This window comes from Phyllobates terribilis, unplaced genomic scaffold (genome assembly GCF_046119375.1).
Source record: "Phyllobates terribilis strain yellow unplaced genomic scaffold, ASM4611937v1 Scaffold_662__1_contigs__length_863905, whole genome shotgun sequence".
Lineage (NCBI taxonomy): Eukaryota > Metazoa > Chordata > Amphibia > Anura > Dendrobatidae > Phyllobates > Phyllobates terribilis.
This window is the reverse complement of record NW_027363422.1, coordinates 729,674-863,906: the sequence shown is the minus strand read 5'-3', so window position 1 is coordinate 863,906 and position 134,233 is coordinate 729,674. Positions and strand designations below refer to the sequence as shown.

At 47.5% G+C, this 134,233-nt stretch overlaps 1 pseudogene; it reads left to right on the top strand.

Moving 5' to 3' along the window:
• Positions 1 to 12,540: 12,540 nt before the first annotated feature.
• LOC141235424 (translation factor GUF1, mitochondrial-like) lies at positions 12,541 to 70,958 on the top strand (annotated as a pseudogene).
• The last annotated feature ends 63,275 nt before the right edge of the window (positions 70,959 to 134,233 follow it).

Below are 134,233 nucleotides of genomic sequence, written 5' to 3'. Positions count from 1 at the left end.
AAATTTCCGCATCATGTGCACAGCACATCCAGATTCACATTGCTATATCTGGCAGACCTATTAAGCATCAAAAATGCATGGTGTGAACTTAACCTAAAAGGGAACCTGTCAGCAAGAAACACATTGTTTACCTGCCATATAGGGAAAACAGATGGTAAATACGGTGTTAAAAAGGAATCTATCAACAGGTTATTGCTATATAATCTGATAGCAGAATGGTATAGGAACATAGACCCAGATTCCAGCAATGTGTCACTTACAGGGCTGCTGGTTTTATAAAAATCAGTTTTCTCTGCTGCAGATTTAGCATTGCTCAAAATGCTAAGCTCTGTAAAACCCTGTCCACACCACTGATTGGCAGCAAACTGTCAGTCAGTAGTGGGGGCAGGGTTACACAGAGCAATTGACTAGGAGGCATGAGGCAGCAGTCCTATAGTGATACTTTCCTGATTTTATTAACACACCACACAAGTGACATTGTGGAATCCGGGTCTTAGCCCCTACGTCATGTTGCTCTCAAATTACATAAGAAAACCTGCTGACAGATTCCCTTTAAATATATACCTTTTTAACTGGAAGTGCAACTTCAGAGAGAAAATTAAGTTATGTTCTCTCTGCAGCCGCTTGCTTCCAGCCTTCGAGGCGGCGCTGGAATGTGAACAGTTAGTGAGCGCACTGTAGTCACTGCTCCTGCTCACACGCTACAGAACAGTAGATCAGTCAAGGGGTATGGGGGAGTGATTACAGTGTGATCACTGTGTACTGAGCACTGACTTTACAGCCCTTATGATAGGAAGTGAGCTGTTTCAAGGAGAATAGATATTTCATTTTCTCCCTGCAACAGCACTTGCAATTACACTGCTACAGGTATTAAAAAAAACAAAACCAATACCTGTAGATTATCACTATGGCTGTAGGTAAATACATTTTGTTATATTAGTTAAACAAGCTCCCTTTAAATCCACTTGTATTTTTATCTATAATGTTGAAGATTTCCTGTCATTAGGTGAAAAGTAAACAGTTTTTGCTCTAATTTTATTCCCACTGCTCCCCTGAAGTATTCAGGGTTTTGTTTTTAATCCGTAGTACGGTTGCAAAGAAATAGGCTTTTATTTTATTTACGGTCTTTACAAGGAGTGTTTCCCACACGATTTTCAGGGACTTGCTTTAGCTTGCTTTGCATAATTCACTCAGCAGCGCCCCCCTTGTAAAGATGATAAAATCAGTACTAAATAATAAGCAGCATCTCTCTGGAACCACATAGCGCTTTTTAAAATAAAAATGCAATGAACCCGGAATCAAATCAGAGCAAAAATTGGAAACTTTGGTGACAGGTCCTCTTTAAGCTACAGTGAATTAAAAACTATGATCCCATATCAAAATAATTACATAAAAGCAAGAGTAGTGGAAACTGGAGAATATAAAATGTTCTTACCAAAAAAGTTTCAGAATTGAGCTCCTGTGCCTTTGTTAAGCCATTCATCCGTGGACTTGAGGGTTCATTATCAGACAAAACTATAGCATCTGGAGAGGGAACACTCTTTTATCTCTTCACTTCACTAAGATTAAGAAAATAACTAAACATTAGCATTTCCACCCAAAAACATTTAAAGTGATGATTCAGCATTGGCATCATAAGCTGCACTTTTAGGCAGTGAAACTTATTCCCTTTGCAATACATACAGTGTGAGCACAAGGGTCTGGAGTCTCAAACTGCTGAATTACCGGTTAAAGCAATAACAGATTCTATCAAATATCACGTAGGCAACGTTCACTTATACAGTGCTCTATGATGAGCACTACATCAAGGTCTTCATCTAAAGTACGGTCTACAACGCTTCTGTGTCCACCTAAATAAAGACGGACCCCGCCACCACTGGAGAGGAGGCCAAAGAGTAAAATGTGACTTCATCTGCTCAATTATCCTGAAGGTTTCTGCTAGGGTTTCATGTTATTGTAACCAATATAATCAGCTCTATTCTATTTATTTTTATACCGTTATACACATACATTTGTAGATGATCCTAAAGCTTTTCAGAGCTAAAGGTGTACAACCTGTATAGAGTCCAATAAAATTCCTGACCCCCATGAGTGCTAATCTCATTGAAAGAGAATGCAGAGTCAAATTCTCCCCAGCCTGGAGTGGCTGGAAAAAGATAATAGTTTATATTAAAAACAACAAAAAAAAAAATGGTGTCACCATTTATTGAGGTCCATAACTTAAATTTTCCTGTCAATGGAGTAGTGTGTTCGCACCTGTGCACATTTTTTATTGATATATGACATTTTGATCATTTTTAGTGTGGTGTGGAGGGGGGAGTGCAACGATCTGAAAAATGCAAATTCTGGGGCTTTGTTTTTTCATTTAGTTGTTTATTTGGGTATGGGATAGATATTTGGTAATGCCGCATGGTTACTCGTCCACACAATAAATATATATAAGTTTTGCTTTGTGCACTTCTACCAGTTACACTTGGGGAAGAGAGGTTAGGGGGGCAGGTGATTTCAAAACTAACATACACTGCTCAAAAAAATAAAGGGAACACTAAAATACCACATCATAGATATCACTGAATGAAATATTCCAGTTGCAAATCTTTATTCATTACATAGTGGAATGCGTTGTGAATAATAAAAATAAAAATGCTCAATGTAGATCAAAATTAATATCCCATAGAGGTCTGGATTTGGAATGATACTCAAAATCAAAGTGCAAAATCAAATTACAGGCTGATCCCACTTCAGTGGAAATGTCTCAAGACAAGGAAATGCTGCTCAGTATTGTGTGTGGCCTCCACGTGCCTGTATGACCTCCCTACAATGCCTGGGCATGCTCCTGATGAGACGGCAGATGTTCTCCTGAGCTATCTCCTCCCAGACCTGGATTAAAGCATCAGTCAACTCCTGTGGTGCAACATGGCGTTGGTGGATGGAACGAGACATGATGTCCCCAGATGATCTCGATTGGATTCAGGTCTGGGGAACAGCCAGGCCAGTCCAAAGCATAAATGCCTTCATCATGCAGGAACCGCTGACACTCCAGTCACATGAGGTCTGGCATTGTTCTGCATCAGAAGGAACTCAGGGCCCACTACACCTGCATATTGTCTCACAATGGGTCTGAGGATCTCATCCCAGTACCTAATCGCAGTCAGACTACCTCTGGCTAGCACATGTAGGGCTGTGCGGCCCTCCAAAGAAATGCCACCCCACACCATTACTCACCCACCGCCAAACCAGTCATGCTGAAGGATGTTGCAGGCAGAGGAATGTTCTCCACGGCATCTCCAGACTGTCTCACGTGCTCAGTGTGAACCTGCTCTCATCCGTTAAGAGCACAGGGCGCCAATGCTGAATCTGCCAATCTTGGTGTTTTCTGGCAAATGCCAATCACCCTGCACAGTATTGGGCTGTAAGCACCCATTTGTGGATGTCGGGCCCTCATACAACCCTCATGGAGTCTGTTCCTGACAGTTTGAGCAGACTCATGGATGTTAGTGGCCTTCTCTAGGTCATTTTGCAGGGCTCTGGCACAGCTACTTCTTGCACAAAGTTTCTGCTGCTGGGTTGTTGCCCTCCTACGGCCCCCTCCACATCTCCTGGGGTCTGCTCCGTGCTCTGGACACGGTGCTGACAGACACAGAAACGGTCTGTGGTCACCACCTGCAGAACCACTCCTTTAAAGGGATTGTCCTGCTAATTGCCTATCATTTCTACTTGTTGTCTGTTCCATTTGTACAACAGCAGGAGAAATTGATTAACAATCAGTGTTGCTTCATAACTGGACAGGTAGATTTCACAGAAGTATGATTGACTTGGAGTTACATTGTGTTGTTTAAGTTTTCCTTTATTTTTTGAGCAGTGCATATACATATATTTAAAAGTGTTTTCTTATTGCATGTTTTACTAGTCCAGGATCTTGAAATCGGCAATCTCTTGATCACTTAGGATTTTCACAATAGAAAAAAAAATAAAATACACTGATGTGTGAAACCGGCCTTTACTCAGGTGCCCGCTATGTAATGTAGCATGTGAGCCCACTTCATATAGTGATAGCACCTTCGCTAAGGGGTTAAATCACATCTAATACTCTACAGATAATAAATCAATAGGTCCAAAATCAATATGGTCATAAATAATCTATAAATCAAAAGAATGACACCCCTCTCCTAATCATAAGGGGGGCAATCAAACCAAGACCACAACCATTATCATTAAAATAAATATTTATTAATACAGAAAATTCATTTGTAAACAACGTTTAAAAAATATATATATGCAGTACCTCAAAAGTGAGGGATAGCGGATAGCACTGCCCAATAGCCACTGTATACTCAGAAAATCAAATTATGTCTAATTTGGAGAAGTTCAATATTGTAAAAAATGGTCTCAACCAGAAATCCATAATACAATAATCCAATAATTAGTACATAAAAAAGAAAACAAAATCACATATAAGGTAAAGAAATAATTATCAAACTCATAACAGGATCTGTGTCTTGGATAAAGTAAAGTGCCATGTGTGTGTGCTGCTAGTATAAAATGGAAAGCAATTCTAAGAATTAAAAAGGCTCTAATAATATGCAGCACACCAGGATAAAGTAACCTATCAAGATCTACCAGTATCCATGAATAATAAAGTGCAGTGTATGAGTGCTGCTAATATAAATTATGGAGCAATTCTCAAAATTAATAAGGCTCTAATAATATACAGCACTCCAAGATTAAGTAATCAAGATCTACCAGTATCCATAATAAGTAAATTGCAGTGTATGCGTGCTGCTATTAATTACCTGAAGTTGTGAAGGAGCTCTGTGTAGGGCATGCACGCGTCCCTCAACCCCAACGCGCGTTTCGTCAACACTTCCTCAGGGGGCATGGAGTAGAAGGAGACTTTCATTACTGTTGCCCCTTACTTCCTCCGTGCTGATAGGAAATGCCATGCTGTTTGCTTGTGTCCTGTGATTACAGCAGCCTGCAACAGTTTTCAAGCGTGCACTCCCCGGCTCAGGCATCAAGCAGTAAATGATAAAATTAAAACGCTACTATCCCTTTGTTAGTCACTTTTTTTATCTCCTTCCCCCTTCTACAAATGCTATAGTCCGTTATTCTAGAACTGCTCTGAAAATGGTTCTCTCTGAAGTGTTGGGATTTGGGTTTAGGGTGGGTTATGGGAATTGAAGTTCAGATACTTTGTTCATGTTTTATACTATGGAATTACTATGCCATGTATGTTATTTGAAAGATGGAAAATTTGTATTTGGAGTTTTTCAATAAAAATTATTTGATTAAAAAAAATTATGAAATTAAAATTCCTCTGTTCTTGAGAAAGAATAGGATTTTTACTAAGAGGTAAATTGCAAGTTCCTTGTGTTACAGGCACTTTACATTTTTGCTAGTTTTGTACGATTATACAACCCCTTTTAAAGGCCAGTGCCAGTTGTACATCTCTCCCTAAACTCTTGTTCAGCACTATATTTTATGCCAGTTTTATTATATGGTTTCTAGATGTTGTCTACCTTTGATAAATAATTAGTATTTATACTTTTGCTTTCAGATAGACTTGAAGAATGCAGATCCGGAGAGGGTGGAGAAACAAATTGAGAAGATGTTTGACATTCCCGCTAGTGACTGTGACGCGCCCCCTGGGCCGCGGTGTACCCGGATCCGGGCCTGTAGACGCTGGGGGTTGTAGTCACCGTGGCGGCGACCCGGTCCATGACCCAGGGCGGTCAAATCAAAGGTAGTCTATGTGTAAAGGTGTTTAATGTCCGACTACGCCACTTGTGGAATGCGGTCAATAGGAACCGCCGCTGCGGAACAGTCCTCTGAAGCTGGTGGTATAGCAGCTAAGGTAGTGTAACTCCCCACAGGAAGAGTGTATCTCCAGGGCAGCGAGTGTAGATGATGGTGGTTATGGTGCAGGTAGTCAGTAATGACACGGAGTCAGATAGTGCAGTCCCAGGGTCTTTACTCGTGGCAATTATACAGGCCCCAACGGGAGTACTGGCTAGTAATAAGGGTCCGGTCGGTCTGGGAGCAAGCATAGAGTCCCCCTGGGCAGGTGGAGTTGTAGGCCTGCCGTTCTCACTATACTCTTTTGGCTATTCTGCTTGAAGCTGTGTTGTAGCCCACGTCCCTGAGTGTAACGTGCTGTGCTCACCCATATGGCTAGCAACTCGGGCCTTGTGGATGTGTGGCACCCCAGGGGTCTGGTTGCCACAGTAATAGAAATATTATGTCTGAGAGCAAGTGGGAGGTTTCTCTGGTCAGGAGCCCTAAGCATGCAACACTGCCCGCCCAGACCTGGGAGGGGTGGAATCTGCCCTTATAAACTGGGTCTGGGGCGGGATTAGGTCAGACAGAGTCTGAGAGTCAGAGTCTGGAAAGGGAGAGTTACAACAGGAGCTCTGTAGGAGCAGGAGCGAGTGCCAGAGGCTGGAAGCTAGATAGCTCGCCTTGGCTGAAGACACTAAACCCGGACACGGAGTCCGAGGCTGTGGGGACATCCAGGTCCAGCAGCAGAATCCAACCGGCAGGGGATTCCATGTCCTCTGGCCATAGAAGCCCGGAGGCACGGTCACAAGCAAGGGACCAGCACTGCCATCGTGAAGCGGAGGCTAACGGAAGGCCCCAAGTCACCGGCCATACGGGTGAGCACCACACGGTATACTCAGGGACGTGGGCTACTTCTACCCGCACACAGCAAGGTAGCCAGGAAAGAGTGCAGAGAGACGGGGAGGACTACAACTCCACCTGGCCAGGGGGAGATCCTGCTAGCTCTCAGACTGACCAGGCCCCTACTGCTAACCAGTACTCCCGGGAGGGTCTGCCTTATACCTTCAGTAAAGACCCTGAACTGCACCACACGTCTCTGTGTTTCATCGCCGCACCAGCACCATCAGCACTGGGACGCTCACACCATCACTCCCATCATCCACACTAGCTGCCCTGAGGCAATACTTCTCCCGTGGGGAGTTATCCCATACTTGGCTGCGCATACAACATCAGCCTCAGCGGTCTGCAGCGCAGCGGCGGTCCCCACTGACCGCAATCCACGGGTGGCGTAGTCGGACATTTGTCACATTACTCAGACTGCCACTGGTTTGACCGCCCTGGGCACGGACCGGGTCACCGCCACGGAGGACTACAACTCCCAGCGATCTGGCTCCGGGTATCCCCTGAACAGCACTGGCCCAGGGGGCGCGTCAGATGCCTCGCTCCTCCGTGGCGGTGCTGGTCCCTCGGTGCTGCTGAGCCTCCGGGCGTCTGATGGGGCCAGGAGACCTGCAATCTCCTGCCCTGCGGTATCTGCTGCTGGGCCTGAAGGGTCCCACAGCCTCGGACTCCGGTGTCTGGTTCCTTGTGTAGTCCAGCTAGGACGAGCTATCTCCAGCTCCAGTCCCTAGCTCCTCTCTCTTCAGTGTCCTAAACTCGACTCCTCACACTGAACTCTACTAACCCCGCCTCCAGATCCAGTTGCCAAGGGGAGGAGCTCCCCTTGCTGGCCTGGAGCCAGGAAAGTGTTGCATGTATAGTGTTCCTGACCAGGAAACCCCCACTTGCCTCCAGACATGGTATTACCTCTTTTAAGGGAAGCAACACCACTGTGGTAACCAGACCCTCTGGGGTGCCACACTCCCCCCTAGTTAATCTCAGTACTCCGGGACTGAGCATATTTTACAAGGAATACAACAGGTAACAATAAAAATAACAAGGTACATTAGAATATTTACAAGGATTACAGTCTTTTACAGGTCACAGTATAGTCTGCAACCAGGTGTCCATTCCACTGAAACAAGGTGTACTTCTTGAGGGACCCGTCTCAAACCCTCCACGGAGGCCCTGGGGTGGCTGCAGGGCATTGATGATCCGGATGTTGGACCACGTCTTCAGCCACCTCCACAGGTTTTTGTTCTGTGGTCTGGCACAAAGGGGCACTTTTATAGGTGCAACTATTCACAGGCAAAGTTTTTGGTTATTCACTGTCCATAACCTAAAAGTCTTTTGGGCCCTTTTTTGGGTAACCGGAAAAAAAACAGGTTAAATGCACCCATATAAAACATATCAAATTTTCTATACTTTAAATTTCTGCAATTTTAAATTCTCCAACGGGCAGGGGGCTGACCTTTTGTATCTCTGGTAGATCTACGGAGTACACTATCTGTCAGTGTTCTATCCTGGTCCCTTGTGTCTACCCCTGGTGTGGTGGGTTCAGTGTGAACTGCATTTTGAGGTGACACTGGTAGGTTGGGCAACTTCCTACGGATTCTCTGGGTTACCGTGGGTAAGACAGGTTCGCTACTAGCAGAGGGTTGATTCTCCTGGTCTGCTGTTGATGAAACTTCTGCCTCCCGGGCCAATTGTTCTTACAACTCTTCTGGGACTTCTGCAGCTTCCTGAGGGGCTGGTTGGAGAAAGGTGAGGACTGGCACAACAATTGCATTGTTCACTTGGGTCCACGACCGGGGAAATTCTCCGAGTACCATTTTGACCATTTCTTCCACTTCCTCTGTGGGTTGAGGGCTATCTTGGTCTTCTTTAGGGTGTTGTAATTGCTCGGGACATTTCTTCAAGTGATCTCTTGCAACTGTTGCTAATGTTTCTCCTCCATCCTTACTAATGAGACACACTTTGGTGTTATCATGACTCGAGGGTAGGATGGTGTACGGCTCTATCTCCCACTGGTCATCCAATTTGTGGAGTTGTCTCTTTCTCTTAAGGACTAGCTCTCCAGGTGACAATGGAACAGCAGGTGCGTGTTGATTGTAAGTCTTCTCTTGCCTTTGTCTTGCTTGGGACAGACTTCTTTCAACACTCTCCTGCACTTTGCGGAACTGTAGCTGCCGCTCAGTGTCCCAGTCTGCATCTGGTGAGGCCGTCTCTGTTGTTAGGACTCCCATGTCCAGGTCGATGGGCAGCTTACCAGGTCTTGCTCTCATCAGGTAAGCAGGCGTGCAGTTGGTAGAGTTCACTGGGATATGGTTGTATAGGTCCACCAGATCCGGTAGCTTTTCTGGCCACAGGCTGCGTTCTTCCAGGGGCAACGTCTTCAACAGGTCTATCACCACCTGGTTCATCTTCTCACACAACCCGTTGGTCTGGGGGTGATAAGGCGTTGTCCTGATTTTCTTGCAGCCGTACAGGTTGCAGAATTCCTGGAACACCTCCGCTTCGAAGGCTGGACCTTGGTCAGTTAGCACACGTTCTGGGTAACCATGCAGGCGGCAGAAGTGCTGCTGGAAAGCTCTGGCTGCTGTCTGAGCCGTCTGGTCCTTTACTGGCACTACTATCAGGAACCGGGAGTAGTGGTCTACGATGGTGAGAGCGTAGACATAGCCTGACCTGCTTGGGGCTAGCTTCACGTGGTCCAAGGCTACCAGTTCAAGTGGCTGTTTGGTGATGATGGGCTGCAGAGGAGCCCTCTGGCTGTCACGGTCTATTCTTCTCAGGTTGCATGGTCCGCATTCTCGACACCACCTCTCGATTGCTTTCCTCATGCCAGCCCAATAGAACCGTTCACGTAGCAGGACTTCCAGCTTCTTCCATCCGAAGTGTCCTGCTCTATCGTGGTACGCTTCGAAGACCATTGACGCATCCCACCTCGGGACTACCACCTGCCAGACCAATTCATGTGTCCGGGAGTTGATGGCTCTTCGACACAGCTTCCCTTCATAGATGAAGAGCTTGCCCTTCTCCTTCCACAGCTGTTTGGTCTCCTCTGGAGCATCTGGATCAGGGTACGAGTCAGCTCGTGTCAGCAACTCCTTGACTAGGCGGACAGCTGGGTCACTATCTTGTGTTTCTGCCCATCCATGGTGGGGCAATGCATTAAATGTGGCCTCCCTGTTGGCAGAGCACCTGTTCTTCACACAATGTGAGCGCTGAGTTATCCCATGGCGGTGGAAAGCGGGGATCTCTATCTCTTCCAGCTCCTCCGGGTCTTCTCCCCCATCTGGCAAGTTAGGCATCCTGGACAGCGCATCAGCATTTGCATTCTTTCGCCCAGCCCGGTACTTGATGGTGAACTCATAATTAGACAGTCGGGCCATCCATCTTTGTTCCAGCGCACCAAGTTTTGCAGTGTCCAGGTGCGTCAGCGGGTTATTATCCGTGAAGACGGTGAATTTGGAGGAGGCGAGATAATGCTTGAAGCGCTCTGTCACAGCCCAAACTACGGCGAGGAACTCCAACTTGAAGGAGCTGTAGTTTTCGGGGTTCCTTTCTGTGGGGCGGAGCTTCCTGCTAGCATAGGCAATCACTCTTTCTCTGCCTTGCTGTATCTGGGACAGCACCGCTCCTAGCCCCACATTACTTGCGTCTTTATGGAGTATGAAGGGTTGGCCATAGTCAGGGTAGGCCAGTATCTCGTCTCCCGTGAGAGACATTTTCAGCCTGCTGAAGGATTCGTCTTCCAGCTTATCCCATTTGAATGGAGGCTTCGGGTTTTTGGCCTTCCTGGACTGGCCTACTAGGAGGTCCTGCATGGGTGCCGCCATCTTGGTGAAGCCTTGGATAAATCTTCGGTAGTAGCCCACCAACCCGAGGAACTGCTGCACTTCCTTGATAGTGGAGGGTCTTGGCCAGTCCTTGATTACTGTGACCTTGTCAGGGTCTGGTGCTACACCTTCAGCGCTTACCACATGACCTAGGTACTGCACCTTGGGCTTCAACAGGTGGCACTTTGACGGCTTCACCTTTAGGCCAAAACCAGCTAGGGCTTCAAACACCTCTGCCAGGTGCTTCAGGTGATCTTCATAGGACTTGGAGTATACGATGACGTCATCCAGGTAAAGCAGGACTATCTCGAAGTTCTTATGTCCTAGACAGCACTCCATCAACCGCTGGAAGGTTCCTGGGGCGTTGCAGAGCCCGAATGGTATGCAGTTGAACTCGCTGAGGCCCATCGGGGTTGTGAATGCGGTCTTTTCTTTATCCGCTTCTGCCACAGGAACCTGCCAATACCCACTAGTGAGATCCAAAGTAGAGAAATAATTAGCAGATCTTAATGCAGCTAGTGACTCCTCAATCCTGGGTAATGGGTATTCATCTTTGTGTGTGATGCGGTTAATTTGCCTGTAGTCTACACACATTCTCATTGTGCCATACTTTTTCTTTACAAGAACTAATGGAGCTGCCCAGGGGCTACAACTGTCTCTTGTCACCCCAGCCTCTTTCATCTCTCGTAACATCCCTTTGGTATTTTGGTAGTGTGCAGGGGGTACAGGCCGGTACCCCTCTTTAATGGGTGGGTGGTTTTCCGTGGGGATATGGTGTTGAACCCCTTTCACCTGCCCGAAGTCGAGCGGGTGTTTGCTGAAGACCCTTTCATACTCCTGCACCACCCGGTATACTCCATGTTTTTGGTGTTGAGGGGTTGAGTCAGTGCCCACATGCAGCTTCTGACACCAGTTCTCCATCTGTCCCTTGGAGCCATTATCCTCCGCCTGTTTGGATGGAGGCAAGGGTTCCACTGTCTTTATAGAATTGTGGCTGACAGTGAATAGTTTGGCCAGGGTAGCATACCGGGGCAAATGGACTTCTTTTTCCCCAATATTCAGGATGTGGACGGGCACCCTCCCATGGCGAACATCAACCACCCCCCTGGCTGTCAAAATGGTGGGCCTACTGTTGGAGTAGATGGGCTCTACCAGGACCTGGTAATCTCTACACCGGAGACCGATTGCTGCCCGGCACCATATCAGCATTTCACTTCTTGGGGGCATGGCAATAGGGAATGGGTCACTCATCCTGACACTGCCAATTTCACCACCAGACAGTTCTACCTGTTGTCGTCTCATCAGGGCTCTGATCTCTCTCTGCAGAACCCGCTGCTGACTGGAACTGGAGGTTTCCGCAACCTTCTGTAACAAGACAATAATTTCTGAAAGACAATTTTCAATGACATTAGTGCCTAAGGTTATCATGGGATGACTTTCTCGGCGATCAATGTCAACAATTATCATTCCTTGCGCCGGCAATTCCACTTTGCCAACCTTTATGGTCACTTCTTTAAACCCCACTTGAGGTACGGGCTGACCATTGCTGGCATAGATGCTTAACCGTTCATCTGGATGGCGGGTAATGTCCGAATCAGTCCAGTATCATTTGTAAAGAATGTAGGTGATAGTGGTCACCTGGGATCCAGTGTCCAGCAACGCGCTCATTGGAATGCCATCGAGCACGACAGGTAGGACCGGTCGTCCCCCCACATACTTGTCTCGCCAGCTGTGTGGGCCTGGTGGTCTTACGCCTGGGGGTTGGCCCTCTGCCCCAGGTTTTGCTCGTTTAAATGACAGTACCTTGCATAATGTCCTGGCTGGTGACAGCGGCGGCAGATGGGTTGTCCGTCCTGGTCATAGCGGTCACTGTTCCTCCCTCTGGTTGGTGGAATCCTCCTCTGTTCCCGCCACGGGACGTCCTCCAGACTGGAAGCCAGCTGGATCTTCTCTTTGGGGGACACCTGCAAGGACTGCACAGTTTTTGTTAGCGCAGCTACACTTTTAGTCAGTTCTTGGACCTGAAGGTGCAGGTCTGTAGACGGGGCATTGTCCAGAGTCTGTGCATCAGCTCCTACAGGCTCTGGGGAAAAGGGTACCACCTCCTGGTGGTAGGTGATTGCTGGGTGCCGGTGAGATGTAGCGCCACCTGGTGTTGACTCTCGCAGCACCCGGATGGCTCTGTCTTTAAATTGTGCAAAGTCCAGATCAGGATTTTGCAGAGCCATTATGCGTAGCTGGGTTCGGTGGGCACTGAACAGTAGACCCTCAATAAACTGCTCAGTTAACAGTCTGTTCTCATCTCGCACACTGCCGGGGTCTACCTGTTTGATGGCCCTCAGCGCCTCCTGTAGGTTTAAAGCATAGTCCCGTACACTGTCCTGCGCCCGTTGTTTGCACCCATAAAACTTCATTTTTATCTCTTCTGTAGTACGGGTGTCAAAAGTGTCCTTTAGGCGGGCCAGTATCTCTTTCACAGTCCCTTTGTCTCTGGCTGACCAGGACTTCACTTCTCTCTGGGCTGCGCCAATTAACTGACCTATGAGGATGCTCACTTTCTGCTCCTCGGACAGGGGATACACTTTAAATAAGCTGCTCAGTCTATCTTTAAAGTCACTCAAGGTGTGTGACTCTCCTGAGCACTGGGGCAACCACGCCGCCACCGGCATGGAGATTGGCATTACCGCGGCAGCGGCCGCGCCTGCGGCTGAAGTTCCCTCCATATTGGGCGTCTTCCTCCTCCCTAGTGAACCATGGCCTACCTTCTTTCACTTTGCTTCCGTAGGCCGCAGTTCCGCAGGCGATGGTCTCCTTTGAGGACCTGGCGTCGCTTGATTCTGACGTCAGTGCTCGCTGGGGCTCCTTCCAGGACCTGGCGCTGCGTCAGTGCGTGAGGCGTGGCTTGGGCTTCGCGCGCTTCCAGCGGTTATGCCCCTCTTCTTCCCGCGTGGCGATCCGGAAATGGCGGCCAATGGCGGGAAACAGCGGTAATTGGCGGGAAAACTTCACCACGGTATGCAACACAGTACGTGAAGGGGCACAGTACCCGATGGTAACGGGCACGTAATCCTGCCGACTGCGCCAAAGTTGACTCGCCCCCTGGGCCATGGGGTACCCGGATCCGGGTCTGTAGACGCTGAGGGTTGTAGTCACCGTGGCGACGACCCGGTCCGTGACCCAGGGCGGTCAAACCAAGGGTAGTCTATGTGTAAAGGTGTTTAATGTTCGACTACGCCACCTGTGGAATGCGGTCAATAGGAACTGCCGCTGCGGAACACTCCTCTGAAGCTGGTGGTATAGCAGCTAAGGTAGTGTAACTCCCCACAGGAAGAGTGTAGCTCCAGGGCAGCGAGTGTAGATGAAGGTAGCTATGGTGCAGGTAGTCAGTAATGACACGGAGTCAGATAGTGCAGTCCCAGGGTCTTTACTCGTGGCAATTATACAGGCCCCAACGGGAGTACTGGCTAGTAATAAGGGTCCGGTCGGTCTGGGAGCAAGCATAGAGTCCCCTTGGCCAGGTGGAGTTGTAGGCCTGCCGTTCTCACTATACTCTTTTGGCTATTCTGCTTGAAGCTGTGTTGTAGCCCACGTCCCTGAGTGTAACGTGCTGTGCTCACCCGTATGGCTGGCAGCTCAGGCCTTGTGGATGCCTCGCTCCTCCGTGGCGGTGCTGGTCCCTCGGTGCTGCTGAGCCTCTGGGCGTCTGATGGGGCCAGGAGACCTGCAATCTCCTGCCCCGCGGTATCTGCTGCTGGGCCTGAAGGGTCCCACAGCCGCGGACTCCGGTGTCTGGTTCCTTGTGTAGTCCAGCTAGGACGAGCTATCTCCAGCTCCAGTCCCTAGCTCCTCTCTCTTCAGTGTCCTAAACTCGACTCCTCACACTGAACTCTACTAACCCCGCCTCCAGATCCAGTTGCCAAGGGGAGGAGCTCCCCTTGCTGGCCTGGAGCCAGGAAAGTGTTGCATGTATAGTGTTCCTGACCAGGAAACCCCCACTTGCCTCCAGACATGGTATTACCTCTTTTAAGGGAAGCAACACCACTGTGGCAACCAGACCCTCTGGGGTGCCACAACTGTATCTGGGTACGATGCGCTCCAGATCAATATCATTCCTGTAGGCAAATTTAACTCCGCTGTCTGTACCTTGTCTTTTATTTTTTTTCTACAAAATTTGGCTGGAAAAGGGGCAATGTAGCAAGGAACTTACATCAATTTTTGGTGTTAAAAAAACAAAAACAAAACTATTTTGTGACGCATCATTTTTGCGCAAAAAAATGTGCAGCTTCCTATTTTACACCACTCTTGCAACTTTTAGAAATTGGGCTTGGTAAGCTACATAGGTCTAAGAACGACGGGTGACGTTAAAAGTGGATAAAGATACACGGTGGCTCAGTGGTTAGCATTGTTGCTAACTGGGTTCAAATCCCACCAAGAACAACATCTGCAAGGAGTTTGTATGTTCTCCCCGTGTTTGTGTGGGTTTCCTCTGGGTTCTCCGTTTTTCTCCCACACTCTAAAGACATACTGATAGGGAATGTAGATTGTGAGCCCCGATGGGGACAGTGATGATAATTCCTCAGTGCTTTACAGACATTAATGGCGCTATATAAGTGAGTAAAATAAATAAATAAAGATAGATAGAAGTGCTACATAAACATTTATCAAACAACACTTTGATACATTTGGCACAAATAATGGTAACACAACCACAAGCAAAACTGACCTGAGAAAGTCCCTTTATGATACAATTTTCGGAAAGAATTTGAAAGATTTAAAGCATTAGAAATGAACAAGATTATCCAATATCACAGAAAAAGGAAAAGTCTCCAGATGTCTTTATGCCGGATGCCGGTCTGTGTCCACACCTAAAGAAGAGCTGTCAAAAGAATGGGAAAGGAATCCTTTAGTAACCATAAATATCCATAGGGGTTTTGAGTGTTAAAAAAAAATGATCATATGATCAGAGAGGAGTAGAGAAGGAGATCTTGTGAGGATTGGAGGTTGCGTGCGGGTATGTAGCGAGAGACTAGGTCAGAGATATATGGAGGAGACAGGTTGTGAATGGCTTTGTATGTCATGGCTAGGGTTTTGAACTGGAGTCTCTGGGCAATGGGGAGCCAGTGAAGAGACTGACAGAGAGGAGAGACGGGGAATAGCGGGGGGACAGGTGGATTAGTCGGGCAGCAGAGTTTAGGATGGATTGGAGGGGTGCGAGAGTGTTGGAAGGGAGGCCACAGAGCAGGAGGTTGCAGTAGTCGAGGCGGGAGATGATGAGGGCGTGCACTAGTGTTTTTGCAGATTCATGGTTGAGGAATGTGCGGATCCGGGAGATATTTTTGAGTTGGAGTCGGCAGGAAGTGGAAAGGGCTTGTATATGTGGTTTGAAGGAGAGTTCAGAGTCCATGGTTACGCCAAGGCAGCGAGCCTGAGGGACTGGGGAGAGTGGGCAGCCATTGACGTTGATAGATAGGTCAGTTGGGGGGGGTTGAATGAGATGGCGGAAAGATGATGAATTCTGTTTTGTTCATGTTAAGTTTTAGAAATCTAGCAGAGAAGAAGGATGAAATAGCCGACAGACATTGTGGGATTTTGGTTAGTAAGGAGGTGATATCAGGTCCAGAGAGGTAGATCTGTGTGTCATCAGCATAGAGGTGATAATGAAAGCCATGAGACTCTGAGCTGTCCCAGGCCTAAGGTGTAGATGGAGAAGAGCAGGGGTCCTAGAACTGAACCTTGGGGGACACCGACAGATAGGGGGCAAGATGAGGAGGTGGTGTGTGAGTGGGAGACACTGAATCTTCTGTCTGTTAGGTATGAGGAGATCCAGGATAGGGCCAAGTCTGTGATACCGAGAGATGAGAGATTTTGTAGTAAGAGGGATTAGTCCACTGTGTCGAAGGTAGATGACAGGTCAAGGAGGAGGAGGACAGAGTAGTGTCACTTAGATTTGGCGGTTAGTAGGTCGTTGGTGACTTTAGTCAGTGCAGTTTCAGTAGAATGGTGCGGTCAGAGACCAGATTGTAGGCGGTCGAAGAGGGAGCAGGAGGAGAGGTGGGAGGACAGCTCAGAATGGACGTGTTGATCCAGTAGTTTTGAGGCATAGGGGAGAAGTGATATGGGGTGATAGCTAGACAGAGAGGATGGGTCAAGGGAGGGCTTTTTGAGGATGAGTGTGTTTGAGGCATGTTTGAAGCATGAGAGGAAGACACCAGTTGTTAGTGACAGGTTGAAGAGGTGGGCTAGGGGTGGGATGAAGATAATGGTAAGGTTTGGGATGAGGTGGGACGGGATTGGGTCAAGTTTACAGGTGGTGAGGTGTGATTTGGAGAGTAAAGAGGAAAGTTGATCTTCCGTAATGGTGGAGAAGGTAGTTTTGGAGGAGGAGGGTTGAGTAGGTGTGGGGAGGGGCAGTGGGGGCTTTAGGCAAAAGCTTTGTCTGATGGTGTCAATCTTCTGCTTGAAGAACGAGGCAAAGTCTTCTGCTGAAATAAGAGGAGAGGGAGAAGGCACTGGGGGACGGAGGAGAGAATTGAAGGTGTTGAATAGTTGTTTGGGGTTGTGAGACAGGGAGGATATGAGAGATGAGAAGTATGTTTGTATTGCTGCCGTGAGTGTGGACTTGAAGGTAGTGAGGGACTGTTTGAATGCGATGAAGTGCTCATTGGAGTGGGACCTTTTCCATCTACGCTCAGCAACCCTGGAGGCCCGTCGCAGTTCTTTAGTTAGGCCGGTGTGCCAGGGTTGCCTGTTGATTGTGCGAGCTTTGGTATGTGTGAGGGGGGCGACTGAATCGAGAGCTGCAGCTGTTGTGGTGTTGTATAAAGTGGCAGCAACATCTGCATCATGTAAGGAACTAATGTCTGTAAGAGGGAGAAAGGATTCAGAGAGTGAGTGTAGGTCAAGGTGTTTGAGATTTCTGCAAGGGTATGCAAGTTTGTGGAGTGGGGATTGTTGCCCTGGAGAGGAGAGGGTAGAGAATGTAAGTAGGTTGTGGTCAGAGAGAGGGAGAGGTGAGTTAGAGAGGTTAGATAGGGAACAGAGGCGGGTGAAGATGAGGTCCACTGTGTGGCCGTCTTTGTCGGTGGGTGTGGAAGACCACTGAGTAAGACCGAAGGAGGAAGTGAGGGATAGAAGCTTAGAGGCAGCTGAGAGGGAAGTGTCAATGGGGATGTTGAAGTCGCCCATGAGGATAGTGGGGATGTCAACGGAGAGGAAATGAAATAGCCAAGTGGTGAAGAGGTCAAAGAAAGTGGTGGTTGATCCTGGGGGGCGGTAGAGGACAGACAGTTGGAGGATGGAGGGGGAGTAGATGCGCACGCAGTGCACTTCAAAAGAGGGGAGAGTAATTGAGGGTGGCAGTGGGATATGCGTGAAGGAGCAGCTATCTGAGAGGAGGAAACCTATTCCTCCACCGTGTTTGCCGGTGGGGCGGGGGGTGTGGGAGAGGTGGAATCCGCCGTATGAAACTGCAGCAGGAGAGGCCGTGTCGGAGGGGGTGAGCCAGGTTTCAATGATGCTCTATCCATCTTCTCTTTATTAAAGTGAACCTGTCACCTTGGAAAATGTTATGTACCTGCAGGTATAGGGTTAATCTGCAGATAAATATTGTTACAATGTTGCCCGGCCGCCTTATTGATAGTGCAGGTACCGGGAGAAAATTAACCTCACTATATCACTATATATGGGGCGACGGCTGTAAACCCGGCCCGGATTTTGATTGACAGCTTGCTCTGCACAGATGCGCTGCAGAGCCACTTAGAATCTGAGTGAAGGAGAGTAGTATGTTCACAGATAGAGAATAGGGCTCATCCACGTGCAGATCCTCTCCACGTCCGATTATATATTTGTGGGAGAAACCCTAGTGACAGCCTCATATTTCTGACATGGATCCTCTAGCACTATTTGTGAAACTGCGGCTCCCAGCATAACTTGATGAGAGACCGTCAGCCTGCTGGGACCTGTAGTTTCACTACAGCAGGAGTGTCACAAGCTGCAGACCTCTACTCACTCCAGCATTGGTCGGCATTTTCAGCACGTGAATGTATGCTATGCTTTCCGGAGACACAAGGGTGTAGATAATTTTATCAAACTCTTGACTGTAAGTTTGCTGAACCCTAAGTGGATTCTATTGTTCCCACAGTTTCAGTTTTGGACCATTTAAGGGGAATTTAAAGGGTTCTGGCCACTGATTTTCCTTAAAGGGGATCAGTATCCCTGTATGTCTTTGTATATACTTGATAAAGACCTATAACAGGTCGAAACGTTATGTCATGGCGGAATAAACTTTGTCTTTTTGAATTCATCACCCTGGACTGAACGTGGTTTACTTACCTTTATACCCCTTAACAGGATGTCTTATTTTTGTGTTTTAGTGCCAAGATTGAAAAGGGCAGCCCTCTTAAAGCCCTGCTGTTTGACTCAACGTTTGATCAGTACAGAGGCGTCGTAGCCAGCATCGCCCTGTGTGGAGGCGACGTGTGTAAAGGCAATTCAATCGTGTCTGCCCACTCTGGCAAGTGCTATGAAGTCAATGAGGTTGGCATATTGACCCAAGGCGAAAAACTACGTTTTTTTTTTATAATTTTATTAGCCTTTCCCTCTGTCTTCACCAATCAGCCCTCTGTATTGATGATAAGATCAAAGATCTAGACAGGGATTGTCTCACGCTGCATCTCCTTCCTGATTGTATCACTGAGAAGACAGAAGCTGCCCCATCCCATTCTCCAAGAAATGCAGAACCCAATGCATCTGCTGTCCGTGATCTGCTTATTGTCAGAGGACATCATTAGGGACTGCATTTTCTCATTGCTTAAGAAATTGTTGGGGGATCCTGCTAATCGCTGAATAATAAAACTGCAGCAACGCTCCATTTAAAGCAGTGTTTCCCAAACTCCAGTCCTCATGGCCCCCAACAGGTCAGGTTTTCCCCCCAACAGGTCATGTTTTCAGGATTTCCTCAGTATTACACATGTGATGAAAGTATCATCAAGAAATCAGGAATTCTCTCACCTGTGCAATACTATGGAAATCCTGAAAACATGACCTGTGGGGGGCCGTGAGGACTGGAGTTTGGGAAACACTGATTTTAAAGGGACTGTCAGCACAGACTGGCTGTTGAAACCAAGCACAAGCGCTCCGTGGATCACGGCGTTGGCCAATCATTTATATACACCTTCCCACCTGCTTGTTTTACCTCTGTCTCCTTCCTTCTCTGGTTCTATGAAGCCAGAGCTGTCAATCAAAGAAGAGGAGGGTGTGGATAGAGGGAAAACAAGCAGGTGGGAAGGTGTATATAAATGATTGGCGCCGCCATGAAGCAACTAGAGTTGGGACTTAGTTTGAACAGTCATTCTGTGCTGACAGTCCCTTTAGGTGGACGAGATCCAGATGCAGCTCATTTCACCGCGTAAGGCTGTGTGCCCACTGTGCGTTTTTAAGCTTTTCCGCAGCCGCAATTCCGCCGCAGAAACGCTTAAAAAACGCTTGGTAGAAGGTCTGCAATGTTCCCCAATGATGATCCGCATGTGCTGTGCACATGCTGCGGAAATTTCTGCTGCGGATTATCATTTCGGAAAAATCCGCAGCACTACCAATTATTTTGCGTAAGCGCGGCGTTTTTGCCGCCATTGACGTGCATTGAATCGCTTAATATCCGCATGACTACATGTGCACATGCGGATATTAAGCGATTCAATGTGTGGATGGTACCCGGGTCTGGTGAAGAGGAGACTCTCCTCCAGACCCGGGTACCATTAGTACCTGTAAAAAAAGAAAAAAGAATTTAAAATAAAAAATAAACCTTATACTCACCTTCTGATGGCCCCCGGTCTCCTTATTGATGCGTCTTGGCTCCCCAGCGGCTCGCGATGGTCTAAAAGGACCTTCCATGACGTCATTTAGTGATGTAACGGGTCACATCGGATAAGGAGACCGGGGGCCATCGGAAGGTAAGTATAATGTGTTTTTTTATTTTTTACCATTTTTATTCTTTTTTTTTAAACTAACTTGGTCACACTATAATAAAAGCCGGTTGCATGGATTTATATAGTGTGACCAAGTTGTCAAGCACTTTTCCAAGTGATGTTAAAATCGCTTGGAAAGCGCTTGATAACCCGCATGCGAAATCACATGTGCAAAACGCGTGAAAAACTCTTGTCCCTGGCCGAAAAAAACGTATGTAAAATCCGCGTGTGTTTTTTCTGCCAGGGAGATGCAGAAACGCTCAGGAAAAATCCGGAGCATTTCTGCATCGTGGGCACATAGCCTTAGAGTGCCGCTGTGCAGGCAAAGAAAGCATCCCCCTCTTTCTGAGAATAAGTGGGGTACGGCTCCCCATCAGTTATAAAGCCATGTCATATCATCAATCATATGAGTGTTATGTGGCAATGGCATTGTCTTGACAGCCAAGGATCCTACTGAAGGCCTCCATGTCTTCCATGATTGTACAATTATGAAGCCCATTCCATATCCGGATTTAATATCAGATTGGTAATTTTACTCTACACTGTAGCGGTAAAGCGATTGTATGTTTTCGGCGACCTGAGCCTGCAAAGTTAAATTCTCCCGTTACATCATTTTTGGCTTCTCCACATCTGTTTGTGTTAAAAGTAAAAAAAATATCTTGTATAAATCCAATCGTGTGGGTGATGGAATGAAAAAGATGAAACGGCAGAATCTCTGGATTTTTTTTTGTTCACTTTGCCTCACCAAGAAAAGTAATAAAAAGAGATCAGAAAATACTTATAAAAACTACAGCTCTAACTGCAAAAAAAAGCCCAGATACAGCAAATCTACTGGAAAAAAAAGAGATTAAAAAAATTGTAAAAGTGACGATTATCCCACATGCACTTTGTCACCCAAGGATCTGCATAAACTGCAGCCGGCCCATCTCAGCACCACTTCTTCTCTTTGTTCTTTTTTCTTATGGCATTCTGTGCCTTTTTAAAAGGGTTTTTTCATCATTTTTTTAAAGTAATTTTTTCCAAAGCATTTCAAATTGTGTATGACCCTGTGCAGGATATAATAGACATTTTAGCACACTAGGAATATTCTTTTAGTGCCACTAGATGGCACTCTAATCCTGCGTCCAGTAGTGACGCTCCTGTTGGTGCTGCTTTCTATGAAAATACATGTATGTTTGGTGCCCAGGAGAGTGCAGAGCGAAAAGGGGATTCTGTTATTAAAGCAAATAAAATGTCAATATTGTGTTATGGAAAGTTCTGAAAATTAAAATACAATTTTGTGTTTTTATTGCCATTCAATACAAATCTGTTGTGGCCGCACGATGGTTCTCAGCTTGTTACAGTGCGATTAGTAGAGCTCTCTGATGTGGTATTTAGGCTCTGGGAAGTTATCAACAAATATGTTGCTGGATCCAAATTAGTTTTAGATCCAAAATTCAGTGTTGACTAATCTCACAGCATTTCTGACTTAAATGAATGTAACTTGATGAAATACTATTTTGCTGCATGCAGCCACCACCAGGGGGAGCTGTTGACATGTGATTATGTACAGCTAATATTGGACCCAACCGCAGCAGTAGAAGTCTGTCTCCAGTGAGCGCCCTCTAGTGCCAGCTGTATATAGCTGTAGTGAACACATGCAGTGCTGGGTCCCAGAGCCGTTGCTACCTTCTTTTATGGTAGATTTGTACCTGATATTCAATGTAGAATTTGAATCTGCACTAATTGTGATGTTATATTACTCTCATTGTTTCCTAGATATGCTGAGCAAGTAGGTTATCTAATCGCTGGGATGAATGACGTACAGGAAGCACAAATAAGAGACACTGTGCATTTACTGAAGCAGCCAGTGGAGCCTCTGCCTGGCTTTAAGCCTGCGAAACCCATGGTGTTTGCAGGTGAGTTGAACCCTAATACAAATTAAATGGTCGCTGTACTTGATCTTATTCGATAGATAATGTGCAAAATCCCTTTATGAAGTTCAATTAAGTTGGAGTTACTTTTCAGGGGTTAGATAACATAAGTGTCGGCCGCTAGGGTCTCCCTTCTGTCCAAGTGTAATTTGTCTCTAGCAGCAGAAACCCCCCTATATGGATTACCGGAAGTGGGGCTTGGCCTTTGTCTCTCTGCTCCTCCCTGTCAAACTGTATATGCAGGCATAACAGAGATGCAGCCTTTCAGTTAATTGTAGGCATCTCATTAAGCAATGGCAGAAGCAATGCATGCTGAGTAATGAGAGAAAGGATGTCCCAGGACCTATAGTGCTGACAGAATGCTGATAATGAGGAATCGTCCACTCCAAAAGAGTGGATGGCTAGTTACAGAGCATGTGTATTGGTACTGTTCCAGGACCTACTGTTTTATCTACAGTCCATTTAGAATCAAAACTCTGTTCTACATAATATTGTACATGGAACAAAGTATTATGCCAATGTAACGGCAACACACATCGAAGTCAAAATCTAAGCAGAATTACACCTATAGCCCCCTCAGACTATGCAAAACACCAATTGAGCTTGAAGAACTTCAGCTCAAGTGCTCAAAAACTGTGTAACGGGGTCATAAAGCTATTGTACAGTATACAGTATATATTTTATTAGCGTAGTATTAAACCCTGTATTACAAGAGCACTTAGTTCAAGATTCAGCCTCCAGATGGAGTGACATCAGAGATTAGACACATCTGCAAGAGCGTCCTCAACAATGAATGTATAGTCAATCACATGGACTATACGTGTAATCTATTAGTACAACAGTATAATGAGTGTTGTGTAGAGATGAGCGAACCCGAACTGTAAAGTTTGGGATTCATACCGGACACCTAGTGTCCAATGCTGAACTCCGAACACTCACAAGTTCATTTTAAGAAAGAGAGACCCCTAGCTCTTACTACGACCATTTTACAGCAGCAAAGTTTGTGTCTCCATTGACTTCTATGGGGTTCGGGTTCAAGTTCTGGTACCCGAACCGAACTTTGGACTAAAGTTTGGTTGAAAACGAAAATCCACGGGGTTTGCTCATCCCTAGTGTAGTGTGAATTCTACATATTTTGTGCCTGAGTGCCAGTATTGAGGAGAGCCTTACCCATTATGTGCCTGCCACTCTCCTAAACACGCGTTTCACTTTTATAGCTTCTTCAGAGGGACACAGAGTATACCAAACACTGCCCCCCAGGCACCAGATGTAACCCACAGTATCAATTCCTTTAAGGCTAAAGTTACAGCTATAGAATAGATTGACCTTGACAATTCAAGTGCTTTCTCGTGGGAAGTATGTGCACCTCCCGATCATTTCAGTGGAGAGCGACCATTCCCAGCCACCTCTATTGAGAATCCATGACAGGCACAGGCGCTGTACCCTCGCCTATCACACTTTAGTAATGCTTCTAATTCCTTGTAACGGCCAGGAACGCCTCCACGATTGGATTAGGAACGGTGATCACAGAGTAGATAAATGCCAGAGAACATTTATTCTGCAGCCGCATTTTTCATCCCATTAGACTCAGCCTATTTTACAGAAGCCGAGATAATTGAGGAGAGATGTAAGGAAGGAACCTCACGATACACCAGGACTAGTCAGCTCAGAGCCGTGACGTGTGGGCAAGGTTTTTGCTACATTGTCGGGAATTTAGGGAGTGCTGCAGCAAGGGGGTTGGTAATGACACGCCACCGTGATACATAATGCATGGACTGTCTCCTCTCATTTGTTCTTTGAAGCTTGTTTTCCTCGTGAGTGATGCTCGGCGCATGAAAAAAGCCCAAACAATTAACATCAAATGGGTTTTCTGCGATTTGTAATAAATATAGCAGAGAGATGGGAATCTAGGAATGATTACATATGGAATAAAAAAATAAAAGACCTTCTCAATCTCTGCCCTTTGAAAATTGCGGCTCTCACGGTCCCTGCTCACTTCCTGCAGTGACCACATCCAGTATATCATTCATATGGACACTTAACCCCTTTCTGACCCAGGGCATATTAGTACGTATCTGTGCCCTGGGCCTTATGGGCCTGATACGTATTAATACTCCCTGGCGATTTCGCCCGCACACAAGCGGTGCGGGCGAGATTGCCGCCGGGGGTCAGCTGATTGTTACAGCTGACACCCTGTGCTATGTTATCCCAAAAAGGTCAAAAAGATTATTACCTCCAATCAAAATTTATCAACACAAAAACCTCAGGCTATAAACCCACGGTTATAAGGAAGCAAAAAGAGAAAAGACTCGTAAAATAAATAATTTATTTCAATATTTTTTAAAAATACTAGTAGAAGTTAAAAAACAGGAACCTTCAAAACAGCCCACAACAAACATACATCCCTCTTGGCTATTACAAAAAATTCAATCAACACCCTATTTAAAATAATAGTATATTACATCTGTAACTAATATTGCACATGCCTTTTTAGTAAAGTGCTATAGTTGCTGAACAAAGTGTGTATACACATTTAAGGAAGCCTTCAATAATTAAAGTGCCAATGTGCACATATACACATTTAGTAAGCAGAAAAAGTGCAAAAAAGTGTACATATAAGTAGAATTCAAGGCAGTGCAGACAAATACAATAATATATATACTCTATGCAGCCTATTCACTCAAGTAGTGAAGTTAAACCTGTAAGGCGGATGCATTAGAGTAGAGACTTTTTTTTTTTTTTTCCAAGGGTTACTTACATAATGTTTGCAAAAGAAAGAAATAGCCTGGGGGGATATGCCGTTGTAAACCCCGACGACGCCCTTTCGCCTTCAGCTGACACCCTGTGCTATGTGCAGGGAGTAGTCCCGCACCGCTCCCGGCACATTAACCCCCGAAATGCTGTGATCAAAATCGATCGAAGCATTCCGGTGACAAGAGGAGGTAAGCGCTATACTTGCCTTCTCTGCTGGCGTCCAGGGGCGTCTGAGTCCAGTGCCGGATGTTGCCATGGTGACCCGACGTCATCATGACAACATCCGGGTCACCAGGAGGCAGGAAGTTGCTTTGGTCATGCGCAGTGCACGACCAAAGTAACTTCTCCCTGTGCAGCGCTGACAGGCTGCATGGTATAGGGAGCTGCTGCTCTCTATGCCATGCAGGCGATCAGGCTACAAAAAGTGAAAGTCCCATAGTGGGACAATGTGAAACAATAAAAATGTCAGAAAGTAAAAAAAAAAAATTGTAAAAATATTTTTTTAAAAAATGAAAAAAATAATAAAATAAAAATAAAAATATATTGTACCCATAAATAAATAATCTTATGGGAAAAAAAAATAAACCAATAAAAGTACACATATTTGGTATTGCCGCGTCCGGAACGACCTGAGCTGTCCTGCTAGTTAACCCCTTTAGTGAACATGGTAAAAAAACCCAAAAAAACGAAACATAAAGCGATGTTTTATCATCATACCGCCAAACAAAAAATGGAATCAAAAAGACGAATGTAAATAAAAATTGTACCACTGAAAACGTCATCTTGTCCCGCAAAAAACAAGCTGCCATACAGCTCCAACAACCGAAAAATAAAAAAGTTATAGCTCTCAGAATAAAGCTATGCAAAAACAATTATTTTTTTCTATAAAATAGCTTTTATTGTGTAAAAGCGCCAAAATCTAAAAAAAATATATAAATGCAGTACCGCTGTAAATGTACTGACCCGAAGAATAAAGCTGCCTTATCAATTTTACCAGATGCAGAACGACATTAAAAACAAAAAACAAAAAATAATTCCTGAATTGTTGGTTTTTATTTATTCTGCCTTCTAAAAATCGGAATAGAAAGCGATCAAAAAATGTCACATGCCCGAAAATGGTACCAATAAAAACGTCAACTTGTCCCACAAAAAACAAGCCATCACATGACTCTGTCAGCCGAAATATGGAAAAATGATAGCTCTCAAAATATGGCGATGCAAAAACTAGTCTTTGCAAAAAAATGCGTCTTTTATTGTGTGACAGCTGTCAATCATAAGAACCCGATATGAATCTTGCATCGCTGTAATCGCACCGACCCAAAGAATAAAGACGTCTAATCACTTATACTGCACGAGGAACGGCGTAAAAAATAAACTTTAGGGTTAGGGTTGTGCTAGGGTTAGGGTTGTGCTAGGGTTAGGGTTGTGCTAGGGTTTGGGTTGGGGTTGGGATTTTTTCAGAAATAAAGAAAAAAAAATGATGACGATATGGCGACTAGTGAGTGCAAGTGCTCGCTACTTGAGTTTGCATCGGGTGCTTGCTTATGCACCGAGTATGGCGGGTGCGCGAGTGTCATGCTTGAGTCTCCGCCCCAAATGTTTTGCAGCTGTTATACAGCTAAAAAAACCTCGCGGGGATTGCCCGAGCATGATGCACGAGCTATCCCCGCATGTTTTTTTTTTGGGTGTCTAATAACCGTGAAACATGCGGGGCAGGGACTCGAGCATGTCACTTGAGCACCCGCGATACTTGGTGCATACCCGAGTACCTGATGAAAACTCAAGTAGCAAGCACTTGCACTCAAGACTTATGACAACTTATTCAATATGATGACCTAATGTTATCAAATTCTGTGTCGTACTTCTGGGTTCAAAATGTTCACTATACCCCTTGATAAAATCCTGGAGGGGTATAGTTTCCAAAAGGGAGTCACTGGGGAAAGGGAGGGGGTGGTTTCCACTATTTAGGCACATCAGGGACTCCACAAACGCAAATTTTACAAATCAAAAAGTCAAATGGCGCTCCTTCCCCTCTGAGCCCTGCCGTGCACCCAAACAGTGGTTTTCCCCCACATATTGGGTATCAGCTTACTCAGGAGAAATTGCACAACAAATTGCATGGTGCAATTTCTCCTGTTACCCTTATGAAAATGCAAAATTGGGGGATGAAAAACATTTTTGTTGGAAAAATGTGAAAATTTTATTTTTACTGCTCAATGTTATAAACTTCTGTAAAGCACCTGAGGGTTCAGGGTGCTCATCACACATCTAGATAAGTTCCCTAAGGGGTCTAGTTTCCAAAATGGGATCACTTGTGGGGGGTTTCCACTGTTTAGGCACATCAGGGGCTCTGCAAACGTAACATGGTGTCCGCTAATTATTCAAGCAAATTTTACATTCAAAAAGTCAAATGGCGCTCCTTCCCTTCCGAACCCTGCCGTGCGCCCAAACAGTGTTTTTTCCTCAGATATGGGGTATCTGCGTGCTCATGGGAAATTGCACAACAAATTTTGGGGTCCATTTTTTCCTGTTACCCCTGCAAAAATAAAAAAATTTGGGTCTAAGGCTGTGTGCCCACAATGCGTTTTTTAAGCGTTTCCGCAGCGGCAAAAATGCTGCAGAAACACATAAAAAACGCATGGTAGAAGGCCTGCCATGTTCCCCAATGATAATCCGCATGTGCTGTGCACATGCTGCGGACATTTCCGCTGCGGATTATCATTGCGGAAAAAAACGCAGCACTACCAATTATTTTGTGGAAGTGCTGCGTTTTCGCCGCCATTGACTTGCATTAGAACGCATGCATTCCGCTTCACTAGATAAGGACATGCGGAATGCATGCGTTCTAATGTGCGGATGGTACCCAGGTCTAGAGGAGAGGTGACTCTCCTCCGGACCCGGGTATCATAGAAACTGTAAAAAAAAGAATAAAATAAAAAATAAAGATTATATTTACTTTCTGACGGCCCCAGCTGCACTCCTCCTCTCATGCCGACAGATCGCGGTACACTGAAGGACCTGCGCTGACGTCATAGTCATGTGACGGGTCACGCGACGCTGATGTCGACAGGTCCTTCAGTGTACCGCTGCCGGCAGCCAGGATGAGCGCAGCAAGACACCGGGGGCCATCAGAGGGTAAGTATAGATTTATTTTTTATTTTTTACCATTCTTTCGGTCACAGTATATAAATCCATGCCGTTTGCGTGGGTTTATATACTGTGACCAAGATGACAAGCACTTTCCAAGTGATGCTAAAATCGCTTGGAAAGCGCTTGTCAACCCGCATACGGAAATGCAAGTGAAGAACGCTTTACTTCCGCATGTCCCTGGCAGGAAAACGCAAGTGCAATCCGCATGCGTTTTTTTCTGCCAGGGAGATGCAGAAACGCTCAGGAAAAATCCTGAGCATTTCTGCATCGTGGGCGCATAGCCAAAGTAACATTTTTGTGAAAAAAAGTTAAATATTGATTTTTTTCTTCCAATTTCCAAAAATTCCTGTGAAGCACCTGAAGGGTTAATAAACTTCTTGAATGTGGTTTTGATGACCCTGAGGGGTGCAGTTTTTAAAATGGTGTCACTTTTGGGTCTTTTCTGTCATAAAGGCCCCTCAAGGTCACGTCAAATGTGATGTGGTCTCTAAAAAAAATGGTTTTGTAAATTTTGTTGTTAAAATGAGAAATCACTGGTCAACTTTTAACCCTTATATCTCCCTACTAAAAAAAAAAATTTGTTTCAAAATTGTGCTGATGTAAAGTAGACATGTGAGAAATGTTATTTATTAACTATTTTGTGTAACATATCTCTCTGATTTAAGTGCATAAAAATTAAAATTTGGAAAATTGCAAAATTTTCAAAATTTTCACCAAATTTCCGATTTTTTCACAAATAAACGCAAGTGATATCGAAGAAATTTTACCACTATCATGAAGTACAATATGTCACGAGAAAACAATCTCAGAATCAGCGGGATCCGTTGAAGCGTTCCAGAGAAATTACCTCATAAAGTGACAGTGGTCAGAATTGTAAAAATTGGCCTGGTCATTAACGTGCAAACCACCCTCGGGGGTAAAGTGGTTAAAGTGTATCCATCGTTTTAATTTTTATTTCATAAATCAATAGTTTACATGAAAATAAGAAACTTTGTAATATATCTTATCAAAGAAATTTGCTTCTATATTTGCTAAAATTGATCAGTCATCATCAAGTCTCAATTCTGAGGATTTAAATTTGTATTCAGTGAAGACAGACTTTCCCATTACTGAGATAGGAGATGGCAGCTGCTTCTGATAAGGGGGAAAAGCTGTCTCAAGCTCCTCCCTCTTCCTGCCCACATAGAATTGTATCAGTAGCAGCTGCCATCTCCTATCTCAGTAATGGGAAAGTGTCTTCACTGAATACAGATTTTACCTCAGAGTTTCATAATGAATGATACATTTTGGCAGAGAATGAAGAAAATTACAATGTTGTTTAATTTCATGTGTACTATTGATTCATGAAATAACAATTAAAACGAGGGTTACTCTTTAAGATAATCGGGAGCCTTAAAGGTCATGTGCTGGAGATGTCGGCTTCACTGCTGAAGCCAGTACCTTAGTCACATGAATGATGTACGGAAAGTCTGCAGGAAGTAAGCGGAGACCAGTGCGGACTACCGGAGCAATAGTGATGGAGCCATGGGGGGAACAAAGAGGAGAGAATAGGGATTTTGAATTGAACACCTTTCCTGCTGTTTCCTGACTTTTTGGAAAACCATTTTAAGCTATGTGCACACGGCGTCTCTTAGATTTCGGCACCGCCACATAGATTTCCCAGACAAAAACGCTTCAGGAAGACCGCGACGGTCGTTTTCCTGAGGTGTCTTTTCCAGCGGCTTTGCAGCTTTTTCACTTTATACTGGTAACTATAGAGAGCAGGCGGCTTCCTAGCGAAAGACGCTCAAAGAATGAACCTGTTCCTTATTTTAACCACTTCAGTTTCCGAATCCTAAAGTGGTTAAAAGACATAAGACAGAAGATGTGCACAGCAATGTTGCTTTGACATTGCTGTGCATTATGTTCATATTATGGGGTGCTTTATCTGGCAGATTCTAGGCTGAAAAAGACGCCATGTGCACACACCCTTGGGGTAAGTTCACACACAGTATTTTGATGTGGATTTTTTTATGTGCATTTATTGAGTGGCCATACCCACTCCCAGTTGAGTTCTGACCACTTTTCAAAAACTTGGCAAAGTGGTCCTAGACGGGCGAAAAAACACACAAAATTTTAAGCAATTTTACACTAGAAAACAAACGTAAACTGCTGGATGAATCGGCCCCTTCTTTTTCTGAAGCAGTCAAAAAACTCAGTGTGAACATCCCCTAAATGTGGTTTTTGGAGCAGAATCCACTTCAGAATATTGTGGGAACATACCCTACTGGTTTCTTTTAGCTTTCTGTTCCAGGAGTGTTTCCAGTTGACCAATCCGAATACAGCAATTTGAAGAGTGCGCTGGAAAAGCTGACCTTGGACGATTCAAGTGGGTCTGTTAGTTGGGACAGCAGTGCAGCTCTGGGTGCTGGCTGGAGGTGCGTCTACTACTGCCATTATCTGACTTATTTTATATCACTATATATTTTATTTCAGTCATTTCCTATACTTATGATGAAAATATACCATGCGGGCATTAATGTGTCCTACAGTGATCATAAGAGCACAGTTATCACCTACTGGCCGATTAATTGAGCATTAGATAGACATTTCAATAACTTTAATTTCTGAAAAGGGGTCATTTGTGAAAGGTAATTATTGATTTAGTGTGTAAGGCTGAAAAAAACCATCTTCAGCTCAGAAAATTCTTCTGTAACAATGATCAGGAGGAAAGCAAAAAAACGTTACAAGGTAAAGGCCAATTTTTGGCAGAACAAACCACTGGCTCAACAATTCATCTTGGTAATGTGTTAACCACTTGTATATTATACTCACGAATGGTATCTAGTCCCCTAGTGAATTCAGCATTGTATCACGCAGAGAGTTGCACAGTCTCACGCTCTTACAGTAAAGAATCCTGGTCTTGGCCCTTTTGTTATAGATACGGTACTGAATATATTACACTAGGTCACTCCTTAGCATTTCTTTTTAACTAATAATTTAATAATAATTAATAATTTTAACTAATAATTAATTGTATTACTCTTTCCTTGTATTGCAGTCCACCTATTCCATCTTTACTTTAATTTCCCACCTTGTACTTGCTAGACTTCGGCTTTGTCTTTCTTGCACACTGGTGGCCAAATCTGTGCACCATGTTCCATATGGAGTCTGACTAGTGAAAATGTATTTTTCATTGTTAAATCACATTTGTCACTTCTCGGCCCAAACCTCCAGCTTATCCAGATATGTTTGTGACATATTATCCTGCAATTCCATAGGTAGGATTGTCATCAGTACAGTATTGTGTAGATCTGAATCCTCATATCCTCATCAATACACATGTACATGTACACATGAGCCTGCTGGACTTCCCATAGAGAAGTCAGAAATGGTTTATTATCACCTCTGCCTTCCTGATTGTTTCCTAAACAAGTGCTATAGTTTAGGAAGCTATGACGGTGATCATGTGAGTACCGGTTGCTGGCAGCATGCGTTGCTTGGTTAGCCCCAGATTGACTCAGCAGTTTGCAGGAAGTTGAATTTTGTCATGTTTTATTACTGAATTCCCCTGTAACTGGGCCTGGCATATAAGCCCCAGTTACAGGGGAATTCAGTAATGACAAAATGAAGACAAAAGTTATTTGGATGACTGAACCAGAGACATTTTTAGAGATCTTAAAATCCCATGTACGAAAAAGAAAAATTATGCCTGGTGATGATCAGAAATGATCTGGTCTTGAACTGGTTTGTAGTCCATTCTACGACCTGCCTTGTGTATAGTAGGCAGTGCAAATAGCCTGGTGTTTCTCTGTTATGATGGACACCGCGTTACTGGTATTTTCCAGACCAATTTCTATTAGAGTGGTGGATCCCTATCGAGCACTAAGTAGTTTCCCATTTTATTAACACTTTTGGTATATTTGCCTCTCTATATAAATTATAACTAACGTTCATGTCCTGCACAGGTTGGGCTTCCTGGGGCTTTTACACATGGAGGTGTTTAACCAGAGACTGGAACAGGAATACAATGCATCTGTCATAATGACGTCCCCTACAGTCCCATACAAGGCTGTGCTGTCCTCTCCAAAGCTGATTAAGGTACTTTCTGTCTATGGCTTCCATGATGCAGTAATGCCTTATACATGGATCTGGTGGATCATAGGCTGCAAAACGTAACCACTCTGCGCTGTATTGTGGGCCACTCTGATTTGTTGTGCCATACGCCAAAACTAACTATCAGGGTGTTTCATTACTTCTGGGGGAAACAAAATCAGTAAAATTGGACTTTGATGTTGAGATGTTGACATTTTTTGTTCAGTATTTGCAGTTAAAGTGGTTTTCTGCTACTGTAACATTAATGACCTAATCCCAGCACTGGTTATCAATGTCAGATCGGTGGAAGTCCCAACAACTGGCATCACCAACAATCTGCTGTGTGCAGCGGTGGCCAGATGGATCCACACCGCTCCAGCACGCTGGTCACTAGTCACTGCCGGGTTCTGCAGATCGGCTCCAATTGTATGATCCCATCTAATTTTCCACATTATTCCTTTAGGAATATGGAGAATCGGAGATTACTATTGTAAATCCATCTGAATTTCCTGACAAATCTGTAGTAAAGGAATATCTTGAAGCTATGATTTTGGGTACAATTATTTCACCAGATGACTATCTTGGAAAGATCATGTCACTGTGTCAGGTCAGTGACCATTGGATCACAAAGATTTGAGGTGATATTATTGGGAAATTATATCATAAACATTAATTTTGCAAACACATTATATGTGTTATCTTAAACTCTCCATATGTTAAAGGGGTTGTCCAAGACTTAGATATTGATGACTTAACCTTTGGATGGGTGGAGGTCCGCAGCAGCTCCCCCGGCAGCTGGGTGTGCACAGTATACGGAGGTGGAACACCTAAGCTCTGTACATTGTGTAGAGACCGTTATCAGGTTCTGCAGCTCTGCTCTTATTTACTTCAATGGGAGCTGAGCTGTAGTACCTGAGAATGTCCACTACGTGGTGTCCTGACTCCATACACTGTTCACTTTTGGGTGCCATGTGAGCTGCAAACAATGGATCAGTGGGGTGCCGAGTGTAAGAAGCCCCCTGATCTATCAAAGTCCTAGATAACCCCGTATTATACAAGGACGGCAGATTATAGGAAATGTCACCCTATTTTGGAGTAGATGTAGCAAAACTAATGTAGGAGCCAAGTGGAGCAGAGACACGTAGCAGGCAATTTGGTTTCTGACACCCTCCATTATATCAGGTTTCCACTCCCTTTTAATGTAGCGGTCAGTGGCGTACCGCCAATGGCGGCAGACCACGCGACTGCTATGGGGCCCGTGAGCCGGGGGGGCCCCATAGCAGTCCAGGGGTGGACATACCACCGCCAGTGCAGCTGCACCGGGTCCCCACCATGCAGCTGCACCAAGGGGCCCGCAAGGTCCTGCTGCTCCCTGCACGTGGCAGTCAGTGAGCGATCCTTGCAGCTCCGCTGCTGTCAGGAGGAGAATAGCAGCGGAGCTGGAGGGTTCATCCTCTGCTTCCTCCCTGACCCAGGTGCATGCAGCTTGATGACGTCATCATGCAGCGCACCTAGGTCAGGAAGAAAGCTGCCGGCAACCAGGAGGATGCTGGAGGGGAGCGAGCTGAAGTAAGTTGTTTTTTTTTTCGTTTTTTTTTACTGAAATGCTGGGGAGGGGAGGTGGGGGAGAGCAATGATGGGATGGTGGGGCTGGGGAGAGCAATAATGGGGCTGATGGGGCTGGGGAGAGGAATGATGGGGCTGGGAAGAGCAATAATGGGGCTGATGGGACTGGGGAGAGGAATGATGGGGCTGGGGAGAGAAATATTGGGGCTGGGGAGAGGGCTGATGGGGCTGGGGAGAGCAATAATGGGGCTGATGGGGCTGGGGAGAGGAATGATGGGGCTGGGGAGAGGAATAATGGGACTGATGGGGCTGGGAAGAGCAATAATGGGACTGGGGAGAGGAATAATGGGGTTGATGGGGCTGGGGAGAGGAATAATGGTATGGTGGGGCTAGGGAGAGCAATGATGGGGCTGGGGAGAGGAATGATGGGGTTGGGGAGAGCAATGATGGGGATGGTAGGGCTGGGGAGAGCAATTATGGGATGGTGGGGCTGGGGTGAGCAATAATGGGGCTGATGGGGCTGGGGAGAGGAATAATGGAGTTGTTGGGGCTGGGGAGAGGAATGATGGGATGATGAGGCTGGGGAGAGCAATGATGGGGCTGGGGAGAGCAATGATGGGGCTGGGGAGAACAATGATGGGGCTGGGGAGAGCAATAATGGGCCTGGGGAGAGCAATAATGGGGCTGGGGAGAGGAATGATGGGGCTGGGGAGAGGAATGATGGGGCTGGGGAGAGCAATAAGGGGGCTGATGGGGCCAGGGAGAGGAATGATGGGGCTGATAGGTTTGAGAAGAGGAATGATGGGGCCGGGAAGAGCAATAATGGCGCTGATGGGGCTGGGAAGAGGAATAATGGGATGGTGGGGCTGGGGACAGCAATATTGGGGCTGATGGGGCTGGAGAGAGCAATGATAGGGCTGGGGAGAGCAATGATGGGGCTGATGGGGCTGGGGAGAGGAATAATGGCGTTGATGGGGCTGGGGAGAGGAATGATGGGATGATGGAGCTGGGGAGAGCAATAATGGGGCTGATGGGGCTGGGGAGAGGAATAATGGGGCTGGGGAGAGCAATAATAGGGCTGATGTGGCCGGGGAGAGGAATGATGGGGCTGATATGGCCGGGAAGAGGAATGATGGGGCGGATGGGGTTGGGGAGAGCAATAAAGGGGCTGATGGGGCTGGGGAGAGCAATAATGGGGCTGATGGGGCTGGGAAGAGCAATAATGGGGCTGATGGGGCTGGGGAGAGCAATGATGGGGCTGATGGGGCTTGGGAGAGCAATGATGGGACTGGGGAGAAGAATTATGGGGCTGATGGGTCTGGGAAGAGCAATAATGGGGCTGATGGGGCTAGGAAGAGGAATGATGGGGCTGGGAAGACCAATAATGAGGCTGATGGGGCTGGGGAGAGGAATGATGGGGCTGGGGAGAGGAATGATGGGGCTGGGGAGAGGAATGATGGGGCTGGGAAGAGCAATAATGGGGCTGATAGGGCTGGGGAGAGCAATGATGGGGATGGTGTGGAAGGGGAGAGCAATGACGGGGGTTCTGGGAGAGAGCAATGACGGGGGTGCTGGGAGAGAGCAATGATGGGGTGGTGGGAGAGAGCAATGATGGGGGTGCTGGGAGAGAGCAATGATGGGGGTGGTGGGAGAGAGCAATGATGGGGGTGCTGGGAGAAAGCAATGATGGGCGTGCTGGGAGAGAGCAATGATGGGGTGGGGAGAGAGCAATGATGGGGGCCTGGGAGAGAGCAATGATGGGGGGCTGGGAGAGAGCAATGATGTGGGTGCTGGGACAGAGTAATGATGGGGGTGCTGAGAGGAAATGATGGGGGTGCTGGGAGAGAGCAATGATGGGGGTGCTGGGAGAGAGCAACGATGAGGGTGCTGGGACAGAGCAACGATGGGGGTGCTGGGACAGAGCAATGATGGGGTGCTGGGAGAGAGCAATGTCAGGGGTGCTGGGAGAGAGCAATGATGGGGGTTCTGGGACAGAGCAATGATGGGGGTGCTGGGAGAGAGCAACGATGAGGGTGCTGGGACAGAGCAATGACGCGGGTGCTGGGACAGAGCAATGACAGGGGTGCTGGGAGAGAGTAATGATGGGGGTGCTGCGAGAGAGCAATGATGGAGGTGGTGGGAGAGAGCAATGATGGGGGTGCTGGGAGAGAGCAATTATGGGGGTTTCACTTTGCTTGTACTGTGAAGCCTTGTATGTTTTCTGTGTGCACATAGCCTTACAGTTAATTGGGGAGAGTCACAGAGACTGAAAAATTTATATTATTGGCTGGTGAAGATTATAGTTAATGGGGGGCACAGTGCTGCTTATCACTTAATATTTTGATTACTAAGTGGCTAATAGTATATTAATGGGGGGGGTACATATCTGTATTCAGGGGCGCAGAGCAGGGGAGACACATGTATGCATACAATATGTGACCTTGTTATTTTCTAGGCTGGAGATCATCGTGACAAGATGAGTCGTGGCTGGGGGATGTCGACATGAAGGTCTGACCAGATGGAGAAGAAGCAGCAGAAACCGACTCTGATCAGATGAGACGTCAGCGGTAAGTGCCTGGATGTAAATATTATTCTGTATCTGCACTGTGTGACTTGGAGTGATAATGTTCTCTGTAAAATCCCTTAGGCTGCATTCTCACATTTGTGTGAAATGCCTGTGTGCTGCCAGATTTTTTATCGGCTGGTCCACGGACTCGTACAGTTTTATAGATCCATTCACACATCCATGAAAATCATGGATCTGAGAATGAGATCTGTGAGGGTCAGAGAATGTCCTGTTCTGATCCGATTTTGAGGATTAGAATAGGACATGCTCAATGCGTCGGTAAAACAGGGCAGCACACCGACACTGCACACTGATACAGGAATGTAGTCTTATTATGTATAGCACAGTCCCTTAGTATATAGTGTATTCACTTATTATGTATAGCGCCATCCTTAGTTATATAGTTTCCTCTTTTATTATGTATAACACCCTCCCTTATTATGTACCATCCTCTCTAGCGGCTCACAGTTGGGGGATAATACTGTGTTGGGTTCAGCATAATTTACCCTGGGAGTTGAGGTGGGGTACAGTAGGGTCATTATACTGTGCATGTGGAGGAATTCACCATGGGGGTTTCATACTGTGTTTGGGGGGCCCTTTTATTGGCACCACACTTTATGGGGCAATGAAAGAGAGATCTAGGACTTCAGCTGGAGGAAAATCACTATGTAAAGGATGGAAAGTTGTGAGATCTGATCTTTGGTGACCCCGACAATTATTTAAATTTTTTTTTTGGGGGGGGGGCCCAATTAGAGCTTCTGCTATGGGGCCCCATGATTCCTATGTACCCCCTTGGTAGTGGTAATGTATGTAGAAATAACGAAGACCGGATATACCAATTATAAGTCATTGGGACCCACAAGGATTCATTTTGTTTCATTTAGAAGACTGATCTCTTGGTTTATGGCTCCATGAGGAATGGCAGTCGTGATGCCAATGTGAACTACGTTCCAATAAAGCCAATTGCTTGTTTCCGCAGACCCGGTGAGCAGAGCAGAAGAGCTTTCTTTACATAGACGAACACCAGATCATGATGAAATATTTGTTCCCATTGAAGGAAGTTGTGGTTGATTTTTATGACAACTTAAAATCCTTATCTTCAGGATATGCAAGGCGAGACCTACAAAACCATGCAAAGCCTTCACCCCTTCCGCCCGGCCTTTGCTGTTCCCAAAACAAGATATATCTATATAGTCGAAAGATGGTACGATTGTTCTACATTTTCTTCTTACTCAACTCCAACTCCAAGAGACTGACAGTCTATTTGGTCAAGTTTGAGGCACATTATCACAAAAAGATCAGAATGCCCCATAAGGTAATCTCCTAGGGCCTCCTCTAGTGGTCTCGGACTCTTCGAGGAATAAGGGGCTTATGAGGTTTACCTTCTCCAGCAGCAATAAATGAGAGTACATAAAACCGTACACCATAGCAGGGTGTACATAATCGGGAAAGGAGAGCAAGAAACCAAATCCGTTCCAAGGTCTCAATCTTGACAGCGTTTAGCAACCTAAACCTTGTGAATCTCAGTGGTGCTAGGCCAGGAGTATCGAGCCAAGAAGCCCATAGGTCTTCACGTTTTTGCAGAGAGCCTGGAAGCTTTTGTTGATACGGAGATCACATGCACTGTGTTCATCATAAAATATTAAACTTTACAATTTACAAGATATAAAAGGAAATTGTATTTTCTACCAGCTTTACATAACTCAATAGAACAGGAGATTGTTAAAAAACAAAGCAAAACACCTTGTAATATATCTGATCAGAGAAATCTGCTTACTTATCCACTCCCCCTACCTCCTGAACTTGTCATAAAAAAAAAAATAACTCAAATCTAACTTGCTGAGAGAAGACGGACAGCAGGCTCACTGTGGTGTCGTGACGCTGCCCGTTATACTCTATGGAGAGTGGAAGGAGGAGTGAGACACAGACTGAGGAAAATGAGGACTGAGCTTCCTCTTAAGTGTTTTACCTTACATAAGAGCTGGATGCACAGCTACACAGCTCCGTACTGCTGTATAATGTTCTTCTGTCAACTTCCCCATTGCCCTGTATTTTATAAGCCCTTGAGGGCGGGGTCCTCTTCTCTGTACCAGTCTACTTGTTATATGTATATAACCCTGTTCACAAGTCCAGCACCCACAAATTAATGGTGCTTTAAAAAGAAATAATAATAATGTCCTCCATGCCTTTGCTTTGTCATCTATGTGCTAACTAGTGTTGAGCCACCCCCGTAGTGTTCGAGTTCGGTTCGGTTCGTCGAACACCCGTATGTTCGACGAACTGTTCATCGAACTGTTCGACGAACACCTTCGAACACCGTTAAAACCAATGGCAGGCAAACAAAAACACATAGCAACACATAGAAAACACATAGAAAACACTTCAAAGGTGTCCAAAAGCTGACAAACTGTTCAGAAGACACAACTAACACATGGAAAAGTGACAAGTACATATAGTCATGCGAAAAGAAAAGAGGTGGAGGAGTAAAAGGAGGGGAGACACAGATATAGGCATGTCATGCCCTTCTAAAACCAAAAAAGTGCGAAGCCGACATGGCCAGTCCGTTCCTGCCTGTGCGACCTCCGTGTCGCCGTGTTTGTGCCAGAGCTGCGTTGGACCCTGACGGCCAGCCCCCCTCTCCCAATACTGGTGCCTGTCCGCTGGTGGGTTGAGCGAGCCCCCCTGCGGTGGAGGCAGGTCTAAGCTTTTTCATTTAAATTGTCTCTCTAATTTGAATGAGTACACTTTAAATCCTTTTACAAGGATCTATTGGAGGGCAAGTCTGATGCCAGCAGCTGCTGGAATTCCAGCTCCAATAGCGTCCACTAAAGCTTCTGCAGTTAAAAAGCTTTTATAAGGATCGAGCTTGGCGGTCCACCGCAAGGCATCCTACCGTCAGTCCCAGCCCCTGTGCCTTGGGGTGCCTCCCGATGCTCTTCACTGAGTATCCTGGGGGCCCGAAGCATTTCCTTTGAAAAAATTAAGTGTCCAAACTACAGGTAGTGTAGCTTGCTTAACAGCTGGGATAATCCGCTGACTAGCAGACACTGCTACTAGGCACAAAGTATTTCCTGGGCTAGATGCAGTTAAAAATTTGTAATTAGATACTCTCGTTGGATGCTGAGAAAGCATTCCATAGAGTCTTCTGGCACGCCATATATTATTCTCTTAAAAAGCTTGGGGTAGGGGTCTAGGGGACCTTTTTATAGCCAAAATCACAGCCCTGTATCGCAATACATCACCTAGGCTGAAGATAAATGGAACTGTAGCACCCCGAGGGCTCGGTTGCTACAGAGGTATTGCACCTCACCCAGAGGTGTGATATCTCACTCTCAGGTAAGGATGGAGTGTGGATCAGGACCCCGACACCTGCATGCATTACACCACATTGCCGTGGGGCAGGGCGACCAATATGCCCCTGAGATGGGCACGACAGTCCCTGTCCCTGGCTGGAGTGGGGGGAGGGAACACTGAGGAAGGGGAACCCTGTAGTGCAGGAGCAGGGAGTAAGCAGTTCCTGGGTGCATTGAGAAGGGAGTATAAAAGGTGGGCACCATCTTAGTTCAGTGCAGAGAAGTCTGAGCAGAAGTGACAGGGAGCAGGGGCTCTGCATGAGCTCTGCTCCGGAGGCTGGCCTAGTAACAGAGGCCCAGGCCTGGAAGAGGGAGAAGGAAGGAAGAGGAGCGGAGAAAGCTCCAGGAACGAGGAACGAGGGGATCCCAGGGGTGCGGACTGGCGAGTCGCCACCGCACGCCCGAATCCACCTGCGTGGAGGGGTCAGGCCAAAGGGGGAGACCGGTCCCAGAAAGTAGTGGAGGCGGGAAACGACCCTCAGCTAGAAACTGGAGGCTGTGACATTTTATGTGGCGCAACCCCTCGCTACACCCGCTAGGAAGGCACCACATAGGGTCAGGGAAACTGGCGCCAATTTTACCAAGAGGAAGCCCAAGGCAGCCGGACAGAAGCGTGGTCACTGGTGGGGTAAGAAAGGCCAGAGAAAGCACACACAAAGGGGGTCCTGTGAAGCGCTCCAAAGTTATCTGGGAGTTGGCCGAGCCCCTCACTTGGTGAGCACAGTACGACGTGGGCAGCCGTTACCTGCAGATGTGGTCTGGATAATAAAAACTGTGAGTAAAGGCCCTGGACTGCATCACTGACTCTGTGTCGTTACTGCTGCTGCCCTGCACCATCACCCCCATCCTCCGCATACACTGCCCTGAGGCTATACTCCTCCCGTGGGGAGTTATACTATGCTCTGCTGCACCCACAACACCAGCCTCAGCGGTCTGCCCTGCAGCGGCGATTCACTCTGACCGCAATCCACGGGTGGCGTAGTCGGACATTTAAACATCAAGACCACATAAATAGTTCCGCCACTGGTTTGACCGCCCTGAGCAACGGAACCGGGTCGCAGCCACGGAGACTACAACCCCCAGCATCCACCAAAAAGGGTCCGGCTCCGGGTGTCCCAAGGCCCAGGGGGCGCGTCAGAACATTTTCATCACCTTTCATAATCACCAATGGGACAAGGCAGGGATGTCCTCTGTCCCCTCTCTTATACATCCTAGTGACGGAGCACCTGCTCTCATCAATTCGCCATAACCCCAATATTAGGTGGATTGAGGTGGGAGGCACCGAGTACAAGTGCTCTGCATTTGCTGATGATGTTCTAGTATATATCACTCAATCACATATATCCATCCCTGCTGTTATGGCTGAAATAGATCACTTTGTTACATGGTCAAATTTTAAAATCAATGCAGCGAAGTCTGAGGCCCTCGATCCCTCCCCAAATCCATACAGGATTCCATCCAGTCCAACTTTCCCTTTGCCTGGCCCTCACAGGGTATCAAATACTTAGGAATTCGTATTCATAGAGACCTCTACCGTCTATGTTATCTTAATTTTGGGCCCTTTATTGAACAACTCCATACAGACCATGGTTGGCAAGTTAGAACTGTAAGATTCACTACATGAACCACTGGTGTTTTGTGGAAAAGCACATGAACACTGTGTTCCAAATTATTATGCAAAAAGTGTTTAGGAGTGATAAGGGAAGAATTTTTTTGTTTGTCAGTTAAACTTATTGATGGTGATGTGTGTCAGGGCTCTTTATATCACTGTAAGCAATTGCAGACACCTGTGCTAATTAGTTTGGCAGGTGTGTCCAATGAAAGGCAAGACTACTTAAGAAGGCTGTCCCACATTATTAAGCAGCCTACATTTTCTGCCAAAATGGGAAAGAAAAAGGATGTGTCGGCTGCTGAGAAGCAACAAATTGTGGAGTGTTTAGGTCAAGTACAAACAACATTGCCAAGACACTTCATCATGATCATCGCACAATCAAGAAGTATGTAGCTGATTTACAGTACACACGTGTGCGTGCTGATAAGGGAAAATTGAGGACTCTTTCCTACAGGCAATTACGTCAGGTTAAAAGAGCGGCGGCAAAAAAGCCTTGTCATAGCAGCAGACAAGTTTTTGAAGCTGCTGGTGCCTCCAACGTCCCCCGAACAACAAGATGCAGGGTCCTTCAGAGGTTTGCAGCTGTGCGTAAGCCACCCTGTCGACCTCCTCTATCCACTGTACACAAGCAGAAACAGCTCCAGTGGGCCAAACAATACATGAAGACTGACTTCAAAACTGTTTTGTTCACCGATGAGTGCCGTGCAACGCTCGATGGTCCAGATGGATGGAGTGGAGGATGGCTGATTGATGGACACCCCATGCAAACACGGCTACGGTGCCAACAAGGAGGAGGTGGAGTAATCTTTTGGGCTGGAATCATGGGGAGAGAGATTGTCGGCCCCTTAAGGATCCCTGAAGGGGTAAAGATGAACTCCATAATGTATGTGGAGTTTCTCAAACAGCACTTCCTGCCAAGGTTCAAGAAGAAGAACCGTGTGTTCCGCAGCAAGATCATTTTCATGCATGATAATGCACCGTCTCATGCTGCTCATAACACATCTGCATCTCTGACTGATATGGGCATAAAAGGGGACAAACTTATGGTGTGACCCCAATGCTCCCCTGACCTCAACCCCATTGAGAACCTTTGGAGCATCGTGAAAAGGAGTGTCTATGATGGCAGGAGGCAGTTCACATCTAAGCAACAGCTCTGGGAGGGTATTCTGTCCTCATGCAAAACAATTGAAGCCGAAACCATCCAAAACCTGACAAATTCAATGGAAGAGAGAGTTCAGAAGCTCCTTTCGAACAAGGGGTCCTATGTGCAAATGTAACATCACCTAGAATAAAGTTTTGAGTTGAAAACTGTTTGATTTCAGTTTCTAATAACCTGCTAATGCTTATAATTTCAAAAATGACCATTTTTTTGTTCTTTATTAAAATGAAAAGGTTGATCGAAGAGTGTGGGGGATCTAAGAGTGTGGCAACCCAGTAGTCAGGATTATTTCGAATTTTGACAATCTGAGGGTCATGTTGCAGGTAGTGCAGCAAGAAGGCACTCATGTGTCTTGCACATCTAGGAGCCCCAAAATTATTTTCCAGGCTAGATGCAGCTAAAAATTATTATTAATTTGAAAGCTGGTGGAGCTTAGTATAGATGGCCTAATAGAATCAGTACTGCAAACTGCTACAAGGCCCAAATTATTTTCCAGCCAAGATACAGATAAACATGGTTAGTAATTTTAAATCTGGTGGAGTTTAGTATAGATTGCCTAATAGAATCAGTACTGCACACTGCTACAAGGCCCAAATTATACTCCAGCCAAGATACAGATAAACATGATTAGTAATTTGAAAGCTTAAAACGGTTGGTGAGGTGATTTTAACAAATCATCAAGCTTTTACTCTCCCCAGGATGACACAGTGGTAGAAAAGTCGTTTTGGATCCATGATTTGTTCATCTTTATGAACGTGAGTCTGTCTACATTATCAGTGGAGAGCCGCGTGCGCTTATCTGTCAGCACACCACCAGCAGCGCTGAACATACGTTCAGACAGAACTCTGGCTGCGGGGCATGACAAGATCTCCAAGGCGTAAGTGGCGAGCTCCGGCCATTTATCCAGATTGAAAGCCCAAAAAGAGCAAGGGTCCAGTGACACAGTCATGGCTTCAATGTTTACTTGGAGATACTCCTGTACCATCGTCTCTAGGCGTTGACTATGTGTCAGACTTCTTGTCTCCTGTGGCCTTGCAAAGGATGGGCTAAAAAAGTGGTGAATTGATTCCGCAAAATTGATGTTACCAGCAGATACTGTGTTTCTGTTACGGTTTGAGTGCTGAACACTCGACGGTCTCATGGTTGGCAAGTTGGAACTGTGAGATTCACTATGTGCACCACTGGTGTTTTGTGGAAAAGCACATGTAAGATTCTGCAACAGTCTCTGCTGATACTCCTGCATGCGTGCATCCCTTTCTATGGCAGGAATAATTTCTGCAAATTTACTTTTGTACCGGGGATCTAACAGTGTGGCAACCCAGTAGTCAGGATTATTTCTAATTCTCACAATTCGAGGGTCATGTTGCAGGTAGTGCAGCAAGAAGGCACTCATGTGTCTTGCGCATCCAGGAGCACCAAGTCCCTGTTGTGTTGGTGGCGAGGTAACAATCATGCTTCCTTCCTCTGTCCTCTCCCCCCAACCTCGCACAACAGAAATGTGATCAAGGTCTCCCTCATCTGATGAGTCTTCCATCAGTTCATCCTCCACTTCTTCCTGGGCTCCTGCACCTTCCTCACTAGTTTGGCTGCTACCATGCGCCCTGGTAAAACCTTCTCCCCCACCCTCACATGCCTGCCGCCTTGGTGCTGCCGATCGTCTGGACCTTGCAGATGTTAGCCCTTCCACATACAACTCCTCCTCCTCTACTTCCTCCACCTCTTCTTGTGCCACCACCTGACTCTGAATTCTGTTTAACATGTGCTCCAGCATGTAAATCACCGGAATAGTCATGCTGATAATGGCATCGTCAGCACTAAACATCTTCGTCGCCATTTCAAAACTGTGCAGAAGGGTGCATAGGTCCCTGATCTGAGACCACTCCTCCAGCGTGATTTGCCCCACTTCTGGATCTCGTTGTCCCAGGCTATACGTCAGAACGTATTGCACCAGGGCTTGTCGGTGCTGTCACAGTCGCTGCAACATGTGCAGAGTTGAATTTCACCAGGTAGGCACATCGCATTTTAGCCGTTGAAGTGGCAGGCCCAACGACTTCTGTAGAGATGTAAGTCGCTGAGCTGCGGGATGCGAACGGCGGAAGTGAGCACACAGCGACCGTGCCCTCTGCAGAAGGCCATCTAGTCCGGGATAGTGGCCTAAAAATTGCTGGACAACCAGGTTCAACACGTGAGCCATACAAGGCACGTGTGTGACATTGCCCCGGTGAAGGGCCGCACCCAGGTTGCAGCATTGTCGCACACGGCCTTCCCTGGTTTCAGGTCCAGTGGAGACAACCATTTATGAAACTGGTTCTCCAGAGCTGACCACAACTCCTCAGCTGTGTGACTCACATTTCCCAGACATTTCAAAGTAAAAACCACCTGATGACGTTGAGCCCTGCTGCCAGCATAGTAAGGAGGTGTGCAGTATCACTTCTGCGCAGTTAGAAAGCTTGTGACATGACCAGACAGGCTTTGGTTGCAGGTGGAGGACCGAGAGGAGGTTGAGGAGGCAGAAGCAGTGGAGGAACTTTGAGATAAAGAGGATTGACGCACAACTCGTGGGGACGGCAAGACTTGGACAGCAGCCCCTTGTCCTGCTGTCACTATAGTTACCCAGTGCCCAGTCAGCAACATGTAACGCCCCTGTCCATGCCTACTCGTCCTAGTGTCTGTGGTGAAATGCACCCTGTCACACACAGAGTTTCTCAAAGAAGCGGTGATGTTGTGTGCGACATGCTGGTGGAGCTCAGGAACACCTTTCTTTGAGAAGTAGTGCCGACTGGGCATCTGGTACTGGGGCACTGCGACGGACATAAGGTCTCGAAAATCCTCTGTGTCCACAAGGCAGAAAGGCAGCATTTCTGTAGCCAAGAGCTTGCAGATGGTGAAATTCAACCTCTTAGCTTTCTCATGGCTAGGAGGAAATGGTCTTTTACTTGTCCACATCTGAGGGACCGAGGGCTGGCTGTTGTGCTTAGACGGGGTTGAAAAGGGTGTCCCCAGCAAACTACCGGTCTGTGAGGAAGATGCAGGCGGACATATTAGGTTGCCTTGATCCAAAGGTGGTGCTATCGATGTCGGACGGCGCTGAACACCAGCTGGTGTTTCCACCTCCATAGAAAATGATGACCTGCCAATCACGCTGGCTGTTGCGGGTAAAGAGGTAGAATCATAGAATCATAGAATCATAGAATGGTAGAGTTGGAAGGGACCTCCTGGGTCATCTGGTCCAACCCCCTGCTCAAAGCAGGATTCACTAAATCATCTCAGACAGATGTCTGTCCAGCCTCTGTTTGAAGGCGTCCATTGAAGGGGAACTCACCACCTCTCGTGGCAGCCTGTTCCACTCATTAATCACCCTAACTGTCAAAAAGTTTTTTCTAATATCTAATCTGTGTCTCCTCCCATTTAGTTTCATCCCATTGCTTCTAGTCTTTCCTTGTGCAAATGAGAATAAAGATGATCCTTCTACAATGTGACAGCCCTTGACATATTTGTAGACAGCTATTAAGTCTGGCAGGTCTGCGTCCCAAAACAGGTGTGACTGCTGTCCCCCCAGTCACAGAGGATGAAGAGGCCGCGGATGCACAAGATGTGGCAGACGGTGGTTGGCCCGGCCGGCTAGGCCGCATTTTAGCACAGTGAGCTTCCCACTGCAACTTATGCTTCATATCCATGTGCCGTTTCATGCATGAAGTACTCAAACTATGTATTTTTTGGCCTCTACTTAGCTTTTGCTGACAAATGTTACAGATAACACGAGTTGGGTCATCTTTATCGATCTGAAAAAATGCCCAGGCTATGTAAGGCTTAGCACCCATGCGACCTGAAGAGCCACCCCGACTTGTGGTCAGAGGCAGAGTTTTGTTTGAGGATGCAGTTGTTGACGTGCTTCCAGTACTACATCTCTGTCCAGGAAGGCGCAACCTGACCTTGTCGTCACTAGCATCCTCCTCCACCTCCTCTGCTGACCTCATCGACTGGCTGACTGTGGGTTGACAGTAAGTGGGATCTCCAACCTCGTCATCATCACCCTGTGTGTTATCACACCCGTCGTCCTCAGAGCCAACCTCTTCCTGCCCTGACAAAAAACTAAAGTTGTCGCTACAATCAGGTATTTGAGTCTCATCATCGTCTTCCTCATTGTCTCCACCAACAGGAGTTACAGTTTGGGAACTTGGGTCGACATTATGGTCAGAACCTTCTGCATCTGGTCCTGGATCCGACTCATAAAGATTCTGGGCATCAGTGCAGATCATTTCCTCGTCTGGATTCACAGAAGCTCTGGAGCCAACCTCTGATTCCCAGGCTATAGTATGAGTAAACAGCTCTGCAGACTCAACCATCTGTTCTACCCCATACTCAGATGGGCAGCTGGAGACTTGGGAGCTGTGAGGAAGCAAGTGCGATTGGGGTGACACCTCTGAGGACTGGAGTATTTGTGATGTTGAAGTTGAGGTGGAGGAGAGCCCACTTAAAGGAGCACTTGATATCCGTTGAAGCACCTGCTGTTTTTGTGCCTCATCTGGAATTTGTAGCGATTGGCGTGGCCGTAAGAAAGGGATCTTATCACATTGTCCGCTAAAAGAAGTAGACATCTTAGTTTGGCTGGAACATGGTCTTTCTTCTGCAGATGTTACTGTTGCTTTAACACCTACCCCACGGACACAACCTTTTTTTCCCTTCCCAACATGCCTATTCCCCTTTCCACCAGCAGCAGGCCTTTTTCCACTCATTTTGGTGGTTAACTAATTCACAACTCTGGAGTTGTTAGCACAAAAAACAATGGATGGGAACCGAGCAGAGCTGAGTGGCCAAACTGAGATATTAGCCCAAAAGTATTGGCTGGGTTAGATGTAGATAAAAATTATTTTGAATTTGCAACCTGGTGGAGGTTAGTATAGATGGACTAATAGAACAAGTCCCACACACTGCTACAAGCCGAAATATTTTTTCAGAGCTAGATGCAGATAAAAATTATATTGAATTTGCAACCTGGTGGCGGTTAGTATAGATGGACTAATAGAACAAGTCCCACACACTGCTACAAGTCGAACTATTTTTTCAGAGCTAGATGCAGAAAAAAATTATATTGAATTTGCAACCTGGTGGAGGTTAGTATAGATGGACTAATAGAACAAGTCCCACACACTGCTACAAGCCGAAATATTTTTTCAGAGCTAGATGCAGACAAAAATTATATTGAATTTGCAACCTGGTGGAGGTTAGTATAGATGGACTAATAGAACAAGTCCCACACACTGCTACAAGCCGAAATATTTTTTCAGAGCTAGATGCAGAAAAAAATTATATTGAATTTGCAACCTGGTGGAGGTTAGTATAGATGGACTAATAGAACAAGTCCCACACACTGCTACAAGCTGAAATATTTTTTCAGAGCTAGATGCAGATAAAAATGATATTGAATTTGCAACCTGGTGGAAGTTAGTATAGATGGACAAATAGAACAAGTCCCACACACTGCTACAAGCCGAAATATTTTTTCAGAGCTAGATGCAGAAAAAAATTATATTGAATTTGCAACCTGGTGGAGGTCAGTATAGCTGGACTAATAGAACAAGTCCCACACACTGCTACAAGCCGAAATATTTTTTCAGAGCTAGATGCAGATAAAAATTATATTGAATTTGCAACCTGGTGGAGGTTAGTATAGATGGACTAATAGAACAAGTCCCACACACTGCTACAAGCCGAAATATTTTTTCAGAGCTAGATGCAGAAAAAAATTATATTGAATTTGCAACCTGATGGAGGATAGTATAGATGGACTAATAGAACAAGTCCCACACACTGCTACAAGCCGAAATATTTTTTCAGAGCTAGATGCAGATAAAAATTATATTGAATTTGCAACCTGGTGGAGGTTAGTATAGATGGACTAATAGAATGATGCTATGCCCAAAAGGTTTTAGTTCACTAGGTGCAGTAATAAAATTGGTATTCTATACACAGGTGGTGTAGCTTGCAACACAGATAGACTACTCCACTGACTAACACACACTGCAAGAGGCCAAAAAGGATTTGCTTTGGTAGATTTAGCCAAATGCTGTGAAAAAAGCTTGCACAGCACTGGCACAGACCTGCCTGGCAAAAACTGATAGGAACTGATGTAACTTAGACCTGAAATGGACTGCAATTACAATTAGTCTTTACTCCCAACCTATCTATTTAAGAGCACAGACCTGCCTGATAAAAGTCATAGGAAATGATGTAACCTAGTCCTTAAAAGGACTGCAATCACAACTATTCCCTACTCCCAAGCTATCTGTAGATTTGTGCGAAAATTGGCTTGAAATTAACAAAGTATAGCGCACACAGCAACAGCGGTGCCGTCTAACACACAGCTGCAGCAGTGAGAAAATGGTGGCGACGGGGAAAATGGCTGGACATGTGACATACACTGCCAATGGCACATGCCATTGCTTGTGTGAAAAAAAGCACTTCGCTCCGTGTGTGCGCTGCTGATAGGCTGACAGATTGCACCTCCCCACTGTAAATGCGGGAAAGAGAAAAAAAATGGAGATCTTCATTATTTCTGCAGAGATCCATCCCCTGCCCCGCTGTACACTCAAACTGCGCATTAACATTAATTTTCAGCATTACTGAGAAAAAATCCAGTTATGATTTTGGTGCACGAACAGTTATCGAACATAGCCTCGAACAGCCGAATTTTTTTCAAATCGTTCGTGTTCGCCGAACAGTTCGATTCGAACACCGCTCATCTCTAGTGCTAACTAAGGAATAAAGAGCAAGAATCCCTCTGTAGCTGCCAGGAGTCTCCTCCCTCCAGCTCAGCATCTGTTGAAAATTAAGAGATAAAGCCTGCAGAGGGGAAAACTGGTGACTATCCAGAAAAACAAGTCCTATAATGGCCTGAAAGTGTTATACCTTACGCACAAACACAAGACTGGTTATTCGTAAACGTTACTTGAAAGTACAACTACAAAAAAAAAAAAAATTGAAGTTAAGTATTGCACCACCTGGTGTTCAAAGTGTGTTTCAATTTGCATGTCCATCTAATAAGCTGAATGCTAATGGACCTATGTCCCCCCATCCTGTCCTCTGCACAGTTATCCTCTGTTCACTGTGAAGGACCAATGGGAATAGCTTTCTGTGCACAGACACAGAGATCTGGCTGTGCGGAGACTGAGCATGTGTGTCCTCTAGCACTTAGCTCAGTAGACGGACCTGACGTTGCTGTACAAATTAAACAACAGGTGGCGCCATATTATGTAAATGTCAGAACTCCTTCCTGGATTGTTTTTTTTTTTTTTCACGTAAATGTCAAATATTGCTTAATTTTCATGATCTACACCATGGATGTAATGGCAGAACCATCCGATTTATATGTTAATATATCTGTTTGGGTCTACCTACTTTCCATGGACTTGATGTATTAGAACATCTGCAATTTTTGATTAGTGTAAGAACATTTCTAATGGACGAATACATATGTTATTATGATATATAGCTTTGACTATGAAGACGCGGGATACTAACCTGCTGATCTGGTGAAAATGAATATTTTATTGAATGGTTGGCCGGTGGAAGAACTAGTGACTATTGCACATAAGTAAGTGTTGTGGCCATGAAACCTAATGAATTATTTTAAGGGGAAAATGGAAGATTACATATGTAATAGTAAATTGTATGTAGCCCCTAGAGCTGGAATTTAAGGGAGGGGTGACTGGTTGGGGTCCCTAGAAAGGTTCTCCTTTGATTCGGAGGGCTGGTCTATTATTGGGTGACATGCCACTTTCTCCTGTCCTGAATGTTAAATCTGCCTATTTATGTGCTTCTTCCCCATGTTTGAGGGAAACTGGGTAATAACATCTATGGCAGGTTGATGGGTGCCTATATAGACTGGAAGCCACTATATAGAAATTATTGGTACTTGGTAGATGAGGACTCGTTAAAGGGCTTCTTTATACTCGTTATTGTAGAGGATATGTTCTTCGTTAGAGATGGGCTTTACAAAGGTGAATAAACCCCAATTAACAAGAAATTGAGTTACATGTGATTTTTAATGAGCTCACGCTTTAACTTAGGGAAAAGGCGTATGAAGTGGGTAAAGCAATGTGTGAACGGTTACGTGACTCCATACCAAGAGAGCTGTTTGAGATAGCAGTTCCATCGGTAGCAGGATAATTGCTCGAGAAACGTAAGTATTAATTACTACCTTTGTCTGGTGTGTCCAATGTAGTGAATAAAGGAGGATCTAGGCCAGGAAACCTGGATGTTCGTCTCCTTCCATTAAAATAAAGTAGAAAAGCATGGCATTCTTTAAAAAAAAAACGATCCGTGTTAAACTACCCTCATGTGGTTTTTCACACTATAATTTTCAGTGTTTTTTTTATATTTATGCTATAAAATCCTATGCTACTGGAAAGTGAAAAGGGTATCCCAACAAGAGACGCAGTCTATAGATTTGTCATGTATGACACTTTATGGGATATTCCTATTAAAGGAAACCTGTCATGTCCTCCAAGTCTCCCAAACTGCTATTATCCTTCATTATGATGCAGGAATCAAAAGTTGATTGCTATGTGCAGTAAAAACATTTCTTACATCGCTGCTAGCAATAGGCAAATTGGCTGGGACTAGTCCGGGGGGGGTCTATTGGCTGGGACTAGTTCAGAGGGGGGGATCTATTGGCTGGGACTAGTCCAGAGGGGGGGATCTATTGGCTGGGACTAGTCTGGAGGGGGGAGCTGCGGCATCTATTGTCTGGGACTAGTCCAGAGGGGGAAGTGGGGGTGCGCAATGTATTGGCCGCCAATACTAGTCCAGAGGGGGGTGGGCATCTATTGTCCGGGACTAGTTCGGAGGGGGGCGGCTTTATCTATTGGCCAGGACTAGTCCGGCCTCATGTGCTATAATCATGCCCCCTCTTTGTGACTGAAGAAGAGATCAATGTCCCTGTCATAGTTTTAGTGTAGGACGTCACTCACTTCCCAAAATTTCCTGCACCGAGGCTGTGATGGGAACAATAAGGAAACATCCGATTCTAGTCACCTGAGCGCTGCTGCCAATCACAGGCTTGAGCAGTTGGGTCCTCCAAACGGAGCAGGCAGCACAGACCTCAGAGCGAACTGCGTTGGATTTATTTTTTTAAATATATATTTTTTAAGAGCATCCATGTCTTAAAAGAAATTCTCAAATCTGCACAGATATTTTTCCTTTATAAACACAAATTCTGTACTGAACTTTATTGCAGATATTGATGGTGAATCCTCAATAATTACACCACATGTAAACATATTGTAGTCTTACAATAGTGAGAGCATTAAAAGGTGTTGGAGCAAGTAACTGTTCTTCTTGTGCTTATTACCCTTAAGATCATTCAATACAGAATAGAATATTAAGTCTTTACAGCAGACGGCAACTTGGGGCCCATATTTCCAGGTCATAACCTAATTCATTGGGTTACACTGTAAGGCTGAGTTCACACGATGCGTTTTTCATGCGTTTCCGCGGCGTTTTTGCAGTTGCGTAAACGCTGCGGAAGCGCATGAAAAACGCATGGTAGAAGGGCAGCAATGTTCCCCAATTGAAATCCGCATGCATGTCAATTAATTTTGCGGAAACGCTGCTCTTTTGCCGCCATTGACTTGCATTAGACCGCATGGAATCCGCATCACTGTATATGTTGATGTGCTTTTCATGCGGTCTAATGTGCGGATGGTACCCGGGTGTGGATGAGAGGACTCTCATCCAGACCCAGGTACCATTAAAAAAAAAAGAATAAAATAAAAAATATATATATTCTCACCTCCTGACGGCCCGTGCAGCCCTCCTGCTTGATTCCCCGCACTTCGCGGTTGAATGAAGAAGGACCTTCGCTGACGTCAGAGTCATGTGACCGGTCACGTGACGCTGACGTCAGAGTCATGTGACCGGTCACGTGACGCTGACGTCGGAAGGTTCTAAAGTCTTCACTGCCGGCAGCCGGGACCGAGCGAAGCAGGACACCGGGGGCCATCAGAGGGTAAAGTATATATTTATTTTTTATTTTTTGACATTCACACACTATATAAATCCATGCCGGTTGCATGTGTGACACCCCAGGGGTCTGGTTGCCACAGTAATAGAGATATTATGTCTGAGAGCAAGTGGGAGGTTTCTCTGGTCAGGAGCCCTAAGCATGCAACACTGCCCACCCAGACCTGGGAGGGGAGGAATCTGCCCTTATAAGCTGGGTCTGGGGCGGGATTAGGTTAGACAGAGACAGAGCCTGCAGAACAAGCAGAGCAGTCAGAGCCTGGAGAGGGAAAGTGAGAACAGGAGCTCTGTAGGAGCAGCAGCTGAAGGCCAGGGGCTGTGAGCAGAGATATAGCTCGACCTGGCTGAAGTTACTAAAACCGGACACAGGAGTCCGAGGCTGTGGGACTGATATATACCCAGCAGCAGAAACCAACCGGCAGGGGATTCCAGGTCCTCTGGCCATAGAAGCCCGGAGGCTCAGTCACAAAGAAGGGACCAGCGCCGCCATCCAGGAGCGGAGGCTAACAGAAGGCCCCAAGTCACCAGCCATATGGGTGAGCACCACACGGTATACTCAGGGATGTGGGTTACTTGTAACCACTGACAGCAAGGTAGCCAGGAAGAGTGCAGATAAACGGGGAGGCCTACAACTCCACCTGGCCAGGGGAACTCCTGCTTGCTTGCAGACTGACCAGGCCCCTTATACTAGCCAGTACTCCCGGGAGGGTCTGCCTTGTACCATCAGTAAAGACCCTGAACTGCACCTCACGTCTCTGTGATTCCTTGCCGCACCAGCACCATTAGCACTGGGACCCTCACACCATCACTCCCATCATCTCTCGCATTAGCTGCCCTGAGGCATTACTTCTCCCGTGGGGAGTTATCCCATACTCGGCTGCGCAATCAACATCAGCCTCAGCGGTCGGCAGCGCAGCGGCGGTCCCCACTGACCGCAATCCACGGGTGGCGTAGTCGGACATTTGCTATACATTAAGACTGCCACTGGTTTGACCACCCTGGGCACGGACCGGGTCACCGCCACACGGAGACTACAACCCCCAGCATTCTACAACAGGCCCGGTTCCGGGTTCCCCTGCACAACACAGGCCCAGGGGGCGCGTCAACTTTGGCGTAGTCGGCAGGATTTCGTGCCCGCAACCACCGGGTACTGCGTGCCTGAAAAAGAGACTTTTATACTTACTGTGGTGAAGTTTCCCGCCGTCCGGAGTCGTTTCCCGCCATCCGGAGCCGATTCCCGCCATCAGACGCCATCTTGGACCGTTTCCCGCCGTCTTCTGCCTTCTTCCCGCCATCCGCAGCTGCTTCCCGCCTTCGGATGCCATCTTCGGGACGCCGCACGGGAAGAAGAGGGGCGTGGACGCCAAAAGCGCGCGAGATCCGAAGCTCCGCCCCACGCTCCGCCCCACGCTCTGACGCTGCGCAAGGTCCTGGAAGGGAGGAAGAGCAACGCTGACGTCATCGGAGCGCGACGTCAGGTCCTCAACCCCGACGATCGACTGCGGAGCCGCGGCCTACGGAAGAAGAGCATCGCAAGGTAGGCCACGGTCCACTAGGGGGGAGTAGGATGCCGGATACCGAGGGGAGCTCCACTGCCACAGCCACCGCCAGCGCAACCGCTGCAGCAGTCATGCCATTCACCATGCCCTATATCCCGGGGGCAACCTGGCTACCCCAGTACTCAGGGGAGTCACATACTCTAAATGACTTTAGAGAAAGACTGGATAGCCTCTTCCAGGTGTACCCCCTCACAGAAGAGCAAAAAGTGAGCATCCTGGTGGCCCAATTAATCGGGGCAGCCCAAAGGGAGGTAAAGTCCTGGCCACCTAGGAGGAAGAGGACTGTCAGAGAAATACTAGCCCGCTGAAAGACACATTTGATACCCGCACCTCAGGCGAAATAAAGCTCAGATTTTACCGGTGTAATCAGCGGGCACATGAGAGTATAAGAGACTATGCTCTAAACCTACAAGAGGCCCTGAGAGCCATTAAGCAGGCAGACCCTGACAGCGTGGGAAATGAAGATAAGCTGTTGACTGAACAATTTATTGAGGGTCTATTGTGCAATGCCCACCGAACCCAGTTGCGGGCAATGGCCTTACAGGACCCTGACCTGGACTTTGCACAGTTCAAGGACAGAGCCATCCAGGTGCTCCGAGAACCGGCACCAGGTGGCGCTGTGACCCACAGGCCCCCTGCTATCACTTACCACCAGGAGACGGCGCCCTTGTCTGCAGGGCCTGTGGGAGCTGATGCGCAGGCTTTAAACAGTGACCCGGCTACAGACCTGCACCATCAGGTCCAAGAGCTGACTAAGAGCGTTGCCGCGCTAACCAGAACTGTGCAGTCTTTACAGGTCTCTTCTCCAGGAAAGATCCAGCTGGCATCCGGACCGGAGGACGTCCCGTGGCGCCGACTGAGGAGGACCCCACCGGCCAGAGGAAGACCCAGCGACAGATACAACGAGGACGGACGACCCATCTGCCGCCGCTGCAATCAACCCGGACATGTGGCAAGGTACTGTCATTTAAACGGGCACAACCTGGGGTAGAGGGCCAACCCCCAGGCATAAGACCATCAGGCCCATCAAACTGGCGTGATAAATAGTAGGGGGACGTCCAATCTTGCCTGTGGTACTGGATGGCATTCCTATGAGTGCCCTACTAGACACTGGGTCACAGGTGACCACCATCCCGTACGTGCTCTTTAAACAGTACTGGAATGACTCGGACATAACCCGCTACCCAGATGACGACCTGAGTATCATCGCCAGCAATGGTCAGCCCGTGCCGCAGGTGGGATTCAAAGAGGTGACCATTAAGATCGGTAAAGTCGAACTGGCGGCACAAGGACTGATTATAGTGGACATAGACCGTCATGAGAGTCACCCTAGAATAACCTTGGGAACTAATGTGATTGAAAATTGTCTTGCAGAGGTGATTCTTATTTTGCAACAGGTTGCCAAGAACGCCAGTTCCAGCCAGCAGCGTGTGCTCCAAAAAGAGATCCGGGCACTGATGAAACGGCAACAGGTGGAACTATCTGGTGGCGAGATAGGTAGCGTGAGAATGTGTGACCAGTTCCCTATTGCCATGCCCCCAAAAAGTGAGATGATGATTTGGTGCCGGGCAGCTATTGGTCTAAGAGGTAGAGACTACCAAGCAATGGTAGAACCCGTCTACTCAGACAGTAGGCCCACCATTTTGACAGCACGGGGGGTGGTCGATGTACGCCATGGGAGGGTGCCCGTTCGCATCATAAATATCGGGGAGAGAGAAGTACACCTGCCCCGGTATGCCACGCTAGCCAAATTGTTCACCATCAACCAGAACTCTGTACAGGCCGTGGAACCCTTGCCTCCATCTCAACCAGAGGAAGGTAACGGCTCTAAGAAACCAATGGAGGACTGGTGTCAGCAACTGCATTTGGGTACTGACTCCACTCCCTCACACCAGAAACAGGGAGTCTATCGGGTGGTTCGAGAGTACGAGAGAGTGTTTAGTAAACACCCGCTAGACTTCAGGCTAGTAAAGGGGTAGAACATCACATCCCCACGGGAGACCATCCTCCCATAAAGGAGAGATACCGACCCGTACCCCCGGCACACTACCAACACGCCAAGGGGATGCTTAGAGACATGAAGGAGGCTGGGGTAATCAGGGACAGCTGTAGCCCCTGGGCAGCTCCACTAGTCTTAGTGAAAAAGAAAGACAACACCATGAGAATGTGTGTAGACTACAGGAAGGTCAACCGTATCACACACAAAGATGCGTACCCGTTACCAAGGATAGAAGAGTCCTTAGCTGCATTAAAATCTGCTAACTTCTTCTCTACTTTGGATCTCACTAGCGGGTACTGGCAGGTTCCTGTAGCAGAGGCGGACCGGGAGAAGACCGCATTCACCACCCCGATGGGTCTCAGCGAATTTAACTGTATGCCGTTCGGGCTCTGCAACGCACCAGGAACCTTCCAACGGTTGATGGAATGCTGTTTGGGACACCGGAACTTCGAGACGGTCCTGTTATACCTGGACGATGTCATCGTCTATTCCAAGACCTACGAGGACCACCTGAAACACCTGGCAGAAGTGTTCGAAGCTCTGGCAAACTACGGCCTAAAGGTGAAACCCTCCAAGTGTCACCTCCTGAAACCAAAGGTGCAATACCTGGGACACGTGGTGAGTGCTGACGGAGTGGCTCCTGACCCTGATAAGATCACCGTGATTAAGGACTGGCCAAGACCCTCCAGCATAAAGGAAGTGCGACAGTTCCTCGGGTTGGTAGGCTACTACCGAAGATTCATTCCCGGTTTCACCAAAATGGCAGCCCCTATGCAGGACCTCCTGATAGGTCAATCTCGGAAAGCCAAAAACCAGAAGCCGCCCTTTAGGTGGGAAAAGCTGGAAGAGGAGTCCTTCTGCCAGCTGAAGATGGCCCTCACGGGGGATGAAATCCTGGCATATCCAGACTACAGCCAGCCCTTTATCCTCCACACGGACGCAAGCAACATCGGGCTAGGAGCCGTACTGTCCCAGATCCAGCAAGGGAAAAAACGGATAATCGCTTACGCCAGCCGAAAGCTACTGCCCACGGAGAGGAACCCTGAGAATTATAGCTCATTCAAGCTGGAGTTCCTGGCAGTAGTGTGGGCAGTGACCGAACGTTTCAAGCATTACCTTGCCTCCTCCAAATTCACCGTGTTCACGGATAACAACCCGTTGACACACCTGGACACTGCAAGGCTCGGTGCCCTGGAACAGAGATGGATGGCCCGCCTGTCCAACTTTGAATTCACCATCAGATACCGGGCAGGACGCTCAAATGCCAACGCGGATGCCCTGTCTAGAATGCCGAACTTACCGGACGTAGGGGAAGATCCAGAAGATCTGGAAGAAGTTGAGCTCCCTGCGTTCCACCGTCATGGGATTACCCTGTATTCCCACCGTGTGAAGGACAGGCGCTCCATGACATTCAATCCCTTGCCCCACTACAACTGGGCGGAGACGCAAGACAGTGATCCCGCAGTCCATTTGGTGAAGGAAATGCTGACCCAGGCCGATGCCCGTCTTGACCCAGATGCTCCGGAGGAGACCAAGCAACTGTGGAAGGAGAAAAGTAAGCTGTTCCTCTACAGGGAGAAGCTGTGCCGGAGAATGGTTAACTCTCGAACACATGAGTTGACCTGGCAGGTAGTGGTCCCAAGACGAGACGCGGCTATGGTTCTGGAGGCATACCACAACGGAGCAGGGCATTTCGGATGGAAGAAGCTGGAGTTCTTGTTGCGTGAACGGTTCTACTGGGTAGGCATGAGAGGAGTCATCGAGAGGTGGTGCAGAGACTGTGGCCCGTGCCACCTGAGAAGAAAAGACCGAGCCAGCCAGAAGACTCCCCTGCAGCCCATCATCACCAGACAGCCACTGGAACTGGTAGCCCTGGACCATGTGAAACTGGCTCCAAGCAGATCTGGGTATGTCTACGCCCTCACAATCGTAGATCATTACTCCCGGTTCCTGGTTGTGGTCCCGGTCAAGGACTTAACGGCTCAAACAGCACCTAGAGCCTTCCAGCAGCACTTCTGCCGTCCACACGGGTACCCGGACCAAGTGTTGACAGACCAAGGACCAGCCTTCGAAGCCGAGGTCTTCCAGGAGTTCTGCAACCTCTATGGCTGCAAGAAGATAAGAACAACGCCCTATCACCCTCAAACCAATGGACTCTGCGAGAAGATGAACCAGGTGATGATAGATCTGCTAAAAACATTGCCCCTGGAAGAATGCAATCTGTGGCCTGAGAAACTGCCCGATCTGGTGGACCTGTATAACCACATCCCTGTAGGTTCAACCAACTGTACCCCGGCTTACCTAATGAGAGCAAGACCTGGTAAGCTGCCTATTGACCTGGATATGGGAGTCCTGACGCCTGAGGACACCTCGCCAGAGGCAGACTGGGATACAGAACGGCAGCAGCAGTATCGGAAAGTACAGGAGAGCGTCGAGCGAAGTCTGTCTCAAGCTAGAGAAAGGCAAGAGAAGGCTTATAACCAGTATGCTCCCGCTGTTCTCCTGGTACCTGGAGAGCAGGTCTTGAAGAGGAAGAGGCGGCTCCACAAGTTGGACGACCAGTGGGAGAAGGACCCGTACACCGTACTGCCATCAAGCCATGAGAACCCAAAAATCTGCATAATCAGTAAGGATGGAGGAGAAACCACAGCCATTGTCTCCAGAGACCACCTGAAGAAGTGTCCCGAGCAGCTGCAAAGCCCTGAAGAAGATCAAGAAAACCCTCAACCCGCAGAGGAAAGGGAAGAAATGATCAGTACCGTACTCGGAGACTTCCCCCGGTCTTGGACACAAGTAAACGGCGCTGTCGTGGTACCCGTCCTCACCTTTCTCCAGCCAGCCCCGCAAGTGCCTACAGAGGAACCGGTAGAGCTGGAAGAGCAGCCGGCCCAAGAGGCAGAAGAGTCCACACCAGCAGTACAGGAGGATCAACCCTCTGCTAGTAGTAAGCCTGCCGTGCCCCTAGTGAGCCAAAGAGTGCGCAGACAGCTGCCCAGCTTACCCATAACACCTCCTACACCCTGTAGTGCAGAACCAGTTAGTGAGCTCCGTAGGTCCACTAGAGGTCAGATGCCCGCTCGCTGGAGAATCTAAACTAATGCACTGTGAATTTATCTGTTAACTGTTTATGGTTTATGTTTGTTGCCTGTTATTAATTATGTTTCTCAGTTACCCTGCAGATTTTTATGGACTAACAGGTTATGAACGCTGGATAACCGGAACAGTTTTGTAGATAGTTGCACCTTGGTGCCTCTTGTGAAGACGGCCGCGGAAGAGAAAACCTGTCTGGCGTGGCCTACTTGCGGCCCAAAGTAGCTAGCTCCAGCCTTGCAGCCACGCCCAAGGACAACGCAAGGGGTTTGCTTTGGACAGGTCCCCTACTTCCCTTAAAACTTCACCTTGGGTGATATGGACACCCGTGACCTTTAAAGAACTACAGCTTCTTGTAAATATGTTATCGAATTATTGTTATACCCTGTTATTATGTTTTAAAAATGTGTTTAGTCCCGGAGTACTAAAATTTACTAGGGGGGAATGTGACACCCCAGGGGTCTGGTTGCCACAGTAATAGAGATATTATGTCTGAGAGCAAGTGGGAGGTTTCTCTGGTCAGGAGCCCTAAGCATGCAACACTGCCCACCCAGACCTGGGAGGGGAGGAATCTGCCCTTATAAACTGGGTCTGGGGCGGGATTAGGTTAGACAGAGACAGAGCCTGCAGAACAAGCAGAGCAGTCAGAGTCTGGAGAGGGAAAGTGAGAACAGGAGCTCTGTAGGAGCAGCAGCTGAAGGCCAGGGGCTGTGAGCAGAGATATAGCTCGCCCTGGCTGAAGTTACTAAAACCGGACACAGGAGTCCGAGGCTGTGGGGACTGATATATACCCAGCAGCAGAAACCAACCGGCAGGGGATTCCAGGTCCTCTGGCCATAGAAGCCCGGAGGCTCAGTCACAAAGAAGGGACCAGCGCCGCCATCCAGGAGCGGAGGCTAACAGAAGGCCCCAAGTCACCAGCCATACGGGTGAGCACCACACGGTATGCTCAGGGACGTGGGCTACTTGTAACCGCTGACAGCAAGGTAGCCAGGAAGAGTGCAGATAAACGGGGAGGCCTACAACTCCACCTGGCCAGGGGAACTCCTGCTTGCTCGCAGACTGACCAGGCCCCTTATACTAGCCAGTACTCCCGGGAGGGTCTGCCTTGTACCATCAGTAAAGACCCTGAACTGCACCTCACGTCTCCTTGCCGCACCAGCACCATTAGCACTGGGACCCTCACACCATCACTCCCATCATCTCTCACATTAGCTGCCCTGAGGCAATACTTCTCCCGTGGGGAGTTATCCCATACTCGGCTGCGCAAACAACATCAGCCTCAGCGGTTGGCAGCGCAGCGGCGGTCCCCACTGACCGCAATCCACGGGTGGCGTAGTCGGACATTTGCTATACATTAAGACTGCCACTGGTTTGACCACCCTGGGCACGGACCAGGTCACCGCCACACGGAGACTACAACCCCCAGCATTCTACAACAGGCCCGGTTCCGGGTTCCCTGCACAACACAGGCCCAGGGGGCGCGTCACATGGATTTATGTAGTGTGAAGTTGACAAGCACTTTCCAAGTGATGCTAAAATCGCTTGGGAAGCGCTTGTCAACCCGCATGCGGAAATGAAAGTGAAGACCGCTTCATTTCCGCATGCCCCTGGCAGGAAACCACATGTACAATCCGCATGCGTTTTTTCCTGCCAGAGAGATGCAGAAACGCTCAGGAAAAAATCCTGAGCATTTCTGCATCGTGTGCACATACCCTAACAGCATGCTTATTTCTGTGTGTCCTGTTATATTATACCTCTTCTTTTTCAGAATTAAAGCCTACAGAAAGAACGTCTTGGCAAAATGTGTATGTATTGTATGTCTTATATATATAGTGCTTTTGCTGCTTTGATTTAAAAAAAATATATATATATATTAACGCCCATTCAAAGATTATGATTTTCTCAATTTACAGCTCAGCCGGAAGATCAAGCAATGTCTCTAAGGTTATAAAGTATTGAAGCCTTGTGTGGCAGGGTTGAAGAATATATTAACTTGTCAAACACTTTCTCTATTTAAACAAACTTTTAGATTTAACACCTTTTGTGTTTTTGTTAAATTCTAGTCAGTATTAAAAAAAAAGTAAAGCACGTGTATTTTTTATAAATCCATCTTTCTAGTTTTCAATGGATGTAAAGGAAAACTCTGAAAATAGCTAATTTTTTCTGCCATGTGCTAATTGACTATTGTAGAAAAGGCAGTACACGGTGTAATACAGCGACTTGCTGGCATTACGGTAATCGTCCAGGATGTGTTTTACCTGACCATGTACCTTCCCCCTCAGGTGACTGGTCACATGACTGTGACATAGCACAGGTCCTGCACGCACCGAATGTCTGTCTGATCACATGACTGTGACATCAGCAAGGTCCTGTCAGTGTGTGTGTGTGTGCACGGGATGCATATATAAACTCTGCTTGATGGGAGACAGGTGTGTTCGGTGTGTTCTGTGAGAGAGGCGTAAGGCCTGTTCCCGTGTGTGTGGGACACCGACCGTGTGAGGCCTAGTGAGGCCGAGTGAAGCCTGGTGCCTGAAAGGCAGAGCCTGGATCCTGTGTGGATGCTAGTGGCCTTGGAAGGCAGAGGCTTGAGTAAGAGTCCTGAAAGGCAGAGCCTGGATCCTGTGTGGATGTCAGTGGCCTTTGAGGGAACGACGGCTGGAGACCCCTACCTGGGAAGCCGCAAAGCCACAGTGGTGGCGGAGTAATGGACTGAGACAGCTAAACCCGGCAAAGGTAATACCCTGTGTTATATGGACATTAATATGGACATTGCTATTTTATTACCTTGCTGAAGGCTGTTACTTGGGCCACTTGGGCCTGTCTGCTACTTGAGAGACTCCCGGATGTTAAGTGTGGAAACATGCCGGTGGCGGACTAAGATGGACTGTGTGAACTGTGGTTTATGAAGTAATAAACTGCTGAGCATTGTTTAAAAACGGAAAGACATCGCACGTGTGCATTGATTGTCGCAGCAAAACGAGTATTCCCCATTATGATGACTAGTGCTGCCTTACATATGGTTCGAGAGTGCGGGCAGCTGCAGCCCGGTTGCTAGGGGCAACGGCACAGGACGAGTGTGGATTAAAGCATCTGGCTGCAACTCGGCGGGGTTGCGAAGATTGGCGTCGCACTCAAACCTGGTTTGCCGTGGCTCGGCGGGGCTCACGAAGTTTAAAGCATCTGGCTGCAACTCGGCGGGGTTGCGAAGGTTGTCGTCGCACTCAAATCCGGTTTTGCTGTGGTTCGGCGGGGCCACGAAAATTTTCCGGGGAGAGCGGTGAAGTTCTGGTGTGAACAGTGCACCGCGATGGCTGTGAACGGAGCAGCAAATGGGTCTGATGAGTCGGACCGCATATATGAGAAACGTCTACTGGACATGAAACTGGACATGGTGCAGCAACCACAGGAGCTGTGGGCACCATATGGAATGGCGGCAGTGGACCATTCTATGAACTCTCCGGGGGCGCCAGTGTTGTCCCAGAGTGCCCGGGGAAGTGGTAAGAGCTGTTGTGAACTAAGTCCTAAGACTATTGCTGATTTTTTTTCTAAAAATTACCCTGTAGGTGTGTTTGTTAAAAAGGGGGCGGAGTCTAAAAGGGGCAGATTTTCAAAACAGCGTAGAGTGCAGAAAACTGGAAATTGTTACTGGTTGTGGGTTGGTACCTCCTAAAAATGACAATGTGACCGTTGATAACGGGGGAACTCCAGTAGAAGGGGGTGACGTCAAAGTGGGAGGTGACCTGTTAGTCCACAACACCATGGGGAGTGACACAGACCCCGTAGCTGACTGTGACACTATGAAAGTAAAAAGTGAGTTCAGTCAGGAGGGGCTAGACGAGGGGAGAGAGTCCCCCTCTCGTCGTCGACGGCGCAAGGGCCACAAAAAGGTTGCTCCGGTAGTCCTCGCTGAAAATGAAAATAAAGAGAATGTAGTACTGTGTGCCTTTGCTTCAAGTGTGGATCCTCCATTAGAGATAGAAAAGGAGGTGATGTTGCCAGTAGCAACCTCCGGTACGGTACCGAGTCAGAAGGATCTGACAGCCCTGAAAGAGGAGGCGGCCAGTCATGACCAAGAGCTGGAGCCTATCAGGCAGCAGTATCAGAGTGACGTGCAGCAACTAAGGGAAAACCTGGGGAACGTGTCCTCATACCAGCTGAACCTGGAATCTGAACAGCAGAAAATATACCAGGTTATGAGGAACTGGCAGCGAGATGTGGAGGGAAGCAACGCGGAAATTAACCATTGGAAGGAAATGTTCTATGGAATTAAGGAGGACCGCCGCAAAATCAAGGAGGAGGTTTTTCAATTAGAGATTGACAGAGCGGTGTGTGAAGATGAGTTATGCGAGGTGAAAGATCGCTTCTCCCTGGTACAGTTAGAGCTGTCTGTCCTCAAAGAGGCGCTGCAGCATGAAGTTGCTGGGCGTGAACAAACCCTAGAATGACTGCGCAAACAGCTCAACCAGGAGCTGTGTGACTCCAAGAAGGAGTGTGGTGAACGCAGTAGGGAACTGCAACAGAGTAAGAGAGATTATGAGGATCTCCTCAAGGTGAAGAAAAAACTAGAGGAGGATAAGGCAGGTGCAGGGCAAGTGCGCCAAGTGGTTGAGACCACTCTGCAAGACACCCGTGAGGAGAATGATGATCTTCGGGGAAAGACCCTAGATCTGGAAGCTCAGGTGAAGGAGCTACAGATGTCCTGTGATACTCTCCAGAAGGCGGAGACGTACCTTAAGGAAACAGTCAGCAAGATGGAAGCTGAGCGAGAGAGGATGGAGGAGTCCATCGGAAAAGCCACAGACCAGGGCCAGGAGTTGACCGCTGGTCATGGGAGGTATGAAGCAGATACCTCCTCGAGTGATGTGGGCTCGGAGGGTTCGGTGGATGTCGGAGCCGAGATCAAGCAGCTCAAGGAGTTGCTACAAACCCAGTGGACGCAAGAGAGGCGTGAGAGACTGGCTATTGAGAGCCGAGTGGGCACATTGGAGACGGAGAGGTCTGAGAGAGCTCTGCTGCTGGAAGAGCTGTTGAAGCAGGAAGAGCTTCAGAGACGGGCCGCTGAGAGGCGAGTGGCGGAGCTAGAGGAAGAAGTTTCCGGGCTCAAAAGTCGCCTGACAAAGTATCACTCAGTGAACGAGGCCTTCTTGGAGAAGGAAAAGGGCGAACACGTTGCACTCACTCCCTTATACCATGAGAAGGTGGACCTGAGGAGAGCTAAGAGAGTGTTAACCACACATAAATATGAGATGGAAGTGGTCAAGACGAAAATTCGTGAATTTGTAGCTGTGAGTCAGCTCAGGGGAAGCATACAGGGTGAAGAAGCTTGAGGTCAATTGCCCCTGAAACCTGAGCTGGTTGATCGTCTGGAAACCACTGGTGAGACCGAAACGTCTCGGTACAAGTGCCTTGTAGATGTACCCGAGGATTTGAGGGAAGAATGCACCAGTGAGTCCGTGCATGAGGAGTTTAAGAAGGCCGTGGGAGCCTGTAAGGTGTACTTGACCTCAGAAGCTAAACAGCTGGTGGTCCTGTCCACGACCGAAGTCACAGTGAAGAGGGTGGCTATCCTAAGTGACATGCACTGGCGATGTATTCGCACAAAGCGGTTTCTCCGGTTGAAGACGGAACAAGCCGTTAGACAACTGGAGTTGATGAGGAAAGCTCACAGTATGCGTGAAGAGGTCATCCGGGTGCCTCATGTTCTGGTGAGGAAGCTCGTTGGGAGAAATGGTCGAGCCATGCAGATGATGGTCAAGAAGTCTGGGGTGGTGAAAGTAAGCAGTCCACATGATCGTCAGGACTGGATACCCGACGAAGACGGCATGGTATCATTCTCCGCTGTAGGAACAGAAGAAAGCCTGGGATATATGCGCATGCTGTTGGAGTACCGAGTGACCTACCTGCGAGAGGTAGAACAGTTGAATCTCGCTAGACTGCGAGCGGATAGACAGCATCATCTGAGCAGCAGAAGATGGCAGCCGTCTAGAAATTGTGAGACCCGACAGAGAAAGGGCCCCCTAAATAACAGAACAGCTACAGCTGAAGTTAGGGACCTTTCAAGATGTCTTGAGAGTAGTGGGCGTGGGTTTAGAGGTAGTGAGACCTCCAGTAACTCAGGTTTGAGCAGCCCATACAAACGACCCAATAGAGGACGGGACATTACGGAGTCGAACCAGACCTTAGATACCAGGGCATGTGAGTCACACCGCTGTATGACTGACCGCTGGGAGCGGGGGAGACCTGACGAGGTTACGACTGACCGCTGGGAGCGGGGGAGGTCTGACAAGATTATGACTGACCGCTGGGAGCGGGGGAGACCTGACAAGGTTACAACTGACCGCTGGGAGCGGGGGAGCTCTGACAAGGTTACAACCCGGAAAGGTGACCTGACGAAGTCAGTGACAGTGACAAATGGTAGGTCCCTAAGGAATGGGCTAATGTCATTGACTAATGTTCCAGGGGCTGAGTAGCACAATTGTAAAGTACATGGTCTCTATGTGAGCTGGGGGTTATAGTGATTGTGTATATTATGTGTTCAACCCCACAAGTTTGAACAGAGGGGGGGGGTATGTAATGCAGCGACTTGCTGGCATTACGGTAATGGTCCAGGATGTGTTTTCCCTGACTATGTACCTTCCCCCTCAGGTGACTGGTCACATGACTGTGACATAGCACAGGTCCTGCACGCACAGAATGTCTGTCTGATCACATGACTGTGACATCAGCAAGGTCCTGTCAGTGTGTGTGTGTGTGTGTACGGGATGCATATATAAACCCTGCTTGATGGGAGACAGGTGTGTTCGGTGTGTTCTGTGAGAGAGGCGTAAGGCCTGTTTCCGTGTGTGTGGGACACCGACCGTGTGAGGCCTAGTGAGGCCGAGTGAAGCCTGGTGCCTGAAAGGCAGAGCCTGGATCCTGTGTGGATGCTAGTGGCCTTGGAAGGCAGAGGCTCGAGTAAGAGTCCTGAAAGGCAGAGCCTGGATCCTGTGTGGATGTCAGTGGCCTTTGAGGGAACGACGGCTGGAGACCCCTACCTGGGAAGCCGCAAAGCCACAGTGGTGGCGGAGTAATGGACTGAGACAGCTAAACCCGGCAAAGGTAATACCCTGTGTTATATGGACATTAATATGGACATTGCTATTTTATTACCTTGCTGAAGGCTGTTACTGGAGCCACTTGGGCCTGTCTGCTACTTGAGAGACTCCCGGATGTTAAGTGTGTAAACATGCCGGTGGCGGACTAAGATGGACTGTGTGAACTGTGGTTTAAGAAGTAATAAACTGCTGAGCATTGTTTAAAAATGGAAAGACATTGCCCGTGTGCATTGATTGTCGCAGCGAAGCGAGTATTCCCCATTATGATGACTAGTGCTGCCTTACAACGGATACAGCACCTATGTCAGTGAAAGGTGCCAGACCAATATAATCTGTATATGACCTCCTGTTCATCTATCTGCATTTCATTCCGTGAATCATGCACACATCCGTCCATCTCTGCCGAGGACTGGCAGCCATCTTTCCTAGCACCTTCATTGATGGCTAGTGTTGAGCGATACCTTCCGATATCGGGAAATATCGGATCGGATTGGATCGGACCAATATCCAAAAAATATCGGATATCGCCGATTCCGATACCGGAAACCAATGCAAGTCAATGTGACACAAATATCGGAATGAAAATAAACCCTTTCTTTCCTTGTAGGTTAATTCTACATGAAGGAAAACAACTAAGAATAATGTAGAATGTATTACATGAAAAGCCAGCAATTCAGCAGCGGCATACACCGGTACCCGACAATTTAGAACAGAAAGAATAGAGCATCACACATAGATTAGATAGATAGAAACATGTCAGTCACATATATAATAAGTACAGTGATAGTGTTGATTACTGTACTTGTCATTTAGTGTTAAAGGATTTATTTAAAAAAATAATAGTGTTTTCATGCACCGTCTCTTTAAAAAAGCCGGCCGGCAATTCAGCTTCGGTACCCGACAATTTAGAACAGAAAGAATAAAGCATCACACATAGATTAGATAGATAGAAACATGTCAGTCACATATATAAGAAGTACAGTGATAGTGTTGATTACTGTACTTGTCATTTAGTGCTAAAATAAAGGATTTCTTAAAAAAAAAATTGGTGTGGGGTTCCCCGTAATTTTAGTCTCTAGCGGAGGTTAAGCAGATGGCTGGGGCAGATGTTTGAAGCCTGGGAAGGGGGTAATACCCACTGAGCTTCCCAGGCTACTAATATCAGCCCCCAGCTGAATACCTAGCCTTTACTAGCTATTAAAATGGGGGACCCCCCAAAAAATTATGTGGGGTCCCCCCTATTTTAATAGCTAGCAAAGGCTAGGCAGACAGCTGGGGGCTGATATTAATAGCCCAGGAAGGGTGCCATGAATATTGGCCCCCTCCCAGGCTAGAAACACCAGCCGTCAGCCGCCCCAGAAATGGTGCATCCATAGGATGCGCCAATTCTGGCACTTAGCCTCGCTCTTCCCACTTCCCTGTAGCGATGGCAGTGGGGTAATAGGGCTGGGGTTGATGTCAGCTTATAATGCCAGCTGACATCAAGCCCAGGTTAGTAATGGAGAGGCGTCTAAAAGACACCCCCCATTACTAACCCCATAGTTAAAGTTAAAAAAAAACACAAACACCCAGAATAAAGTCCTTTAATTGAAATAAACACACAATTCTTTATTGTTCTAAATTAACCTATACTTACCATCACGCCCATTCCAGCTGAAGCCATTGTCTTCTGCAATAAAAGTAAAATAATAAACCAACATCATCCTTACCTTTCCATGATTCCCAGGACGGCTCCAGCTCTGCTACATTCTCTCATGCTCACTGCAAGCACAGGAGAATTTTCCCACGCTGTCAGTGACGTGCATGAGGTGAGCCGAGTTCATTGGACATGACCTCGGCTCATCTGGATGCCGTCACAGGCAGACACTGAGGAGCGCAAGCATGCCTGCGCTTCTCAGTGTCTGCGGCATAGCAAGCTGGATGGCAACTTTCGGCTGCGATCCAGCCTGTCATGTGAATGTAGCAGAGCTGGAGCCATCCTGGGAACCATGGAAAGGTAAGGATGATGTTGGTTTATTATTTTACTTTTATTGCAGAAGACATTGGCTTCAGCTGGAATGGGCGTGATGGTAAGTATGGTTTAATTTAGAACATTAAAAAATTGTGTGTTTATTTCAATTAAAGGACTTTATTCTGGGTGTTGTGTTTTTTTTAATTACTTTACTAGAAATTCATGGCGGTCATGTCTAATATTGGCGTGACCCCATGAACTTTGGGCTTAGGCCAGCTGATAATACCAAGCTGGCCCTAACCCCTTTATTACCCAGTGAGCCACCGCACTGTTAGAGATGTTAGTCCCGAACAACCCTCCTCCTTTTCAGCTTTTTGCTTAAAAGCAATTGCAAGAAGGGACCCACAATGGTAATATTAGTTGTAAGTAATTCTAGGATTATTTGTGATCATAACAGAACATGAGCACATGAGGCCTGCAAGATAACAAGATTTTAGTGAATGCTTTAGGAATAGTTCATGTGGCTGGGGTAACATATAGAAGCAATATTGGATCCAGCTCACCGTAGGGAACATCTTGAAAGTGTTCAGAGCACGGAAACATCACGTTGTGGCATAGCACAGTCATAAAATGAAGGTAATTCAGATCAACGTACCGTGAATAGGCTTTTATTCACAAAGTGCATAACAGAGGCAGGATCAGCAGTAGTTAGGAGAAATGTGACAAACGCATTTCGGGTGACAGCCCACCCTTATTGACTGGTGGTGGGCTGTCACCCGAAAACAGTTGACGCATTTCTCCTAGCTGTACTGCTGATCCTGTCCTTTGTTATGCAATTTGTGTGAATAAAAGCATTCACAGTTCGTTGAGCTGGATTACCTTCATATCATGCGGTAAAGAATACCTCTAAGGCTGCGTGCCCACTATGCGTTTTTCAAGCGTTTCTGCCGCGGAATTTCCGCAGCGAAACCGCTTAAAAAACGCTAGGTAATCCGTCCCCCATGGTCCCCAATGACAAGCCACAATGTCAATGCCCATGCTGCTGATTTTTCCACAGCGTTTGTGCTGCGCTCAAAAATCCGCAGCATGTCCATTAAGCATGTCCATGACTCAGTGACATCATGGTAGGTCCTTCACAACGCCGAGAGCAGTGCAAGAGACCGGACGGAGCAGCGAAAACACTGGGAGGACATCGGAAGGTGAGTATAAACTTTTTTTTTTTTTTTTTTAACTAACTTGGTCACACTGTATAAAATCCATGCCGGTTGCATGGATTTATATAGTGTGAACAAGTTGTCAAGCACTTTTCCAAGTGATGCTAAAATCGCTTGGAAAAGCGCTTGATAACCCGCATGCAGAAATGCATGCAAAGAAGCTTGACAAACGCTTCTACCTGCCGGGAAAAATGATGTAAAAACCGCATGCATTTTTCCCGCCAGGGAGAAGCGTAAAAAATATGCTGCATTTCTGCATCGTGGGCACATAGCCTTAATGCAGCTAACAAATGTTCAGTTAAGATGGTTACCTCCATAATCATGTAAAAAATCTGTTTTGTAATTATTAAAATATTATAAGTGATACATTTTGCTTTAAAGGGAACGTGACAGCAGACATGGACATCATGCATCAGGCACTGGCTGTATATTCTCAGCCAGGTATGTTTGACTTTCAAACACCGCAGCGTTTTAGAGAAAAACAGTCTAAAAGCCGCCGGGGACCGAGACGCGCTATAGACTAGTCAAAAAGACCAGTCCCCAGCAAATTCTCCCGCCCGCTACCAGCGACTCACAGGTCCCTCCGTGTACGCGAGTGCAGGGAGAAGCTGCCGGGACCTTCCTGTCCGACTAGTCTTACATGCAACTTTTTGACCGGCAGCTTTTAAATTGTTATTTTCCAAAACGTCACAGCATTTCCGAGTCATACAGTCAGTGCCTGATACTCGCTGCCCGATTCCCCTTAGGCCTCATTGACCCGTCCATGTTTAAACACGTATATGAAAAAAAGGTACCAGTATCTTCAGTGTGTCTGTTTTTACCATTGGGGATTTTCACGGATGAATTAAGAAAATAAATGACAAAGTTCCTCCTATACAATGCAGTCTTATATACGGATAGTACACAGACACAATCCATGTGCTGTATGTGTTTTTCATGAACCCAAAGACTTATATTCATCCATGCTGCCATAAAAAACTTGGACAGGTGAAAAGCATCATAGAACACGTACCCAATATAGCCTATCCATGAAAAACACACACACGTACGTGTAACATGGACGTCTGAATGAGGCTTAACAGTACTTAGTCTGTTATTTCCACTGTTATTGACTCTGCCGTTACTACATCTTACGGCAGAGGCACTCCACCAACCATGCAGAAGCTCTCCGGTTTATTAATGATGCCCCCGAAGTACTAAACCTTAGAATATTTTAAAATCTTCATACACCAATCTTTTCATAGAATATTGATATCTTGTATCACTCGTATTTTGGCAGTATGGCGGCGATATCACAAGGAAGATGAAGCTGCTGAAAAGACAAGCTGAAGGCAAGAAAAAAATGAGGAAAATCGGCAGTGTCGATGTGCCTAAAGATGCATTCAATAGTGTATTAAAGAGATGGTTGGACAAGTGACACCGTAGAACTAACACTACCTCCTCAGCAGACTATGGATGTAGAAAAGCAGAAATGCAAGTCTGGTTGGGACAAAGATTTCCCAACGTGCTGCAATTCCTGAGATTAGGAAACCTAATAAAACCTGATCTTTAAGGGTTTTTTGCTAATGTTGCAGAGCATAATAAATGCCAAGTACATTAATAAGGCTCTGTTCACATGTCCGTTTATCTTTTCATTTTAGAACCAACAAACCCCAGATAAATGGCATTAGCATCCTGTGCATTCCTGGTTCAAATGCAAGTGGGGGGATCATTAATTTATAAGGAGGCCATCTGGTTACTTGTAGTTTATTTTTAGAATGGTAGAGTTCTGCATTCAGGGCTAATTTTTTTTCTCAGTTCTAAAAATTATACAGTACACGGACCCCCGTATAAATCAATGGGGCCCCTCTACTTCTGTTTGAAACAAGATGTTAATTTAGTTTATCTGCAAGAAGTTTGTGTGTTCTCCCTGTGAGTTTCCGCCCACACTCCAAAGAGAGTGACAGGGGATCTAGATTGTGAGCCCCAGTGGGGACAGCGATGATTGTAAAGCGCTGCAAAATATGATGGCTCTATATGCGCAAAGCATAATAAATCTCTTCCATTTGTCTGTTCTATATGGTATAGACATAAAAAAGATAAGCGGACATGTAACAATTCTGGGGGGAGGATTTGTAACTTTTGTCTTTTGTAGTGTAAATCTATGTAATGATACTGTTTTATGGTTTTTTTTTTATAAACAAACGCAGTTCTCACATCAATATGAATAATCATATTGGCATTTTTTATGGGTTATTGAAAAGTTTATCATTTTCTTGGAATGGGTGGGGGTTGGGTAAGGATTGCACAAAGCTACAACCCCTGGCAAAAATTATGGAATCACCGGGCTCTGAGGATGTTCTTTCAGTTGTTTAATGTTGTTGAAAAAAAGCAGATCACAGACATGGCACAAAACTAAAGTCATTTCATATGGCAACTTTAGGGCTTTAAGAAACACTGAAAGAAATCAAGATTAAAAATGTGGTACTCAGTAAGGGTAATTTTTTTCAGATCAAGCAGAGGGAAAAAATTATGGAATCACTCAATTCTGAGGAAAAAATTATGGAATCGCCCTGTAAATTTTCATTTCCAAAATTAACACCTGCGTCAAATTAGATCTGCTCGTTAGTCTGCATCTAAAAAGGAATGATCACACCTTGGAGAGCTGTTGCACCAAGTGGACTGACATTAATCATGGCTCCAACACGAGGGATGTCAATTGAAACAAAGGAGAGGATTATCAAACTCTTAAAAGAAGGTAAATCATCACGCAATGTTGCAAAAGCTGTTGGTTGTTCACAGTCAGCTGTGTCTAAAATCTGGACCAAATACAAACAACATGGGAAGGTTGTTAAAGGCAAACATACTGGTAGACCAAGGAAGACATCAATCTTCAAGACCGGAAACTTAAAGCAATATGTCTCCGAAACAGGAAATGCACAAAAAAACAAATGATGAATGAATGGGAGGAAACTGGAGTCAATGTCTGTGACCGAACTGTAAGAAACCGCCTAAAGGAAATGGGATTTACATACAGAAAAGCTAAACATAAGCCATCATTAACACCTAAACCGAAAAAAAGAAGGTTACAATGGGCTAAGGAAAAGCAATCGTGGACTGTGGATGACTGGATGAAAGTCATATTCAGTGATGAATCGCGAATCTGCATTGCGCAAGGTGATGATGCTGGAACTTTTGTTTGGTGCCGTTCCAATGAGATTTATAAAGATGACTGCATGAAGAGAACATGCAAATTTCCTCAGTCATTGATGATATGGGGCTGCATGTCAGGTAAAGGCACTGGGGAGATGGCTGTCATTACATCTTCAATAAATGCCCAAGTTTACATTGATATTTTGGACAGTTTTCTTATCCCATCAGTTGAAAGGATGTTTGGGGATGATGACATCATTTTTCAAGATGATAATGCATCCTGCCATAGAGCAAAAACTGTGAAAACATTCCTTGGAAGAAGACACATAAGGTCAATGTCATGGCCTGCAAATAGTCTGGATCTCAATCCAATTGAAAATCTTTGGTGGAAGTTGAAGAAAATGGTCCATAACAAGGCTCCAACCTGCAAAGCTGATCTGGCAGCAGCAATCAGAGAAAGTTGGAGCCAGATTGATGAAGAGTACTGTTTGTCACTCATTAAATCCATGCCTGAGATGCTGTAAGCTGTTATTAAAGCCAGAGGTGGTGCAACAAAATACTAGTGATGTATTGGAGTGTTCTTTTGTGTGTTTGTTTTTCATGATTCCATAATTTTTTCCATCTGCTTGGTCTGAAAAAAATTACCCTTACTGAGTACCACATTTTTAATCTTGATTTATTTTAGTGTTTCTTAAAGCCCTAAAGTTGTCATTTGAAATGACTTTAGTTTTGTGCCATGTCTGTGATCTGCTTTTGTTCAGCAACATTAAACAACTGAATGAACATCTTCCGAGCCCGGTGATTCCATAATTTTTGCCAGGGGTTGTATTAATATAAATTTTTTTCATAGAAAATAAAAGTCTATCTCTGTATGCAGTCATGAAAAAATTTAAGTACATCCCTTTGAATGCTATTATTCTACATATCAGTCCATTTCGAAAGTCTTAATTAGGTAAATACAACCTCAGATGAACATAAGTCACACTGTCATATTTTACAGAATCTAGGACAAAATGCAACAGACTCTGACAAATTAAGTACACCCTTACTACTTCTGACGGTAGGCATTAACTGCTTAACGACCTGATACGTACATTTATATCATAGCTCACTAAAGTAAGTATCACGCTGGCTCAGGAGCTGAGCCAGCTTTGTAGGAGGCAGATGCAAAGTGGTGTTACATAGCCGACCTCTGCCTGTAGCTGCAGCAGTCGCTGATGTTTTACCATGTAATGCCTGAAGGGAAAAAAACTAACTACAAAAAGCCATGCTTACCAATCCCTAATACTAATGTATTGCAGGATATAAAAGGAAAGATTAGAACAGAGTATTAAGTTACCTAATATGATCAAATATAATGCACATCTATCATCCATATTGCAACCTACTCTTTTAGGATATATATATCCGGCCATTCGTATGAACTACAATATTTTGGGGAGTGCCGAAGCAGAAAAAAACGAACATATGGCCCATTTTATAGAGAATTAGAAAAAATATGTTATTAACAAAATCTTATTGTACAGAGTTGAAAGTGACGCAGCATGTGTCAAAAAATACATACAGAGTTTAAAACATACTTAAAAACAAGCAGGTGTCACAAGAGTGTAAGTATCACATCCCACAGGTATCATTATTCATAATTATTGCATCACTGAAGAAACTGAATTGATGGATAGGGGTAGTATGGACAACCAATCCATGAACAAACAGTATTCGGTCTAAAAGACTATGGATATATGTATATATATATATAACTCTCCCTACCCCTGTTCATCAAAAATCATTAATGTCCTTCATAATTACCTTTGTGGAGTGAAGCCCACACGCTGTGTGGTTCCCCGACGCGCGTTTCAGCGCTATTGCCTTCCTCAAGGGGATGTATTGCAGGATGCAGCAGCAGCACCCCATGGTAAAAGGCGGAGGCAGCGCAGGTGTGAAATACTGAATAGACACTCGCCACCTCCTCACCATGGATGGCCGGTGTATAAGTAGTAATAATGCACACAGATAAGATCTGTATAAGGTGTGTGGAAGAAATTATTAAAATTAGGGGGAAGACAATTGAATTATATCACCTTGGCACATCAGAAATTGAGCATCTGCTTAGAAGGAAAATTCTATCTTGGCTTTTGTATGAACATTTGCTAAAGAAGAACTGCGCCCAGCGGAGCCAAGCTGAAGGAAGAGAATGGACTTGATCTGACTTCACAGACATTTTTCAAGTTGCCCCTCAGGAGGGGGCCAGTTCACTTTTTAGCTGGGTTAAAATACACTGCTCAAAAAAATAAAGGGAACACTCAAATAACACATCCTAGATCTGAATTAATGAAATATTCTCTTTGAATACTTTGTTCTGTACAAAGTTGAATGTGCTGACAACAAAATCACACAAAAATCATCAATGGAAATCAAATTTATTAACCAATGGAGGCCTGGAGTTGGAGTCAACCCCAAAATTAAAGTGGAAAAACACACTACAGGCTGATCCAACTTTGATGTAATGTCCTTAAAGCAAGTCAAAATGAGGCTCCGTATTGTGTGTGGCCTTCACGTGCCTGTATGACCTCCCTACAATGCCTGGGCATGCTCCTGATGAGGTTGCGGATGGTCTCCTGTGGGATCTCCTCCCAGACCTGGACTAAAGCATCCGCCAACTCCTGGACAGTCTGTGGTGCAACGTGATGTTGGTGGATGGAGCGAGATATGATGTCCCAGATGTTCTTAATCGGACTCAGGTCTGGGGAACGGGTGGGCTAGTCCATAGCTTCAATGCCTTCATCTTGCAGGAACTGCTGACACACTCCAGCCACATGAGGTCTGGCATTGTCCTGCATTAGGAGGAACCCAGGGCCCAGTGCACCAGCATATGATCTCAAGGGGTCTGAGGATCTCATTTCGGTACCTAATGGCAGTCAGGCTACCTCTGGCGAGCACATGGAGGGCTGTGCGGCCCTCCAAAGAAATGCCACCCCATACCATTACTGACCTACTGCCAAATCAGTCATGCTGAAGGATGTTGCAGGCAGCAGATCGCTCTCCACGGCGTCTCCAGACTCTGTCACGTCTGTCACATGTGCTCAGTGTGAACCTGCTTTCATCTGTGAAGAGCACAGGGCGCCAGTGGCGACTTTGCCAATCCTGGTGTTCTGTGGCAAATGCCAAGTGTCTTTCACGATGTTGGGCTGTGAGCACAACCCCCATCTGTGGATGTTGGGCCCTCTTACCACTCTCATGGAGTTGGTTTCTAACCGTTTGAGCAGACACATGCACATTTGTGGCCTGCTGGAGATCATTTTGCAGGGCTCTGGCAGTGCTCCTCCTGCTCCTCCTTTTTCAAAGGCGGAGGTAGCGGACCTGCTGCTGGGTTGTTGCCGTCCTACGGCCCCCTCCACATCTCCTGGTGTACTGGCCTGTCTCCTGGTAGCGCCTCCAGCCTCGGGACACTACGCTGGCAGACACAGCAACCCTTCTTGCCACAGCTCGTATTGATGTGCCATCCTGGATGAGCTGCACTACCTGAGCAACTTCTGTGGGTTGTAGAGTCCATCTCATGCTATTACGAGTGTGAAAGCACAACCAACATTCAAAAGTGACCAAAACATCAGCCAGAAAGCATTGGTACTGAGATGTGGTCTGTGGTCCCCACCAGCAGAACCACTCCTTTATTGAGGGTGTCTTGATAATTGCCAATAATTTCCATCTATTGTCTATTCCATTTGCACAACAGCATGTGAAATTGATTGTCAATCAGTGTTGCTTCCTAAGTGGACAGTTTGATTTCACAGAAGTTTGATTTACTTGGAGTTATATTCTGTTGCTTAAGTGTTCCTTTTATTTTTTTGAGCAGTGTATATAATAATATAGAGGACTTGACCCCTATAAAAATGATACTAAATCTCTACCTGTTACTGGTACAGTGCTTTTGAAAATTGACTTTTAATCCATAAGCAAATGAGGGGTTTTCAGTGCACCCATGGCCATGAGCTGGGTGCGCTGTTATGCCCCCACAATTATCGCTGTCCTTCACAAGCTAGGGCAGTCTCTAAGAGACAAATAGAGGGGGCATTACCATGAGCTGGGTGCACCGAAACCCCCTCATTTGCTTTTGGATTAAAAGTTATTTTCACAATCTCAACAAGAGGTTTGACTTGCTCCAAAGCTCAATAACGAAATTAAAATGAATGCTGAAGCAACAGAAAAAAAAGTGAATACAATTTCAACCAGACAAGACAACCTAGAAGAATCTAATACTGCCCTAAAATCTGAAATCAAATTTCTCCAGACAAAAATAATCGAGCAAGAAGATAGAAATAGATGCAATAATTTGAAATTCAGGGGGATCCCAGAACAGGTTTCACCATCTGACCTCGCTCCATACATTAAGGGTATTATTCAAAAAATGTTTCCAACTATATCCAGTCTTGAACTTGTTCTAGACCGAGCACATAGAGTACAAAAGCCAAAGTCCATTCCCAAGATTTACCAAGAGACACAATAACTAGATTTCATTTTTACGAGACTAAAGAAAATCTTCTTAAATATTTGAGAGACCACAAGACCCTCCCTTCCCCATTTGAAAAAATTAAGATTTTCCCTGATTTCTCTAGGGAAACCTTAAGTTTTAGAAAGTCCCTAGGAGACATAACCCTAATCCTGAGACAAAATGACATTTCCTATAAATGGGGCTTCCCCATGAAACTCCTGGTTTTCTTTAAGCGGAAAACTTACACCATCACAAACATTGAAGAAGGACAGTCTTTTATAAAAGACAAAAACCTCATGAGAGAAGGTGACGATCAAACTTGACTTTTCAACATCTCTGACTTGGCCCTTGTTTTCTTTTAAGGAGGAATCTAATACATCATACACAAAGCGCATATATTTTAACTAGTTGTGTACTATGGATGCGAATTTGACTATTATAATTTTTCCTCAAGGCTTTATCCGAAAGCTCATATCTACAATCCAGGTTTCCATCGCAGAGCAATGATGAACTTTTCTTTCCCCTTTTTTGTTGAGGTTAGAAGTTGGGATTTTGTTTTCTTATTCATCCCGCTCTAACCCCTCAGTCAGTTCTGAGAATTTATCAAATGTCTATTTGTTTTTTTTAATCTTTCTTGTTGTTACTTTTTGTCTCTCATGGTTATATTTTAGGCTAAGATTTGACAAAGTTGTCATTAATGTTTTTGTAATAATATATTTTATTAAGGTTCTGATGGTGGTAAGTCTATTATCTCATTTCTTGTACTATGGCTTTAACATTTTTATCTTTAAATGTAAAGGGACTTAATAGTCCCATTAAAAGACACTCTGCTTGGAGAAAAGCCGTTCAGTCAAGAGCAGACCTAGTTACTTTTCAAGAAACTAAATTTAAAAATAAAAACCCACATAAATTCAACCACAAACAATTCTCGTTTACCTTCAGATCTTCTTCTCCAGTAAAGAAAGCTGGTGTTCTCACAGCTATAAGAGATACTATTTCATTTCATTTTGTAAAAGAAATAATAGATTTAAATGGCAGTTTTCACATATTAATATGTGAACTAGACTCAGTATTACATACAATAGTTAATATCTACACTCCCAATATTAGCCAAATAAATTTTGGGCGATTTCAACATCATTCCGAATAAAAATCTTGACTCTACAGCTACAAATAGGATTAAAATGCCTTCATTAGAAAATTGGCTAGCAAAAGAACAACTCTATGATGTGTTTCGAAGCTTGAACTCTTCCTCAAGGGAATATACCTTTTACTCAAACCACCACAAATCATACTCAAGGATTGATTTAATCCTTACAAATCTCTCGTCTATTCAGAAATTCACAGAAGCCTCTATCGGACAAATTACTTGGTCCGATCACGCCCCTATATTAGTTAAATTAAAATTGACGTCACCCAAATTTCCAACTAAGGAATGGAAGGGAAATTCCTTTTTCTTTAAACATCCAAAGTATAAGAAAATAATAGATAATGCACTGTCTCTTTATTTTAAAGAAAATAATTCTTCTGATACTTCTCCATTCAATCTCTGGAACGCCCATAAGGCTGTTATCTGTGGAATTCTTATACAATTAAATGCGGCTCATCAAAAAAAAAACAAAGAACAAATTAAAGAAATTACAAAGCAAATAATGATTGAAGAAAAAATCCAACAGGAAAACCCATCCATTACAACCCACACTAACTTACTAAAACTTAGATCAGAATTTAAAGCTCTACTTTTAAAAGATTGTGACAAAATAATTAAATTTTCTAGACAAAATTTTTATTTATCTTTTAACAAGATGTCCAAACTCACTGCAAATAGAGTAAAAAGTCAGCGTCTTAAAACTAGAATAAAATCAATAAAGATTGGAGACTCTTGTTTTCATACTCCACAAAATATTGCGAAACAATTTCAAAAATATTATTACAACTTATATAACCTTAAAGATGACCCCATTAACCAACACCCCAATCTAGAAGATATTCAAAAATTTCTATCCAAAATCTCTCTTCCCAAATAAAACTTAAATCAACTCAATTTCCTAAATGATTTATTTACTAAAGAAGAAATTATTGCAGCTTTTTCTAATTTAAAAGATAACAAAGCCCCTGGCCCGGATGGATACCCCAACGAATATTATAAGACCTTCCAACATCATTTATGTCAACCCCTCCTATCCTTTTTTCATCTGCATCTGCCTACGGCTCATTCCCAAAAGAATCTCTCCATGCAAATATTAGTTATTCCCAAACCTAATAGTGACCCGGAAGTAATTCAGAATTATCGACTCATTTCTCTCCTCAATGTAGATGTGAAATTATATGCAAAAATTATAGCTGAAAGATTAAAAAATATCATACCAGACTTCATACACTCCGACCAGGTCGGTTTTGTTAAAAACAGACAAGCTCTTGTCTGTACTAGGAAAATTATTAATTTAATATCTTTAATTGAAAATAATAAAATTCCTTCAATTCTCCTTTCAATAGACGCCGAAAAAGCATTTGATCGTTTAAATTGGGAATATATGACAGCAGCTCTTATGAAATTCGGTTTTGAAGGTAGAATATTAAATTCAATTTTAGCTCTTTATTTTTCTCCGTCAGTCAAAACTTCTGTTAATAATCACAATTCTAAAATTGTATCCCTCATGAACGGTACACGTCAAGGATACCCCCTCTCCCCTTTATTATTTATTTTATCTATAGAACCATTCGCCAAACTAATTCGTCTAAATAATAATATTAAAGGCATCCCTTTGAAAATAAGGCAATATAAGTTGAGCTTATATGCAGATGACATTTTACTAACCATTACAGATCCGCTAAACTCCATTAGAGAATTACTAAAATTAATTGAAAATTTCTCTCTCATTTCATATTAGAAAATAAACCAAAAAAAGTAAAAATTTCTTAGCTTTAATCTAGACCTAAAACTACAAAATATTATTAAAAGTGAATTTCCCTTTTCATGTGAAGAGTTCAAGCTAGATTTTTTGGATATTAAAGTTACGAATCCTTTCATGCGGATGATGGATACAAACCTTATGGAGATTTTTAAAGAAATTCAGAAATCCCTAGATAATTATGGAAAAACTGAAACCTCCTGGATGGGTAAGATAATATATAAAATGATGATCCTCCCTAAACTTTTATATATCTTTAGAACTATTCCTCTTACTATAACACCGACATGGATTCAAAAATTCCAAAAACAGATTTCAGATTATATCTGGAATAAGAAACATCCAAGAATTAATAGAAATCTTCTTTTCAAAAGCAGGGATAAGGGAGGAATGGATCTTCCCAATCTACAAGCTTACTATGAAGCCAGTATTATCTTACAGATTAAAAAATGGTTTCATAGAAATAATCCATGTAACTGGGTCTCATTGGAAGAGGAATCTAATGGAGGTTATCCTCTTTCATCTTTAATTTTAATTAATTTATTTACTTCAGACCTTCCTCTTCCAATGCATCCACTTCTTAAAGCCACAATTTTACAGTGGAGAAAACTCTGTAAGCTTACATCAGACAAAATATGCCCATATTCTCCTGATAAGATTCCATTATCCATTTTTAATTTGGTTATCTCAACAATTTCTTTTGTGAAATGGTTTAAGTTATGTATTAAAAATTGCTCCTCTTTTCTCACAGGCCATAATAAAAATGTCCTTTTACATTTTCAATCTTTAAAAGTCCTTTATGGCCTCCCAGAAGAGGAGCTCTTTAATCTTTCTTCCATAAGCAATGACAGCCCGTCCAACATCAGCTCACACTTCTTGGTGGTGCTTCAACACACAAAGATGTTTCTTTGCGCCTTGAATTTCATGACTACAGAGTTGGGCTATGGCCTGATCTACAATGTGTTTTCAGAAATAACATGCAGAAGCAAAGCCACTGAAGGTCATCATTAAGCGAAACTCATACAGCTTTCCCACAGAATGAAAGAGGGGTATTAAGACTTCCAAGAAAGCCAAGACTTCCCTGTCCTCACTAAGAGGACGACTGTCCATGTTCTCCTCCTCCTCATTATCACCCAATCCGCCTTGAGATAAGATGAGGCTGGGCTGTGTAGCATCACCCTGTATAGTTCCTTGCTCTGCTTGCATGGCCTTGTCTTTGTGAGCTGCAAGCATTTCAGTAGACAGAGAAGCGGGATGGTGATGCTAATTATGGCATCATCGCCGCTCACCATCTTGGTGGAATCCTCAAAGTTTTGGAGACAACACAGATGTCAAGCATCCATCCCCAATCATCAGCTGTTATGTGCGGAGGCTGACCTGAATTCCAACGAGCATGTTGAAGCTGGTACTCAACAACTGCCCTCTGCTGCTCACAAATCCTTCCCAACATCTGCAACGTTGATTTCCAACGTATGGTCACATCGCACACCAGTCGGTGAGCTGGAAGCTGCAAACGCTGCTGAAGCACTGCCAGGGTGGTGAAAGCTGTAGCTGACTTTCTAAAATGAGCACACACGCGGCATTTTCATGAGCAGCTCTGGCAGATCTGGGTAATTTTTGAGAAACTGCTGAATCACTAAGTTGAGCACATTTAGTGCTTGCTCAACACTAATGGGTACCCCTGTCTGGAGAACAATATCATCACCAAAGAATTAAAAGATGAAATGTAGCCTGCTTTATATACCACAGTACTAAGAAAACCAATTTTGATTATATCATGTGTACTCCTGTGACAATATCTGTACCAAAGAATTATTTTCACTAGATATAGAACTAGTATAATGGGGACCGACACCCACTACAGCAAATCCAGCAGATGAAGACCCAACCAGGAGTGTTCACATTTCAAAAAATTAGGGCCTGACACCACCATTTCCGTGGCCAACAGATTGGAGATGGTGGAGTTCAGTCTCTTAGTTTTGTTATGTGTAGGAGGAAACAATCTTTTGCTGGCTGCAGTGCTGAGAGAGGGCAGAGTACGGTGGACCGGACAAACAGCTGAACCGTGAGTGAGATGCAGTCGGAAATGTTATGATGGATAAGGTTGTTGTGTGCTCGTTCTCGGAGATCGGTCAAAAACAGGCATGTCCTCTTCCATTACAGGTGATGGGATCTCACTCAGCCTGACTGAAGCGGGTAAAGAACCGGAGGTTCTGCAGCTGGAAACCTGCTTGACAATACTTGGCATGGTAACAAAAGAGGAGGAAGAAGCAGCAGATGCATTTGATGGGCTGGCTGATGGTTGTTTATTGAAAATCAATTTTAAGTTTAACATGTTTGTGTACCCCTGTGTGGAGATCAATATCTGCACCAAAAAAATAAATTTCACTAAAGTATAACTATTATAATAGAGACCAAAACCTCTTCTACTACAGCCAACCCAGCAGATGGAGACTCAATCAGGAGTGCACCATCCTCTCCAGTCGTTCATGTGTCAGACTTGTACTCTGTTGTGCTGGTGAATGAGCTCGTCTAAAAAATGTGTGAAAGGACTCACAGAAATTGCTTCTGCCACTTACACTACTGCTGCTACTAATATTTTTGAGTTGATAAATTGACGTGCCAGAGATTGGAAGTGTAGAGCTGCAATGCACTCTGTGTGCCTCATTGGTGTCTTGGGAAAAACCTCTCTTAAGGTTGTGTAAAAACGTGTTTCGATACTCCAGCATTCGCGGGTCCCTTTCCAGGGCGGGAAGCATGTGGCAAAATTTACTCTTATAACATGGATCGAACAGAATTGCAAGCCAGTAGTCAGCATTATTTAGAATCATAACTATACGGGGATCATGTTGCAGATAGTGCAACAAGAAGGCACTCATATGTTGGGCTCTTCCAAGAGGTTCAAGATCATGCTGTGTTGGTTGCTGGGTAATTCTGAGGCTACGTGCCCACAATGCTTTTTTCAATCGTTTCTGCAGCGGCAATTCCGCTGCAGAAACGCTGAAAAACGTTATGTAGAAGGCCTGCCATGTTCCCCAACGACAATCCGCATGTGCTGTGCACATGCTGCGGAAATTTCCACTGCAGATTATCATTGCGGAAAAAAACGCAGCACTACCAATTATTTTGAGGAAGCGCTGCGTTTTCGCCGCCATTGACTTGCATTGGAACGCATGGAATCCGCATCCCTGTATCTGTAGATGCGCATTCCATGCATTTCAATGTGCAAATGGTACCCGGGTCTGGAGAGGAGGAGACTCTCCTCCGGACCCAGGTACCATAGAACCTGTAAAAAAAAGAATAAAATAAAAAATAAATATTATACTTACCTTCTGATGGCCCGCGGTGTGCTTGTCTTGCTGGCAGATCGCGGTAGACTAAAGGACCTGCGCTGACGTCATTTAGTCATGTGACTGGTCACGCAATCGTTGACGTCGGCAAGTCCTTCAGTGTTTTCCCGCGAGCTGCCGGCAAGCCAGGACGCATCGGATAAAGACTCCGGGGGCCATCAGAAGGTAAGTATGATAATTATTATTTAATTTTTACCATTCTTTCGGTCACACTATATAAATCCATGCGTTTGCGTGGATTTATATAGTGTGACCAAGTTGTCAAGCACTTTCCAAGTCATGCTAAAATCGCTTGGAAAGTGCTTGACAACCTGCATACGGAAATGCATGTGAAGAACGCTTCACATATGCTTGTCCCTGGCAGGAAAAACGCATGTACAATCCGCATGCGTTTTTTCTGCCAGGGAGATGCAGAAATGCTCAGGAAAAAATCAAGAGCATTTCTGCTTTGTGGGCACATAGCCTGAAGCTAGTTTCCTCTGTCCCCTCCCACCAAACACGAACAGAGAGGGGATGATTATCCTCTTCATGCTCTGAATGTTGCTCGCCCTCATCACCTCTTCCTCTTCCATTTGTTCCTCACCTCTCGCACCTTCACTAACAATTTGTCTGGTATCACCAACCCCCCTTCAATCGCAGTGAACCACCCTCCCTTGGCACCCTGAGATGTCCCCCAGTGTATGACCTTAGTAACAGAAGAAAGTATTTTAGTGTGGATGAGGCCTCTATAACATAGCAGATATGCTCTAAACTACACTGCTCAAAAAAATAAAGGGAACACTTTAACAACAGAATAGAACTCCAAATAAATCAAACTTCTGTGAAATCAAACTGTCCACTTAGGAAGCAATCAATTTCACATGCTGTTGCGCAAATGGAATAGAAAATAGATGAAAATTATTGGCAATTATCAAGACACACTCAATAAAGGAGTGGTTCTGCAGGTGGGGACCACAGACCACATCTCAATACCAATGCTTTCTGGCTGATATTTTGGTCACTTTTGAATGTTGGTTGTGCTTTCACACTCGTGGTAGCACGAGACGGACTCTACAACCCACAGAAGTTGCTCAAGTAGTGCAGCTCATCCAGGATGGCACATCAATGCGAGCTGTGGCAAGAAGGTTTGCTGTATCTGCCAGCGTAGTGTCCAGAGGCTGGAGGCGCTACCAGTATACAGGCCAGTACACCAGGAGACATGAAGGGGGCCGTAGGAGGGCAACAACCCAGCAGCAGGATCGCTACCTCCGCCTTTGTGCAAGGAGGAGCACTGTCAGAGCCCTGCAAAATGACCTCCAGCAGGCCACAAATGTGCATGTGTCTGCACAAACGGTTAGAAACCGACTCCACGAGGGTTGTATGAGGGCCCAACATCCACAGATGGGGGTTGTGATCACAGCCCAACACCATGCAGGACGCTTGGCATTTGCCACAGAACACCAGGATTGGCAAAGTCGCCACTGGTGCCCTGTGCTCTTCACAGATGAAAGCAGGTTCACACTGAGCACATGTGACAGACGTAACAGAGACTGGAGACGCCGTGGAGAGTGATCTGTTGCCTGCAACATCCTTCAGCATGACCGGTTTGGCAGTGGGTCAGTAATGGTGTGGGGTGGCATTTCTTTGGAGGGCCGCACTGCCCTCCATGTGCTCGCCAGAGGTAGCCTGACTGCCATTAGGTACCGAGATGAGATCCTCAGGCCCCTTGTGAGACCATATGCTGGTGCGGTTGGTCCTGTGTTCCTCCTAATGCAGGACAATGCCAGATCTCATGTGGCTGGAGTGTGTCAGCAGTTCCTGCAAGATGAAGGCATTGAAGCTATGGACTGGCCCGCCCATTCCCCAGACCTGAATCCGATTGAGCACATCTGTCCAGGAGTTGGCGGATTCTTTAGTCCAGGTGTAAGAGGAGATCACACAGGAGACCATCAGCAACCTCATCAGGAGCATGCCCCAGGCGTTGTAGGGAGGTCATACAGGCACGTCGAGGCCACACACAATACTGAGCCTCATTTTGATTTGTTTTAAGGACATTACATCAAAGTTGGATCAGCGTGTAGTGTGTTTTTCCACTTTAATTTTGGGGGTGACTCCCATTCGAAGGCTTCGATTGGTTAATACATTTGATTTCCATTGATGATTTTTGTGTGATTTTGTCGTCAGCACATTCAACTTTGTACAGAACAAAGTATACAATGAGAATATTTCATTCATTCAGATCTAGGATGTGTTATTTCAGTGTTCCCTTTATATTTTTGAGCAGTGTATTTCAAACTCAGACACGCATCTGAGGTTATATCATAGATAACACCCTTTCTGCTCTGTTGCTCGGCAGGCACAATCTAGCAACCTTCCTCACGTGTGGTTTGGGGCACAGCAGGCACCATCTAGTCCCGTCCTCACGTGTGGTCTAGGGCACGGCAGGCACAATCTAGTACCGTCCTCCCGTGTGGTCTGGGGCACGGCAGGCACTATCTAGTCCCTTCCTCCCGTGTGGTCTGGGGCACGGCCGGCACTATCTAGCACCGTCCTCCCGTATGGTCTGGGGCACGGCAGGCACTATCTAGTACCGTCCTCCCGTGTGGTGTGAGGCACGGACGGCATAGTACCGTCCTCCCGTGTGGTCTGGGGCACGGCAGGCACCATCTAGCACCGTCCTCATGTGTGGTCTGGGGCACGGCAGGCACTATATAGTACCGTCCTCCCTTGTGGTCTGGGGCACGGCCGGCACTATCTAGTACCGTCCTCACGTGTGGTGTGGGGCACGGACGGCACTATCTAGTACCGTCCTCCCGTGTGATCTGGGGCACGGCAGGCACCATCTAGCACCGTCCTCACGTGTGGTCTGGGGCACGGCAGGCACTATATAGTACCGTCCTCCCATGTGGTCTGGGGCACGGCCGGCACTATCTAGTACCGTCCTCACGTGTGGTCTGGGGCACGGCAGGAACCATCTAGCACCATTCTCACGTGTGGTCTGGGGCACGGCAGGCACAATCTAGTAACGTTCAGTCCTATGGATGTTGCTGGTCTTCATCTGACATTGTCCTCCTTCTCTGCTTCATGTGGATTACACTTCCAACGTCAGCCACACAGCCTCTGCCATCACGCTCCTGCGCAGGCACGCAATGAAATACACTGGATGATGTAGGACATGTCATCCACTTGAAGAAAGAAGGACGGCAATCTTAGGAAGAGGAGGCTCTGGATTAACACTAGAGAAACCCATTGGAGGGGACCACCCTGTAGGTGAGTCTAATATAAGTATTTTTTTTGGTTATGCAGATCGGCTTGGGGACTTATATACAGCATTCTAGGGCATACAGGTGGTGGTCATACTTTATATGGGGAAAACCAGGTGACAGGTTCCCTTTAAGCAGGTTTTCATCTATGCAGCTTGTACAAGTGAACTTCATTGTTTCAAAAGTGGGTTACCTATCTAAGCCATGTTATTATAGTACCTTTTACATGGTTTACACAGATGCATCATGGGCTTTTCCTGCCCTATGAGTAAAATGAAAGGCTAAAATACAATGTGGAAACTTAATCAGAGAAATGTTTTATTTACATTCAGAACAGATTTAAAAGAAAGAAATAACAATTACCACAGAAATCTCAAGCTTTTAATTGCAGAAATATTGTATAAATAACATTTTAACATTATGTATAGAAATAATTCTAATTTTATAAAAGTGCATTTATGGGAGGATTGTGGTAAGGTTTTTGGCTTTGCCCCAACCCCTCAGCCTGCCTCCGGTGTCCGATGTTTCAGCGTCCTGGAACTGAGATCATGATGCCTGCTTTGGATAGCAAATCAATAGCCTTGAAAAACCCGGGAATAAGTGTAGGGGGTCTTTGGGAAATTGGTCTCGAAAACAAGGCAGCATGGAAAATTCTATTTTGTGACTGTAGTCGACAACATCTCAGACCCAAGCGCTGTTGACTACTGAGAGCCACTCATCCCGAAACCAAAGGAGACGGCCATCCTCCCTCAGAAACATCCCGGGTGGGAACACCGCGTCATACCGAAGAGAATCTGCTAGATCCTGACCGGCGCTGGTGAGGTCGTTGATGCCAGGTGGGGGCTAGCCTAAAGGAAGGTCTCCTCTTTTCCTGGCAGGCCGGAGAGTTGTCCTTTTGGTTGCTGTTCTACACTGAAAATCTCCAAAAGGACCAAAACTGGACTGTGCGTCTCTTCGGAGGAGGGCCTTTGGCTCACTGTTGCGGAAGCAAAATACTCTTACCCCCCATGGCATTAGAGATCATCTTATCTAGGTCTTCGAAAAGGCGGGACCCTTGGAAGGTGAGGCTGGTGGACTTTTTGGAAGCTGAATCCACGTTCCATGATTTCAGCTATGAGGCCATGTTGATGGTGATGTTGCCAGCTGCTAGAGGGCTGAATAGGTGGCTGCAGGGGGGGCACACTCTCATTATAGGTAGTGAGGAGCTCCTGGGGAGGTGACATTGTGGGCGGACTGCAGTCCTGGCAGAGGGACCAGGTCTGACTAGAGGGAAACCTTTTGTTAGAGGAGAAACCTGCAAAATGCAGGACAATGGGAGTGAGACTCCCTGGGGTTAGGTATAGAGAGAAGAGAAAGAAACAGGTGCTAGAGGGGAGCTAGGCTGTGGATAAAGAGCTGCCCCCGGTGGCAGAGCTTACTCAGACACTGCATCCTGAGGACCTTGAGAGGCTGAAGGTGGCGGTGATCCGGCAGAACCAGGCGATGAGGCAGCAGAGTTCAGGTGAGCAGCGGCAGTATTATAAACTGGCAACAGAAAGATGGGGCCCAGCAGAAAAAGGAGGAGAAAGAGGCAGCGTCAGGAAAAACACGTGTAGGGATCTTGAGCACCAGAATGCAAAGTGTGCCCTGATAGGTGGAGGGCGGATAGCGCTGGAGAGCCGGCGTGCGTGATCGTTTAGGCTGCTAGGGGTGTGGCCCGGCCACTGGAGAAAGTCTGGACTGAAGTCTGGATTTTTTAAGAGAGGGGCCGCAGGAGCCTCTTGAAAACGTGGAGGTGGCGAATCGAGCACCCTCACTGCCTGGTAGGATATACAGTTAGGTCCATATATATTTGGACAGAGACAACATTTTTCTAATTTTGGTTCTAAACATTACCACAATGAATTTTAAACAAAACAATTTAGATGCAGTTGAAGTTCAGACTTTCAGCTTTCATTTGAGGGTATCCACATTAAAATTGGATGAAGGGTTTAGGAGTTTCAGCTCCTTAACATGTGCCACCCTGTTTTTAAAGGGACCAAAAGTAATTGGACAGATTAAATAATTGTAAATAAAATGTTCATTTCTAGTACTTGGTTGAAAACCCTTTGTTGGCAATGACTGCCTGAAGTCTTGAACTCATGGACATCACCAGACGCTGTGTTTCCTCCTTTTTGATGCTCTGCAGGGCCTTCACTGCGGTGGTTTTCAGTTTCTGTTTGTTTGTGGGCTTTTCTGTCTGAAGTTTAGTCTTTAACAAGTGAAATGCATGCTCAATTGGGTTGAGATCAGGTGACTGACTTGGCCATTCAAGAATATTCCACTTCTTTGCTTTAATAAACTCCTGGATTGCTTTGGCTTTATGTTTTGGGTCATTGTCCATCTGCAGTATGAAATGACGACCAATCAGTTTGGCTGCATTTGGCAGGATCTGAGCACACAGTATGGCTCTGAATACATCAGAATTCATTCGGCTGCTTCTGTCCTGTGTCACATCATCAATAAACACTAGTGACCCAGTGCCACTGGCAGCCATGCATGCCCAAGCCATCACACTGCCTCCGCCGTGTTTTACAGATGATGTGGTATACTTTGGATCATGAGCTGTACCACGCCTTCACCATACTTTTCTCTTTCCATCATTCTGGTAGAGGTTGATCTTGGTTTCATCTGTCCAAAGAATGTTCTTCCAGAACTGTGCTGGCTTTTTAGATGTTTTTTAGCAAAGTCCAGTCTAGCCTTTTTATTCTTGATGCTTATGAGTGGCTTGCACCGTGCAGTGAACCCTCTGTATTTACTTTCATGCCGTCTTCTCTTTATGGTAGATTTGGATATTGATACGCCTACCTCCTGGAGAGTGTTGTTCACTTGGTTGGCTGTTGTGAAGGGGTTTCTCTTCACCATGGAGATTATTCTGCGATCATCCACCACTGTTGTCTTCCGTGGGAGCCCAGGTCTTTTTGCATTGATGAGTTCACCAGTGCTTTCTTTCTTTCTTAGGATGTACCAAACTGTAGATTTTGCCACTCCTAATATTGTAGCAATTTCTCGGATGGGTTTTTTCTGTTTTTGCAGCTTAAGGATGGCTTGTTTCACCTGCATGGAGAGCTCCTTTGACCGCATGTTTACTTCACAGCAAAACCTTCCAATTGCAAGCACCACACCTCAAATCAACTCCAGGCCTTTTATCTGCTTAATTGAGAATGACATAATGAAGGGATTGCCCACATCTGTCCATGAAATAGCCTTGGAGTCAATTGTCCAATTACTTTTGGTCCCTTTAAAAACAGGGTGGCACATGTTAAGGAGCTGAAACTCTTAAACCCTTCATCCAATTTTAATGTGAATACCCTCAAATGAAAGCTGAAAGTCTGAACTTCAACTGTATCTGAATTGTTTTGTTTAAAATTCATTGTGGTAATGTCTAGAAACAAAATTAGAAAAATGTTGTCTCTGTCCAAATATATATGGACTTAACTGTATCTATAGTGAAGAACCTGAATCCTTCTTCGCAGACCGATGATGAAGCTGGGCATGAGATAACCTGAACAAAGACCTTCGAGAGGCTAGCAGGGGACGGATCAGTCTTCCCTCCCTGCACCTTCTGGATCTGGGGGGGGAGCGGGCAGGGGATTAGTGCAAAAGACAGTCTGCCAGGGAATCCCAAACACTCTTGTTTTGTTAGGGTCCTGCCTCGTAGACCACAGAGGATACAGTAGTGAAACAATGCCACTGTCGCCCTCACAAACCGTATCTGAAAGAAAAAGGGGAATCAATAATAAAAAAAACAAACAAACCTAAGGCTACATGCAAATTGCATTCTGTGTCCCAGTCGGGGTATACGTCCGAAATCTCCAGCAAAACGGGGTCTGATGTATGCGCTGATGGGGGCCATAGACTGCAATGGTGATGGCAGAGCGAACATGCACTCTTTTTGAGAGTGTATGCCTACAGGAGGTGGACTCTTAGACACAGTAGCCTATGTCTGAGTGTCCGCCTCCTGTGGGCGTACACTCCGGAAAGCACACGTTCGCTTTGCCATCACCATTGCAGTCTATGGTCACCTTCAGCGCATAAGTCCCAACCCCGTTTTGCTGGGGATTTCAGACGTATGCCCCAGAACGCAATGTGGAAACACCCTAAGGTAGAGATGGGCCGAGGTCCAGACTCGTGTCTGCCTCCTATTGACACTAAGCTAAAACGGATTAGCTTCATGCCAGTTGATGAAGCACCCTTCTGGGGAAGAGCTAACTTTTCTTTTGCATAGTGTCATCAGCATACACCCATGTTTTTTTGTGTCCCCCAATGAAACATTAACCCCCCACCCCAAATCCCCCCCAGCATTAACCCCCCCACTCCAAATCTCCCTCAGCATTAACCCCCCCACAGAGGATCCCCAGGATTAATCCCCCTACATCAACCAGAGGGCCCCAAAGCATAAACCCCCCAAATCCCACCAGTCCCCCTCCCTTCAAGCATAAACCCACACCAGCCGCCTCCCCAAGCATAAAGCCCCACCCCAAATTCCAGCAGACTGCCCTCTACAAACATTATCCTCCCCTTCCCCAGAGCCCCCACAAGCCCCCACAAGCCGGCAGCATGCCCCCAGAGCCACCACAAACTGGCAGCGTGCCCCCAAAGCCACCACAAACCCGCGGCATCCCCCCAGAGCCCACAGCATATCCCCCCAGAGCCACCAACAGCTCCCACAGCGCCCCAAGCGTGCATCACCCCCCCTCAGAACCCGCAGCATGCCCCCCCAGAGCCCCCACAAACCCTCAGCATCCCACAGAGCCCGCAGCATGTCCCCACAGAGCCACCACCAGCCCCCACAGAGCCCCAAGCATGCATCATCCCCCCCCTCCAGAACCCACAGCATGCCTCCACAGAGCCCGCAGCATCCCCCACAGAGCCTCCACAAATCTGCAGCATGCCCCCAGAGCCCGCAGCATGCCCCACAGCATCCCCACAGAGCCCGCAGCATGCCCCCACAGAGCCCCAAGTGTGCATCATCCCCCCCCGAACCCACACAAACTTGCAGCATCCCCCAGAGCCCGCAGCATGTCCCCACAGAGCCACCACCAGCCCCCACAGCCTCAAGCATGCATCATCCACCCCCTCCAGAACCCGCAGAATTCCTCCACAGAGCCCGCAGCATCCCCCACAGAACCCCCACAAACCCGCAGCATGCCCCCACAAGCCCCGCAGCATCCCCCCAGAGCCCCCACAAGTCCCACAGCATCTCCCCAGAGCCCTGCAGCATCCTCCAAAGCCCCCACAATCCCTCCATAGCCACCACCAGCCCACAGCATGCCCCCACAAACCCGCAGTATCCCCAAAGAGCCCCCACAAACCCGCAGCGTGCCCCCACAAGCACGCAGTGTGCCCCCCAGAGCCACCACCAGCCTGCAGTATGTCCCCCAGAGCCACCACCAGCCCGCAGCATCCCCCCAGAGCACGCACAAACCTGCAGCATCCCACCAGAGGACGCACAAACCTCGCAGCATGCCCCCAGAGCCCCCACAAACCTTGCAGCATGCCCCCAGAGCCCCCACAAGCCCGCAGCATGCCCCCCAGCATCCCCCCAGAGCCACCACCAGCACGCAGCATCCCCCCGAGCCCCCACAAACAAGCAGCATGCCTCCAGAGCCCCCACAAACCTCGCAACGTTCCCCTAGAGTGCCCACAGTCCAGCAGCATGCGTCCCCCTAGAGTGCATGCAAACCTTGCAGCATCCCCCTAGAGTGCCCACAGTCCCCCCCCAGAGCCCCCACAAGCCCCGCAGCGTCCCCCCAGGGCCCCAAGCGTGCACCCCCCCTCCTCCTGTCAGGTATATATTATTGGAGGCAGCAGAATGTATGGGCTCCTGTCAGGTATATATTATTGGAGGCAGCAGAATGTATGGGCTCCAGTCAGGTATATATTATTGGAGGCAGGAGAATGTATGGGCTCCTGTCAGGTATATATTAATGGAGAAAAACAGACAGCATAGCCAGAACAATAGACAGAATTTTTAGAAAATAGCAAAAGGCAATGGTACTCACCAGCCAAGGTTTCAAGAAAAAATGCACACCAGGACACGGCCGGCCCCCTTTTTGTTAGAAGGAGGTAACACAGGTGCAGAATGCTAATGAACAATCGCCCTCACTCACTCTCACTGGAGGGGCGACTGCCCAGCATTAAAACTGCACACAGATGAAACTTGCAGTAGGGTGCAAGTTTCCCCCACTCACAGTAATGGTGACCTTGTGAGTGGGGGCTTCACAACTCTGCGATGCACGGATAGGGTGCCGAGCATCCCGCCTAGTCGAATAGTAGGGGCGTGTAATAGGATGCTGGCTAGGCACAGTGCCGCGAGTGTGTGAATTGCACCCTACTGCAAGTTTCATCTGTGTGCAGTTTTAATGCTGGGTAGTCGCCCCTCCAGTGAGAGTGAGTGAGGGCGATTGTTCATTAGCATTCTGCACCTGTGTTACCTCCTTCTAACAAAAAGGGGGCCGGCCGTGTCCTGGTGTGCATTTTTTCTTGAATCCTTGGCTGGTGAGTACCATTGCCTTTTGCTATTTTCTATATATTAATGGAGGCAGCAGAATGTATGGGCTCCTGTCAGGTATATATTATTGGAGGCAGGAGAATGTATGGGCTCCTGTCAAGTATATATTATTGGAGACAGGAGAATGTATGGGCTCCTGTCAGGCATATATTATTGGAGGCAGCAGAATGTATGGGCTCCTGTCAGGTATATATTATTGAAGGCAGGAGAATGTATGGGCTCCTGTCAGGTATATATTATTGGAGGCAGCAGAATCTATGGGCTCCTGTCAGGTATATATTATTGGAGGCAGGAGCATGTATGGGCTCCTGTCAGGTATATATTATTGGAGGCAGGAGCATGTATGGGCTCCTGTCAAGTATATATTATTGGAGGCAGCAGAATGTATGGGCTCCTGTCAGGTATATATTATTGGAGGCAGCAGAATGTATGGGCTCCTGTCAGGTATATATTATTGGAGGCAGCAGAATGTATGGGCTCCTGTCAGGTATATATTATTGGAGGCAGCAGAATGTATGGGCTCCTGTCAGGTATATATTATTGGAGGCAGGAGAATGTATGGGCTCCTGACAGGTATATATTATTGGAGGCAGGAGAATGTATGGGCTCCTGTCAGGTATATATTATTGGAGGCAGGAGCATGTATGGGCTCCTGTCAAGTATATATTATTGGAGGCAGCAGAATGTATGGGCTCCTGTCAGGTATATATTATTGGAGGCGAGAGAATGTATGGGCTCCTGCTAGATATATATTATTGGAGGCGGGAGAATGTATGGGCTCCTGCTAGATATATATTATTGGAGGCAGGAGAATGTATGGGCTCCTGTCAGGTATATATTATTGGAGGCAGCAGAATCTATGGGCTCCTGTCAGGTATATATTATTGGAGGCAGGAGCATGTATGGGCTCCTGTCAGGTATATATTATTGGAGGCAGGAGCATGTATGGGCTCCTGTCAAGTATATATTATTGGAGGCAGCAGAATGTATGGGCTCCTGTCAGGTATATATTATTGGAGGCAGCAGAATGTATGGGCTCCTGTCAGGTATATATTATTGGAGGCAGCAGAATGTATGGGCTCCTGTCAGGTATATATTATTGGAGGCAGCAGAATGTATGGGCTCCTGTCAGGTATATATTATTGGAGGCAGGAGAATGTATGGGCTCCTGACAGGTATATATTATTGGAGGCAGGAGAATGTATGGGCTCCTGTCAGGTATATATTATTGGAGGCAGGAGCATGTATGGGCTCCTGTCAAGTATATATTATTGGAGGCAGCAGAATGTATGGGCTCCTGTCAGGTATATATTATTGGAGGCGAGAGAATGTATGGGCTCCTGCTAGATATATATTATTGGAGGCGGGAGAATGTATGGGCTCCTGCTAGATATATATTATTGGAGGCAGGAGAATGTATGGGCTCCTGTCAGGTATATATTATTGGAGGCAGCAGAATCTATGGGCTCCTGTCAGGTATATATTATTGGAGGCAGCAGAATCTATGGGCTCCTGTCAGGTATATATTATTGGAGGCAGGAGCATGTATGGGCTCCTGTCAGGTATATATTATTGGAGGCAGGAGCATGTATGGGCTCCTGTCAAGTATATATTATTGGAGGCAGCAGAATGTATGGGCTCCTGTCAGGTATATATTATTGGAGGCAGCAGAATGTATGGGCTCCTGTCAAGTATATATTATTGGAGGCAGCAGAATGTATGGGCTCCTGTCAGGTATATATTATTGGAGGCGGGAGAATGTATGGGCTCCTGCTAGGTATATATTATTGGAGCCAGCAGAATCTATGATCTCTTCACAGTTATACACTAGTGAAGCTAGCTGAATGTAGCCTACAATGTATGGTCTCCTTCCAGGTCTTGACTGCAGCCCATACATTCTAGCCATTTAACTGTTAAAACCACTATAATGTAAGGGCTCCTGGTGGTATATAATAGTGAAGGCATCACAATATTGGCTCCTGCCAGGTATACAATAGAACATCAGAATCAGGGCAGTAACGTACCCAGCGGACAAGGGGCCCACCGGCGCCAGCCCCTATTTCAGCTGAATATGCATCCTTGAACACACATTCAGCTGAAGCGTATTGCAGAGCAAAAACTTGCCAGATCCATACTCCGCAATACATGCTGCTGGCCAATCAGAGGCGGCCGGGAGCGCATAGCAGTGACGTTATGTGCTCCTGTCAAAATCAACCAAAATCAGCTGCCAGCTTCAGATGTGGACGCCGCACACCATGGTGAGTGTTAGGTAGGTGAGTAGGAGCGTTTATTGTTTTTTTCTGTGTAGTGACCAACAGCGGGGCCATATATTAGGATGGGGGACATATACCAGGATGAGGCCCAGGAAGAAGGCCATATTCTAGGATGGGGCCATATACCAGGATGAGGGCCATACACCAGGATGGGGAATATATACCAGGATGAGGGCCATATACCAGGATGGGGTCCTGGATGAGGGCCACATACCAGGATGGGGAACATATTTTAGAATGGGCTGTGCATTATACTATACAGAGGACTATAGGCTGTGCATTATACTACATGCATGACTATAGGGTGTGCACTATACTGTATGGTGGATTATTGAGGGTGCATTATACTATATGGAGGAGTATGTGGAGTGCATTATACAATAGGGAGGACTATGGGCTGTGCATTATACTGTATGGAGTACTATGGGGTTCATTATAGTGTATGGAGGAGTATGGGGAGTGCATTAAACTATAAGTAGGAGCATAATACTGTAGGGGGACTATGGGGCACTATGACTTCTGTGTTCACCCCTGGGGAGTGTAATGCTTTACTATTTTTTTCTATACAGTAAAGAACAGCACCAGAATGGGGGATATATACCGTATATACCAGTATGGGGCTCTAAGATAAGGGACCATGATGAGGGACATATATAGGTGCTTTTTTCTTGCCATAATACAAATTCTAACAGTTTATTCAGTAGGAATATCAGCTGTGTATCCACCAGACTTCTGCACAACACAACTGATGGTCCCAACCCCATTTATAAGGCAAGAAATCCCACTTATTAAACCTGACAGGGCACACCTGTGAAGTGAAAACCATTTCCGGTGACTACCTCTTGAAGCTCATCAAGAGAATGCCAAGAGTGTGCAAAGCAGTCATCAAAGCAAAAGGTGGCTACTTTGAAGAACCTAGAATATAAGACATATTTTCAGTTGTTTCACACTTTTTTGTTAAGTATATAATTCCACATGTGTTAATTCATAGTTTTGATGCCTTCAGTGTGAATGTACAATTTTCATAGTCATGAAAATACAGAAAAATCTTTAAATGAGAAGGTGTGTCCAAACTTTTGGTCTGTACTGTATATACACTGCTCAAAAAAAATAAAGGGAACACTCAAATAACACCTCCTAGATCTGAATGAATGAAATATTCTCATTGAATCCTTTGTTCTGTACAAAGTTGAATGTGCTGACAACAAAATCACACAAAAATCATCAATGGAAATCAAATGTATTAACCAATGGAGGCCTGGATTTGGAGTCACCCCCAAAATTAAAGTGGAAAAACACACTACAGGCTGATCCAACTTTGATGTAATGTCCTTAAAACAAGTCAAAATGAGGCTCCGTATTGTGTGTGGCCTCCACGTGCCTGTACGACCTCCCTACAACGCCTGGGCATGCTCCTGATGCGGTTGCGGATGGTCTGTGGGATCTCTTCGAAGCCCTGGACTAAAGCATCCGCCAACTCCTGGACAGTCTGTGGTGCAACGTGACGTTGGTGGATGGAGCGAGACATGATGTCCCAGACATGCTCAATCGGATTCAGGTCTGGGGAACGGACAGGCCAGTCCATAGCTTCAATGCCTTCATCTTGCAGGAACATCTGACACACTCCAGCCACATGAGGTCTGGCATTGTCCTGCATTAGAAGGAATCCAGGGCCAACCGCACCAGCATATGGCCTCACAAGGGGTCTGAGGATCTCATCTCGGTACCTAATGGCAGTCAGGCTACCTCTGGCGAGCACATGGAGGGCTGTGTGGCACTCCAAAGAAATGCCACCCCACACCATTACTGACCCACTGCCAAAACGGTCATGCTGAAGGATGTTGCAGGCAGCAGATCGCTCTCCACGGCTTCTCCAGACTCTGTCACGTCAGTCACATGTGCTCAGTGTGAACCTGCTTTCATCTATGAAGAGCACAGGGCTCCAGTGGCGACTTTGACATTCCTGGTATTCTGTGGCAAAGTCAAGCGTCCTGCACGGTGTTGGGCTCTGAGCACAACCCCCATCTGTGAATGTCGGGCCCCCATACCACCCTCATGGAGTCGGTTTCTAACCGTTTGTGCAGACACATGCACATTTGTGGCCTGCTGGAGGTCATTTTGCAGGGCTCTGGCAGTGCTCCTCCTGTTCCTCCTTGCACAAAGGCAGAGGTAGCTGTCCTGCTGCTGGGTTGTTGCCCTCCTACGGCCCCCTCCACGACTCCTGGTGTACTGGCCTGTCTCCTGGAAGCGCCTCCAGCCTCGGGACACTACGCTGAAAGACACAGCAAACCTTCTTGCCACACCTTGCATTGATATGCCATCCTGGATGAGCTGCACTACCTGAGCAACTTCTGTGGGTTGTAGAGTCCGTCTCATGCTACCATGAGTGTGAAAGCACAACCAACATTCAAAAGTGACCAAAACATCAGCCAGAAAGCATTGGTACTGAGATGTGGTCTGTGGTCCCCACCTGCAGAACCACTCCTTTATTGAGGGTGTCTTGATAATTGCCAATAATTTCCATCTATTGTCTATTCCATTTGCACAACAGCACGTGAAATTGATTGTCAATCAGTGTTGCTTCCTAAGTGGACAGTTTGATTTCACAGAAGTTTCATTTACTTTGAGTTATATTCTGTTGTTTAAGTGTTCCCTTTATTTTTTTGAGCAGTGTATATATTTTTTTTCCTGGGTGGGGGATGGTCCAAATCTTGCACCAGGCCCATCAGACTTTACTTACGCCTCTGATCAGAATGTATGGGTTCCTGTTCGGGATTTGTTAGTGAGCAGAGATGAGCGAATGTTTCAATGCTCGGGTCAGATTACTATTGTCAAATTTGCACAATTCGCCGAACATTGACGAACGTCATAGGATTCAATGAGGGGCAACAACAAACGCATACACAACACCTTCAAACTGGTCCAAAAGCTGCCAAAACGCATCAAATTAGGGGCAGACACCAGGAAAGTGCCATCAATTAACCCAGAGTACAAGTACTATAATTATTATTATTACAGCGACATTTATTCCGTGGCGCTTTACATGTGAAAAGGAGTCACTGACTGGTACAAGAGGAGAGAGAACCCTGCCTGCGAAGGCACACAAACAATCTACAAGGGATGGATGAGGATACAGTAGGTCAGGGTACAGCTAGTCGTGCAGCGGTATGCTGGAACGAGGGTTACTGTAGATTGTACGCTTGTCAGAAGAAGGGGGTCTTCAGCTTTCTTTTCAAGGTTTCCAGGGTAGGCGAGAGTCTGATGTGTTGGGGTACAGAGTTACACAGTAGGGGAGAAGTACGGGACAAATCTTGTATGCGATTGTGGCAAGAAGAGATAAGAGGGAAGTAGAGAAGGATGGGCGGTTGTGTGCAGCGAGACTAGGTCATACATGTATGGAGGAGACAGGTTTTCGATGGCTTGGTATGCCAAACTTAGGCTTTTCAACTGGAGTCTCTGGGCAATGGGGACCAGCGCAGGGATTGACAGAGAGAGGAGAGAAGCCGGGGAATAGCGGGATGACATGTGGATTAGCTAGCTAGCACAGTTTAGGATAGATTGGAGGGGTGCGAGAGTGGTAGAAGGGAGGCCACAGAGTAGGAGCTTGCAGTAATCGAGGCGTGAGAGGATGAGGTCATGCACTGGTGTTTTTGTAGATTCATGGTTGAGGAATGTGTGGATACCGGAGATATTTTGGAGTTGTAGTCGGCAGAAAGTGGAAAGGGCTTGGATCTGACGTTTGAAGGACAGATCAGAGTGGGCGGCCATTGACTTTGATGGATAGGTCAGTTGGGGGGGTGAATGAGATGGTGGAAAGATGATGAATTTTGGTTTTATCCATGTAAAGTTTTATGAATCTAGCAGAGAAGAAAGCTGAAATAGCAGACAGACATTGTGGGATTCTGGTTAGTATGGAGGAGATATCAGGTTCAGAGAGGTAGTGTGTCATCAACCTAGAGGTGATACTAAAAGCCTTGAGACTGTAAGAGCTGTCCCAGGCCGAAGGCATAGATGGAGAAGAGCAGGGGTCCTAGAACTGAATCTTGGGGGACACCGACAAGAGGAAGAGGTGGTGTGTGAGTGGGAGACACTGAATGTCCGGTCGGTTAGGTATGAAGAGATCCAAGCTAGGGCCAAGTCGGTGATACAGAGACAGCGGTACGCTTTGTAGATGAGGGCCAGAAAGAATATGTGCTCCAGTGGATGACAAGTGTGGCATCAAGTGGCCTCTGCTCCTTTTCCTCCACCTTAATATCACACACAGTACAGTCCTCAGAGGTGGCCCCCAATTACCGTTGTTTTCCCCCGCGTCACATCTCTAACTGCTCAACTGACTGTGGGGAACTACAAATGGACAAGTCTGGAGAGCTGTTCACACATTCTATTCCGGGGAATCAGAGGTGTGATACAAAGCTTCACAGACTCAAGAGAGGGGGAAAGCATGTGTATCAATGCCCAAATTTTTTTTCAGTTGATCCGGGCCCGGACGAAGCAGGATCTGAACAGAATCCAAACCCTCGTCATCAGACTTTAACCCCTGGGGGTGGGCATGGATGGGTTGGAGAACGAAACAAATACACACCAGAACATAGACAACTAAACTAATATACAGCAGGGGTTGGAAAACTAAACTACTAAACAGCTAGGGTTGGAGAACTAAAGTACTATACACCAGGGGATGGATAGCAAAACCACTAGACATCAGAAGATGGAGAACTAAACTAATAGACAACAGGGATTGGAGAACTAAACTACTAAACAGCTAAGGTTGGAGAATGAAACAAATTCACACCAGAACATGAAGAACTAAACTAATAGACAACAGGGGTTGGAAAACTAAACTACTAAACAGCTAGGTTTGGAGAACTAAACTACTACACACTAGGGGATGGAGAACTGGACCACTAGACATCAAGGTGTCACTAGACAGCAAGTGTTGGAATCCTCAAGGCTTGTGGGACAAACCTCTATATCTAACACTTCGTCCGATGCCTGCGCCTCCTCTAGGGCCTCCACCTGTGCCCTCAACCTTTGCCTTAATGAGACACATGTTCCAACAGTGCAGAAAGAATCCCCCCACCTCCGTACTGCGCAGCCATGGTTCACCGCAATCAGGCAGTGTTAAAATGAATATGCCTTGGAGATCACAGTCATACAGCTGAAGAGTTGTGGACAGCCCTCCAGGCCGAGTTTGAGCAATGGCTATCTCCACTGAACCTTGAGCAAGGGAAGGACGTGTGCAATAACGGTGCAAACCTGGTGGCGACCCTACGCCGGGGCAACCTCACACACCGGGGCAACCTCACACACGTGCCTTGCATGTCTTGCATCCTTTACCTGATGGTACAGCAATTTCTCCGCCACTATCCCGGCCTGGATGCGCTGCTGCAGAAACCATGGTCGGTGTGTGCTCATTTAAAACTATAAAACTATAAAAAACAGTAGGATCTTTAGTATAAAAAAACAGACTCTCGAATGTAACCTCTTAATCCTCGCAAGCTTCAACACAATGTTCACAAGGTAGACAGCAGCAGTGATCAGTAACCCAGACAACGAACAAACTCCTTCATGATGACAGAGGCCACTATCTCCTTAGCTTGCTGCTGGTACTGACTCACCCCCTGGGCCGTGGGGCACCCGGAACCGGGCTTCTGTGCGATGCTGGGGGTAGTAGTGGCAACCCGATCCCGTGGCTTAGGGTGGTCAGGCCAAATGCTGTGGTAGTCTATTTATAGATTTGGGAATGTCCGACTACGCCACCCGTGGATTGCGGTCAGAGATAACCGCCACTGCGAGGCAGACCACTGAGGCTGGTGTTGGTGTGCAGCACAGGGGTAGGACAACTCCCCACGGGAAGAGTGTAGCCTCAGGGCAGTGTAGGTGGATGCTGGGGGTGATAGTGCAGGCCACAATAGTAAGAGTTCAGAGTCCGCTTCAAACAGTCCAGGGTCTTTATTGCAGGTGTTATTACTGACCCAACAGGAGTACCAGTTAGGAATGGGCCTGGGTATCTGAAAGCATTCGGGCGAGCCCCACTGGACAGGGTGAGTGTGTAGGCCTCTCTCTCTATGCTCTTGCTGACTATCCCCCTTTTCGTGGTGTAATATGGTGTAATAGCCCACGTCCCTGAGCTGGCCGTGTACTTTGCCTGTATGGCGACTCGGGCCTTGGGTACCTTTTGCTTCTCCTTGCTGTACTGGTCCCTCTGTGTGGCGGAGCCTCCAGGCTTCTTAGGCCAAGGGACCTGAAATCCCTCGCGAGTTGGTTCTCTGCTGCTGGGCTTGCAACCCTGACAGCCTCGGACCCCAATGTCCGGTTGTGTGCTTCTCTCAGCCAGGACCGGCTCTCGTCGCCTCTGTCCCTAGCCTGCAGTTCCTCCTCTGCCTCACGGACTCCTCAGCTGCTGCTGACCTGTCCCTTCCTCTAAGGAACCCTTCTGGACACTTCAGAAGTGGGTTCTGGTCTCTCTAACCCTGCCCCAGTTCCAGCTTTTATAGGGGCAGCCTGCTCCCCCTACTGGCCTGGGACAGGAGGTGCTGCATGCTAATGGTCCCTGACCAGGGAACCTCCCTCCTGCTCTCAGACACAGCCTTTAATATTTGTGGCATCCAGGCCTGGGGTGACACATTCCCCCCTAGTAAAATTTAGTACTCCGGGACTAAACAGGAAACACAAATACAGGGTATAAATGATAACATAACATATTTACAACTATATTTTGTCCTTAAGGTCACGGCGCTTCCGTGACCGGGTGTCCATATCACCCAACTAGGTGAAGTTTTCCACAATGTGGGGACCTGTCCCTATAAACCCCAAGTTCCTGGCCTTGGGCGTAGCGGCAAGGTAAAAGCTAACTACTTTGGACCACAAGGAGGCCATGCCGGACAGGTTTTTCTTCTGTGGCCATCTTCACAAGAGGGCACCAAGTGCAACTATCTACATGGTAGTTCCGGTCATCCAGTGTTCATGACCTGTCAGTCCATTGTACTAGGAAAAAACGGAAAACAGTATTAATACTCGGATAACAAACATAAAACATTAACTATATACTTTACATTCAGATTTTCCAGCGAGCTGGTACTTGACCCCTAGTGCTCCGGGTTGACCTGCGTAACCCACTGTCTGGTGGTGGTCTAACCTGGCTTTCCCCACTATCATTTAGGGTACAGCTACTAGCTGGGTTTACAGGCAGGGCAGGCGCTGTCTGCGGGTCCTTTGGCTTACCGCAGGCATGGCAGGCTCACTATCAGCAGAGGGTTGACTCTCCTGGGCTGCTGGCATGGGTTCTTCTGCCTCCGGGGCTGCTTGTTCTTCTTCTTCTTCCTGCTCTCCTGTAGGCTCCTGCTGGGTAGGTTGAAGGAAGTGTAGGACGGGTACCACTATGGCATTGTTTATCCGAGTCCAGGACTGGGGGAACTCTCAGAGAACGGTGCTGACTATTTCTTCCTTGTCCTCTGCGGGTTCAAGGTCATCTTGATCTTCTCATGGACTCTGCAGTTGTTCGGGGCACCTTTTTAGGTGGTCTCTGGAGACAGTGCTAGTGGTTTCTCCTCCATCCTTGGTAATTACACATACCTTCGGGTTGTCGTGGTTGGACGGCAGTACTGTGTACGGGTCGCTCTCCCACTGGTCATCTAGCTTGTGAAGCCTTCTCTTCCGCTTCAGGACCTGCTCACCAGGTTCCAGGGGACCAGCAGGGGCGTGTTGGTTCAAGAGCCTCACTTGTTTTTCTCTCGCTTGAGCCAGACTCCTCTCTACACTCTCCTGCACCTTCTTGTACTGTAGCCGCCGTTCCGTATCCCAGTCCGCGTCTGGGGAGGTGTCCTCGGGTGTCAGGACTCCCATCTCCAGGTCCATAGGCAGCTTACCTGGTCTTGCTCGCATCAGGTAAGCCGGGGTGCAGTTGGTAGCATTCACCGGGATATGGTTGTACAAGTCTATTAGGTCTGGCAGCTTCTCCGGCCACAGGCTGCGTTCTTCCAGGGGCAACGTCTTGAGGAGATCAATGACGATATTATTCATTTTCTCACACAGCCCGTTGGTTTGCGGGTGGTACGGCGTTGTCCGAATCTTCCTACAGCCGTCGAGGTTGCAGAACTCCTGGAAGACTTCTGCCTCAAACGCTGGACCTTGATCTGTCAAGACCTGTTCCGGATACCCGTGTGGACGGCAGAAGTGTTGTTGGAAGGCTCTGGCTGCTGTTTGGGCTGTCAAGTCTTTAACCGGGACCACCACGAAGAACCGGGAGTAATGGTCCACAATCGTGAGGGCATAGATGTAGCCGGACCGGCTTGGAGCCAACTTCACATGGTCCAGAGCTACCAGCTCAAGAGGCTGCCTGGTGACGATGGGCCTCAAGGGTGTCTTCTGGCTGGTACGGTCGTTCCTTCTGAGGTGACATGGGCCGCAATCCCTGCACCACTTCTCGATGGCCTCTCTCATACCGATCCAGTAGAACCGCTCTCTCAGTAGGAACTCCAGTTTCTTCCACCCGAAGTGTCCCGCTCTGTCATGGTAGGCCTCCAGGACCATTGCTGCATCCCGTCTCGGGACCACTACCTGCCAGGTCAGCTCGTGCATCCGATGGTTGACAAGCCTTCTGCACAGCTTACCTTCGTAGAGGAATAGCGTGCTTTTCTCCTTCCATAACTGCTTGGCTTCCTCTGGAGAGTCCAGGCCAGGGCTAGCCTCTGCCTGGGTAAACAGGTCTTTCACCAGGCGAACTGCAGGGTCAGTATCTTGCGATTCAGCCCAGCCGTGGTGGGGTAAGGGGTTGAACATGACGGTGGTTAGGTCTTTGTCTCTTACCCGGTGAGAATACTGAGTGGCCCCATACCGGTGGAACGCAGGGAGCTCTACTTCCTCCAGCTCTTCCGAGTCTTCTTCTCCTTCGGGTAGGTGGGTCATTCTTGATAGGGCGTCTGCGTTGGCGTTGGTTCTGCCTGCCCGGTATTTGATTGTAAAGTCATAATTTGATAGCCGGGCCATCCACCGCTGTTCTAGGGCACCAAGTTGCATTGTCTAGGTGTGTCAACGGGTTGTTGTCCGTGTACACAGTGAACTTTGCGGAGGCCAGGTAATGCTTAAACCGTTCTGTGACGGCCCACACCACTGCCAAGAATTCTAGCTTGAAGGAGCTGTAATTCTCCGGGTTCCTTTCAGTGGGCCTCAGCTTCCGGCTGGCGTACGCGATCACCCTTTCTCTGCCCTGTTGGTTTTGGGACAGTACGGCTTCTAACCCCACATTACTGGCGTCTGTGTGGAGGATAAAAGGCTGGCCATAATCAGGGTAGGCCAGGATCTCATCCCCCGTGAGGGCCATCTTCAACTGGCGGAAGGACTCGTCTTCCGGCTTGTCCCACTTGAAGGGTGGCTTTTGACTTCTGGATTTAGACTGACCTATCAGGAGGTCCTGCATTGGAGCCGCCATCATTGTGAACCCGGGGATGAACCTTCGGTAGTAGCCTACCAACCCGAGGAACTGCCTCACTTCTTTGATGTTTGAGGGGCTTGGCCAGCTTTTGATTACTGTGACCTTGTCGGGGTCGGGGGCTACTCCTTCTGCACTCACCACGTGCCCCAGGTACTGTACCTTCGGCTTTAACAGATGACACTTGGAGGGTTTCACTTTCATGCCATAGCCTTCCAGGGCTTTGAACACCTCTGCCAGGTGTTTTAGATGGTCCTCGTAGGTCTTTGAATAGACGATCACATCGTCCAGGTAAAGTAGGACCGTCTCGAAGTTTCGGTGCCCTAGACAGCATTCCATCAGCCTCTGGAAGGTCCCGGGTGCATTGCAGAGCCCGAATGGCATACAGTTGAATTCACTTAATCCCATCGGGGTGGTGAAGGCGGTCTTCTCCTTGTCAGCCTCTGCCACAGGAACCTGCCAGTACCCGCTAGTAAGGTCCAAAGTAGAGAAGAAATTAGCTGATTTTAGTGCGGCTAAAGACTCCTCTATCCTAGGTAACAGGTACGCATCTTTATGGGTGATACGATTGATTTGTCTATAGTCCACGCACATTCTCATGGTACCATCTTTCTTTTTTACCAGAACCAAGGGGGCTGCCCAGGGGCTACAGCTGTCTCTAATAACCCCACCTTCTTTCATTTCTCTCAGCATGCCCTTTGCGCTCTGATAATGTGTGGGGGGTACAGGTCTGTATCTCTCTTTTATTGGTGGGTGGCTTCCCGTGGGGATGTGGTGTTCTACCCCTTTCACCCTGCCGAAGTCTAGCGGGTGCTTACTAAAGATTTTCTCGTACTACTGAACCACCCGGTAGTGTCCTTGTTTTTGGTGCAAGGGAGTGAAGTCAGCACCCATGTGGCGTTTCTGGCACCAGTCCTCCTTAGGTTTCTGGGAGCCATTACCCTCCACTGGGGGAGATGGAGGCAAGGGTTCCACGACCCTGAGAGCATTGTGTTCGACGGCAAACAATTTGACTAGTGTAGCGTACCGGGGCAAGTGTACTTCCCTTTCCCCGATGTTTAAGATCCGGACGGGCACCCTCCCATGGCGGACATCAACCACCCCCCGGGCTGTCAAAATGGTGGGCCTGCTGTCTGAGTACACGGGTTCTACGATGGCTTGGTAGTCTCTCCCTCTTAACCCGATTGCAGTCCGACACCAGATCATCATTTCACTTTTGGGAGGCATGGCAATAGGGAGCGGGTTGCTCATCCTCACGCTACCGATCTCACCACCAGACAGTTCTAGTTCTACCTGTTGCCGTCTCATCAGGGCTCTTATCTCCTTCTGGAGGACCCTCTGTTGGCTGGAGCTTGCATTCATCGCCACCTGCTGCAAAATTACAATCACTTCTGAAAGACAATTTTCAATCACGTTAGTACCCAAAGTTATTTTAGGGTGACTTTCTCGACGGTCAATGTCCACAATGATCACTCCCTGTGCCGGCAGTTCAACTTTACCAATCTTAATGGTCATCTCTCTGAACCCCACCTGCGGCATGGGCTGGCCATTGCTGGCGATGATGCTCAAGTCACTGTCTGGATAGCGGGTTATGTCAGTGTCACTCCAGTACTGCTTGAAAAGTACATAGGGGATGGTAGTCACTTGGGACCCAGTGTCTAGCAGGGCACTCATGGGGATACCGTCCAGCACTACGGGTAAAACCAGGCATCCCCCTATGTACTTTTCACGCCAATTAGACAGGCCTGGTGACCTTATGCCTGGGAGTTGGCCCTCTGCCCCAGGTCGGACCCATTTAAAGTACAGTACCTGGCTATGTGACGCTCGCAAGCCCTGCCCTGGGAAGATGGGGTACTCGGAGCCGGATCAGATGTTGAGAACGGGGATGCAGTCGTGGCCTGGACCCGTTCCATGCCCAGGGCCATCACATTGAAAAAGATGTTAGGGCTTTCCGGGTTGAGTGGAAATTGTCGACTACGCCACCTGTGGTGTCTGGTGATGCGCCACCAGCGCTGCTACAGTCCGCTGAGGCCCGATGTCATGGCGGCTAAAGTTCTCGCTGCTCCCCACAGGCGGAGCGCGGCCTCAGGGCAGGCAAGACAGGATGAAGGGGGGGTAGTAGTGCGGGAGTAGGGATGCGGCGTCGCACGGAATGGCGCGTAATGAACAGTCCGGAGGCCATAAGGATGAATTTCCAAGGCTTTACTCACAGTTCTCATAAGCAGCGCAAGGCTTCTCCCTGCTCCTCGCGGAGTCCTGCGGCCACCAGGGACGGGGGTCCGACTACCTCCGAGGAAGTCCAGTGTGAGGTAGCATCTCTGCACCAGAGTGTTCCTGCACTACAGACTTTACCCCTTCCCGTCTGTGCGTGTGTAGATAGGCCGGGTCTCCCTCTGAGCTCCTCTCAGGTGTAGGGCTCGAGTGGCAATTCCTCTCCATCCGAAGCCCGCCGGGATCCTCAGGGCCTAGCCGGGCTTTCCCGTCCTGGACATAGGGTATGAGGTCGGGTGTCGGGGGCCGGTACCCCTCTTGCAGCCGGAATCCCTCTGAATAGATCAGGTAGGCGAGGACAGGTGGCGTGCTCCGCTCCGTCTGCATCCTCCCCGGGACCCATTTGCTTGGGAGCCACACTTTAAAGCTCCCAGGCCTTCTTGATCCTGGTCCTTGGCCGGGTTGAGACATTCCTTGTCTGCAACCTCCCTCTCGTCCCATAGATCCGGGTACGAGGGCTGTGTCCCATGCCGGTGCAGGCCCACACAGGATCTGCGCTCCCGGAGGGAAGTCACTTAACATACAGTGTTTTGACAGCACAGTATGACCACTTAGAAGGACAGGTCCACACAGAACCAAAAGGACCAGCAAGAGACCAAGATCAAAGATGGCATTCTATTAAATATGAAATTAGAAGTGTCACTAACTAACTGTTCCTCCACCCACACTAACTGGTTCCTACTACTTTGTGTTCCCCAGTCTCCCTGTAACCAGGGGAGCAGCACAAGTGCATAATAGCTCCCTCTGGTGAAGAAATGTGGTGTTGGATGCAAAAAATAGGTAACTACCATCGCACCGGACTTACCTCAGAGGAGGAACACCACACTCCATTAAAGAAGTGCAGCATTCCTGTGGCGGCCGAACCCTCAGGGGCGCCACAGCTACGTGTCCCGGCTGGCTGCAATGGTGGCAAATCGGCTGTCTATCCTCAGTGTAACGATCGGCGGGCCTCCCTCTGAACAACGGGATCCTCCTCCGTCAACGCCACGGGACATCCTCCGGACTGGAAGCCAGCTTGATTGGTCCTGACGGGTCCATCTGTAACAACTGTACGGTCCTGGTCAATGCAGCAACACTCTTTGTCAGTTCTTGGACCTGATGGTGCAGGTTTGCAGGCGGGGATGGGTTTAAGGCCTGCGCATCAGCCCCTACAGGATCTACAGGGTAGGGCGCTGTCTCCTGGTGGTAAGTGATGGCAGGGCACCGGGAAACTACAGCGCCACCTGGTGCGGGTTCTCGGAGCACCCGGATGGCCCTATCTTTGTACTGTGCAAAAGTCAAATCGGGGTTCTGTAGGGCCATGAGGCGCAGCTGGGTTCTGTGGGCCCTGGACAGCAGTCCTTCTATGAACTGATCAGTCAACAGTTTATCGGTATCCTGCATGCTGCCAGGGTCAGCTTGCTTAATTGCCCCCAAGGCTTCCTGTAAATTTAGGGCATAGTCTCTGATGCTATCTTGAGCTCGCTGCTTACATCCATAGAACCACATTTTGATTTCTGCTGAGGTACGGGTATCAAAGGTGTCCCGTAGACAGGTCAGAACCCCCCTTACAGTCCTTTTCTCCTCAGCTGTCCAAGACTTTACCTCCTGCTGGGCCGCACCATTTAACTGCCCTATCAGTATGCTTACTTTCTGTTGTTCTGTCAGGGGGTAAACTTTGATTAGGCTATACAGCCTTTCTTTAAAGTCGCCCAGGGTATGCGACTCGCCGGCATACTGTGGCAGCCAGGCCGCTCCGGGGATATAGGGCATGGAAAATGGCATCACAGCTGCAGCGGCTACGCTGGTGGTAGAGGGTCCCTCCGCGTCCGACATCTTCCTACCCCCTAGTTAACCGTGGCCTACCTTCCGGCGATCCTCTTCTGTAGGCCGCGGCTCCACTCGTGATGCTCTGGGCGAGGACGTCGGCGTCCGCTGGATCTCCTTCCAGGACCTTGCGCAGCGTCTCAGCGTAGGGTGGGGCTTCAGGTCTCGGGCGGTTTTTGGTGTCCACGCCCCTCTTCTTCCCGCGCGGCGTCCCGAAGATGGCATCCGATGGAGGGAAACGGCTCCGATTGGCGGGAAATGGCCCCGAATGGCGGGAAACTTCACCCAGGTAAGTATAAAGTCTTTTTCAGGCACGCAATACCCGTTTGTGGCGGGTTGGTCACAATCCTGCCGACTACGCCAAAGCTGACTCACCCCCTGGGCCGTGGGGCACCCGGAACCGGGCTTATGTGCGAATCCGGGGGATAGTAGTGGCAACCCGATCCCGTGGCTCAGGGTGGTCAGACCAAATGCTGTGGCAGTCTATTTATAGATTTGGGAATGTCCGACTACGCCACCCGTGGATTGCGGTCAGAGATAACCGCCACTGCGAGGCAGACCACTGAGGCTGGTGTTGGTGTGCAGCACAGGGGTAGGACAACTCCCCACGGGAAGAGTGTAGCCTCAGGGCAGTGTAGGTGGATGCTGGGGTGATAGTGCAGGCCGCAATAGTAAGAGTTCAGAGTCCGCTTCAAACAGTCCAGGGTCTTTATTGCAGGTGTTATTACGGACCCAACAGGAGTACCGGTTAGGAATGGGCCTGGATATCTGAGAGCATTCGGGCGAGCCCCACTGGTCAGGGTGAGTGTGTAGGCCTACCGTTCTCTCTCTATGCTCTTGCTGACTATCCCCCTTTTCGTGGTGTAATAGCCCACGTCCCTGAGCTGGCCGTGTACTTTGCCTGTATGGCTTGCGACTCGGGCCTTGAGTACCTTTTGCTTCTCCTTGCTGTACTGGTCCCTCTGTGTGGCGGAGCCTCCAGGCTTCTTAGGCCAAGGGACCTGAAATCCCTCGCGAGTTGGTTCTCTGCTGCTGGGCTTGCAACCCTGACAGCCTCGGACCCCAATGTCCGGATGTGTGCTTCTCTCAGCCAGGACCGGCTCCCGTCGCCTCTGTCCCTGGCCTGCAGTTCCTCCTCTGCCTCACGGACTCCTCAGCTGCTGCTGACCTGTCCCTTTCTCTAAGGAACCCTTCTGGACACTTCAGAAGTGGGTTCTGGTCTCTCTAACCCTGCCCCAGTTCCAGCTTTTATAGGGGCAGCCTGCTCCCCCTACTGGCCTGGGACAGGAGGTGCTGCATGCTAATGGTCCCTGACCAGGGAACCTCCCTCCTGCTCTCAGACACAGCCTTTAATATTTGTGGCATCCAGGCCTGGGGTCACACAGTACTTTTCTGTCGGAATGAGCTGGCTTTGTAGGTCAGTGTTAGTAGTTTGAACTGGATACGCTGGGAAATTGGGAGCCAGTGAATGGATCTTATAGATTGCAATGTTATAGATTGCTAGAGCCAGTCCACAGTAAAAAAGTAGCCATAGAGTGTCCGGGAACCTTGGCCAGGGATGCTTCTCAGCAGGGTTTCATGGGTCCACCAGAGAACTGGAAACTCCCCCGGTGGGCCCCGGCTTCTCCTTCAGGAGAGTTCATAAAGCAAACCTTGCAGTTGCTATGGGGCTCTTGAGCAGGGTAGAAAGGTGGGCCCTCAGAATCAAATACTCTGGTGGGCCCACTGTTCTTCAGTCTGACATTGCTTCTTGGTGACAGTTGTATTTCAGCACAGCCATATTATTTACCTTGGTGAAAGGACTGGCATAGAGGGAAACCGTATCTACGCCGGCTGTCATTTCTCCCAGGAAAGTCCATTAATGCAGCTTCTTCCATAAGCAATGACAGCCCATCCAACATTAGCTCACACTTCCTGGTGGTGCTTCAACACACAAAGATGTTTCTTTGCGATCTACAATGTGTTTTCAGAAATAACATGCAGAAGCAAAGCCACTGAAGGTCATCATTAAGCGAAACTCATACAGCTTTCCCACAGACTGAAAGAGGGGTATTAAGACTGTGTCTGTGCTGGGCTGTGTAGCATCACCCTGTATAGTTCCTTGCTCTGCCTGCAAGGCCTTGTCTTTGTGAGCTGCGAGCATTTCAGTAGACAGAGAAGCGGGATGGTGATGCTAATTATGGCATCATCGCCGCTCACCATCTTGGTGGAATCCTCAAAGTTTTGGAGACAACACAGATGTCAAACATCCATCCCCACTCATAAGCTGTTATGTGAGGAGGCTAACCTGAATTCCAACGAGCATGTTGAAGCTGGCACTCAACAACTGCCCTCTGCTGCTCACAAATCCTTCCCAACATCTGCAACGTTGATTTCCAACGTATGGTCACATCGTACACCAGTCGGTGAGCTGGAAGCTGCAAATGCTGCTGAAGCACTGCTAGGGTGGCGAAAGCTGTAGCTTACTTTCTAAAATGGGCACACACGCGGCGTTTTCATGAGCAGCTCTGGCAGATCTGTGTAATTTTTGAGAAACCGCTGAATCACTAAGTTGAGCACATTTAGTGCTCGCTCAACACATTTGTTCTGTCTGGAGAACAATATCATCACCAAAGAATTAAAAGATGAAATGTAGCGTGCTTTATATACCACAGTACTAAGAAAAACAATTTTTATTATATCATGTGTACTCCTGTGACAATAACTGTACCAAATAATTTAATTTCACTAGATATAGAACTAATATAATGGGGACCGACACCCACTACAGTGAATCCAGCAAATGAAGACCAAACCAGGAGTGTTCACATTTCAAAAAATTAGGGCCTGACACCACCATTTCCGTGGCCAACAGATTGGAGATGGTGGAGTTCAGTCTCTTAGCTTTGTCATGTGTAGGAGGAAACAATCTTTTGCTGGCTGCAGTGCTGAGAGAGGGCAGAGTACGGTGGACCGGACAAACAGCTGGACCGTGAGTGAGATGCAGACGGAGATGTTACGATGGATAAGGTTGTGGTGTGCTCGTTCTTGGAGATCAGTCAAAAACAGCAGGCATGTCCTCTTCCATAACAGGTGATGGGCTCTCAATCAGCCTGACTGAAGCGGGTAAAGAACCGGAGGTTCTGCAGTCGGAGACCTGCTTGACAATACTTGGCATGGTAACAAAATAGGAGGAAGAAGCAGCAGATGCATTTGATGGGCTGGCTGATGGCTGTTTATTGAAAATCAATTTTAAGTTTAACATGTTTGTGTGGAGATCAATATCTGCACCAAAAAATTAATTTTACTAAAGTATAACTATTATAATAGAGACCAAAACCTCTTCCACTACAGCCAACCCAGCAGATGGAGACTCAATCAGGAGTGCACCATCCTCTCCAGTCGTTCATGTGTCAGACTTGTAATCTGTTGTGCTGGTGCATGAGCTGGTCTAAAAAATGTGTGAAAGGACTCACAGAAATTGCTTCTGCCACTTACACTACTGCTGCTACTAATATTTTTGCGTTGATAAATTGACGTGCCAGAGGTTGGAAGTAGTGTTGAGCGAGCATGCTCGACACTGCTCGGTACTCGCCTGAGCATCACGCTACTCGGGATGTTCGGCGAGCACCGAGCATTTCCGGGTTACTCGGGTCCGCCCTGCATGTTTGGCACTCTTTACAGAGCCAATGAACATGCAGGGATTGCCAGCCAGTCACTGTAATGCCGCAGCCATGTTGTTTGTGGGCATTACAGTGATTGGCTGGCCGCACAGGGTCACCTCGAGTATTTAAAACCGGGCGCCGCCATCTTGGACACAGTCGCTCCGGATCGGACAGTGTAGAGATAGCTCTGCTGATTTAGGGAGAGATATATCCTGCGAAATAGTTAGTGTAGGGTCTGCAAAGGCTGCCAGATCAAACAAACAGTCCTTCTAATATCCATCCCACATATCAGGCAGGCAGGCAGGCTGTATAGGAGACGCAGTGGTTATACCAGCAAACGCTGCATTACAGTCCTGTGTGCTCCTGTTGCTGAAATTGCTGGACTTAGCTCCAGGTCTCGGGGGACAGGAAAAATCCTTTTTTTTTCATCTAAATCCTCTTTTTTTTCCCTCCTTCACACTGTACAAATACCCATCTTATTAAACTTTTGGTGTCCGTCCGTCCCCCCCCCAAAAAAAAGCGTGTCTCTGACACAAATATATCTGTTGAAAATAGTCTGGTGTAGGCAAGAGAAATAGAAGTGTGGTTTTGCAGTTCCATGGGCAATTTGTATCTAAAAAAACAGTTTGAGTGTGTCGCTCACTGTTCAGCCGCAAATATATATATTTAAAAAAGTCTGGTATACACCAGTAAATTATAACTGTGGTTTTGCTGTTCCACGGTAAAAAATCTCTATTATCCTGCTCTTGGCATTTTTTGCCGTAAAAAAAAAATAGTGTCTCCCTGATTTTTCAGACACAAATATATCTGTTGAAAATAGTCTGGTGTAGGCCCGAGAAATACAAGTGTGGTTTTGCAGTTCCACGGTTCAAACCTCTGTATTATCCACTTTTGGGCCATTTGTATCTAAAAAAAAGTTTGAGTGTGTCGCTCACTGTTCAGCCGCAAATATATATATATTTTAAAAAGTTTGGTATACACCAGTAAATTATAACTGTGGTTTTGCTGTTCCACGGTAAAAAATCTCTATTATCCTGCTTTTGGCATTTTTTGCCGTAGAAAATAAATAGTATCTCCTGATTGTTCAGACACAAATATATCTGTTGAAAATAGTCTGGTGTAGGCCCGAGAAATACAAGTGTGGTTTTGCAGTTCCACGGGTCAAATCTCTTATTATCCTGCTATTAGCATTTTTTGCCGTAAAGAAAAACAGTATTAGTGCCTCCTGATTGTTCAGACACAAATATATCTGTTGGAAATAGTCTGGTGTAGGCCAGAGAAATACAAGTGTGGTTTTGCAGTTCCACGGTTCAAACCTCTGTATTATCCACTTTTGGGCCATTTGTATCTAAAAAAAACAGTTTGAGTGTGTTGCTCACTGTTCAGCTGCAAATATATATATATTTAAAAAAGTCTGGTATACACCAGTAAATTATAACTGTGGTTTTGCTGTTCCATGGTAAAAAATCTATATTATCCTGCTCTTGGCATTTTTTGCCGTAAAAAATAAATAGTGTCCCCTGATTGTTCAGACACAAATATATCTGTTGAAAATAGTCTGGTGTAGGCCCGAGAAATACAAGTGTGGTTTTGCAGTTCCACGGTTCAAACCCCTGTATTATCCACTTTTGGGCCATTTGTATCTAAAAAAAACAGTTTGAGTGTGTCGCTCACTGTTCAGCCGCAAATATATATATTTAAAAAAGTCTGGTATACATACACCAGTAAATTATAACTGCGGTTTTGCTGTTCCACGGTAAGAAATCTCTATTATTCAGCTTTTGGTATTTTTTCCGTAAAGAAAAACAGTAACATTTTCTCCCTGATTGTTCAGATTGTTTAAAAGAGTCAGGTGTAGGCCAGAGAAATAGAACTATGGTTTTCCTCTTCCACGGTTCTAATCTACTTTTTATTACCCTTTTTCCATTGATTACTTCCTTTTACAATGGGCAAGGCGCGTGGCAAGGGACGTGGAAGTGGACGTTCTGGTGATGGTGCGTGCAGAGGACGGGGCCGTGGCCAAGGTGAAAATGTGCCACAACCAACAGCCACATCTTCTCACTCCCACTTCTTGACCGAATTACTAGGGAAGCACAGAACACCAGTATTGCGAACTGATCAGTGTGAACAGGTTATTAATTGGATAGCAGATAATACTTCCAGTTACCTGGGCACCACCTCCTCCAGCCTGTCTTCCACACGGTCGACTCTTAGTAGCCGTGAGTTTCGACCGCATACTCCTCCTCACCCTGATGCTCCTTCCTCCCATCATGCCGAGTGTCGTCATACAGCAACTGATCTCACACTTGGACACTCTGAAGAGCTGTTCACTGGTCCATTTCCAGATTTGTGCCCCTCGCCTGCTCCGCTTGAAGTGGTGGAAGAGGAGATCCCATGTAGCGATGCCCAAATATTTGAACAGCCACGGCCACAGGAAGTCGACGCTGGCAGTTTGTCACAAGAGGTGGACGATGACGAGACACAATTGCCAGGAAGTGAGGAGGAAGATCGTGGTGCGCAAGTGGAAGAGGAGGAGGTGGTGGATGATCTAGTAACTGACCCAACGTGGCAGGAGGACATGCAGAGAGAGGCCAGCAGCACACAGGGGGAAGGAGGCAGAGTACCCCAACAGGCAGGTAGAAGCAGTGTGGTGGCCGCAGACAGAAGGCGGGCAACCGTTCCCCGTAACACCAACACGAGGGACGTTGCCAGTACAACCGGTAGGTCTTCCAGAGTCTGGAAATTTTTTAAAGACTCTGCTGATAACCCCAAAAAGGCCATTTGTACCACCTGCCACGCCAGCATCAGCAGGGGTGACAAAACTACCAGCCTGACCACCACCAGCATGATCAGGCACATGGCAGCAAAGCACCCGACTTTGTGGGGCGAACCACAGTGTCCACGACCATTGTCAGCGGGTGTCACCACTGCTTCTTCCACTGTTGTGCATGCAATTGAACCCCCTGCAGTGTGTGCAAGGCAATCTCCTGTCCATACTGCATGCAAAGATGCCCCCTCCTCTCAGTCTTCACTTGTTATGGCAGTTTTTCAAGAAACAGCATCAATGTCCACGTCCATGTCCCACCGCAGTGTTCAATTATCCATATCCCAGACCTTTGAACGAAAGCGGAAATTCGCAGCTAACGCCCCACAGGCCACAGTCCTAAATTCGCATATTTCACGACTGCTTGCGTTGGAAATGCTGCCTTTTAGGCTGGTGGAGATGGAATCCTTCCGCAACCTTATGGCGGTGCCCGTCCCTCGGTACTCGGTCCCCAGCCGACACTATTTTGCCCGGTGTGCCGTCCCCGCACTACACAAGCACGTGTACCAAAACATCTGCCGTGCCCTCAACAACGCAGTTACTGGGAGAGTCCACCTGACAACGGACACGTGGACAAGTGCTTGTGGCCAGGGACGGTACATCTCCCTGACGGCATACTGGGTAAACATAGTGGAAGCCGAGACCCAGTCGGATCTTGGGACGGAACACATCCTCTCCACACCGAGGATTGCGGGCCCTATGTCAGTCAGTTGCCCCCACAGTGTACAGCTCCTGCGCATCATCCTCCTCCTCATGTTCAGCCTCCATCTCAGATATCACCACATCAGTTACAAGCTGGAAGCACTGCAGTACTGCCTCCGCCAAGCGGCAACAGGCTGTGCTGAAACTTCTAAGCTTAGGTGAGAAACCTCACACTGCTTGTGAGTTGTGGACAGCTGTGAAAGAGCAGGCAGATCTGTGGCTGAGACCGCTGAACCTACATCCAGGCATGGTCGTGTGTGACAATGGCCGTAACCTGGTGGCGGCTCTGAGGTGAGGCGAGATCACACACGTACCATGCCTGGCTCATGTGCTTAACCTCGTGGTTCAGCGGTTTCTTAAATCGTACCCCGAGTTGCCAGATCTGCTCGTCAAAGTACGCCACCTGTCAGCTCATTTTCACAAGTCGGCTACAGCTTCCGCCGCCCTTGCTGTGTTGCAGCAGCGTTTGCAGCTTCCGTCACACCGACTGGTGTGTGATGTCCCCACACGTTGGAACTCTACCCTCCACATGTTGCAAAGGATTTGTGAGCAAAAGAGAGCAGTTGTGGAGTACCAGCTGCAACAAGGCCGTCGATATTCAGGTCAGACTCCACACATAAGACCTCAGGAGTGGACCTGGATGTCTGACATCTGTACCATCTTGACAAACTTTGAGGAGTCCACCCAGATGGTGAGTGGCAATGACGCCATCATTAGCTTCAGCATTCCACTTGTCTGTCTTTTGCAACGCTCTCTGCAGAGAATTAAAGAGGCGGCATTGCAGCCAGAGTATGATGAGATGGATCAAGAAGCCGTAGCGGTCAATTACACACAGCCCAGCCTCTTCTCATCCCAACGTGTATTGGGGGACAATGAGGGAGAGGAGGAGGAGGAAGAACAGGAGCTTGTATCATGCTCTGTAGACGGTAGTACCAGTACGTCATTTCAGCGTGGGTGGCCTGAGGACAGGGGGGAGGAGGAGGAGGAGGAGGAGGAGAGCATGGTCAGTCGTCATCTTGGTGAGGACACGGAAGTCTTGCCCGTTACCAGTCTGGCACGCATAGCTGACTTTATGTTACGCTGCCTTAACCATGACCCTCGCGTTGTCAAAATGTTGGGTGACAGTCATTACTGTTTGGTGACACTTTTAGACCCCTGCTACAAGGAGAACTTTCACTCTCTTATTCCTGAAGTGGAGAGGTCTACAAAAATGGGGCAGTACCAGAAGGCCCTTGCTGCAGAACTGTTAAAAAAGTTCCGATCTGAACACGCTAGCGGCAGAGGTCACAGTTCGTTGACCAAACAAGGCGTACAAGCGAGAGAGAGGCAACTCCAATCCAGCAGAGGCAGGGGAACACTGTCAACGTTCTGGGCAGTTTTCTGAGACCCCCCCAGCTTACAGGCCCTGAGGTGCTGGGTACTCTCACAAGGAGTGGAAAGTTTCAAAAGATGGTGAGGGAGTACTTTGCCGACCGTACCAGCGTCCTCCGTGATTCCTCTTATCAAAATGAACAAGGGCTGGATTGGGCCAGACTTCTCATCACCACAAAATGACAGCAGAGTAACATAAAGTCAAATCCACAGTTTTTTCGGAAGGTGTATTCACATGCACCGCTTCACACCCACACATGGGTATACGCTTCCTTATTTCGGCTGTTTTATGTTCTTCTCCTTATCCTCAGCCTCCACCACCACTATACCACCAGGGTGACCGTGGTCCGTGTTGCCATTATTGAAAGTTCCTCCGTCCTTATTTTTGTCAGCTTTTGCTTGGAAGGCATAAGCAAAGACTGTGGGAGACCCACTCCCCAATAATGGGAATAATATTTTTAAGATGCTGTACTGTATGGTTCTCGTAAAGGGCATTGCAAGTTCCTCCATCCTAATTTTTGGCAGCTTTTGCTTGGAAGGCATAAGCAAATACTATGGGAGACCCACTCCCCAATCATGGGAATAATGTTTGTAATATGCTGTACTGCATGGCTCTTTTAAGGGGCATTGCAAGTTCCTCCGTCCTAATTTTTGGCAGCTTTTGCTTGGAAGACATAAGCAAATACTATGGGAGACCCACTCCCCAATCATGGGAAAAATGTTTGTAATATGCTGTACTGCATGGCTCTTTTAAGGGGCATTGCAAGTTCCTCCGTCCTAATTTTTGGCAGCTTTTGCTTGGAAGACATAAGCAAATACTATGGGAGACCCACTCCCCAATCATGGGAAAAATGTTTGTAATATGCTGTACTGCATGGCTCTTTTAAGGGGCATTGCAAGTTCCTCCGTCCTAATTTTTGGCAGCTTTTGCTTGGAAGACATAAGCAAATACTATGGGAGACCCACTCCCCAATCATGGGAAAAATGTTTGTAATATGCTGTACTGCATGGCTCTTGTAAGGGGCATTGCAAGTTCCCCCGTCCTAATTTTTGGCAGCTTTTGCTTGGAAGGCATAAGCAAATACTATGGGAGACACACTCCCCAATAATGGGAATAATGTTTTTAAGATGCTGTACTGTATGGCTCTTGTAAGGGGCATTAAAACCGTCTTGGTAAGCTACTGGGACCTCCACGTCTCTTCTGAGGGGCATTAAAAGTGTCTTGTTAAGCTACTGCGACATCCACCACTTTTCCAAGGGGCATTAAAACTGTCTTGTTAAGCTACTGTGACCTCCACCACTTTTCCGAGGGGCATTAAAAGCGTCTTGTTAAGCTACTGGGACCTCCACGTCTCTTCTGAGGAGCAATAAAAGCATCTTGTTAAGCTACTGGGACCTCCACGTCTCTTCTGAAGGGCATTAAAAGCATCTTGTTAAGCTACTGGGACCTCCACCACTTTTCCGAGGGGCATTAAAAGCGTCTTGTTAAGCTACTGTGACCTCCACGTCTCTTCTGAGGGGCATTAAAAGCGTCTTGTTAAGCTACTGTGACCTCCACTTCTCTTCCAAGGGGCATTCAAACCGTCTTGTTAAGCTACTGGGACCTCCACGTCTTTTCCGAGGGGCATTAAAACCATCTTGTTAAGCTACTGTGGCCTCCACGTCTCTTCAAAGGGGCATTAAAAGCGTCTTCTTAAGCCACTCTGAACTCCACAGCTCTTCCAAGGGGCATTGAAATGTTGTTTTTAATTGCCTCTAACCTCCACGACTCTTCCAACGGGCATTGCATTTCCTCCTAATTTTAGTCAGCTTTTGCTTTTCAATGAAAAGGCGAAAACTAAGGGAGACCCACTCCCCAATAATGGGTAGAAGGTTTTTAGTACGCTGTAATCCATGTCTGTTTCAAGGGGCATTGCAGTTCTTCATAATTTTTGGAAAGCCTTCCATTTACTGTTTAGGCCAACAGTGTACAGGAGACCCAGTTGCTATAAATGGAAAAAACGGTTTAGTTAAGGCCCTCTGACCTCCATGTCATTTCCAAGGGGCATTGGAATGCCTCAAAATTTTTGGTAGGCATTGTACTCATTGTATGCCCTATAATTGTGTAGCCGAACCGCTCATTTTGTTACAGAAACATATCCGACAAGACATATGTGGTTGACTGGCCTGATATTGATGTGAATGGTCCCTGTTCCTCCTGATCTTTCTCCTTTGCCACTACCTCATCCATCATTTATCACCTGAAGCTTTGTTTTAACGGGAGTCATAGAACTGGGATAGTAGCAGGAAAACATCCAGCAATCCTCGGAGGAGGTAGGATATGCGCCAAAACGCTGACCACCTCAGGCCTAGCCGCTACATACATGCGCTTGCATTCCAAGAAAACAAACCAGATGCTAACTTCTATCATCATCATCATCATGCTCCTCACCTTGGCACTCTCAACTCCCCTGATGGGGAAGCCAGGGCCCACCAGAGCAGTCTGTTTCTCTGGTGGGCTCGTCCAATGCTGCCCTAAAGCAGGCCGGACTAAGAAAAGTGTGTGTGGGGATGTTCCAAGGAGAAATAGGGGCGGCTGGGGACCGTTTATGGACACCCGGCTGCCCCCAGGTGGCTGGGGACCGTGTGTGGACACCCGGCCGTGGGGCAGCTGGGGACCGAGTATGGACACCCGGCCACCCCCTGGCGGCTGGGGACCGAGTGTGGACACCCGGCCGCCGGGCGGCTGGGGACTGAGTATGGATTCCAGGCCGCCAATGCAGCCATGACGTGGTGGCCAGATTCCGCCTCCACATGCCTAAAAGGCCCAATTTCAAGTGCAAGCAAGCAAGCAGTATGGTATTGCAGCCTGGGGGTGGGTGGGTGGCAGGCTGCACACTTACACTTGCATTCCAAGAAAACAAAGCAGATGCTAACTTGTATCATCATCATCATGCTCCTCACCTTGGCACTCTCAACTCCCCTGATGGAGAAGCCAGGGCCCACCGGAGGAGTCTGTTTCTCTGGTGGGCTCGTCCAATGCTGCCCTAAAGCAGGCCAGGCTAAGAAAAGTGTGTGGGGGGATGTTCCAAGGAGAAATAGGGGTGGCTGGGGACCGTTTATGGACACCCGGCTGCCACCAGGCGGCTGGGGACTGAGTGTGGACACCCGGCCGCCGGGCGCCTGGGGACTGAGTATGGATTCCAGGCCGCCAACGCAGCCATGACGTGGTGGCCAGATTCCTCCTCCACATGCCTAAAAGGCCCAATTTCAAGTGCAAGCAAGCAAGCAGTGTGGTATTGCAGCCTGGGGATGGGTGGGTGGCAGGCTGCACACTTACACTTGCATTCCAAGAAAACAAAGCAGATGCTAACTTGTATCATCATCATCATGCTCCTCACCTTGGCACTCTCAACTCCCCTGATGGAGAAGCCAGGGCCCACCGGAGGAGTCTATTTCTCTGGTGGGCTCGTCCAATGCTGCCCTAAAGCAGGCCGGGCTAAGAAAAGTGTGTGGGGGGATGTTCCAAGGAGAAATAGGGGCGGCTGGGGACCATTTATGGACACCCGGCTGCCCCCAGGCGGCTGGGGACCGTGTGTGGACACCCGGCCGCGGGGCAGCTGGGGACCGAGTATGGACACCCGGCCGCCCCCTGGAGGCTGGGGACCGAGTGTGGACACCCGGTCGCCGGGCGGCTGGGGACTGAGTATGGATTCCAGGCCGCCAACGCAGCCATGACGTGGTGGCCAGATTCCGCCTCCACATGCCGAAAAGGTCCAATTTCAAGTGCAAGCAAGCAGTATGGTATTGCAGCCTGGGGCTGGGTGGGTGGTTGGCTGCATATTTGCGCTTGCATTGCAAGGAATGGGGGAGGTACAATTGAACAGTGCCCTGGGACAAGAACTTGCACAGGGATAGTTGCAAGTCTGCATCTTCTGATGCGGCAAGGATGACTTTTGATGGGCACACTTTTAGGCAGTGACCTGAGTGTCAGAGATGCTTCCAGGGGTCTTCCCCATGCTGTTCACATGTCTTTTCAGCACTGTATGCATGTGTCACACAGCACATGGCCGGATAAGGTTGTAAAATGTTAAAATGACATTTCCCGGTGAATGCATTTGTCACGGTTGAAAGCAATACAAAAGTGCAAAAACGCATAAAAAATGCTACTTGTGAACATAGCCCAAGGTGTGGAGGAGTATTTTTTTGGGGGGTTATTTATTTTACCTTATACACAAGTCTTTACCGTGGAAAGAAACTTCCTTAACATATTTCACAGGAAAGCAGTTTCAGTTTCAGTTTTGAACGTTTTATTGTGAGCCTTTAAAAGTGGCTTAATACCTCTGACCACGTTGTTGACAGCAGTGACCTGGGGGTCAGAAATGCTTCCTGGGGCGATCCCCATGTTGTCCCCATGTCATTTGAGCACTGTCACTATCGTTTTGGGCACTTGTTAGGCTTTTAAAAGTCTGCCGGGGGTGCCGCCGCAAAAAATGCTCGGGTCTCCCATAGACTAACATTGGGCTCGTTGCTCGGGTCGAGCACCTGAGTATCACAGCGAGCTTGGCCCGAGCTTCGAGCACCCAAGCATTTTAGTGCTCGCTCAACACTAGTTGGAAGTGTAGAGCTGCAATGCACTCTGTGTGCCTCATTGCTGTCTTGGAAAAAACCTCTCTTAATGTTGTGCAAAAATGTATTTCAATACTCCAGCATTCGCAGATCCCTTTTCAGGGCGGGAAGCATGTGGCAAAATGTACTCTTATAATATGAATCGAACAGAATTGCAAGCCAGTAGTCAGCATTATTTAGAATCATAACTATACGTGGATCATGTTGCAGATAGTGCAGCAAGAAGGCACTCATATGTTGGGCTCTTCCAAGAGGTTCAAGCCCATGCTGTGTTGGTGGCTGGGTAATTCTGAAGCTTGTTTCCTCTGTCCCCTCCCACCAAACACGAACAGAGAGAGGATGTTTATCCTCTTCATGTTCTGACTGTTGCTCGGCCCCATCACCTTTTCCATTTGTTCCTCGCCTCTTGCACCTTCACTAACAATTTGTCTGGTATCACCAACCCCCCTTCAATCGCAGTGAACCACCCTCCCTTGGCACCCTGAGATGCCCCCCAGTGTATGACGTTAGTAACAGAAGAAAGTATTTTAGTGTGGATGAGGCCTCTATAGCATAGCAGATATGCTCTAAACTACACTGCTCAAAAAAATAAAGGGAACACAAACAACAGAATAGAACTTCAAATAAATCAAACTTCTGTGAAATCAAACTGTCCACTTAGGAAGCAACACTGATTGACAATCAATTTCACATGCTGTTGCGCAAATGAAAGAGACAATAGATGGAAATTATTGGCAATTATCAAGACACACTCAATAAAGGAGTGGTTCTGCAGGTGGGGACCACAGACCACATCTCAGTACCAATGCTTTCTGGCTTATATTTTGTTCACTTTTGAATGTTGGTTGTGCTTTCACACTCGTGGTAGCATGAGACAGACTCTACAACCCACAGAAGTTGCTCAAGTAGTGCAGCTCATCCAGGATGGCACATCAGGTCACAGGTCTGGGAGGAGATCCCACAGGAGACCATCCGCAACCTCATCAGGAGCATGCCCAGGCATTGTAGGGAGGTCATACAGGCACGTGGAGGCCACACACAATACTGAGCCTCATTTTGACTTGTTTTAAGGACATTACTTCAAAGATTGAATTTAATTTTGGGGGTGACTCCAAATCCAGGCCTCCATTGGTTAATAAATTTGATTTCCATGGATGATTTTTGTGTGATTTTGTTGTCAGCACATTCACCTTTGTACAGAACAAAGTATTCAATTAGAATATTTCATTCATTCAGATCTAGGATGTGTTATTTGAGTGTTCCCTTTATTTTTTGAGCAGTGTATTTCAAACTGAGACGCCCATCTCCGCTTATATTATAGATAACTGCCTTTCTGCTCTATCTGCAGCATGTGGTCTGAGGCACGACAGGCACAATCTAGTACAGTCCTCACGTGTGGTCTGGTGCACGGCTGGCACCATCTAGTACCGTCCTCACGTGTGGTCTGTTGCACAGCAGGCACCATCTAGTACCGTCCTCACGTGTGGTCTGGTTCACAGCTGGCACCATCTAGTACCGTCCTCACGTGTGGTCTGGTGCACGGCTGGCACCATCTAGTACCGTCCTCACGTGTGGTCTGGTGCACGGCTGGCACCATCTAGTACCGTCCTCACGTGTGGTCTGGTGCACGGCTGGCACCATCTAGTACCGTCCTCACGTGTGGTCAAGGGCACAGCAGGCACTATCTAGTAACGTCCAGTCCTATGGATGTCGCTGGTCTTCTGACACGGTCCTCCTTCTCTGCTTCATGTGGATTACACCTCCAACGTCAGCCACACAGCCTCTGCAATCACCTTGCTGTGCAGGCACACTTCTCTGCTCTGTGGGGGGAAAAGGTAGAGAGAAGTGCGCCTGCGCAGGAGCGCGATGAAAGACACTGTCTCGATGATGTAGGACACGTCATCCACTTGAAGAACGAAGGACGGCAATCTCAGGAAGAGGAGGCGCCAGATTAACACTAGAGAAACCCATTGGATGGGACCGCCCTGTAGGTGAGTCTAATATAAGGGGTTTTTTTACGTTATGCAGATCGGCTTGGGGACTTATATACAGCATTCTAGGGCATACAGGTGGTGGTCATACTTTATTTGGGGAAAACCAGGTGACAGATTTCTTTTAAGCAGGTTTTCATCTATGCAGCTTGTACAAGTGAAGTTCATTGTTTCAAAAGTGGGTTACCTATCTAAGCTATGTTATTATAGTACCTTTTACATGGTTTACACAGATGCATCATGGGCTTTTCCTGCCCTATGAGTAAAATGAAAGGCTAAAATACAATGTGGAAGCTTAATCAGAGAAATGTTTTATTTACATTCAGAACAGGTTTAAAAAAACAAATAACAATTACCACAGAAATCTCAAGCTTTTAATTGTAGAAATATTACAGTATATAAATAACATTTTAACATTATGTATAGAAATAATTCTAATTTTATAAAAGTGCATTTATGGGAGGATTGTGTTAAGGTTTTTGGCTTTGCCCCAACCCCTCAGCCTGCCTCCGGTGTCTGATGTTTCAGCGTCCTGGAACTGAGATCATGATGCCTGCTTTGGATAGCAAATCAATAGCCTTGAAAAACCCAGGAATAAGTGAAGGGGGTCTTTGGGGAAATTGGTCTCGAAAACAAGGCAGCGTGAAAAATTCTATTTTGTGGCTGTAGTCGACAACATCTCAGACCCAAGTGTTGTTGACTACTGAGAGACACTCATCCCGGAACCAAAGGAGACTGCCATCCACCCTCAGAAACATCCCAGGTGGGAACACCGCATCATACCGAAGAGAATCTGCTAGATCCGGACCGGCGCTGGTGAGTTCGTTGATGCCAGGAGGGGGCTAGCCAGTGGGAAACCTTTTGTTACAGGAGAAACCTGCAAAATGCAGGACAATGGGAGTGAGACTCCCTGGGGTTAGGTATAGAGAGAAGAGAAAGAAACAGGTGCTAGAGGGGAGCTAGGCTGTGGCCCCGGTGGCAGAGCTTACTCAGACACTGCATCCTGAGGACCTTGAGAGGCTGAAGGTGGCGGTGATCCGGCAGAACCAGGCGATGAGGCAGCAGAGTTTAGGTGAGCTGCGGCAGTGTTCTAAATTGGTGACAGAAATATGGGGCCGAGTAGAATAAGAAGGAGAACGAGGCAGTGTCAGGAAAAACACGTGCAGGGTTCATGCGCACCAAAATACAAAGTGTGCCTTGATAGGTGGAGGGCGGAAAGCGCTGGAGAGTTGGCGTGCGTGATTGTTTAGGCAGCTAGGGGTGTGGCCCGGCCACCGGAGAAAGTCTAGACTGAAGTCTGGATATTTTTAAAAGAGGGGCCGCAGAAGCCTCTGGAAAACGTGGAGGTGGCGAATCGAGCACCCTCACTGCCTGGTAGGATATATCTATCGCAGACCGATGATGAAGCTGGGCATAAGATAACCTGATCCTTCTGGATCTGGGGGGCGAGTGGGCAGGGGATTAGTGCCAAGGACAGTCTGCCAGGGAATCCCAAACACTGCTGTTGTGTTAGGGTCCTGCCTCGTAGACCACAGAGGATACAGTAGTGAAACAATTCCACTGTCGCCCTCACAAACCGTATCTGAAAGAAAAAGGGGAATAATTAATAAAAATAAAAAAAAGTAAGGCTACATAAACATTGCGTTCTGTTATATATCCGAAATCCCCAGCAAAACGGGGTCTGACATATGCGCTGACTGGGGCCATAGACTGCAATGGTGATGGCAGAGCGAACATGCACTTTTTTCGGGAGTGTACGCCTATAGGAGGCGGACTCTCAGACACAGTAGCCTATGTCTGAGTGTCCGCCTCCTGTGGGCTTACACTCCGGAAAGCACACGTTCGCTTTGCCATCACTATTGCAGTCTATGGTCACCGTCAGCGCATACGTCCCAACCCCATTTTGCCGGGGATTTCAGACGTATGCCCCAACAGGGACACAGAACGCAATCTGAAAACACCCTAAGGGAGAGTTGGGCCTAGGTCCAGACCCGTGTCTGTATCCTACTGACGCTAAGCTAAAACGGATTAGCTTCATGCCAGTTGATGATGCACCCTTCTGGGGAAGAGCTAACTTTTTTTGCATAGTGTCAGAACATACACCCATGGTTTTTTGTGTCCCCCAATGAAACATTAACCCCCCACCCCAAATCCCCCCACACAGGGTCCCCAGGATTAATCGCCCCACATCAACCAGAAGGCCCCAAAGCATAAATCCCCCAAATCCCACTAGTCCCCACCCTCCTTCAAGCAAACCCACACCAGCCGCCTCCCCAAGCATAAATCCCCACCCCAAATCCCAGCAGACTGCCCTCTACAAATATTATCCCCCCCTCCAGAGGCCCCAAAAGCGTGCATCATCCCCCACAGGCGTGCACCATCACCCCCCCTTCCCCAGTGCCCCAACAGGCGTGCACCATCTCCCCCCCTTCCCCAGAGCCCCCACAGGCGTGCACCATCACCCCCCCTTCCCCAGAGCCCCCACAGGCGTGCACCATCACCCCCCCCTTCCCCAGAGCCCCCACAGACGTGCACCATCACCCCCCCTCCCCAGAGCCCCCACAGGCGTGCACCATCATCCTTCTCCAGAGCCCCCACAGGTGTGCACCATCACCCCCCCCTTCCCCAGAGCCCCCACAGGCGTAAACCATCATCCCCCCCCTTCCCCAGAGCCCCCACAGGCATGCACCATCATCCCCCCCTTCCCCAGAGCCCCCACAGGTGTGCACCATCATCATCCCCCTTCTCCAGAGCCCCCACAGGCGTGCGCCATCATCCCCCCCTTCCCCAGAGCCCCCACAGGCGTGCACCATCATCCCCCCCCTTCTCCAGAGCCCCCACAGGCGTGCACCATCATTCCCCCCTTCCCCAGAGCCCCAACAGGTGTGCACCATCATCCCCCCCCCTTCCCCAGAGCCCCCACAGGCGTGCAACATCATCCCTCCCTTCCCCAGAGCCCCGCATAGGCGTGCACCATCATCACCCCCCCTTCCCCAGAGCCCCCACAGGCGTGCACCATCACCCCCCCCCTTCCCCAGAGCCCCCACAGGCATGCACCATCATCACCCCCTTCCCCAGAGCCCCCACAGAAGTGCACCATCACCCCCCCTTCCCCAGAGCCCCCACAGGCGTGCACCATCATCCCCCCCTTCCCTAGAGCCCCCACAGGCATGCACCATCATCCTCCCCTTCCCTCAACTCCTCTCTCCTTTCTCCTTTTGCCTTCGGCCACACTCGGGGACCTCAGAACTCAGCAGCAGACGAGCTGCGTCTTCGCTGCTCTCAGCATCAGCACGCTCTCAGACTCTCTCTTAGTCTGACTGATCTCTGACTAACTGCCTGGCTCCACCCTCCATATATATATATCCCTATAAGGGCTCCCTCTGGTGGTGTGAGGTGGAAGGGTGGAGGTGTTTGTATGTAATGAAGGCCTCTTGTGGAGAAGTCCGTCCATGCACCCTGGGTCCTGTGGTACCTGTGCGCAGCAGGGTGCCACACACTAATGGTATGTCCACTCATGTCAGGAGAATTGCAGTTTGACTGCTTTACTGCAGCAAGGTATATTTTTCTCGGAATCGCCCTGGCATTTCACAAAAAATATACTTTGAAAGGCAGCCAGGCCGGGGACTATAGGGACAGACAAGACTAGTCCGGCTCCACTGCCGGCCGGCTCTTCCCAGTGCTGCAGCAGATGATTGACGGGTCTCTCCCTATGTACACGCAAGAGACATGCCAATCACCTGGTATTGCACTGTGAGAAGCTGGCAGCACCATACTTGTCTGGAATCTGCCTTTGATCCTCAGCTGGGTCTTCAAAATATGTTTGCTATGAAACATCAGAGCATTTCAGAGAATATACCTGCTGCAGTCATAAAGCCAGGCTGCGATTCGTACTGCCCGTGGTTTTGGGCAGTACGAAATAAATAAACAATTGTGTGGACTTTCCTCACCATCTCACCATATTCTAGCTTACAAAGTAACTAAATGCATAGAAATAGCATACAATATACTGAGCAATTGAATGTTATCATTCAGAATTATGCCTCATTCACATGTGTTTTTTTGTGTAAGAATAAACAGCACCATATGTCATCTGCGTGCTTCATGCAAATGTCATTGATTTTTGTTCTGTGTCCATTCTTACCATTGCTGTGGCATCCGTTTTTCTGATATGCAAAAGAAAAGATTCCAAGCTTCTCTTGTTTGTCCACTGTATGTTGGAAATATTGGCCTGTACATAGTGGCATTATCAGCATATTTGTAGGAGGTTGGCTTATTCTGACTTTTGCTATAGGGCCCCATAATATCTGTTAAACAATTGATTAATCAGTTTTCAGAACCTACTGCTTCAACAATGATGTTCTTGGTGGTTCTTTGCCAGTGTCATCCTGACATATGATTGCAGCAGCTGCTGATTGCAACAATGATGTCAACACCTACAAACATGACACATAGTCAACATAGCATAAAGATAACATTTTATTGAAGAATTTAAAATTAACAACTAAAAATAAAAAGAAGAGAAATGCCCAAATTATCAGACACCAAGGGATCAGCTTGTACTAAACCATGGCAAGGATAGAAAGAACAGATCGCAGCATACAAAGTGCATCATAGAACTCACAGATCCAACACTGCCCGTATAAAGTGTAATAAGACTCAAGTCGGAAAGGATAATATCATGTAAAGTGCTTAGTGCAACAAATATACCCCAACTGGGTATTTAGAAAAGCAGCCTCAATTATATAACATTAATAAATTATAAAAGTGCTGAGTGTCAGAGTGCTTATAATAAACATAGTGAAGCACATAGTCAAAAACAAATCAGAGAGCATGACTGCTGAAAAGATTTTAGAGGGCAAGCATAAGCCTGTGTATATTAGTATTCAGAACAGATCCGTATCTCATAATGTGAGAGATAGTAGTAAAGTACCTGCCAATCCCAGTGTCCGCATCCTCGTGAAAGCCTTTCAGCGAAATGCGCATCAGTACCCTGCGGACACTGTGGGATTGACAGGTACTTTACTTTACTACTATCGCTCACCACAGCTCTCACACAGTATGATGTCCCTGACAGCCCTCCATTCAGTATGATGTTCCCCACAATCCTCTCATACAGTATAATGTCTCCCACAGGCCCCCAGACAGAATGGTCAGCATAGCCCCCAAACAGCATAATGTCCCCCGTAGCTTCTTATACAGTATGGTCACCACAACTGCCCCAGTATAATATCCCCACAGCCCCCTATACACTATGGTCACCAGGGCTGTGGAGTCGGAGTGGTGGAGTCAGAGTCGGTGTCCTTTTTTGTGGAGTCGGTATAAAATGGACCTACTCCAACTCCTAAAATATATAATAAATTCGGTATAGTAGTTCAATGCAGTTTGTGGGGAATATTTTTTTTCATAGCCCCCTATACACTATGGTCACCAGGGCTGTGGAGTCGGAGTGGTGGAGTCAGAGTCGGTGTCCATTTTTGTGGAGTCGGTATAAAATGGACCTACTCCAACTCCTAAAATATATAATAAATTCGGTATAGTAGTTCAATGCAGTTTGTGGGGAATATTTTTTTCATAGGAATTTGGGAAAGTTATGAAATGTCCTATAAATGTCTGTCCTATTCCTGATCTAAGGGTCTAGACTTGAGGTGAATCTGTGCTACAGTAAATTTATCACTTAAACATGAGCCATGTATGAGGGAGTTGGAGTCGTGGAGTCGGAGTTGGTGTCATGGAAATTGAGAAGTCGGAGGTTTGGCTTACCTTTTCCTCCTGCTGAAGTCTGAGAATCCTCTTTCATTGCTCCCATAAAATTTTATGCAAACAAAAAGTGCCTCCCAAACACTGTATGATACCCCGACAGAGGATTCCTCCACATTCACAGTATAATGACCCTACTGTACCTCACCTCCCAAGACAAAGTAAGGTGACTCCAACACAGTATGATCCCCCAACTGTGACCCTCACACTGCTCTCCATGCATATCAATGGGCCTACATACAGTATAATGGCCCGCACTAGCCCTCAAACAGTATAATGGCCTCCACACAGTATGATGGACCCACACAAACCTTCACATTGTATAATTGCTTGCATACAGTATAGAAAAGATCAGGGGATCTGCCTGAAGCATAAGCTTTGCAGGCAACCACCCTCACACAGAAATGTAACACCACTACTACCGTGTTTCCTCGAAAGTAAGACCCCCCCGAAAGTAAGGCAGGGTGGGGGGGGGGGGGGTCCGCCAATGTAGGGCACCCCCCGATTGTAAGGCAGGGTAGCGGGGGGGGGGGGCGGGGAATGTAAGGCTGATTGGCCGATCAGCCTGTTCGTCACAGGCTCCCTAGTCCCTGCTGGCCACCAGCTCGAGCTGTGATTGGCCAGTCAGCCGGCTCGCAGCTGATTGGCCGAATCAGCTGCGACGTCACCGCCTACAGGCTCGCTCCGATTGGTCCAGCTTCCCCGGCATCCGAATCGTCAGCCCGGCACCGTAGAGGAGATCGAAACAGAAGGAAAGTAACGGTAAGTTCCGAAACTCTCTCTGTGTGTGTGTGTGTGTGTGTGTACGGTATGTGTACGGTATGTGTATGGGTGCCGTATGGGGCTGTATGTGTCAGTGTGTGTACGGTACCGGTACGATACCGTGTTTCCTCGAAAGTAAGACCCCCCCGAAAGTAAGGCAGGGTGGGGGGTTTCGGGGGGGGGGGTCCGCCAATGTAGGGCACCCCCCGAAAGTAAGGCAGGGTGGGACTTTTGGGGGTAAAATTAATGTAAGACAGGGCCTTACTTTCGGGGAAACACGGTATGTCACTATGTAACATAGTTATAGCTCTCTGAGTAAAGATAATGTAAAAGAAACCTACAGTCCCATGTAACGCCACAATTAACACAGTGATTATATGTGGCAACAGAACCAAACCAAAGTGCAAAGATACATGCAACATGTTGGAAAAAAAGTTACATTGAAACTCCTTTCCACATATCTGTGCATCGTGTTGGTAAAAACCATGAATGTAAGAGATGTATAATCATAGTGAGACCATGTTCCCACCGGCGTATCTGCATTCAGAAACAAACAGGATGTCTTGAAGGGGTTTTCCCAAGAACAAAAGTTGATTTTAATCAATAGATCTTGGAATAATAATAACTTCCACAATTGGATGTGTTTAAATAAAATGTTCCTGTGCTGAGATAATCTTATAAATGTGCCCCTGCTGTGTACTGTGTAATGGCTGTGTCTGACCATATAGGAACATGGTCCGATCATACCACATCTCCTGGGCAGGGGAGGACGCAAGAGAGTATACAGACATTACAGCAGGGGATCACAGCTGATTCTTTCTTTGAAGTAAAACATTGTTTAAAAACAGGCAGGGAAATGTTTTACCTCACAAAAAGAATCAGCAGTGATCCCCTGCTGTAATATCTGTATACTCTGTATACTCTTTTGCCTCCTCCCCTGCCCAGGAGATGTGGTATGATCAGACCATGTTCCTGTAAGGTCAGACACAGCCATTACATGGGACACATTTAAAAGATTATCTCGGCACAGGGACATTTTATTTAAGCACATCCAATTGTGGAGCTTACTATTATTCCAAGATCTATTGATTTACTATATTTTTCGGACTATAAGATGCACCGGACCATAAGACGCACACAGGTTTTAGAAGAGGAAAATAGGCGGAAAAAAGCTCCTATGGCATGCTGGGAGTTATAGTTCCCCACATTTATGTCATGTGTTTGCCCTGAGAATTATAACTACCAGCATGTCCTTCTGCTCTTATGCCATGCTGGGAGTTATAGTTTACCACACATTTGTCATGTGGTTGCTCTGAGGAGAACTATAACTCCCAGCACGTCCTTCAGCTCTTATGTCATGCTGGGAGTTATAGCTCACCACAGGAGTGGTACAGTGTTAAATAACATGTGCTTTTTCACTTTACTTTATACTTTACTTCTACCTTATAATGCTTGCCTCTCATTCTGGATAGGAAGGGAGCGGGGTCACACTGGCTGGGGGCTGCGGCAGCGAAGGCGGCTGTGGCAGTGGAGGGGGCTGTGGAGGGGACTGTGGCTGTGAAAAGGGGCTGTGGCTGCGGCTTTGGCTGAGGAGGAGGCTGAGGCTGCGGAGGGGTCTGTGGCTGCAGAGGGGGCTGTGGCAGCAGAGGGGACTGTGGCTGTGGAGGGGGCTGTGGCAGCAGAGTGGGCTGTGGCAGCGGCGTGGGCTGTGGCTGAAGAGGGGCCTGCAGCGTGGGCTGTGGCTGCAGAGGGGGCTATGGCTGCGGAGGGGACTGTGGCTGCAGAGGGGGCTGTGGCTGCAGAGGAGGCTGTGGCTGCGGCGTGGGCTGTGGAGGGGCCTGTGGCAGGGGCTGTGGCTGCGGAGGGGGCTGTGGTAGCAGAGGGGACTGTGGCTGTGGAGGGGGCTGTGGTTGCAGAGGGGTCTGTGGCTGTGGAGGGGGCTGTGGCTGCGGCGTGGGCTGTGGAGGGGCCTGTGGCAGGGGCTGTGGCTGCGGAGGGGGCTGTGGTAGCAGAGGGGGCTGTGGCTGTGGAGGGGGCTGTGGTTGCAGAGGGGGCTGTGGCTGTGGAGGGGGCTGTGGCTGCGGAGGGGGCTGTGGCTGAGGGGGCAGTGGCTGCGCCAGGGGCTGTGTCTGCGGAGGCGGCTGTGGTTGCAGAGGGGGCTGTGGCTGTGGAGGGGGCTGAGGCTGCAGAGTGGGCTGTGGCTGCGGCGTGGGCTGTGGAGGGGGCTGTGGCTGCGGAGGGGGCTGTGGCTGCGGAGGGGGCGGTGGCTGCGGAGGGGGCTGTGGCGTGGGCTGTGGAGTCGGCTGTGGCTGCAGAGGGGCCTGCAGCGGGGTCTGTCACTGTGGAGGGGGCTGTGGCTGTGGAGGGGACTGTGGTTGCAGAGGGGGCTGTAGCTGTGGAGGGGGCTGTGGCTGCGGAGGGGCCTGCAGCGAGGGGCTGTGGCTGCGGATGTGGCTGTCGCTGCGGAGGGGCTGTGGCTGCGGAGGGGGCTGTGGCTGCGGAGGGGGCTGTCGCTGCAGCGGAGGCTATGGCTGCGGAGGGGACTGTAGCTGCGGAGGGGGCTGTGGCTGTGGAGGGGGCTGTGGCTGCAGAGGGGCCTTCAGCGGGGGCTGTGGCTGCAGAGGGGGCCGTGGCTGCGGAGGGGGCTTTGGTTGCAGATGGGGCTGTGGCTTTGGAGGGGGCTGAAGGTGCGGAGGGGCCTGCAGCGAGGGGCTGTGGCTGCGGAGGGGGCTGCGGCTGCGAAGGGGGCTGTGGCTGCGGAGGGGGCTGTGGCAGTGGAGAGGGCTGTGGCTGCGGCAGGGGCTGTGGCTGCGGAGGGGGCTGTGGCTGCGGAGGGGGCTGTGACAGAGCGGAGAGGGCTGTCGCTGTGGCGGGGGCTGTGGCTGCGGAGGGGCCTGCAGTGGGGCTGTGGCTGCGGAGGGGGCTGTGGCTGCGGAGGGGCCTGCAGCGAGGGGCTGTGGCTGCGGAGGGGGCTTTGGCAGCGGAGAGGGCTGTCGCTGCGGCGGGGGCTGTGACTGCGGAGGGGGCTGTGGCAGCGGAGAGGGCTGTCCCTGCGCCGGGGGCTAAGGCTGAGGAGGGGACTGTGGCTGCGGAGGGGGCTGTGGCTACCGCAGGGTCTGTGGAGGGGGCTGTGGCTGCAGAGGGGCCCACAGCGGGGGCTGTGGCTGCAGAGGGGGCTGTGGCTGCGGAGGGGGCTGTGGTTGCAGAGGGGGCTGTGGCTGTGGAGGGGGCTGTGGCTGCGGAGGGGCCTGCAGCGAGGGGCTGTGGCTTCGGAGGGGGCTTTGGCAGCGGAGAGGGCTGTCGCTGCGGCGGGGGCTGTGGCTGCGGCGGGGGCTGTGGCAGCTGGGGCAGCGATGGAGCGGTGTTACCCAGTGGGCGCAGCCATGAATTCACTAAGGTCGCGCTAGAAATCAGGAGGTGGACTTTCTCCCATCCAGATCACGCGCTGCAGTGACGTTACTAAGATGCAGGGCAGGGGATGACTGCGCGCTGTTCTGTTCTGTGATGCTGCATTTTTTGTCTCTGTTTGGTGTGACATTTTTTAAATAAAGCTGCTTTGTTTGGGAAGGCACCTCCAGTTAAAAAAATCTTCAAAC